Consider the following 144,179-nt stretch of genomic DNA (forward strand, 5'->3'; position numbering starts at 1 on the left):
GTCCCCTGCACTGGCAGGCAGACTCTCAACCACTGCGCCACCAGGGAAGCCCCTATTTATTTTTTTATACAGCAGTTTCTTATTAGTTATCCATTTTATACATATTAGTGTATATATGTCAATCCCAATCTCCCAATTCATCACACCACCACCACCCCCGCCAGAGATTTTTTTAAATGAATAAATATTATCAGTGATGTCAGATTCCTGTTGTATATAAGAACCATGGTGGGGATATTTTAGAAACTCTTCCAGAAATAGCATGTATTCATTCTAAGTATCTAAATTACTCTTGAGGAATGATTCATATGGAGTAAGAACTCAAATTAACAGACCTCAGTGTCTATAAAATGTGGTGTCCTAGGAAACCCTATATTTACCATACTATGGAATTCAAAACAAGAAAACTCTTAAACTCAGTTATGGTTTGAATTACATAGGCAGAATATTGAAATTTAGTTTTTGAGTCCTTTAAAAAATTTGTTTATAAAGTTTATATAAAATTTTTTATAGAATGCTATTGAAATATAGACAATTAAACTTTTCAGAAACCCAAAAAGGTAGGATAGAAGGGCAATGGAGCAAACATTGAAGGTATTTCTGAATATGAGAGACATGTTAAAATAATGGCAAGAAAATTTAAGCTGAGGAAAGAAAAGAAAATGATAATAAGCACTACTACTACTAGTTCTTACTTTATGCTAAGCACTAAGTACTTGACATATATTAGTACCTTTTTTCTGCTCACAGCTCTATGAGGTAGGTATCATTATTATTACTCTCTTTTATGGATGAAGAAACCAAGGCATTAAAAGGTTAAGTTGTCCGATGCCACGCAAGTAGAAAGAGGTGAAGCTGGCATTCAAACTCAGGCAGCTTGGCTCCAAACCCCATTTGTTATGTGCTCCTTGATAAGAAGGGAGGACATTTGCATCAATTTACACCCCTAGCACTAGCTTTTGACAATCTACTTTAATCTTTTTCCAGTTGATAGCCAATAAATGCTATTTTATTGTTGCATTTATTATTATTTCCTTTATTGCTAGGGATTCTTAATACATTTCATATATTCATTATCCTTTTATATTTTGTCTTTTGTGTGCAACATACTCACATTTCCACATATTTTTCTACAGAAGCATTTAACTACTCTTTTTTTTTTTTTTTTTAGAGTCTTGTGTACAGGAGGGATAGTATTCCTTTTCTATATATTGTATTGCAAGTTTTTCCCATATTTTGTTTATCTACATTTTATGACATTTTTTCTATAGAAAAGTTTTAAGCTTGTAGGTTACCTATATGTATCAATCTTTCCCTTATGATTTCTAGCCTTCATGTCATGCTTAGAATGACTTTCTCCATCCCAACACTATATCGCTGTTATCATTTATATCACTTAAAAGTATTTTTACAACTTTACTTTGTAATTATTTACATTTCTGGTACACTTAGAAATTTTACTGATATAAAGAAAGGAGAAAAGATCATTTCCCATATATATGTTTCCGTACAACTTGTTCTTGACCCAGTACCATTTACTAAATAATCTTTCTCTTTGCCACTAATTTAAAACGTTGCTTTTATCATAGAATGCAGTCTCACATATATTTAGGTATTTTAGCCTAGTAATTTCCATTGATCTACCTATTCTTATGCCTGAACTGCATTGTTTTAATCACTACAACTGAGTATTGATTTTCTCCATGAAATGCTATCTCCACTTGACATCCATGGCATTGCACACTCCTCGTTCTTTCTCCACTCTGGCTTCTGCTTTGCTGTCTCTGGTGTAAGTTACGCTTACTCTGCCTGCCCGTTAAATCCTGATGTTCCTTAGAACTCAGTCAGTCACTTTCTTTTCAGTCTGCACATTCTTCATGGGCACTCTTGTCTATTCCCAAAGCTTCAGCATTATCAAAAATGCATTGACAACTCTGAAATGCAAGTCTCTGGCTCAAAGTTCTTTGCGGAGCATTAGACATATTCCCCAAGTGTCTGTCTACATGGATGTTTCACAGTCATCTTAAATTCAGAATGTCAAATATTCATTATCTCTTTCATGTCATTCACCCCAAACTTTCTTTTGTTGCCATATCCCTGATGCCATCTCATGACCAGCACTGCCATCTACCCACTAGGCCCTCGTCACGCCCTCTTCATCACTGTTTTTTAGTTAATAAGCTTGTTATGCCAATAAGTACCATGTCCTCACTTTTACCTTTTGATAATGTCCCAATCCTTACTGTCAAGCCCTGTTTTGAGCTGCCATCATCTTTTTCATGGATCACTTCAGTAGCCTTGACCCTTTTCAGTAAATCTTCCACATTGCTTCCAATCAGATCTTCCTAAAATGCAAATCTGATCATTTCACTTCATCTGCAAAAACTCGTCACTGTTTTTCTCTATATTAAGATAGTCCAACTTCTAAATAGCCTTCAGAATGCCCTTCATGGTCTGGCCCTTGCATACTGCATCTCTTGCCAATGTTCCCCTTCTACTAATAATCTGGGAATACTGAACTTCTTTACGTTCTTCAAACGTGTCCTGTTCTCTGTTGCCCAGGTCTCTGCATCCACCTCTCCCTCTGCTTGGAATACCCCTGGTCTTCTTCTCTTCCTAACTGCTGCTCTTCTTCCATCTGTCCTCAGCTGAGACCTAACTCCTCCAGGAAGCCCTCCTCAAACTCTCCAGTGTATGCTTAGTACCAGCGGGTGTGCTTCCATGACACTCTGTGCTGCTCCATTTTAACACAATGTTTTGGAAATACCAGGCTATTTTGTATAATAAACCAAATTGTAAAACACATAAAAGGAGGAATTTTATCTGATATATTCACCACTGTGTCCCTAGTACCCAGGAGAGTGCCTGGGCATTCAGAGTGTTCTCCAAATATGTGTGGAAGAAAGAAACGAAAGAGGGAGGGAGGAGAGGGCGGGAGAAATATAATATTCACACAATGTCTTTCTCTTTCTCTCATGTACACACAATAAATACACAGGCATAATTCTACACATACATATAAATATTGCCCACAAATTTCGTACACAAAATATTGAAAGCAAATGCCACAAAGCGTTACTGGTTACTTGTGGTATTGTAAACAGATTTATTTTCTTCTTTAAAAGTTTCTATATTATCTAATACAAAAAATAAGAAAATCTATCATTAGAAAAAGTTTTTCAAATAAGATCTCAATTATCTTGATTATAACTCCTAAAGTGCATTAACGTTCTTGAGTAAAAGTATCTTGGTTTGCGTAGTAGTCATTCCTAGGATTGCTGTAACAAAATGCCACAAATTGGGTGAGGTAAATCTACAGATATTTACTCTCTTATGATTTTGGAGTCTAGAAGTCCAAAATCCAGGTGTTGGCAGGGCCACGCTCCCTCTGATTATGCAGAATCCTCCCTTCCTCTTCCTAGCTTCTCATGGTGGACAGCCATCCTTGGTGTTCTTTAGCTTTTGCAATTACAGCACTCCAATCTCTGCTTCCATTGTCACATGGCATTCTCTTCCTGTGTGTCTCTCTTGCCACTTCTGAAAAGGACACCAGTCACTTGGCTTATGGGCCCATCCTACTGCAGAATGACCTCATCTTAATTTAACTAATTATATGTTCAATGATTGTGATTCCAAATAAGGTCACATCCTGAGGTACTGGAAGTTAGAACTTTAAACATATCTTTTGGGGGAACACAGTTCAACTCATAACACGTGTTATACATGCTTTTTTGTCTACTATTACATATGTAATGACAAATAATGAGGTTATCCACGTTCTACTTTTAATTTCCCAAGGAAACAGGCTGACTTATTACGATACATATGTAATGGTTCATCAGTCACTAAGATGTAGACTAATATGTTCTTCCGATTACCATGTTTTTCTATTCTGTTACTGAGGAAAGAGTATTTCTTCCTTTTTCTATTTATTATATTTGTATGAGTTACGATTGAGTTTTGTTGCCAGTAGCAGATCTGGCCATAGTGTTTTGTTTTTTCCATGGGGAAAAAGGGGGCAGCTAAGCAAGCCCCTGCTTTAAAGAGTGTTTTGCTCAAGCCTCACCACCAATTTCTACAATAGCTCATTGGTCAGAATGGTGTCACCTAGCCACCACTGTCTGCAAGGGAACTTGATTAATGAAGGAGGTTTAGCTGCACACATTGCCAACTTCAACAGAATCAGAGTTCTGTTCCTAGGGAGAGATGGGAAAAGATATTGGGAAGCAGCTAGCTGTCTCTGCCATTACTCCCTTCACTCCCTCCACAAACTTGACAGAGGATGGATGGATGAAAAAGGGACTTGGAAGGGAAGACATTCAACCTATCTCTTTCCTTCGCCCCAATCAACCCATTAAGCACAGAAACTTACAAGCACTTGGTTAATCCCAGTGCTGGAGGATTGTGTGATAGTTTGAGGAACTGAGTCATCTAATTAGGTCAGGTTTATTTTTGCAGATACTATAACTTAAATACGTGACAGTAAAGCTTAGGCACTGAAACAAGAACTTTAAACTTTAAGCGGAGTCTACACAAATGGTTTTCAAATGCTGATCTAAGTCTTTGGTTCAGGGACACCTTTATAGTCTATGGAAAAATAAGAATAATAAGAGTAATCTGGTAAGTTTTTCATTAGGTTACATTGATTCAATTTAAAGAGCTATCATTCATTCTGAAATTGTGTCCTTCTTACCCTTTCTGAGGAGAATTAAATGTCCTTTCTTACATAAAATGTTGGTAATAATAATAAATTGCAACTTTTTTGTTTTGCTGTTTGTTTGCTTACTCAAGGAAAAAAAAGTTCTGTGTTTTCTTTTAATTTTATATTTAAAATTTTCTGCCTCATGAAATCCAGAAATCTGAGAACCATAGGCAATTATTTACCTTGGTATGTATTTGGTATATATTTTATATAAATGTCTGTAAGCATTTATATTTTAGTATTTATATTATCCTTTGTATGGACATATATACACTACCAAATGTAAAATAGATAGCTAGTGGGAAGCAGCTACATAGCACAGGGAGATCAGCTCCATGCTTTGTGACCACCTAGAGGGGTGGGAGGGAGGGAGATGCAAGAGGGAAGAGATATGGGGACATATGTATACGTATAACTGATTCACTTTGTTATACAGCAGAAACTAACACACCATTGTAAAGCAATTATACTCTAATAAAGATGTTAAAAAAATATATCCTTTGTCTTTAGGTGAAAAAGTTTGAACACATAACCTTGGCTTTCTTGCATTCCGTCTTTATCTTGCCATCAGCTTAGATGCCTTCTAAAGAGCATGGGGTTAAAGAAATGATGACGTGGTGAAGATTAAAACACCTAGGGCAGCCTGTTTTGGCTGGATAAAAGACTAACCACTTTATGTATATTACCATTTCTTCCTTATTGCCCCTCGTGGTGGTGCATATAGTCCTTTCGCCCCACAGTTAAAAGATCTGATATTCACAGACTTGCCAACGATTCACAGAAGATAAAGAAAAAGTCAGAATTCAAACGCAGTTCTGTCTCCTTTAACAGACAAAGCTTTGAATCTATTGAGAGAAAACATTCTACTCCTTTAACTCCTATTAAAGGTGAAGATATTCCTTTATTCAACATAACCCTGACTTTGTAATTCCAGAAAAACTATTCCTGTGCCTAGTAATGAGAATATTTTCCCCTGCAGGAGTAGTCTTCTACAGAGGCCAATCTATCCCACATATTTTTTTCTAAATTGCTTGCTTATGAAGACTACAATGAATATATAACTAATATTTACTGTTGAGTTGTGGTTGCCTTTTTAAAATAAAGAAGTATACTAGCTTCACTGAATTTTTTAGAACATGGACAGACATTTAGATCTTTCAATTCTCAAGCAGTCAAAATAACTCAAAGAATATAGACTTCTGATGAGAAAAGGAACTGATTCTGGTTTCGTTTGGAACAGCCACAGGGAGGGCTGAGGATTTGGGCAGCTAGAGGCTTCATGACCCACCTGAAAAAGGAAGGTGCTAGTAGTCCAAGAAGATTATTGTCCAGATGATTATTTTTTCCCAGATCCTTAGCTTTTCAAGAGAAGTTTGAAATGTTACATTTCATGTGCAAGCTCTCCATTTTCAAAGGCTGGCTAATAGCTGAAATTTAAATATCTTACAGGTCAACACTAGATGGACCAGACACAAATCTCGGGGGAGAGTCAGTCCATGAGCTAATAGGTTGCAATGTCGGTTTCAGGGTTTTTTTTTCACATGCATGTGTAATCAATATGATTACACACAAAATGATTAACCAATCACATCCTAAGCTATTATTCCAAAGGAAAAGGATGAAGGACAGCTTTGCAAGTGTGAAATTTCAGTTTGACTAAAAACAAATGAGACTCTTTCCCAGGAAAGAATTTTAAAACTAGTCTCAATGAGCAAGCATACAGATAAAGCAGACAAGATCCTTCAGTGAGAGAAACTGAGTTATAACTCCACTGTTTTCAGACTTTAAGAAGACTTAATAAACATGATAAAAATATCACTTTAGAATTATTTGGAGCCTGGGGCAGGAAAAGGGCATTCATAACCCACTAGAATAACTAGACTATGCAGAGGCAATAGGAAGTGCTAGACACAGATGATTCCCATGTGACAAACACAGACTGTTTACTTAGCAAAATGGTTAAGGCTCATGAAGAGTTTCTTATTGAGGAGTTGGAGGAGACAATATCAGAATCCACTGTACAGGCTTTAGAAATCATTCTGACTTTCACATCAAATACCTTGTTGGTGCTTCCAAAGTGCCAGAAACTGTTCTGATAAACTGGGGATAGAATGAAAAGAAAGCTCCAACTCTCAGCTTACATTCTCCAATAGAGTAAATCAATCAATCAATCCATCATATTGTTTTGGATTGTGATAGACACTCCACAGAGGATAGAAGAAATCAGATAGGATGATAAGGTGGGAGCGTGGGCGCATGGCCCATGGGGTTGGGGAAAGCCTTCTGAGCTCAGACCTCAATGGTGAGAGAGGTGAGCTCTGAGATGTGCAGCAAAATGGTTCAGCAGGAAGCAGGAGCAACTGCAGAAGCGTTGAAGCAGGGATGGGCTTCACGGACTATCACTTGAGTGTGGACCTCTTTACAGAGTGTGGTTGCAATCAATTCCAACAGCACAATTTGTCCTTATTTAAAGATGCTGTGAATATGAACACCTACACTGTTAGAATTATGGTTTAGTTGCTCAGAGTGAGCAGAAGCAGTTAGGCAACTCCCTCCAGAGAGAACACACACAACGCCCACACACAAACACACACATACACTACACTCCCCAGTACTTGCACCTAAAATGCTGTTAATTTCTGTAAACGCATTTTTTAACATCTATTAAATCTCAACTCATTTAAGAAAGAATTGTATAGGATGCAAAATGCAAAATTCACTTCTCTCTTTCTTTTCTTTTTTTTTTTCTTGAATAAAAAGTCAGTTAGTTAGGTTGAAAATCAGTTTATCCATAATAAAAATGGAGTGGCTAAAAAAGGGGACATAAAGACATAGAATCAGTTCACTGTGTTCAGTGTTTCCTCTAATAAATTCTTCATGACTCTCCGTTTAATGATGGCCAGCCTGAAACAAACTTTGAAACAGGATCTGGCTACTGCAGATGCATTTACAAGAAAACCCAGAGGCCTCAGAGGAGGCTGTACTTCATGGGGAAGGCAGGAAGCATCTGTGAGTAGGGGAGAACTGTGGAGCTGTGGTCAGATGGCCCTGCCAACTTTCCATGTTGTCTCATGCACCCCAGTCTGAGGAATATTCTTGAACACATAGCACACTGTAGGAGTAGAATATGGCCTGCAGTCAGCCCTCATAGCTGGTCCATGCCTAGAGCGAGCCTGTATCCCATATCCCCTGTCCCATGTGGTTAACTACCATGTATGACTGGCATTTCCTCTACCAATCTCTAAACCCCTTTGGAAACAGGATCCGCATGTCCCCTTTGTATCTCCGTATAGGAGTTTTTCTGGTTGTTATTTCAGAAGATGAGATATTGTGTGAAGCACACAATTTGATTTCCCTGATCTCTTAGCCTCCTAGTTCTGGATAATTTTTTTCCTTTATGGCTACCTGTCTTAGAGTCCCCATATCCCCATATTTTTTTCTCCTCCTCCTCAAAAAAAAATTGTATCCCTGGGAAAAGTCCTGATAAATTCATTTACACTAGGAAATAAACTTCCCTTTAGAATGTTCCTCTTGTGCTCTTCTCGTGAAAGTTTGCATTTTAGCTAGTCCAAGAAAGACTTTGGTGGAAGGAAGAAAAAAACAATGCCTAGGACATTTCAATCTATATCTCTCAGGTACTTATGTATGCATGGAAAGTAAGTTTTATAGATTTGTTTGCGTAACACCAGTTAGGCAAATGCAAATTCAATACACACATTACTAGAATTTAAATATTTCCAGGGAATTCCCTGCCCGTCCAGTGGTTAGGACTCCGCACTCCCACTGCCAAGGGCCCAGGTTCGATCTCTGGTTGGGGAACTAAAATCCCACAAGCTCCATGGTGTGGCCAAATAATAATAATAATAAAATAAAATAAAATATTTCCAATTCAATCTCAGGTGCTTGAGTTTCAGGAAATATTATATACATTCACCCCAAACACTTTTTCTGTTTACCTTTTTTTTTTTTTAACATCTTTATTGGAGTATAATTGCTTTACAATGGCGTGTTAGTTTCTGCTTTATAACAAAGTGAATCAGCTATACATACACATATATCCCCATATCTCTTCCCTCTTGCATCTCCCTCCCTCCCACCCTCCCTATGCCCCCGCCCCAGGTGGTAACAAGGCACCGAGCTGATCTCCCTGTTTAGCTTTTCTTCTCCTCAGTGCAACTCCCTCAGTCTATCTTCCTTCCTCTTCCCTTCCTCTCCCCACTTCCTTTCCTTCTTTCCTCCCTTCCTTCCTTCTTTTCTTCCTTCGTCTCATATTTCTTGAGCATCTGCTATGTTCTAGACACTACCCTAGATGCTGACAGTATAGATATGAATAAGGTGCAGGTGCAGGCTAGAGAAGGGTGCTGAAAAGTAATCACATAAAATGAATTTAATAAGAACAGATTTGTATTCGAAGTATGAAGAAAAGAGCTCTGAGGATAAAGTAGATGACTGTTTGGGAGAGGCAACAATATTCTACAAAGAAAGGACTATTAGGTACAGCTCTTGAAAGATGACTAGAAAGTGCTACCTAGAAAACAGTGGAATAATATTTCAGATAATAGGGAGAATGTGTGTAAAGGAATAACAGCTTCAATAGCAATGGTAATGCCTGTGGAAAAGCATCTGGCCCCTGTGGTCAGAGGTAGAGTATTTGACATTGCAGTAGGAGACAAAGCTGGAAAATTAAAGTTAGTTCATGTACTTAACTTGTCAGCAACAATCTTTGCACCCCTCCAATGTGGTGATTCCAAATAACTCATTTTCTGAACTCTTCTTTCAGTCCTGAGACAGACTGCATGGCCTCCTGGCTTTCTGCCCATTTCCTTGGTTGGTCTTGCCCCGTTGTCCATTGGACCTCTAACTGTTGGTGCACCCAAGGCTCAGCCCTTCAACCCTTCTCCCCTGGTGTTTTCTGTTCTCTATTGCAGGAGGCTCCTTTGCAAAGTATCCAAGAGCTCCCTCACAAGCACCAAACTGCCAGGTTTCAATTCCCAAACTCTTCACCTATCAGCTGACAGAGCTTTCTCCTCCTGTTGCCTCATCTGTGAAATAAAGATAGTAATAGGACTTATCTCAGAAGGTAGCTGGAATCTGAAATAATTTAAGACTTGTGCAGAAAAGAGTCAACAGAGCAGTCTTGGCTGCTTATCTTTAGAAAGGCTTCTGATGAGGTTGGCCTTGGGCTGGCATTTGGGGACTTGGATTTCAAGAGAGTTCCTAACCACCTAACTGATAAGGGTGCCCTCACTGCACCTAAACTGCTCATGAAAACAATATGGTTTCTGCTGAACACCAGCTTTCCCTCTGGGAGTCTGGAATTTTGGCAAGTGCCAGGCACAGGCTGCCTACGTGATCTACCCCTAATAAAAATCCCGGGCACTGAATCTTTAATAACCTTTGCTCTTTGGCAGTATTTCACAGGGGTTACCACACTCATGGCTGGGGGAATGAAGCACGTCCTGTGTGACTCCACAGAGAGGACCTGGTTTCCCTTAGACTTCACCCCAGGTGCCTTTTCCCCTTGCTGATTTTGCTTTGTATCCTTCTGATGTAACAAATCACGGCTGTGATTATGACCATATGCTGAGCTCTGTGAGTCCTCCTAGCAAATCATAGAAGCTGGGGTGGCCTTGGGGACCGCCCAGCATAGCATGTAAAAACCACTTAGCTGAGTCTTAGACATGTGGTAAGCATGTAATGAACACTAGCTATTTTTATTATCTACCCTCTTTCCTAAGGTGAGCCCCTCCTGGCTTTAAGGATCACCTGTATGCTGATGATTACTAAGTTTATATCAGCAGTTTAACCCGGTCCCTAACTCAAGATTCATATATCAAATTTCCTGTGTAGTATCTTCATTTGAGTTTTTAATGGACATCTCAAACTGATCGTGCACAAAAAAGACTCTGGGTATCTGCTCCAAAAACATCTGTGACCCCAGTCAAGATGGTTAAAATCATTACCATTCATCCCATTGCTTGGAGTCTCCACTGTTTTTTCTTCACTCTCTACATCTAACCTATGAGTAAGCCTTGTTTGATTTACTTCCAAAAGGATGTCTCAGACCTTAAACACTGGTCATCAACTCATCATTTTCTCTCCCTGACCCTTGGCAGGAACACCCTAACCAGTCCCACTGCCTTACCAGGGGGTAAGTCCATGCTTACCCCCTGCTGTCTACTTCTAGCAGAGCACTTACTACTGTCTCTCTAAATCTGAAGTAGAGCCTATCTTCTCCACTACTTAAAACCCTTTGACAGCTTCCCATGTTAATTAGAATGTGACCCAAACTTCATGCCATGAACCATAAGGTCTGCACCATCTGGCTGCTGCACACCTCCCTGTTCCCTAGCGTGGTGTTTCCCTTGGCTCACTAAGGCCTCCTGTCTCTTCCTCCAACAAGCCAAGGTCACTCTCCCTGAGCACCTCTGGATAGGGAGCTCTGTCTGCCTGGAGCACATTTACTGCAGATTTTCTCTTGGCTACCCCCTCTCATAAGTCACTCTCAGACCACCCTATTTAAAGTGACCATCACTGACTTATTTTCTAGCCAGTAACTCTTTTATTTTAATCAACTAGCACTACCATAGTTTTGCTCTATTTACTTTTTATTTTTAAAATGGTACCACAATCATTAAAATTAGCCTCTGATCTACCCCTTCTGTCCTCCTTTTATTCCCCAGAAACAACCCATTTGGAACCATTTCTGCTTTGCTTTCTTCTCATAGTAAGCTTTTTATTTCTAAATGATATATACTTCATCATTTATCAAATTTAGTCATATCTGTTTACTTCTCATGTTGAAAGATAGAACTTCCATTTATTTGCATCGCTCTTAATTTTCCCTCATCCCTAACTCCCAAAGTTGATAATTTTATTATCATTTACTTCTTCTTTTTGCTTTTAAACTTTGAATAATACACAAAATTTTCAATGCCCTCTTCCATCAACCTTAGACAATATCTCCTGAGTCCCCACCATGAGAAATGATATTTGTGTTCCTGCTCTCCTCTCTACATCTACTAACCACCTCCCAATTTCTGTTATGTGAACAATTTTTCTTTTACATTATGAGGATTTATAACATTGAGATTCTATTCAGAAGTCATATTTTATTTTTTCTGTGTTGATGTATTTCTGTTTTAAAAAAACAACTATGGAGGAAGTAAAAAAAAAGACTTCAGATTCTTCTTTTTTTCCCCTTCTTCTTATCAAAATATGCTCCCTAAAAAGTATTTGATGACTCATTCAGACTAAAATGGAAATGACTGATTAAATCCATTATAAACATGAGGAATGAAGACTTATTGGCCGAATTTCAGGCTCAAATCATATTTTGAGTTTACAATCACTTATCTAAAGTTCTTGTATTCAGATTATTTTACAGTTAAGACTTTTTGAACTTTAGAAGTTTTGCACACGTCATATATTCTAAATCACATAGCACTTCCAGCAGGGACTGAGACAAAACCATGTAGTCAGAAAATTTCTTCAATAAAATGTATGAATAATCATACTACGCAATATAAACAGAGACTATAAATATTTTTACATCACTTCAGTCCAGATTTTCTTGCTCAATGAGTATACACTCACTGTATACAAATTGTATACACTCATTGTATGTTAACAAATTTTTTTTTCAATTTTTAGAGTGTTTTGGTTGATGAAACTATAGATATAGGATTGTGCAACAACATAAGTGACAGCTTATTAATTTGTAAATGTAACTTTGCACTTAGTTTCTCTGCTACTTGTTTTTACTCTTACATGACATGAATTTGCACCTTGCACTTTCATGTGATGCCACTGTAAGCCCATTAGCTTTAGAAGAGCAAGTTAGTAAGATTGATTGTTCTGTCCACCAACATTTTGTCTTTGCTTGAATTTATGTATATTACAGTGACATAACAGTGGGTTAAACAGGTGGGTTGCTAACTTATTGAGTTGATTGAGAACTAGTAAATTTCTTTAGGTTGAAATATAGGAACATGAACTTTACCTGCTTTTTCACATTTAATTTCTCCAGTTGAATTTGGTTGAATGGGAAATGCTTTGAAATCATATCAAAGGCTGCCCCTTCTTTACATTTCTGGAACATTGTAGGCAACATACTTTATGGTTAATCACTCAGGATTTAGAGTCAGAGATTATTCATTTAATTTCATTTCTACGTCTTAGGTAGACTTTGGGAAAATTATTTAAATTCTCCAAGACTCAATTCTCTTATTTGAAGAAAAAAACCCACACAGTGATGGTATTCATTTTATCTTGTGGGAGGCTATAAGGTAAAATTGAGACACAGCTTATAAAGTGTTTAGTGTAGTCTCTAGCAGGGGCTACATTTTATTTTTACTGTTTAAAACAGAACATCCTCTAAAGCTATTCGATGTATGTGTCTTCATGAAAAAGCAAGCCAACAGCATAGATATTTATGATAGCACCCAGGAATTTATGTATAGTTGCCTACATTTGTTCTAAAATATTAGTGTATTTTTGGCCAACCAAATCAGAATGTGAGTTCTAATGTGAATGAATATCATTGTGAGGGAGAATCTGAATTCTAACAGATAAAATGGTGAAAGTATAGGATAAATGTATCAGTTAGCTCTTGCTGCATACCAAGCCACCCCAAAACTTAGTGGCTTAAAAGAAAAGCTATTCATTTAGCTGATATTCTATTTGCCAGCAATTTGAGCTGTGCTCAGCCATCTGGTTCTTCTGATCTCAGCTGGGCTCACTCATGTGACTGCAGTCAACTCTCAAGTTGGCTGGAGGCGAGCTGGTCTATGATGGCTTCGCTGGGATGGCACATCTTCGCTCCACTTTCTCTCCCATCACAGAACACACAAGCCTGGGCTTGTTGAAATGGCAGTTGAAAAAGAGTAAAGTGAACAAGGCCTCATGAGGCTTTGACTCAGAACTGGCATAATGACATGTTACTGTCCAAAGTGCATCAAAATTTCAATCTAGACTCAGTGGCAGAGAAATGAACTCTACCTGTTAATGGGAAATGTTACAAAGTCACATTACAAAAAAATATGGATATAGGGACAGGGAAGATCTGAGGTTATTTTTGTTATCGATGTGAATATGTATAATTTTGCTAAAATCCTTAAACACTGAATATTAACATCATCAGGAAAATAAAAATGATTCATGTGGTGCAAGGAAGAAAAATCAATGGTAAGAAAAATAATGATTGGTATGTGAAAAATATGAGAGTGAAAAACTGGAAATTAAAAATGACTGCATGTAATCTATAGTTCCCCTGTGTATTATTAAGAAGGAAGATTGAACAAAGGCAATGATTTATCTAACCTGACTCGGCAGAAATGCAGTCCTCTGCATGTGTATGGGTAAAGTTTCTGAACAGGAAAAAGTTGTACCCAATTTAGTGGAATATGGAAAACCCAGGTATTTTTACAAAAGGAATTCCTATTAATTTCATTTTTGTAATTATATAGACTAATGCATCCTAGTAAAGACATTAGAGGTTAACTAACATTTATTTTACATTATAAGTGTTTTAAAATTAAAATATTTTAATCTCATATTTGAAATTTGAAAATTTCTAAACAACAGCACAGCCTACCTAGTGATTGAGAGTGAAATTAAAACGTAACAAAAGAAAGTATCCTTCTTTACTGTTGATTTAGCTGCATCTCTGAGCCTAGTTTCCCTATGATAACTTATTTTTGAGACCAGACATGTTCGCATTTCCTAAATGAACAAGAAAATCTGTCTCTGATATGGGATTAATGCTTCTTAGAGATTCATAGAGGTAGACTCATCTGGGAAGGGAGTTTGCAAACTATTGAGTACATTCCTGGTATATTTTCTGCTGTAGATAAACCAAATTTAGTGCTGAAATTGATCTTGAATAGTGCTCGTGACTCTAGACCTGATATATATATTTAAGGTGGTGCAAAGGTCCAGAGAAAAATCTTTATAGGCTGGTTGCATTTCCTACTCAATTGTAGTTCCTCTCCTAATTTTAGTAAGATAGTTTGTTGTTTTAACTTTCCTTGGACAAACTCTTGAAAAAAACTCACGTAAAGAAAGTGTTAAATTTTCATCTTCTCCTGCTATAAACTTGCTGCTTATAATTCTTCTTGGTGACATAGGCCAACTCTTCTCAGACACGCCCAGTTTAGTTTTTCTTACCAGTCACCTCATTCATTCATTCATTCATCTATTCATTCTCTTTATTAGGTTCATTATTTCTCAAATATTTTTAACTATTGTGCTCCTTTAAAATATAAATATAAATGTTTAAAATATAAATTATATAATATATATGTGTAGATAAGATCACATAAGGAAGGACAATTTAGAAGGGCCCCCGTCTCCAAAGCCGGGGTTCAGACCTCATTGGAATAACAGTGGTTATAATCTACTGGATGGCAGGCAAGTTTGCTGAGTTGTCCAGGCCAGAACTGGTCCAGAGTTGCCAGGAAAGCAGGAAATAGCCATCTGGGTACAGGCAGACAGATCTGCACATCTGTGGGTAGGCAGGCATGGAGAAAGTTTCAGCTGTTAGGAGCCTGACTGCTGGCAGTGGCATGTGGCCTGGAGAGCAATGCGGTTGTGTCGGGAGGGCTGGAGGAAACAACCCTCCCAGCCCAGGAGAGCTGAGGCTGATGCGCAGGGGCTCAGAGGGAGACACTGGCATGCTGTTGCCCAGCAACAGGCCTGACGCTGGCAGTGGTCACAGTGACCCAACCAGAGCTGCAAGATGGCTGAGGGACTGTACACTCTGAATGTGCAGTTGGCGCAGAATGACACTGGATGTGAACACACACACACACACACACTGATGGATTGTTACAGCAGGAGCAAAAAGGCAGCATTCCAGAACCAGGAAGAGAGGCCCCTTTCAATGTCCCTCAGCACCCTGTACTGGCAAAGCTTAACATCATGCTCATAGTAGAGGAGAAATGCTTGGAGTCCAGGTCATTATGGTGGAGCAGGTAGGAGGGAGTGAATGTGGAGCTGAGAGGCTGAGAATAAACTGAGAACTGGCCCAGGCTATTCCTTTAGCTACTCAGCTACCACCTACACTCTCACATGCACACTTCAACCCCTGTAAAACAATAAGACAAGGCTAAATGTACAACTAGACCATGCTGCAATAAGAAATAAACCCCTCTAATTCAGTGGTTTGTCAAAAATAAGATTTTTTTCTTACTCATGTTTATCCTACTTTATGCAACACAACTCTCCTTCAAGTGGTGAATCAGGGACTTGGGTTGCTTCCTCTTAGAACTCCAAGACCCATGTGTTTTTTTTATTTCTAATTATGGAGAGAGACAGAGAAGGGTGGAGGGAGAAACATTCATTCTTAACCATTTTAGTGGAAGTGACCCAGCCCTACATCCCTCCATTTGATGTTCCATTGCAAGAATTTACCACATGACCACACCTAGAAGCCTTGGGGCAGGGAAAATGTAGGAAATATCTCCATGCTTGGTGAGAACCAATGGTCTCTATCACAATTTGTCAGATATATAAACATAAATTATTTTTAATGCTTCATAATACACAATAAATTGATCAAATGAATTAAGGACTGAGAGCCATGAACATAAACACCAGTTCTGGTGTTTTCACAACATGCAAACTTTGTTGTTTAGCACAAGACAACAGAGTTGTTTTCTGAATTCTACTTGGGGCTTTTTAGTTCCCCTGAGCTGTTATTTATTGCAAATCATTTCTCAGGGGTGTGTCATTAAATGAGGCTTACTCACTTGTATCCAAGAAAAAAGAAATAGGATTTGGCCTTTTCTACTTAAATAAGATGACAACAGGAAATAATTTGTAAAACTTGCAAAAATAAAAAAGAATGAATTTAAAATTTATTTATTTCAAACTGTTTTCTAATAAAGCCATTTGTAAGCAGAGAGATGCTAATAAGAACCAAATTAAAATAAAATATAGAAAAATGCTTGCATGTTCTGAATTTGCTGTCCAGTTGTCCCCAGAGTGAGCCTCACTGCTGACTTTTGCCCCACAGAATCATCAGTTCATACTTTATAAACAAGGTTGAACATATTCAACAGACTTAGTGCTCAGTTGCAAAATACACAGACCCATGTTTTAACATCTCTGAAGTACCCAAGTTATAGTAGGAGAGCACCTAACAATATAAAAGTCAACAAAATAAGTGAATCTAGAAAAATAACTAGGAATATATGCACTGAATGGCAATACTGCTTATAGAGATGGTAAAATTATGGGTGATTTTTTTTCCCTTCTTGTAATTTTCTGTATTTTCAAAATGTATTTTTTATCATTTTATATATTACAATAAACATGCATAGCTTTATATTTGGAAAAAAAAAGATGATAAGGAGATCAGCCAAGATGGCAGAGTAGAAACCCTAAGTTCACCTCCTCTCATGAGAACACCAAAACTCCTAACTATTTGCAGAACAACCATCAATTAAAAAGACCAGAACATATGAGAAAAGATATACACTAACAACGCACTATCAGAAAGAGAAATTAAGGAAACAATCCCATTTACCACTGCACCCAAAAGAATAAAATACCTAGGAATAAACTTACATAAGGAGGTAAAAACCTGTACTCAGAAAACTGGTGTTCACTGATGTTTCATCAGTGAAGACACTAATGAAAGAAATTGAAGATGACACAAACAGATGGAAAGATATACCATGTTCTTGGATGGGAAGAATTAATTATTGTTAAAATGACTATGCTACCCAAGGATATCTACACATTCAATGCAATCCCTATCAAAATACCAATGGTATTTTTCACAGAACTAGATCAAATAATTTCAAAATTTGTATGGAAACACGAAAGACACTGATTAGCCAAAACAATCTTGAGAAAGAAGAATAGAGCTGGAGAAATCATGCTCTGTGACTTCAGACTATATTACAAAGCTAAAGTTATCAAAACAATATGGTGCCAGCATAAAAACAGACACATATATCAATGGAACAGAAATCCCAGAAATAAACCTATGCACTTATGGTCAATTAATCTATGACAAAGAAGGCAAGAATATACAATGGAGAAAAGACTACTTCATTAAGTAGTGCTGGGAAAACTGGACAGCTACATGTAAAAGAATGAAGTTAGAACATTCTCTAACACCATATACAAAAATAAACTCAAAATGGATTAAAGACCTTCATGTAAGATGGGAAGCCATAAAACTCCTAGAGGAAAACACAGGCAGAACACTCTTTGATATAAGTTGTAGCAATATTTTTTTTGGTTCCATCTCCTAAAGCAAAGGAAATAAAAGCAAATGAACAAGTGGGACCTAATTAAACTTAAAAGCTCTTGCATAGCAATGGGAAACCATCAACAAAACGAAAAGACAACCTACTGAATGGGAGAAAATATTTGCAGATGTTATGACCGATAAGGGGTGAATATAAAACATATATAAACAACTCATACAATCAATATCGAAACAAACAAACAACCCAATTTAAAAAATGGGCAGAAGACCTGAATAGACATTTTTCCAAAAAGGACGTGCAGATGGCCAACGAAAAGATTCTCAACATTGCTAATCATCAGGGAAATGCAAAGCAAACCACAATGAGATATCACCTCACACCTGTCAGAATGGCTGTCATCACAAAGAACACAAATAAAACATGTTGGTAAGGATGTGGAGAAAAGGGTACCCTCCTACACTGTTGGTGGAAATGTAAATTGATGCAGCCACTGGAAAACAATATGGAGCTTTCTCAAAAAACTAAAAATAGAACTACCATATGACCCAACAATTCCACTCCTGGGTATATACAGTAAATCCCCTACATACCAACCTTCAAGTTACGAACTTTCAAAGATGAGAACGTGCATGCCAGCTGTTGTACTGTACTACTGTAGTTTTCAAGGTACTGTACTGTAAGATTAAAAATGTTTTCTTTATTTTTGTGTTTTTTATGTACATATTATTTATGTGAAAAGCATTATAAACCTATTACAGTACAGTACTATATAGCCGATTGTGTTAGTTGGGTACCTAGGCTAACTTTGTTGGACTTACGAACAAATTGAACTTACAAGCGCTCTCAGAACAGAACTTGTTCGTAATTTAATGTTCGAGTTAAATTACTCGTTTGTAATTTAACCCTCTGAACCCTAGATTTTTTCTCTATCTTATAATTACCACCACTACCCAGTGGGGCTGTTTTAACTATAACATGATGTGTTTTACCTCTAACTTGGATCAAGAGACAAATGAAACTGATTCATTAAGTTAAATACAAGAACAAAAGTAAGAGTTTCTCCCTTCCTTGTTTTCAGTCATCCTCTAGAAGTCCAGAATCCAATCCTCCATGGAAAGGAGTAATGTAGATGCAGAAGTATACTTTGCTGGTGAAAAGTGGTAGGTAAATTAGGCTGGGATCTTTGGGGCATAGTATAGAAAAACCTAAGGGCATCAACTCTTCTGGACAGTCAGCTAGTACCATGTTGATGCAATCAAAGAGAAATCCTCAGTGGAAGCCACTAGAAAGGACGATTAATGTATTTCCTAGGTGCCTGTGGTACATGTACTCACACAGATGGAGTCTGGACAGTTTTGAACATGAATTCTGCTCCTACAGAGCTCCTTGTCACTGGCAATAGGTGGTGTGCCTTGGAGCAGAGGTTAGAGGTTCTTGAATGGTGACTCATTTCCTTTCCACAAGCTTCTTCTGTATCTGGACCCCTTATCCTCATCTTGACCAATCTCCATTTCTCTCTTTATACCTTAACATCTCTTCCTATCTCTTTCCCTCTTTTATAGTCCCTGGATGGATAAATTCTCTCTTATTCATCAATTTTACTTATTTATATAGTATGAGTTTCTCACATTCTCTTGAGAATTAGATGTTTAAAATCCAATAATCCTTGTGTATTTATTTCTATGATCCCTCATGTCATACTTTTCATGAGTAGGGAACATGAAATGACTGACTCAATGAGAAAGTGCCCAGAAAGTAGAAGGAACTATGGAGAATAGAAATCCTATCAATTAATATTTCAGAAGTATCTTACATTGTAATAATATGAGGAGGCAGTGAATGTGCAATGTTCAGCACACTGCTCACCACGTAGAGAGTCTCAATGTAATATCAGTTTCCTACTTTAAAAGATGATGTTTTGCAGAGTCTGTTCTAGTATCAAGACATTTGACTACATTCTGCCTGATGTCTTTGACCTCACACTTTGTATCTTCACTTAAGGATTTGCTTATTACTCCTTACCTAATCTACATGATTTTTTTAATAACAATTCTGAATTTGTATTCAATAGTCTATTGATTTTTTTTATACATATAAATTTTTAATTTTATTTTTGGCTGCGTTGGGTCTTCGTTGCTGCACGCAGGCTTTCTCTAGTTGCGGTGAGCAGGGGATACTCTTCGTTGTGGTTCATGGGCTTCTCGCTGTGGTGGCTTCTCTTGTTGCAGAGCACAGGCTCTAGGTGTGCAGGCTTCAGTAGTTGTGGCTCGTGGGCTCTGGAGCACAGGCTCAGTAGTTGTGGCTCACGGGCTTCGTTGCTCCGCAGCATGTGGGATCTTTCCAGACCAGGGCTCGAACCCGTGTCCCCTGCATTGACAGACAGATTCTTAACCACTGCACCACCAGGGAAGCCTACCCACATGATTTTTTTTTTTTTTTAATTTATTTATTTTTGGCTGTGTTGGGTCTTCATTTCTGTGCGAGGGCTTTCTCCAGTTGCGGCAAGCGGGGGCCACTCTTCATCGCGGTGCGCGGGCCTCTCACTATCGCGGCCTCTCTTGTTGCGGAGCACAGGCTCCAGATGCGCAGGCTCAGTAGTTGTCGCTCACGGGCCTAGTTGCTCCGCGGCATGTACCCACATGATTTTTAACTAAATTCCACTTGCTAGCTTATCTTCAGTTTTCAAGTCAAAGAAGATAAATAAATGCATTAGTGCATGAGCAGAATGTGGTGAGAAAATATGGACACTAATTGTTCTTACTAGATTAGGTGGAGGATTATTTTGAGTTTATTGTCTGTGATGATACTGATCAGTAAGGCCACAATTATTTGAGAAATTCATTCAGTGTGGGAAGATTGATTCTAGAAAATAATGGACTGTGTAAATAGCACATTTAGAGTTAGAGATTTGGCAACATAATTTTAAAATTATCACAAATAAATAAACCAATAAGGTTTTTTGTTTCCCATAGGGTGTGCATTTATCAGTGTGAAGAACTATGTACTGTGGATGTGATAAAAATTACGACAGGATCATTGAAACTGACTGTTATAGTGTTTAACATTTGCAAAGTGTTATCACCCAGAGGAAGGAGGGTTATTCTGATTTTTAGGGTCTGTAGTTGCTGGTTACCTCTAACAAAAAGAAAAGAAAATTATATAATTTCACTGAACATCTGTAAAATGAGATTAGAGCATCAGTCTCCTCATAAGTTTTTTTTTTTTTTTGAGAATTAAATGAGATAATCCACTAAAGAACTTGGGCACAACAGTTGGCACATTTATTTGAGGTGTTTAGACCATTTATCTTTAATGTGGTTATTGACATGGTTATGTTTACATCTATTGTCTTTCTTTTGTTTTCTGTTTGTTTCATCTCTTAGTTGTCCCATTATTCTCTTCTTCTGCCTTCTTATTGATTAGTTCAGTATTTTTCATGACTTTTTTCTTTTTTGTAGGTTTATTAGCTATAACTTTTTGTTTCACTATTTTAGTGGTTGCTTTAGCATTTATAGTATACATCTTTAACTTATCAGTTTACTTCAATTGGTCTTTTACCACTTATCATGTGGAATAAGAGCCTTACTACAGTATACTTGTATGTCTCCTAGACTCTGTTCCAGTGCTTTGTTCCACTTCATTTTTACATATGTTATAACTCTACAATATGTTGTCTCTTTGTTTTTAACAGTTATCTTTTAAACCAATTTAAATAATGAGGAAAACTTCATTATATTTACTCATTTAATTATTTTCAGTACTCTTAATTCCTTTATGTAGATTCGAATTTTTGTCTATTATAATTTTCCTTCAGCTTGAGGACTTCCTTTAACATTTCTTGTAGGTGTCATCTGCTTGTGATAAATACTTTCCATTTTTTATGTATGAAAAAGTCTTTAGTTCTTCTTCAAGTATGAAAAATATTTTTATTCAATCTAGGTTTTGCTTTACATGCTTTAAAAATGTTATTCCATTGTCTTCTTGTCTGTATTGTTTCTGATGAGAAATGTACAATTATACTTATGTTTTTCCTCTGTACATAATGTTTCTTTTTCTCTAATTGCTTTTAAGATATTCTATGATTCGTTTTGAGAAATTGACTATGATGTGCTACGGTGTAATTATCTTGATGTTTCTTTTTTTGGAGTTTATTGAGCTTCTTGTGTCTGTGGATTTGTAGTTTTCCTCAAATTTGGAAAATATTTAGCTGTTCTTCTTTAAATACTTTCTCTGATCACCTTCTCTCTTTCCTCCTCATGGACTCCAATTGCACATATGTTAGGCTGTTGCAGTTATCCCACAGCTCATTTCTTTCAATTCTTTTTTCTCTTTGTGTTTCATTTTGGATAGTTGCTATGTCTTCTATTTCACCATTCTTTTCTTCTATGATGTCTTATCTTCCAATAATTCTACTCATTGTATTTTTTGACTCAGACATAGTTTTAATCTCTAAATTTTTGATTTTGGTCTTTTTTTGTATCTTACTTGTGTCTACTTTTTCAACACGTGAAATTTAGAGTGAATCACTGTCTCAATGTGCTTGTTTTTAATTTTAGCATCTCTGTTGGTTCTGGCTCACTTCAATTGTTTGATTTTTCTCCTTATTATGGGTTACATTTTCTTGATTCTTTGCATGCCTGGTAACTTTTAATTGGATGTTAATTATTGTGAATTTCATCTTTTTGGGTTCTGAGTATTTCTGTATTTCTATGTATGCTTCAGTTTTTTCTGGACTTTAAGTAACTTGTAAAGACTTTAATCCTTTTTGGTCTTGCCCTTAAGATTTGGTAGGCAAGACCAAAGTCATGTGTAGTGGAAGTCTGATTTGTGCCCAATGCCAATGAATTATGGAGTTTTCTCTAGTCTGGCTTGTGGGAATGGGCATTATTTCCAGCTCACTGTCAGTGCTGGGTACGGCTCCCTCAAAACCTTTTGGGTGATTCTTTCTTGAGCCTCAGGTAGTTTAATCACCTACAAGCACTAATAATATCTCTGCTGAACACTCAAGGGGGTCCTTCTGCCTGTCTCTAGAGTTCTTCCTGTGCGGTTCTCTCCTTTTCAGCACTCTCTCATGAGAACCCAGGCTCCCTTGGTCACCTGAGACTTTCAGCTCTGACTCCTCAACTCATGCTATATGCTGGGCCCTGCCTCAGTTTCCCTCCCCTGTGTTGCAGCCTGGAAACTCTCTAGGTGCAGTAAGGAGGGACAGTGTTAGAGCTGAACTCATTTGTTGGTCATATCTCAGGGAATACTGTCTTATGTGGCCTGATGTCCAATATCTTGAAAACCATTGTTTCATAAATATCTGTGTATGTTTATTGTTTCAGGTGGAAGGGTTACTCTATCTTGGCCAAAGTAGAAATTATTATGTGGCATTTCTGATTTTTAATAGCAATATTTCATAGTGAAATTCAATTGTGTCTATTTTTATTATTTTACAACTTTCATTCTTACTAAAAGTAGATGATTTTATTCTAATGTATGTGAGAGAACAATCACATATATGTACGCATTTGTAGAAATGCTATTAACCTCTATCTCTCTCTCTATCTATCTATCATCTATCCATCTATCATTATAGCTAACTTCAGCACAAGGCTGTAGGTAAGGAAACATTGGTCATCAACAATCAAACATTAAATATTAGAGCAACTTTATTAAATCATGTTAAAGGAATGAGAAGGAAAAAATTTTAAATAACGTTTAAAATATTTTTAGAGTCAGTAAGCATGACCTTCTTATTCTTTTATGATGCATTTTAGTTACAGTGATAAAATTTGTATGTAGGTCTTCCTGGCTTTTGTAAAAACATACAATGTAATCTAATGTAAAGAATATCATAATCAGATTTTTCATCTGGTTTCTTCTTTTAATTTGTTAAAACAATATTAATTTTATGCTGTTTTAAATTTTATTTTTGAACATATAGGCAAAACTAAGGAGAAGACTGTTATAAGTTGATGTTGGAGGAATAGATGTAACTACTACTTATTGCCTGGTCATATTTCAGTGAGGTGAACAGATGTTAATTTGCATTTGAGGAATACAGACAGTATTGGCTATGGCATGCAGCCTCTGCAGGATCTGAGCACTAACTAAAGAAAGAAGTGCCATGAGGTCAATGGAGAAGACGTTGTAGTTGGAAACAGATATTAGTGAGCATGAAGCTTTGTTTATACTCCTACCCCAGCTCCTTAAATTATGGTCTGACCCAAGAATAACCAGAATTATGGTGCTCAAAGCATCTTTATAATAGATTTTACTGAATAGATATTTCTCAATTTATAAATGGGCTAAACATACAAAAAAGTTAATCTGTAAAGAGTTGCTTTTCAGATTAGAAAACAATTTTTATATAAACAAATATTTTAAACACAGGCATCCCTCAGAGATACTGAAGGTTCCGTTCCAGAACACCACAATAAAGCAAGTGTTGCAATAAATCAAGTCAAGTGAATTTTTTGGTTCCCCAGTGCATATAAACGTTATGTTTACACTATACTGTAGTTTATTAAGTGTGCAATATCATTATATCTAAAAAAGACCAAAGTACATACGTTAATTAAAAAATACTTTATTGCTAAAAATGCTAATCATCTCCTGAGCTTTCAGTGAGTTGTAGTAGCAACATCAAAGATCACTGATCACAGATCACCATAACAAATATAATAATAATAAAAAAGTTTGAAATATTGCCAGAATTACCAAAATGTGATACAGAGACAGAAAGTGAACAAATACTGCTGGAAATGTGGCATCAATAGACTTTTTAAATCCAGGGTTGCCTCAAACCTTCAATTTGTAAAAAACACAATATCTGCAAAGCTTAATAAGGCAAAAACCAATAAAACAAGGTATGCTTACAATAATTTCCTCAATATTAACCTCAGAAAGATAACAATCATATATATATTTAATACATGCAGTCAATGGAAGTATTTTAAATACATGTAGCCACAATTCCTAATGCCATCTATACAAAAAAATGCACTTCAGTAACAACTTAGGATACCAGGATTTTATCTTTCTCCATAATTCTATTAGAATATTAAGAACCACTGTAGTTCTTAGGTTAGGGGGACATTACATGGGAGATAGCCACTTTGGGGGAATTACTCACTTATTAAATGGATGAATATTCTAAAGAAATATGTATTTGCATAAGATAAAATATCTTTATTAGTTACCTACTCCCCAAAAGTTCCGAATTGAATAAAACAGACATAAATCAGGGATGCACAGCAAGAAAAGTTCCCTTCCCCTTCTTAGGCTAAATTTTCTTAAATGGGGTCTTTGTTTATAAGTTGTTTAATGTGAACGGATGGATTGAAAAAGTGTCTTTGATTAGTTCGTGAAAAAAATAGGGATAATGATGATGATGAATGTCACTGGCTTCTAAATCCGGTGTGGATAGATCAATATTTTATTCTTTTTTCAAAGGTCTTACATCATTTGAAATAGCTAATAAGACCTAATATTTATTGCATGTGTTAGTTTTTAAGTCACTTTCATATACAAGTGTCTCATTTGATCTTCAAAACCCAATGCTTAAGAAATGGAAAGTTGATTATCATATGTATTCTATTATCATAAATAGCACAAAATATATCCACTGGAAATTCACTTAGTTACTAAGTGTTCAAGGTATCAGGAATATGAAATTGTAGCAATTCCAGTTTATTTTGTCACAGACATCCGATTACTTAATATATTAAAATGCACTGAGCCTTAAAGACCTATCTAACTCTTTAGAGCTTGCACAATACATTATTGTCTGTGGTTTATTTATTCTGTCATATTTATTTAACAAAATGCACAGCAGTGAAGCTTTTTTTTTTTTTTAATAAATTTATTTATTTATTTATTTTTGTCTGTGTTGGGTCTTCGTTTCTGTGCGAGGGCTTTCTCTAGTTGCGGAGAGCGGGGGCCACTCTTCATCGCGGTGCGCGGGCCTCTCACTGCCGCGGCCTCTCCCATTGCGGAGCACAGGCTCCAGACGCGCAGACTCAGTAGTTGTGGCTCACCGGTCCAGCTGCTCTGCGGAATGTGGGATCTTCCCAGACCAGGGCTCGAACCCGTGTCCCCGGCATTGGCAGGCAGATGCTCAACCACTGCGCCACTAGGGAAGCCCCATCAGTGAAGCTTTTTAAGGCCTCCTTTAAAATGAAATAGTTTCACAAGTCCCAAATATAAAATAAGATTATGGATTATAACGGCAATAATAGCTTCTGCTTCTTCCTCTCTGATTTCTTTAGTAACTGAAAACTTGCACTTTCAAGGCAGTTTAAGAATGGATTTACTATTCTATTTTTAATATATTTTTCATATGTTTCTTAGAACTTATTTTGCAATGCATTTGTTCCATTTTTTTTCTTTTTTAACCCTTTTTTCTCTATGCTTGCATTCAATTTCAGTGGATATTATTTATCACCATTTCAGTACCCTTTAAAAAGGATTTGTCACCCAGATACCTGCTCCTTTCAACAACAAAACAACCTCAGTAAACCTCAGCGCATGTCCTGACCTAACAGCTGAAAAATCACGCTGGAATTAAGGCCATAGTTCTGGTTCTTTAATCGGATGTCTAGTTTATATATAAATTCTGAATAAGTAAAATCAGCCTGCAAACAGACAAGCTTAAAGATATTAAACCCAAGCCTTCTAACTGATAGACAAGCTGGAGAGAAATGCTATGGTGTGTAAGTTCCTCTCTTTTGTGTAAAAAGGTTATCTGTCCAGGCAAGCCTCTTAGGCTAAGTGTAATTAAAATCAATGGATGGAAAAGCATAAGCATCTTAAAAATGCAACTTTAAAAAATGGCAGTGGGGAAAACTTTGACTATTTGTACTTCTGGAGGTGAAGCAAAACGGTTGGGAGATTCTGTAATTTCCGCAAGCAAGCAAGAGGTAAAACTGCGCACCCCTAGTTAAATTCTACCCTGACTCTCCAAAGCAAGGCTTGATAATTGCTCCACTGAGAACAGCGCAGGGTTGAATCTGCTCGTGATGTGTTTTATTGTGATTTGCATTTTTCTGCATGGTAATTCATTGGCTTTAATAAAACATTGATTTACATGCTGTTACAAAGTACATCATCTTTCAGGCTTTAAATTAAGCATTTCAGCAGTGTGTGTGTTGGTGGGAGCGGGGGTGGGGTATAGATTCTCTTGATTCTCTGCGCTAGGGAAAAACTCTTTTCTCCCCCATCTGGCCTCTTTAAATGCAAAGCCTTAGTTGAGCCTTTTTTTATTCATGAGTAGTTTGTCACTCTCTAATTTCTGTTAAATTTCTTAAGACCTGACACATTTGCATTTACATGGCTGTTAGATAATGTTTAGCACTTTTCATCTTCAAAGTGCTTTATAAATATTAAATAATCAAAGCTGCCAGCATACCCATGAGGCAGAGAAATATTGGGTTGTTGTTGTTTTATCTTACTTGGTTTACCTTTTGGGGAATTTGTCATATGGCTGAATGTTAATTTTTTTTAAACCAGTTTTAGGTAGCTTCTCTCTACTAATAGTAAAGAATTGCACCCTCTCTGGGGCCTGAACATGGAAACCTGTGATTCATTATTTACCACATGTAGCCTTGAAAAGTTATTTGAATTTGTACACCTGTCTCTTGTTTTTTCCTTAGATGTAAACCTCATTGCAATAAAGACCATCATTTATACTGTTTTTTCTTTTACACAGTAGCTAATCTAATACCGTTTTCATTTACTCATTCGTGCATTTCAAAAACATTTAAGGAGTGCTCACTCTCTTCTAGGCATTGTATTAAACACTGAGAACATAAAGTTAATGAACACCTAAATTCTACTCTTTGGGAGGATGTGGTAAGACTGAAGTAGGAAAAGTACTGCACACTCAGAAGAGTTGAGAACATTAGATGAAGGAACTATTTAGCAAACACTTAGACACAGGGTTAAGAGACCTAAGCAGCACTGGTGAAGACGCAGGGTCTAGCAGCCGTGGGGAGATACCGCCTACCCTAAGGACAGGAGGGGTAAGAGCTGAAGCTACGGAATAGGATCCATCTAACGAGGGATGTGATGTTAGAGAATGAAACCATTCCCAGGCCTATGGACAAGTAAGGAGGGAGTCAGGGAAGGAAGTACACCTAACTCTCTGTCTTTCCACCTTCCTGTGTCCTGCCAAAGCCTGGTGAAAGCTAACTGGAAACAAGAGGTAAAGGGAGCCTGGGTAGCATGGTCCATGGAGGTCACAACATACATCGCAGGACATAGAAGGGATGGAAGGTGTACAGAGGTTAACAGACAGTATCCAAAACAAGAATCTTATGAGGTAAGGATTGAGCTAGGCAAACATATATGATTTTACATATGTATATGTACATATATATATGGAAAAAAGCACAAATACATTTCTGTGTGTGTCAGAAGTGGAGAACGGTGTTCTGTCTGCAGACATTAGGAAAGCATTTAAGAGAATGTGAGCTTTTATCTAAGCCTAAAGGCTGATACTTTTTTTTTTTTTAAAGTTAGACAAATTACTTTTTTTTTTTTAATTAATTAATTTATTTATGGCTGTGTTGGGTCTTTGTTTCTGTGCGAGGGCTTTCTCTAGTTGCAGCAAGTGTGGGCCGCTCTTCATCGCGGTGCGCGGGCCTCTCACTATCGCGGCCTCTCTTGTTGCGGAGCACAGGCTCCAGACGCGCAGGCTCAGTAATTGTGGCTCACGGGCCTAGTTGGTCTGCGGCGTGTGGGATCTTCCCACACCAGGGCTCGAACCCGTGTCCCCTGCATTGGCAGGCAGATTCTCAACCACTGCGCCACCAGGGAAGCCCAAGGCTGATACTTTGAATTACTAGGACTGTGAAACCTTAACATTGTTTTGCTGGTTTGAAAAGGTACAAATGATAGAACAACTGACCTTTTACTCTGTGGTATGCATTAGATTTTATTTGACTAGTCTTTCAGGTGTTTAACATCATTGAAGATTAGCAGTTGATCCAGATAGCTTCTATTCTGACCACTTATTAAGCTGTTGATTTAAAAACAAATCAATACAGTCAATTAAAATTACTCGGAATGTTCTCTTTTTTTAAAAAACCATTTATTTTTTTTCTCTTCCTTTAATATTCTAGCATAACACAGAGGAAATTTAGCATGGCAGTGAATGTGCTATAACTGCTTCCCCAGGAGTATCATCTAAGGTCCAACATCTACACTTGGTGCGTTCCTATCTCATTTTCATTTCTTTCAATTAAAAGCCCAATAAATAGATAAAAGATGGCTAGTTTTATTTAAATAATAAGTTTCTATAAAAAGCACTGATTTCTCTATATTTTTCAATCATATAACCCTTTGAAATCCATCCAGATCTTGATTATCACAAACATCTTTTTTCTGTATGTAAATTGGTTTTAATTTCTTTGTTTTCTCCAGAAGCAGAAATAAGAAAGATATTGATTTCTCAGATTTTTCTCCCTTATTATCATCCCTGAATTCATTTTCTCAGTATATCGGTACAACTGATTCTCTTTAGCGAGTGTGTTATGGTGAATAAATATGTACAAAGGGAAACAAATTCAGGCAGATCTATGGTTCCAAGCGCTCCCTCAGCTGTGTGTGCGAATGTGCCTCACTCCTTCCCCAGATTTGTTTCCAAGAGCTTTACTTCATATTGGAACTTGGTTTTCTGTTGGGTAGCAAGGAAGTGTCTCCAAAATATTGATTACAGTTTGAACTACTGACCTTTCTATGCACTTTTTTCCCCCTCAGTTCTGGTGATGTTCTTTTTCAGGGTTTCATGGGGGAGAATCTGTGTAACAATTTCCTGTGCAAGGCATGAAGACAAAGACAAAAAACAAGTGGAGATGTAGTTCTAGCAATTATCTTATCTAGCATCATGTCTAGATTGAACATTGCTGGGTGTCATGGGAGTCTTATTGGAGGCAATCATATTTATGGTGTTTGTTTGAAGGTATATTTGAAGGTATATTTTGAATGACTCAGATACCTTTTTTACTTTTACACTCAGCCGCTGTTTCTAACCATTTTGTGCTTAGGATTGTTAAATGCAAAGATGAGTTTCCCAGTCAAAAGGGTGAATTTATTAGTCCCATCAGATGGCATAGTCCATAAATCTTGAAAAATGCAAATATTCAAGATACAATTTAACACAGTGTGGACTATCTTATTACTGCTCAATAGTAGATCATGGAATCTGAGGCAAACTTAAAGATTCATTATGAAAAGGATTGTTGCAAGTAAATGACACTAGCTAGGGAGTAATAAATGCACGTAATTACCATTCATCACTGTACAAAAGGGATACCATATGAGAAGTAAGCATCTCTCCCACACTCCCCTGATCCCTCTCCCCAAGTGTAAGCATTATTCTCAGTTTCCTTCATAACTTTTAAGAAAAAAATGCAAATACCTACATAATTTTTATAGTAAATGGGATTTTATTAAATTTGTGCATATTTTTATTGTGCTTTTTCCTCTTATTTATTTTGGAGATACATCAGTATATGCATATATCATCATTCATTTAACCATTCTTCAAATGATGGCCATTTCCCCTTATTCCCAAAGTTATGGTTAATAAAGCAATGTAAAAATAAATATATTTGTGTGTATGTATATACAGGTGTGTATTTATGTGTGTGTATATATATGTATGTATGTATGTATAGTACGTATATATGTAAACTTTTACCATTATACACACATAAAGTAAATCATTAGAGTGAAAATGCGGAGTCAAATGAAATATCCATTTTACATTTTGATGGCTATTGCTAAATTGCCCTGCAAAAATATTATAATTTATACTACCACAAACAATGCATACAAATACTTATTCCCTCCATCAAGCCTTGTTATTATCAAACTTACAAATTGCCAGTCAAGAAAGTGAAAGTAGGGCTTCCCTGGTGGCGCAGTGGTTGAGAATCTGCCTGCCAATGCAGGGAACACGGGTTCGAGCCCTGGTCTCGGAAGATCCCACATGCCACGGAGCAACTGGGCCCGTGAGCCACAATTACTGAGCCTGCGCGTCTGGAGCCTGTGCTCCGCAACAAGAGAGGCCGCGATGGTGAGAGGCCCGCGCACCGCGATGAAGGGTGGTCCCCACTTGCCACAACTAGAGAGAGCCCTCGCACAGAAACGAAGACCCAACACAGTCATAAATAAATAAATAAAAGAACGTGAATTTCTAAAAAAAAAAAAAAAAAGAAAGTGAAAGTAGTATCTTGCATTTATTTCAGTTTGCATTTGCTTAATTTCAGTGAATTGATATTATTCATTCACAAAGAAATATGAATGATGTGTCTTATCATAAATCTCAGAGTTAAAATTTTGATTTGATATTACTAAACCTTAGATGAGGAGAAAATACTCTCTGGCTGTTTTCAGAAACTACAGGAAAAAGAAATTACTTTTCTAAGCCATTCCAGTGGAAATATGTGCAGTTGTGTAAAACACAGTGATAAAGAACAAGAATAATGTAGAATTGAGAATCCAGAGTTCAGATCCCACTTACTAGCTATGTGACCCTAGGCAAGTCACTAAATTTTCCTTATTTGTAAATGATGTGAGAACGAACTTAGAGTGTTTTTATGAGTCACAAATGAAATGATGGGCGAGAAAGATATTTGTATGCTACAGTGCTCTTCAGTTCGTTATTATTACAAAGAAATAAATTATTAAATGGGAACCTAGTACTTTAGAAAAAAATGCAGTTGGCAGGGTGGGGTGTCTACCCCTGGGTGATGGTGGTCAGAATAGCTCTTTTTAAATTTTTTATTTATCTTCATTTTATTTTTTTAATTTAATTTTTATTTTATATTGGAATATAGTTGATTTACAATGTTGTGTTAGTTTTGGGTGTACAGCAAAGTGATTCAGTAGTACATATACATATATCCATTCTTTTTCAGATTCTTTTCCTACATAGATTATTACAGAATACTGAGTAGAGTTCCCTGTGGTATACAGTAGGTCCTTGTTGATTATCTATTTTATATATAGTAGCGTGTATATTTTAATACCAAACTCCTAATCTATCCCTCCCCGCCACATTTCCCCTTTGGTAACCATAAGTTTGTTTTAGAAGTCTGTGAGTCTGTTTCTGTTTTGTAATTAAGTTCATTTGTATCTTTATTTATTTTTTTTTTAGATTCCACATATAAGGGATAGCATATGATATTTGTCTTTCCCTGTCTGACTTACTTCACTTCGTATGATAATCTCTAGGTCCATGCATGTTGCTGCAAATGGCATTATTTCATTCTTTTTTATGACTAATATCTCATTGTATATATGTACTACATCTTCTTTATCCATTCATCTGTTGATGGACATTTAGGTTGCTTCCATGTCTTGGCTATTGTAAATAGTGCTGTGGTGAACTGTATCTTTTCGAATCATGTTTTCTCTGGATATATGCCCAGTAGTGGGATTGCAGGATCATATGGTAGCTCTATTTTTAGTTTTTTAAGGAACCTCTATACTGTTCTCCATAGTGGTTCTATCAATTTACAGTACCACCAACAGTGCAGGAGGGTTCCCTTTTCTCCACACCCTCTCCAGCATTTATTGTTTGTAGTCTTTTTGATGATGGCCAGGAATAGCTCTTGCCTAGTAAATCTCAAGGGGTACCCAGTCTGATTGAACTGGTGAGGTGCATCAGTAGGTCTTCCTTCCCTTGCTCTTTCATGGTCCTGCATACAGAAAGTTACTCTACAGGATTGGTTTGTTTGAAACACTGAAAGGTTAAAACAGCCGCTAGCAGCCTGGAACGGTAACGTCCACTTGCAAAGAGAGTAATAGTTTATTTTGTAGAATGCCCTATCCCTTTTCAGGTTTTCCTTTTGGAAACAGTTCTTTTTACTCATAGGGAAAATTAAACATTTCTCTAGTCACATAATCAAGTTTACATATACCCAGTCAAACTTGTCTTTCCTAAACCTGACACTTAGTGACTTTTATCCTAACTCTTACTCCTCGTTCCTTACTCTTTACTTTAATATTTTAAAATCAAAAAACAAAGTTGAAAACATTTTTATTGATTTGGATTTTCTGCATATTATTATTACTATTTAATTTTGGGAATCTAGACAGCTACTAGACTCTTCTATTGCCGATTATTACTCATCATTTTGTTGGTTTAGTTTTGTTCCAAGTTTAGTTGCCAAAGGAACATCTAGCACTGATGCATTTACCTTCAGACAATAAACTTAGTTTCAAACCTTATAACCTCAGCTGAAGTGATTGTATTTCTTAAATTACATTAGGCTCCCCTGAAGCAGGTTAATTGAACTGCTGTTTACTGTTTTGTCAAGATTTATCCCCTTGTATAAATCTACTTGTGTCAGCTCTGTAGCACATTGTTCTGAAAGAGAACTACCTGCTCCTAGAAAAACCCTAAACAAGGCTCAGTAATTAAATAGAATGTAGAGACCGACTCATCCCAGCGCTGATTTGAGAGGAAAAGTATCCTCCTGTGGTTAGAAAGTTTCCAAGCTACATTACTGAATTGTGTTTTTGTTTGGGAGAGTGGTTGTTAGATAGAGACAAAGGTCCTTGAGAAATCTTTCTTTCTTTCATCTGGTAGAGAGCAATGAGTTGGAGAGGAGTGAGCCCTATAATTGTAATAAATGGTTTGTATATGGAGGCTCAAAATCTAGGCTGCCTTTTGCTGTGAGGGTGACGTTTGCTTTTGTGCTATTATTTGACCAGTTCTAAGAACAAGTTAATATATATATATGTGATAATTTATTATATGACTTATTACTTGTACATAATTATAAAATTATATAGTTTGTAAAATTTTAGCAACTGTAGCTAGAGTTTGTCTTAAACACTGGTTTAAAATAAAATCTTAATAAGTTATTTGGGGATAAAATAGAGTTCTTAGGCTGGTTTGATAGAGGGCAAACTTAAAAAAAAAAAAAAAAAAAAAAGGTTGGTCCACAAATTGAACAGTATTTTGTGGATAAAAGATATAAAATGAAGGGTAGAAGAGAGTGAACAGAATTGCAGGAGGTTTGGGCCTGGGAAGCAAAGGTGGGTATTAAGAAATTCCCACTCAATAAAAGTTAGCCACTGTTTTATGACTACAAAGGACTTCATGATCTTGTTATTCCCATCACCAAATTGTATATAGCTCATTGCAATTTAGGAGTTTGGAGGACAGAGAGGTCATTTAGAATTGGAGTAGCCCAAAAAGATTTTGTGGAGAAATTTTCACTGGATGTATGGGGAAATTAGGTGGGACTTGACTAGGAAGAAAGGTGAGTTTAATTAATCATGGAAGCAAGGAACAATAAAATTTGTGTAAGAGACAAAAGGACAGGAGCACTGGGATGGGAAATTGCAAGGATATGTTAGAGTTTGACTGCGGAGGCCTGGCTTCCAGGTCAAAGTAGTTTGGGCTTAATCCTACCAACCATATGTGTCTTCCAAGTCTTGTTAACAGGGATCTGAACAACTACTGGCTTTTCTAATCACCTTAGTGACGAATGTTTAGAACACAACTAGGAAGTCTTCACTTAACCTTTCAAGATACAGGGTTGAGTTCATTTTCCTTAGAGATTTTATAACCCTGTTGGGAGCTCTCACACTTTATAATTCATTGGTTACTATGCTCTCTCCACTACTAGTCTGGGAGACCCTGGGGAGGGGGCAGATCTGTGTCCTACGAAACTGTTGTAGTTCCAACACCTAACAGAGTGAGAGGCAAACAGTAAGCACTTATTGAATATCAATTAGATGAATGGATAAATCAATGGTGAGATGTTGAGTACTTCTCATTTTCAAGGCATCATGTAAGATTTGTGGGGAAATATGTAATTATTATTTTTGATATCTGCCTATAAGGAATTTAAACTTTAGTTTGGCAGCTAGAACTCTGATACAAAAGTAATTAGTCATTTTTGATAGTTTATACTTTCTGCTTCCCTTTTCTCTGATTGATCACCTAACTTTAATCTTTATATGCCTCTATCACTGTGTCTTCTAAGGTTACTAAATGACCTCCTATTTGTCAAATCCAGTGTTTGAATTTTCTTAATCTGCTTGATCTCTATCTAGCACTGAGCACTACAGAATCCAGTCTTTTGAAATTCTCTTTTCCATTTTGGTACCAAGACACTGAACTGGATTCTGACATCTCCTTCCCTCCACCACTGTGCTAGTCATGCAGCCTCCATCATCAGCATGTTCAGTGTTCCTACCTGATGTATTATGTGCTTCCCTGTCTCTTCTTTTCTACACTGTATGCCCTTTAGAGTGTTTCCTAGGCTAATATCTCTGTTCATGATTTAACCTGTATGTGTAAAATCTACTTCTGTCACTGAGTATCATCACTTGAATACCACATCATCCTCTCAAATTCAGTGTTTTTAAGACTAAACATTGTGTTTCCCCTTAAGCCCCTATCTCTTATTCTGACACGGTACCAGGAGTTTCCTTGTCATCCAACCTTGAAACTTGGTACACATTTTCTCCTCTTCCTCACTTTTTCTATTCAACCTTTGGCTCTTATGGCAAAGATACATAGATTCCTTTTCATTGCCACAGGAACTGCCAAGGCATTGGTTTCCCTGCAACCAGGTTTTGCCTTCTTGAGTCCATGTTCTGTGTTGAATTGAGCCTCATAAACTATCCACATTAGCCCAACCTCAGAATCCTTCTATGATGGTTATTGCTTGCAGTCTGCCTCGCCTAGCCTAGAGTTTGAGGCCCTGTGTACAATGTGAATGACAGAGTTCTGCAGCTATTTTACCCCCTCACAAACCCAGTGATTTAGTGACAATGTACTGGTCAACGTGCCTGCTTTGGTGCATTTGCTTGCACCGTTCCCTTTTCTAGAATGAGTTGAAGCTCAAAAAGTACCTGAACTCTGACCTCATACTGAAGTCCAGTTAAAGTCTAAGGATCTCCCTAAAGCTTCCTGCATAGTAGTGTTTTCCAAAGTGTGGAGGACATAATTTTAAGTGGTGCATTAAAAGAAAGGCATCAAAAGAACATGAATTATTTAGTTAAAAAAGTTATTCCCTTTCGTATTTCCTTCACTCTTTCTAACTTTATCGAGGAGAAGACGCCAATTTGTTTAAACAAATTTTGGTTTTTAACATCCCTCTAACATTTAATAATTTTTCTTTTAATCAGTGAAAAAGCAGGGAGATAACTCAGTGCATTTGGCAGTCACCATTATCTAGTTAGAAATAAATAACGTTATTTTGTTTAGGTTTGTTTGTTACCTTTCATTTATGGTAAAAATACTGGTGTTTCTTTAGGATGATAATATTAATTTAAATAATATTTAAATGTAATATTAATTAATAGTTAAACAATCACGCAATTTTAATATTTAAATATTTAAATTTGATTTAAATATTTAAATCATGTTTCACTTACATACACAGAAAAATATCAGGTAAATAATAATATATGTAGCAATTAAGAGGGAAATTAAAGAAGGTGGGACATAGGACTACACAGAAATTATAAAAACTGCACATGAATGACTGCAATCTGGGGAACTCTCAATTACCATTTTAGCCTACAAATTTTTTTTTCATATTTAAACTGTGAAATTTTAGTCACTCTTCTAAGTTTTTCTGTATTAACTAATGGAATTCTTTCAAGAATCCTATGTAAGATACTATTGTTTTCTCTATTTTACAGATGAGGAAATGGAAGACATAATTTGCCCAGCTTCTCTCAAGTGGCAAAGCTGTAGAGAAAGGTTTTGAACCCAAGTCGTTAGCCTCCAGAACCTGTGCTTTTAGCTACAGTGCAACTCTGCCTCAGGAGAAGCACATCAATCTTCGATTTGATAATAACAAGTAAGATCTTTTATGTTCACTATCGTTCATCTGTCTCTTTCCCCCAGAGGGAAAATTTTTATTCAGACATGAAGTCCAGCTCTGTAGAAACCTCCTATAAGTAACTGTATTTAGAATTGATTTCCATCTCTACAAATGACTTGAAAAACTTTATTTTCCAACAGTTTAGTTCTTAAAACTCAGGGAGTACTCAGTACTACAGGTTCAATAACAAGTAGGAAAACACGTCTCTGCATGAATAACTTTTATAGTTTGTTCATTAGAAAGTCCTGGAGCATGATGACGAAGCACAATTTGCATCTGCTTCCTCAGCAGACTGCCCGGTAGATGAACAGCCCTGGGCAGTTCAAGTGAAATATTTAGTAACTAAACAGGGAGTAGTATGAAAGCAAATTATATACATTGGAGAAGTGCATCACAGAAAATGTTATGGTTTGACTTGATATTAGAAAGCATCACCCTTACATTTGCCTTTTCAATTCTCGAAAAAAAAAACTGAAAGGGCACTTTTCTGAAGAACTGCAATACCCTAATTTTATAATTACTGGAAATCATATTTTGATGTAAGGATTTTATAATAACCAGATATATTTCCAGCATCTATGTATTTAAAATATAGATCTCATATACAACTAAGAAATATTTCACACAGAAATTTGCTCGTAAACACTCAATATTTGCTTTTTAAACCCGCTTAATATAACTAAAGTTGCTGTATTTCTTTCATAATTCTACTATCTACTAATTATTGGTCTAACACAGGAGTAGGCAAACTATGACCCACATTTCAAACCTGGATATGGCCTCTTTTTTTGTGGCTCACAAGCTAAGAATGATTTTCACATTTTTAGGGGTTCAAAAGAAAAGAAAAAAAGAATTATGTGACAACGACTGTATGTAGCCCGTAAATCCTAAAATATTTACTATATAGCCTTTTACAGAAAAGTTTGCCAACCACTGATCTACCTTCTATGTTCTTCTATAATGTGCTTCCAGCTTTTATTTTGCTATGAAATTATTTCCTTTTTCTTAAATATCTCTGATTGAATTCTGGTCTGGTAGTACTTCATCTTTCAGTTTACAATATGTGATTCTGGTGCTGTAATATAAAGTCAGTCAGTTAAAGTCATCTCATATTTTACCTAACCTAGTGTTTTTTATGCTGGAAACCTGCACTTTAGGAAATGCACTTGAGCAACCATCTCCAAGGATGTCTATTTAAACCAGGATATCAGAACTGAGCCTAATACTGATTGGGGCGGGGTGTATTGCCAGTGGGAGGGAGGTAAGTCACTGAAGCCAGGGGGCAGACTGTTATATCTAGAATCCAAAGGTGGCCTGCCTACAAACCATGCCTCCTGGTATTTACACACCTGTAGAGTCCCCTTCCACACTGAATTTGAGTTTGCCTTTGGTACTTAACAGAATGCAGCACAAGTGACACCATATTACTTCCAAGCCAAGTCATAAGAAGTCTTGTAGCTTCTGGCTTGTTCTCTTGGAATGCTTGCTCTTTGAATGCTTTCTCTCAAAATCCAAAAAAATTAGCTAAGAATCTCAGGCCACATAGAAAAGACACATGTAGACATTCAGCCCCAGCTGAGCTCCTACACAACAGCCAGCATCAATCGCCAGTCATTTGAGTAAGCTATGCTGAATACCTAATCTCAGACTATAAGGCAATTCCAGAACCAGCTGCCATTTGTTTGCAATCATTTGAGAGATCCCAAGCAACAAACACCCAACTGAGCTTCTACCACCATGAAGGGTAATAATAAATTATTTCAAACCATTAAGTTTTGAAGTGATGTGTCATGCAGCAATAGATAAATGGAACATGTTCCAGTAATTCTTTGAGTATGTCCTTATTTACAGGCTTATCTTGTACTTTCCTGTGGCATGCCTGGGATCAACCATTTCTCCAAGAAACCCTAATTTCTATTAGTGGAGAATGATATTTAAAAACTAAGATATGGATGTTAGATGATCTCCTTGTTATAATAGGTCTCTACTTTGAGGTCCTCTCAGGGGCCAGTACTAAAATATACAATATAGGTTATTTATTTATCTATTATCTAACCATGCATTCACAATGAAAATTTTCAATTCTAAAACAACCACACAGATTATTGTAACCATCCCCTTTAACATATTTGTACCTCTTATTGCTGTCAATATACTTACTTATTTGATCAATCTCTCATGCTTCGTACCAACTTTATAATGAGGGAGCCCTTTCTTCCCTCAGTGTAGATGCCCTCCTTACCCTACTCAAGTTTTAACTCCAAACTCAGCAAAGATACTAATGCTACACCCATCTACTATATGAGCTCCAACCTTTATTGCCCATCTAATGACTTTTGACAAAATGAGGAAGGGAAGAAGGGAGGAAGGGAGGAAAGCAGGAAGGAAGGGAAGGAGGGAGGGAGGAAGGAGGGAAGGAAAGAAAAAGGATATGTTTTTTTTTTTTGATGTTATCTTTTTGTTTTTTAATTTAATTTAATTTAATTTATTTATTTTTGTCTGTGTTGCGTCTTCGTTTCTGTGCGAGGGCTTTCTCTAGTTGCGGAAAGCAGGGGCCACTCTTCATCGCGGTGCGCGGGCCTCTCACTATCGCGGCCTCTCGTTGCGGAGCACAGGCTCCAGACGCGCAGGCTCAGTAATTGTGGCTCACGGGCCCAGTTGCTCCGTGGCATGTGGGATCTTCCCAGACCAGGGCTCGAACCCGTGTCCCCTGCATTAGCAGGCAGACTCTCAACCACTGCACCACCAGGGAAGCCCAAGGATATGTTTTAATAGTGATTTTTGAGGAGAAAATCTGGCACATGTTGACTTATCTTGAGATTGGAGTATGAAGAGAGCAGTGTAAAATTGGCCAAGAGGATATCTAAAAAATCAGGCAGAGCTGATGTGAGAAAATGGAGAAAAGACATTTTGAAGAGAAATTTGAGCTTAAGAGCTGAATAGGTACAGGAATTTATACAGAAAAATAAGTAAAAGATGATTTCTAAGTACGAGACTTTTATTTTGTTGGGATGTAGAGAGTAGGGCAAAGAAGATATGTTCATGTGAGTGTTCTTGGGGCTAAATAACCTATTAAACATTGCTGCATAACTTTGCAACTGTAGATTTGTGATGCAAATATGGAAAATTAAGTCAAATTTTCATGTGGTTATAGTCAACAAGAAGAACCAATGGAATAATGTCTAATTTAACCATACATAGCAAACCCAGGTATAGTAACTATGCTCAACCCTTAAATATAAGACCGTGGCTTAGTGTTTTACATGTAAAACAGGCTCAGAAAAAAGATGAATTCAGCATTGGCCACATCACAAGTTCATCCAGTAACTAAAAGCAAAGCATTTCTCAAATGATTTTTTTAGCTTGCAAACAGATTGTACTCTCTTGTTAAAACATACTGAAATCTGTGTTATGAAGCTCTGATAGGTTATGCCATAGTAAATTCTTATTCTTCTTTCAGTCAATGATAGAAAAAGAAGCCTGATTTGGAAGAATTGAAATTGATTTACAATGAGAAAGAAATTCTTAATTTTTCCCTTTGAGCTACAATTTCTCTTTTCTCTCTCAATGAACTATAAGTAAAAGTAAGACCTTGTCATCCATCAGTCACTCACACCCTCTGAAAAACTACTGTTTCAGTCCCAGCCCTGTGATGACTTGGAAACTGGTCATTAACTTATTTAGTACTGGTCAGCTGAGCCCACATTCCACACTCTCATTTTCTCTAGAATAGAAACAATTACTGTTCTCAATCTTATTCACCCACGTCTTCCATATATGATCTGTCTCAATTTTTAAGAAACCAGTTATTTTATCTATTATTCACAATATGGTTTTCAACATCCACTATTCTCACTAAATGTGGACAAATAGTTTTATGCATTTCCAGATTTTAATAGGTAAATATTTTCTTCATGGAGAAAAAATCTATCTTTTAATCTGCTCTATAATTTATGGACATACACTATTTTAAAAAAATATAAAACAAAACTAAACAAAACAAAACAGACATTCAGCATGCTGGATGCTCAAAAGTTATCTAACTTCTTCAAAGGCAACCTGTTGCATAATTCTTTAAAAACAAATATTAGCATTATTAAAGAAGTAATTATTTATAAGAAGTAATTAGATTGTAATAAGTCAAGGATGCTTGTTGTAATATTTAGGGAACCCAGGAAAAGAATGCATACTTAACAACTTAATAGAAAGTTTAAAAAATGGAATTTTTGATAATAGTAATATGTGATCAATCTAAAAGATGAACAAGAAGAGAGAAAAGAGAACATAAAATAAAATAGGTCAAATAGAAAATATTATACCATTTAGATGATGGAGAGAAAAATGGCCAACTACTTGGGAAACTGTAAATATATATACAGTTTATACACACAAATATATAATTGAAATAAAAGTGAATTCTATAAAAACTATAATTTTCAATGAAGAAATTAACTCATGAAATATGAAGAAATTATGAATAGATATTTATATAACCTAAGAGGTAGGGATAACTTTTTTCATTTGTAAGATTAATGACTGAATCTCTAATGAGAAAGTGTTAGAATTGACCATGTGTTTAAAACATCTTCACACCAAATTAAAGTATATAAACAAAGAAACATAAAATAGACAAATAGGAAAATGATGCAATATATACCAAAAGATTAAACTTCTTGATACATAGAATGTTCTTAGACAATAATAAAAAATATTTATATAATGTTTCTTTGCAGTAACTGTAGCTTTGTACCATCAGATTTAAAAAATCATAGAGCTGAGAGAGATTAAATATAAATCTTCATTTTATAAAAAAAAAACCAAAACATGCGAGCACTCCAGTAGAAAAATGGGAAAGGTCGTCAACAGGCAATTCAAATGAATAACATTAGATAAATTATAAAATATGTTACCTCAAGAGAAATCAAAGAAATATTACTTTAAAACTCATTCTAAATTATTATACTGGAAAATGTTAATGCAGTTATGTGTGGGAGAATGGACATTTTCGTATGCAACTATCACACTGTAATTTTGTATAACTCTAGAGGATATGATGGAGCCAAAAGTTTAATGCATTTCTTCAAAATTCCATTTTTAGGAATATTCCCTCCTAGGCAAGTCACTTGATAAGTGTAAAAATTATAAGTATATAACAACATGACTTTAACAATTTTGTAAGTAATAAGAAAAAAGATACTTTAAAAAAAATTTTATTGCAGTATAGTTGATTTACGATGTTGTGTTACTTTCTGCTGTACAGCAAAGTGAATGAGTTACATATACACATATATCAACTCTTTTTTAAGATTCTTTTCCCATATAGGTCATTACAGAGTATTGAGTAGAGTTCCCTGTGCTATACAGTAGGTCCTTATTAGTTATCTATTTTATATATAGTAGTGTGTATATGTCAATCCAAATCTCCCAATTTATACCCCCCCCCCAGTAACCATAAGATTGTTTTCTACACCTGTGACTCTATTTCTATTTTGCAGATAAGTTCATTTGTACCATAGAAAAAAGATACTTACAATAAACAATTATTCTTAACTTTATTTCACCTCATGCAGTCATAGTTCCTGCAAGAACATGTGAAAAGGTAGTCTTTGTACATATACTTTCGATAATGGAAATTTCTTAGGGTCAAAAAATCTCCTCAGATGATTTTTTTTTATTAATTTTTATTGGAGTATGGTTGCTTTACAATGTTGTGTTAGCCTCCACTGCACAACAAAATGAATCAGCCATACACATACAGATATCCCCTCCCTTTTGGACTGCCCTCCTATTTAGGTTACCACAGTGCATTAGGTACAGTTCCCTGTGGTATTCGGTATGTTCCCATCAGTTGTCTATTTTATACATAGTATCAATAATGTATATGTGTCAATCCCAGTCTCCCAATTCCTCCCACCCCACCCCTTTCCTCCTTGGTATCCATAAATTTGTTCTCTATGTCTGTGTCTCTATTTTTACTTTGCATATAAGATCATCTATACCATTTTTCTAGATGCCACATATATGCGTTATTATACGATATTTGCTTTTTCCTTTCTGACTTACTTCACTATGTATGACACTCTCTAGGTCCATCCACGTTTCTACAAATGACCCAATTTCATCCCTTATTATGGCTGAGTAATATTCCACTGTATATACATATACATACCACATCTTTTTTATCCATTGCTCTGTCAATTGACATTTAGGTTGCTTCCATGTCCTGGCTATTGTAAATAGTGCTGCTATGAACTTTGGGATGTGTGTGTTCTTTTGAATTATGGTTTTCCCTGGGTATGTGCCTAGTAATGGGATTGTTGGGTCATATGGTAGTTCTATTTTTAGTTTCTTCAGGAACCTCCATACTGTTTTCCATAGTGGCTGTATCAATTTATATCGCCAAAAGTGTATGAGGTTTCCCTTTTCTCTCTCCAGCATTTATTGTTTGTAGATTTTTTGGTGATGGCCATTCTGACCAATGTGAGGTGATACCTCACTGTAGTTTTCATTTGTTTTTCTCTAATAATTAGTGATGTTGAGAATCTTTTCATGTGTTTGTTGGCCACCTGTTTGTCTTCACTGGAGAAATGTCTATTTAGGTCTTCTGCCCATTTTTTGATTGGGTTGTTTGTTTTTTTGATATTGAGCTGCATGAGCTGCTTGTAAATTTTGGAGATTAATCCTTTGTCAGTTGCTTCGTTTGCAAATATTTTCTCCCATTCTGAGGGTTGTCTTTTTGTCTTGTTTATGGTTTCCTTTGCTGTGCAAAAGCTTTTAAGTTTCATTAGGTCCCATTTGTTTATTTTTGTTTTAATTTTCATTACCCTAGGAAGTGAGTCAAAAAAGATGGTGCTGTGATTTGTGTCAAAGAGTGTTCTGCCTATGTTTTCATCTAAGAGTTTTATAGTGTCTATTCTTACATTTAGGTCTTTAATCTATTTTGAGTTTATTTTTGCATACGGAGTTAGGGAGTGTTCTAATTTCATTCTTTTACATGTAGATGTCCAGTTTTCCCAGCACCACTTATTGAAGAGGCTGTCTTTTCTCCATTGTATATTCTTGCCTCCTTTATCAAAGATAAGGTGACCATAGGTGCGTGGGTTTATCTCTGGGCTTTCTATCCTGTTCCATTGATCTATATTTCTGTTTTTGTGCCAGTACCATATTGTCTTAATTACTGTGGCTTTGCAGTATAGTCTGAAGTCAGGGAGCCTGGTTCCTCCAGCTCCATTTTCAGATAATTTTTTATCTGAATTTCTATGTACTCCTCTAGCCGCCAGCATTCCCATACAGACTTGCTGTCAATATACACTAAAAGGTATGAACAGTACAATGTGAAAAGCCCCTGACATGATTTCAAATATATGAACTTCATTAAATTGTTCTGATTCTTTATTGAATTTTTCTTTCAGCCTTAGTGTCTGAGATTGATTTCAAGCAAATGCAGCAACAAATCAAATGTTCTTCCTTGGGAATAGATGAATGTTTTGCTGCTTGTCAATCTCTAAGTTCCATTACCATTTCTTTCTCTTTGTGTGGAGTTTTGATTGTCTGTTTGTTTGTTTTAGACATTTTATGTCTATCATTTACAGTTCTGGTACCCTGAGTATTCCAAAATAATTTAATACTGAAGATGGACTCTGAATTTGGGGATGCCAGTTTCCCCACAATCAATAAGGCTGCATACCTGATTAGAAGCACCATCATATATCACAATCCTACCAGATAGTCTGATCTGCTACAAAGGTTGTCTGAGGTTGCTGGTGGTAGAACTTTGGAGAAGTCACTTGAAGATTCTCCCTGGTCTTCACTATCTTATTGTAAGATGATGAATTTGATTGCAGTAGATGGCTTTTGTAAATAATCTCTTTCAGTTCAAAATTAGTTCAGTGCTCTTAATCCCATACCCCTATCTTGCCCCTTCCCCCACCCTATCCCCACTGGTAAACCACTAGTTTGTTTTCTATATCTGTGAGTCTGCTTCTGTTTTGCTATATACATTTGTTTTATTTTTTAGATTCCACATATAATTGATATCATATAGTCTTTTGTGTGTCTACATTTGAGAAATGTCCTATTTTGTTATTCTTAGAATACTTCCCACCACAGAAGCCAGCTACCAGTTTTCCTCATCTCCCTTGAAGCTATGCACAGGCATGTGTACTGGATATTGCTAATCACATCACTGAAGCTAGAGGCTTATAAAATAAAGGTCTATGTCGAATTTATTAAGTAAGGGTTATGGTAAAGGTAGATGCTACATTTAATTTCCAGTGGTAATTAAGGAAGCTTCACTGTGACTTTCTGCAGCATTCCTGAATGTTTTATCTTCAAGAATTTTTTGATCCTTCCATAGATTATTTTATTTTTATTAAATAATCTTTTCCACTTAAATTAGCCAGCTTTTTTCTACTGCTTACAACCAAGAACTTTCACTGAAACATTAGCACATAGTAGTAGTCTTCAAATGGTGGTGGTGGTAGTTAATAATAGTTATAGTAGAAACTGTCATATTATATTAAAATATGAATGGCTAAATGTTGATAATTGTTGGAGCTGGACGATGAGTATACAGAAGTTTATTACACTATTCTCTCTTCTTTTATGTATATTTGAAATTTTCTGTGATAACTTAAAAAGCACTTAAATATATGCATGACAGACACATGTGATGACAGTTGGAAATTGATTCTTAACAGATTCTTTACAGTTTATTTTTAAAACTATATGAAAGATATCTGCAAGAACTGGCAATTCCAAATATGAGGCTATATTCAGCTTTATTTTTTGTTTAATATTGTGAATATCTACTTGGCCCACCTGGAGGATGCAATCACAAATGATATGAGGGGTTGATGAGAGACTTGAATTCATCATCCCAATATATTAACCAGCGATAAGTTTTGTGTTTCAAATTTTGATCATGCAGTTTCTTCAAAGAATTATATTTTATATTAAAATATGTGGTGAAGCAGGGTACAAAATAAAATTACAAGTAATTTTTTAAAAATTGTCTTAGTAATAGATACTGCTAATAAAATTATGTTTTTGTCAAATGATCTGCTTTGAAGTATAATACTATGTCAATCAATGTTTTTTTTAACTTTTAAAGGTTGCATTTAATTATTGTAAAATATTAAAATAACCAATGTCAGGGATATGCTTGGTAATTGACATTAGACATATATGCATATCTGGAGATATTATTAATGCAAATAAGATGTTTTCTTTAACCCACTAAAATGCATAGCCAGAAAAAATAATATTTTTTTCATGGTTAATACTTTGTTTATTTTCTTTTAAAATTTTTATGCCACTGTACCTTATTATAATTACATTTCAGTGTTATATTCTAAATTCTCTCTCTTAGCACACTAACACGAGTATTTACTCAGTGTTATCAAAATCTTTGCAATGACTGCCTCATAACTCTGTGTCATCATAACCTAGTTCGATTAAGGATTCTTTCATGAGAAAAAATAATATTTTTTAATATTTCAAGGTACAATTTGTCTATATAATCATGAAGTGGAAGAGAATAAATCTAAATCAATAACTGAATAGAAAAACAATTTTGTATTGCACTGTAAAGTGTTATTATCATATTTCATGAGTGTATTGTTCTAAAACAAGACTCCTTAAGCTCTTCGTAGATAGTAGCATAGCCAGAAGCTGAAGTCCAATATCAACGTCTAATTAACAAATGGAAATCAACCGGGTGGGAGTTACTCTTTTTGCGTACCCTAATAATACCCTAATATTGGCAACAGATTCAAATGAATCTATACATCTACAAATTTGTTGAGAACTGTGAAATCATAAAAATTTCTTCAAATTTATGATTATGAGCTTCAGTCTTTATATACATAGAGGTTTGTAAATTTGTGTTATTCGGTATAAAATAACCTTTAATAGTCTCTAGAACCTTTAATATAAAATGTATCAAGAGAGTATCTTTGTTTAGGATTTTATTATTTTAACTATCCATACTAGTTTTGCTTCCTAAATGCAACTCGAATTCTGTCTCATATATCTAGTGTTAATGTTTTAGTATAGGTTCTTGTCATCTTTTTCCTTGACCAACACAGATGCCATGTAGCCAATTTTCCTAATTATTATCTATCCTCTTTCAATTCCTCTTCAGTCACCATAGTTTATTGATTCTAAGTACATAATTTTTCATATTTAAATTTCTTTGAAATTAGAATACTTCTTACAATCGCTGTCAGCCAGATGGCAGTCATGATGAGGTTATTAGTGTCTTCACCCAAACATCAAGTGTCCCAGTATCATAACCTGCATGAATGTCAGCGACTTAAAAACAAACAAACAAACCTAGAATAATGGTAGAACAACATTCCTAAAGAGAAAGTCAAAAGTAGTCTAGCTTTATATGACTGCACACCTAACTTTCAAGCACTAATAGCTTTCAGTTCTTCATCAGTTCTTTAAGAAATGTTGTATTACCAACATTCTTGATGGAACAGAGGAAGATTTAGAATGTAAAATCACAGATACTGACCACTCTGAGTTGAAAATGACTCAGTATTTCATATGAATACATTCTTCTTATGAAGAAGTTTTGAAAATACCTTAACCATTTTCTTTCCATTGTAATATCCTTTCTAAACGTATGCACGGCAGTTATAACTAATAAAAATCAATGTTTAATTCTAAAAATAGCTCTTTCAACAACTATAAAGTAATAAAGTGATCAGTAAGCATTGTTTTATAGTTTAATTAGTGGTATTTTTTCTTTCAGTGTACCTTAAAACCTTTGGCATCTTTGTTCAGTAATTCAGTAATTACCTTGTGTCACCTTTCTAATTAGCTTACCTTCAATTAAAAAAATAGCCATCAACATCTCCCTGTTACCTATGAAATGCAGTCACAACTCATTAGCATGATGGGGCCTGCTTTAGGTTGGGTTATCTAGAAGTAGAGACCAAAACAGAGTTCTTGCACAGTTGATTTGCTGAAGCAATGCTTCCGGGTGAAACCTGTGATTGTCTGGGAAACAGAATGGGCAGAAGAAACATCAAGGTAAGAATGTGTGCTCAGCTGAAGTGTATGTGCGGTCTCCATAAAAATATGCGTTCAGCTGACCCTTTGAGGAGCATGTGGTGGTTCTGTGCTGTATCAGCGTAGTTAAGTTGGAACTATATTCCTAGAATCTCTTTCTCATTATGGTTTTGGGTTTATGGTTGGCCACAAGAGAAATATGCATGAGATTTGTAGGGCAGAAGTGAAGCAATAGCCATTCTACTCTGAAGGTCGGTGAAGGGCACCGGGTGCTGGTGCAGATTGCTCCCGCTGTTGACGAGCTGGCTCTCCTGCTTGGCCGGAGGCTGCAGCTGGGGGTTCACAGCCGCTCCAGCTCCCATTTGATCTCCTACAGTTTCTCTAAGTCCTGGGCCAGCTGAGTATGCAGCTCCATGGTGTGGGTCTCCAGCTTCACCTACAGGTCAGCTATACCATCATGGTTGGAGGCGGTGGGAAACAGACATGCATTTCAGTTTGTGCCTGTTGGTTCTAGTCTGCCTTCATGAGTTCTACTTTGCTCTTTTTCTGTTCCACTGTATGTCCACCTTTTCTTCCTAACTGCCCTTCTGACTTTTGGCAACTTCACCTATACCATGAGATGCAGAGGCAACAGTCTTCTACAGACTTTTTCACCATTGCTCATATTTGCATAGGTTTACACTGTCCTACAATTTACCATCTATGTAATTTGTCTCCTCATTTCCTGATACTTCATATGGGCCCTGATTCTGACCATAGTTAGTCTTTTTGTCTACTTTCCTAACAACCATCCCTTTCTTTTCAGGTTCTAAGGTTTGTTTGTTTCTTTGTTTTAATTTTATTGGAGGATAGTTGCTTTACAATGTTATGTTAGTTTCTTGCTGTATAGCAGAGTGAATCAGTCATATGTATACATATATCCCCTCTTTTTAAAATTTCCTTCCCATTTAGATCACCGCAGAGCACTGAGTAGAGTTCCCTGTGCTAGGCAGTAGGTTCTCATTAGTTATCTATTTTACACATAGTAGTGTATATATGTCAGTACCAATATCCCAGTTCTTCCCACCTCCCCTTCCCCCCTTGGTAATCATAAGTTTTGTGCTCTACAGCTGTGATTCTATTTCTGCTTTGCAAATAGGTTCATCTGTACCATTTTTCTAGATTCCACATATAAGTGATATTTTACGATATTTGTTTTTCTCTTTCTGACTTTTACTTCACTCTGTGACAGACTCTGGGTCCATCCACCTCACTACAAATAACTCAATTTCATTTCTTTTTATGACTGAGTAATATTCCATTGCATGTATGTGCCACATCTTCTTTATTCATTCATCTGTCGATGGACACTTAGGTTGCTTCCATGCCCTGGCTATTGTATTATAAATAGTGCTGCAATGAACATTGGGGTGCATGCATCCTTTTGAATTATGGTTTTCTCCAGATATATGCCTAGGAGTGGGATTGCTGGGTCATATGCACAGCAAAGGAAACCATAAACAACATGAAAAGATAACCCTCAGAATGGGAGAAAATATTTGCAAATGAAGAAACTGACAAAGGATTAATTTCCAAAATATACAAACAGCTCATGCAGCTCAATATCAAAAAAACAAACAACCCAATCAAAAAATGGACAGAAGACCTAAGTAGACATTTCTCCACAGAAGACATACAGATGGCCAACAAACACATGAAAAGGTGCTCAACATCACTAATTATTAGAGAAGTGCAAATCAAAACTACAATGAGGTATCACCTCACGCCAGTCAGAATGGCCATCATCAAAAATTCTACAAACAATAAATGCTGGAGAGAGTGTGGAGAAAAGGGAACCCTCCTACACTGTTGGTGGGAATGTAAATTGATACAGCCACTATGGAGAACAGTATGGAGGTTCCTTAAAAAATTAAAAATAGAGATACCATACGACCCAGCAATCCCACTCCTAGGCATATATCCAGAGAAAACCATTCCTTTTTATACTCCAGACCTAGACAGATTTTCTTCTCTTTCTGTCTGGAAAGCTACTGTGCAACCTAATAGATTATCCTCCAATGTGCCTTCCTCTGAGCTGTCACATCACTCTGGACATGCCTTCAGTATAGGAACTATCAATATTTTATTTGCATTACAGCTACATCTTTGGTTTTTAGGTTGTTTAGTAACTCGAGGTTTGCTGTTATTCAAAGTAGATGGAGTCTGGGACTTCCCTGGTGGTCCAGTGGGTAAGACTCTGTGCTCCCAATGCAAGGGGCTGGGGTTCTAACCCTGGTCAGGGAACTAGAACCCACATGCATGCCGCAACTAAAGATCACGCATGCTGCAACTAAGCATTCCGCAACGACGATCCCGAGTGCTGCAACTAAGACCTGGCGCAGCCAAAATAAATAAATAAATAATTTTTTTAAAAAAGTATATGGAGTTATCACTGAAAGCTTAAATTGCTTTGTACTGTACCTTGGGTAATTGAAATTAGAATGCTAGCAGTATTACATTTTTAAATCTTAATGTTTATAATGTATGTGTACATTAAGAGGATTCTAATTCAGCTTTGCATGAGTTACCATATTCTTATGGACAAAGATAGGGCAAATGAGAATTAAGGACATGTGGACCAAAGTTCCTGTAAGATTTCTTTTTTGCTTTGTTTCTCAGCTTTTGTTTTTGTGTAATTTTTATCACCCCTTCAAATGAATAGCTCAACAGAAAAACTGCTTGAATTTATGTGTACTCACAAAAGAAATCCATGTGAGGTTCATTTTCTCTCCTATATTCTTCTGACAAGCAGTTCTACTTTCACTACTATTTTCACATAGTGTATTATTAAAGCTACTAAAAGAAAGATAAGTAGAAAAAAAAGGAAAAACATATTTTAAAACTAAAATTCTTCTGATAATTATGAAGAGTTTGCAAATTTCAAGAAATTGTGAAAGTTTTAAGACCAGACTGGAATTACATGTACTATAATTTATAAAACCCGAATTTGGAACTGGGGAGATGTTTGGGATATGGAAGGCCTATGTAATTCAAACAGGACAGTGGTTAATGAACAAAATAGATTGAAGCACACATGTGTAGAACCTGAAGACTTTTCCCCAGGGAATATTGTCAGGAGGAAAAAAAAAAAAAAAACAATGAAAGATATGAACAAGGAAAGAACTGAAAAAATAACCCAAAAGAAGAAAAACCTCAGAAAGCTAAACATAACACGCTGAAGATTAAAGAACTCAAATTTTAAGTTGTTCTCATTTGATAGAGATAGTGAATATTTTTAATTAATTAATGCTAGCTGTTGTAACAAAAAATTCAAAATTACCTTTGATTAACACAGTACAGTTTTATTTCTTGCTCTCCTCACTGGCTAATCAGATGTTTGGCATGTGGTCCTCTTCATAATTCCTAGAACTCAGTCATATAACTGAATTGCAAGGGAGGTTGGACTTGTAGGCTAGATGTGTGTCCGGAAAAGTAAGAACATTGGTTTAGGTAAGCAGCTAGCATTCTCTGCCACACCTACTTTAAAGTGTATCTCAGAGGACACCCCTTTTATAAAACCTTTCCTGATTCCCCTTAGTTCTACTGAATTTCCTTAAACAGATCTGTCATCTGTCTCATTTGACTTGAAAAAGTCTGGGCTTCTTTTTATTTTGTACTGGGTTTGTCCTTCCCATTAGAATGGATCTTAGCTCTTCTGAGGGCAAAAACTGAGTGTTAATCATCTTTGTGTCTCCTGTAGTAATCAGTGTAGTGCCTTATGCATTTAGAGACAATTGTATTTGAATTTGAATTTTATTTTGTTTAGTGGAAAGAAATAAATTCTCAAAAAAAATTAAACTCACTAAAATTACAACTGGCAGCTTTATATAGTTATTTGTTTAGCTTTATTTGGGAGATTATTTTAAAGCTTAGCATATATTCTAATAAAGTCATACTTTAGAAAATGCATTTCAGGCATGAAAGAGTGATGGCGTATGTGTTGCAGATGGAAAAGAACAAAAGATGCCACTTACACTTCCAACATACTGAAAATAATATAATGAAGGCTCATAAATGACTGTGCTTCTCTCATAATGAATTAAACAATTCACAAGAACAAAAGGACAATTTTAGAATAGAGTGGTAAATGTAATAGAGCTACTTAGTGAGGAAGGGAGTCATTATTGAGAGATGAAAGAGGAAGAAACAAATTGAAACAATGAGACTATATTCCATGATTGTTTTCCCATTTTTACTTTAGGAAGGTAGATGAGTTACAGAACTCATCTTGATTCTGTTAAGTGTTTAAAGTAAAACTAGGAATAAAGTTTTGAAAGTGTTCTTTAAAAAATGTGAATGCCAGTATTGACCGCAGCTGCACGCTAATTAAGGAATCTGTTAATAATGATAAGAAAGCTGGCCCATTCCCAATTCAGATTGATTATCACCAGGACAGACAGCATAAGTGATGGCCACACAATACCATTAAGATATATATCAAAGAGTCTGAGAGGGAAACTTTAAGATCTACAGTAAGATTGTCAATCCATGGCAAAATATAGTCAGATCACATCAATTTTCAATTTTTTTCTTTCGTAAATACATGTGTAGAATGAATGATCAATTGATGGTATACCACAAATGAAAGGGTGGTTCAATGACATTGTATACTCTGTTTAAAAATTAAGAGCCACCTAGCCAGAGCATTGGTCATGCTGATGCCATGTTTACATCTTAAAATGTGGATGTAATTCAGATGCATGAGATAAAACTTATACTCTTAAAGTACAGAGTTTTATTTCAAATCCAACCATTGTATTGAGGGGCTTAATTCAGTTGTATTGGGTTGGCCAAAGAGTTCTTTCGGTTTTTAAGTAAAAATATAAAAGACACATTTTTCAGTTTCACCAAGAACTTTATTGAACAACATATTCACCATTTTGTTCCACTACATTCTGCCATTTTTCAGGCAACTTCATAATTCCATCTTACCAAAAATTTTTATCTTTTTGAGCAAAGAATTGTTCCAGGTGCCTTTCACAGTCTTCCAGGGAATTAAAATTTTTTCCATTAAGACAATTTTGTAAAGACCAGAATAAATGGAAATCCAAAGGTGCAATGTCTGGAGCATATGGCGAATGAATCAGAACTTCCCAGCCAAGCTGTAACAGTTTTTGTCTGGTCATCAAAGAAATATGAGGCCTTGCGTTATCCTGATGAAAGATTATGCATTTTCTGTTGACTAATTCCGGACACTTTTCACTGAGTGCTGCTTTCAGTTGGTCTAATCGGAAGCAGTACTTGTTGGAATTAATCATTTAGTTTTCCAGAAGGAGCTCATAATAGAGGACTTCCTTCCAATCCCACCATATACACAACATCACCTTCTTTGGATGAAGACCGGCCTTTGGTGTGGTTGGTGGTGGTTTATTTCACTTGCCCCACGATCTCTTGCATTCCACATTGTTGTACAGTATCCACTTTTCATTGCCCATCACAATTTGTTTTAAGAATGGAAAGTTTTCGTTACATTTAAGTAGAGAATCGCATGCGGAAATACGGTCAAGAAGGTTTTTTTTGCTTAAGTTACGTGGAACCCAAACATCAAAGCGATTCACATAACCAAGCTGGTGCAAATAATTTTCAACACTTGATTTGGATATTCTGAGTATGTCAGCTCTCTCCCACGTGGTATAAAGTTGATTGTTCTCAGTTAATGTCTCTATTTGATCACTATCAACTTCAACTGGTCTACCCAACCGTGGAGCATCATCCAGCGAGAAATCTCCAGCACGAAACTTCTCAAACCACTTTTGACATGTTTGATCAGTCACAGCACCTTCTCCATACACTGCCAAAAAAATCTTTTTTTGCGTTTCAGTTGTGTTTTTACCTTTCTTGAAATAATAAAGCATAATATGCCAAAAATGTTGCTTTTTTTCTTCCATCTTCAATATTAATGGCCACGCAAAAATTCACCAATTTTTATGTGTTTTTTTTTTAATGCACGCTGATATGACAGCTGTCACAATACAATCTAACAACATTGTTTCAAATGAAGTTAAAGACAACTAAGCACTGCTAGAGTGATCTTATGGAAAAATCTGAACGAACTTTTTGGCCAACCGTATTTAATAAGTACACTTCTGAAAGTTTCATGTGATAGCATTTGGCTGTAATGGAATTTGTTGTTCTATTTTAAGAATAGAACATAATTTAAGTTTTAAGGATAGAATACTCGTGTACATTGTCAAGCATATTATTACCTAGATTTGGATAAATTACAGATCAGAATATGTCCCTGCCTGAAATGTTAAGAACCTTACCCACTAACTCAATTGCCTTATACCTGGTTTAGTCAGGTCCCACAACAGTAGCATTCTAAATATTCTGTCTTATTTGGTGTGAACACAAGGTCCGAGGGCTGTTTGGGGTTAAAGGTTAGTATCATTATTTCTGACAAAAGATCAGGTTTATTGTTTCTGGCAATAATTGATATAGTTGGGCAGACTCTGTCTCCACCCAGAAAATATGTATTTTACTTGCCAAGAGAATATTAAATTTGCAAATGAATCTAAGATTTAATTTAATAATATTTTGAGATGATAACAGAGTTTTAAAGTTTCTTACAGATATCAAAATTTTCTCATTGTCCTGAGGCCATTTGCCCAGTGACTCAGTGGCATTTATTTATTCTGGGAAAGAGTTGACACAGAATAAAACAAAGCAGTCTATTGAATTTCTGAACACATTTTTAAAATATAGAGCTGTCTTGGGATAGAATTGAGTATCTATTGCAAATACTAGAATTTTTGTAGACAAAAGGATTTGGGTTCTATTATGTTAAAAAACTAGTGAGCTCAGAACAGAAAGATTATACCTATACCACATCACAAATGAAATCTATGAATTGTATAAAAGCGCATTTTCCTGCTGTAGTAAATGGAGAAAACAGTAGAACCAATCAGATGGAGAGAGAGGGAGAGATTTAGAAAAGATATGTCTAGAGCTTTAGATGCTTCTTGAGTCCTTTGGAAAGGATCTAACATCTTCTCTAGGGCAGATTGCAAAAGGTGGGTGTGAGAGTAAGTTTAGTGGGGTCTAAGACAGACATGTCTCCCTTCCTAGGCAATAGTGTGAGATATTAGATTCTCTTAGAGTGATCCCCTGTCCAGACTGAATCCTGAGTGGTTATCGTAGCAATGGACATGGGTGGAGCCAAAGGGAATGGGCTTAAAGTCAGATTTGTAGGGTCCTTGCATTCCATCACTATCTGGGAGTGTCTATGAAAGTTCCCTAGGTCCAGTTAGAGAGTATGGTTCTGGCTGAGAACAAGTGAGCCTAACCAAAGATATACATGGAAGCACAATGAGGCCTAGACCTGGATACCAGAGGTCGTGGGATGATCATGGACATAAGCGGTAGATGCCAGCATACAATGCCGCAGACCAAGAAGAATGAGTTACTCTCGGTGTAGGCCAAAGCAGATGAAAAATAATGGTAGAAAAAAATTCCCCATGATGCCAGGGCAATAAGTAAGCCACCCTAACCCTGCTCATCAAACTTAGATCACTTCAAAGAGAAGGAAAAAAGAAAAGAGAAGACTACTGAGGAAGATCCATAATTGACTGACTAGTTATGTAAGTACCTAACATAAAAACTGAACTGATTACCTAAAAATAAGATGAGAGGTATTAAGCAAAATGAGAAGTTCTAAAATAAGCTGAGTTCAATTATATAGATAAAAGTCACCTAACCATAAGCCTACTGTGTGGCTAAAATCTTGTGCTTACTATCTAGCTATTATTATTTTACAAGTCATAATTTTAACATATTTAATTATATTTACCTAACAAAATGAAACACCAAATTAGAACTTTAACAAAGGCCATATTTTAATCAAAGTACTAGCTCTAAACTTTGGAAGATCAAACTCCAACTAGCTAGTAGTTAAAGAAGAAACAGGAGGAGGTATATTTGGGAAAAGCACACATATCTCCCTGGAACTCAAAACTGGAACTTTTCTTACCTTGGCAAATCTTCTCCAAAATTTAGTTGCATTTTGAAATCTCCCATTTCAAAGCCCCATCCAGTAAAAAATACTTCTGATATGCTCAGTAGAAGAAACCTAATCCCATATTTGTCCTATGATAGGTGATTTAAGCTCCATTTCACTTACAAAACACCCCCTTGTACTTATTCAGGTCTGCCCTGAGTTACTAAGTATATCCTTTTAATATCTTTGCTTTGCTCCAGTATAAATAATAGGATAGATATAAATCACATTTTAAAGATGTTGTAAGAAATATTTAATAAGGCATGAAAATAAAACATTCCTGATTATTAGTACTTTAAGAGCTAATTAGAAAATAAGCTGATCTGTTTTCTCTTCCATAATTAATTTTAGGTACAAATAATGCTAAGGCATTTGTAATAAGTAGCTGGGTATAAAATAGTCAGTAATTAGACCAATAATTTTTATTGGTCATCCATTTTATCACAGTTGGAAACTAGAGAGGAGCAGTAGAAAGACCCCTGGATTATGGTACCAGATTTCTGGGTCACATTGGGCACATCACTTATCTGAGTCTTTGTTTACTTATAAAATGAGAGTGTAGACAATATTGCTAAAACTTCTTTTTGTTTTTTCATCATGTAGATCTTTTTATATTCTGAAAGAGGTAATGCCTGAGATGAATCTTTGAAAGATAAATTAGGAAGAACAACAAGGATTTTGGAGAGGGCATGTGAGATTGAAAAAACAAAATGGCAAGCACAAAGATGTGGGAAGAGAGTTCATGGAGTATACTGGGTACTGCGAACAGCTCAGTATGCCTAGGATATTAAGAGATAAGTTTGGAAAGGAAGAAAAGCCACATCATACAGGCTGGTGGGTGGCATTCTGAGTAGACTGAGGTTTCGATGTCAAGACACTTGAGTTTTAGACCAACCTGCACTTAAGCTTTGGGGAGCTGGGCCAGTAAATTAACTCCTGGTGTCTTTTAATCCATGAAAAAGGGGAGATTTAGAGTTGATAAATTTTATATCTTCCGTTCATATTTTTCTTTTACATTTTTGTGATTATACAACCTTATCAATCAAAAATAATTACTCCTCGTGCTCTACACATGTAAAAAAAGTTGTTTTCATGTTTATTAGAAATAAAGAAAATATTAATCTTAATTAGGATAAAAACAACTGAATGCTATTTCAAAAATACTTTTAAATTTTATTTATTAAAGTAACAAAAGACTCCTATGTTTTTACTAAATAATACAATTAGCAGTGGAATACTTTTTAATAATTTTGAAAATTTTGGTTTAACATTTTGTGATGCAACAATATGTTCCTTTATCTTAAAGGCACAAATTAAGTACGTTTTTTTATTTACTTATTTTTATTATTTATTTATTTTTGGCTGTGTTGGGTCTTCGTTTCTGTGCGAGGGCTTTCTCTAGTTGTGGCAAGCGGGGGCCACTCTTCATTGCGGTGCGCAGGCCTCTCACTATCGAGGCCTCTCTTGTTGCGGAGCACAGGCTCCAGACGCGCAGGCTCAGTAGTTGTGGCTCACGGGCCTAGTTGCTCCGCGGCATGTGGGATCTTCCCAGACCAGGGCTCGAACCCGTGTCCCCTGCATTAGCAGGCAGATTCTCAACCACTGCACCACCAGGGAAGCCCTAATACGTTTTTAATAGATTCCTACCCATAGCTGCTTGCTATGGTAAAGGTTAAAAATTTGAAATTTCATCTTTTTGTAAAAGAAAATATTTTATTTAATGCCTAAACTTAACAACTATTTTATGGTCTTTGCTGTGAGTTAGCTTATGAAAATTCATGAGCTACAGAATATTTTCATAATCACACTTGATAACATTACAAAGTTTTGTAAAGATTTTACTACTTAAAGGTCTTGTTTCTATAAAATTAACTACATTAGTGTTATCCCCATGTTTCCCTCAGAATTATGCATATATCATTGTGACAACCAAGTGGAGTGAGTGCCAATATGTATATTAAGAATAAATTAAATATTTTTTAAAAATAAATAAGTAGAAAGAGAAGCTCTATTGTTTTCATCCTACATCCCAATACACCACTTTGGAACCCATTTCTTTATGTAATTAATTTAGAAAAAAAATTATATGAACAGGTTTTTAACTCAATCACATTGGTAATGCAACAAGATCTCTGTTTAAGGACGTAATTTAACTTTAAGATATTGTTTTTTTGAAAAGATTAAATTCTAAAAGAAACTTGATGCCAATGCCTTTTTTCCTTTGGACAATTATGAAGGTTCTTTTCTGTAAAGCATAATTTGAAGTTTTATCTTTTAGGCTATAGTTAATTAGCATAAGTTGCTTAGAGGATGTTTTGGGAAAGGAAAAGAAACAGGAAAGGCCACCTGCAGAGCACAATAATCAGAAGTTCTTACATGGAGATTATAGCACTAACAGTTTTACAAAGAAAAGGCACATACTCTAGTGATTATTGATTGCCTCTTGGGGAAGGGCAGGAGGGGGTGCAAAAGAGAGCGGGGGACTTGAGAGAATTTAAGGGTTTGAACATCTGATTAAGAAGCACAATTAAAGGATCCAGTAAGGGAAATACATTTGTGCAGATGGCTGTGAAAGAAAAATGATTGTCTTTGCTGTCATGGGTCATAAATTCACTCTTTTTCTCACAAAAGAGATAATTGATGCTTCAAACATTATGGACCAAAAGTACAGCAGTGAACCCACAGTTAGTATTGAGTTCATATTGTTTTTTCTTAAATGTTACTGGAAGAATGGCTTTTAGGACAGAACAAAATTCCATTACCAATGATTAAAAAAACTATTTCAAAAGAGGGAACCAGGGTGATTGCTTCCTCCTTATGAATTGATCTATTTTTTGCCTTCATGCAGTGTTTGTTTTCATCAAACCTTGTAGTTTTTTCAGAAAATGACGGGGATAGAATTAGAGAAAAAATGGTCTGCTCTTTTAATTTATTTTAAAAATTGTATTTAAAAAGTTTATTTTTTTAATAAAAAGGAAGAAGGAAGGAGAAGAAATACTAGAACAATAGCATGTATGAGGGTAATGCTGCAATTTCAGTTTCTCCCAAATGGTCATTATTTCCTTCCCTGTGCTCTCTTTATGCTCTTCCACATTCCCTTCCTTGCTCAGCAAAGCACATTTTCCTTCTCTTGTTAAAGCAAAACCCTATCCTTCTAGTTTCCAGAGGAATTTCGTAGTTGAATGTTCTTTGTTATTATTATCTTTATGTGAGATTGAGCAATATAATCTCCCTGAGCTTCAATTACTTTTGTAAGGTGGGAGTTAATAATTTGTCCTTTTCACTATAAATCCTTGAAAGGTTGAAATAGGTAGTTTATCTCTTTCTACTTGTGGTATATATCATGATACATCACACATAATGGTAGCTCAATAAATATTGTCCTTTTCTGAATAACAGACTGACAGTTGTTCCCCCAAATGGTCATTATTTCTTGAGCTAATATGTGTAAAATGACAATATATAAATATATTTTTATAAATTAAATCACAAAGGAATTTAATTATTCCAATTTATATAAATCATATCTAGACACAAAGAAGATTCAAGACAAAACTGTATAATAACCATCAAAGCAGGAATGACTCATATTATGGATGAGGCACTTTGACTCTTATGTATTTTAACTCATTTATTCCTTACCACAAGGCTTCGCCTTAAGTTTGTCCACATTGGACAACAGAACTTTAATTCCAATTATCATATATGTACAACCCTTTTAGAACACCTACATACAACATATATAATAACAGGACATTTTTTTTTCGGGGCTTCCCTGGTGGCGCAGTGGTTGAGAATCTGCCTGCTAATGCAGGGGACACGGGTTCGAGCCCTGGTCTGGGAAGATCCCACATGCCGCGGAGCAACTGGGCCCGTGAGCCACAACTACTGAGCCTGCGCGTCTGGAGCCTGTGCTCCGCAACAAGAGAGGCCGCAATAGTGAGAGGTCCGCGCACCGCGATGAAGAGTGGCCCCCGCTTGCCACAACTAGAGAAAGCCCTCGCACAGAAACGAAGACCCGACATAGCAATCAATCAATCAATAAATCTTTAAAAAAAAAAAAAAATAACAGGACATTTTTAATTCGTCTTTAATGCAAGCTTTCGTGAAGTCGGCAAAAGAGTTTGTTGATACTGATGTCTAAATCTACACTTGTAAGAAGGATTAAAATCAGCTCACTCTACAGATACAAAAACTATTGAGTTTACACATCAATTCCCCAGATCTTTTCCACCAGGAGCTGATGGTAACTCTCAGTGTAACTAAGGGGTGTAGCCCAGTTAGATCCAGTTCTGCAGGTTTTATATTGTTCTTGTCCCATGCTGAGATGTCCACTTTTTGCTTGTAGATTTTTTTTTTTTTTGAGTTAATTTTCTGGTTAACCTGGGAAGTTCCCATGGAAAGTTTTTACTCTGACCTGAGTTGTTGCATCCAGTGTTCTTGTGAAATGGAAGAGGGGTCACAAAAAAATCATTCAAACATTTTTGTCAGTGAGACTCTCTTCTTGTTTGGATCTTGAATTCAAAATGGCTTCCCCATGGAATAAGAGGCATCAAAGCCATAACACACTACCATGAAATGACAGCCTGTCCTCAAGTCTTATGGGACAGATAGTCAGTGAAATCATGCTGTTTTGACTGCTGAAGACCAGTTTCTGATGGCTCCCAATGCCGTGAGATCCTGTGTTCTGTGTCTGAATTATTCTGCAATAGATCTTTCCAGAAATACCGTTCCCTCTTCTCTACCTTCCTACCACACTTATTCACTTGCCACTTATTCCCCTGCTATTCTTGCCTCAATATGCTCTCTTAGAGCATTATTAGATTTTATACGCTTAGAACATTATTAATTTAGTGTTTAATATATTTTGTACCATGATCTTTCATTTCAGATATACTAGAACATATACGCAAGCCATTTCATAAAGAGAATTCTTGCCTAAAGACTGCTAAGTATCAAAGCTCCAAGAGAAGAGGTCACTTAGAAAACGGTTGGCCATGTGTTTCTTTGCATTGCTGGCAAAATAAGTTCCCTTTGAAATATTATGAATAAGTCATCATCTAGGCTACAGGCCAGCTTTAATATTTCTGTTCTCTGGAATGCCCCAGTGGAATGTTATGCAGGCCCAGCAGATAGCAGGTGAGGCTTTCAGGGACAATGCCCCAAATAGCTTTCAGTGCTGCAGACTTCAACTTTGCTTCAAGTTGAACTGGCATCCTGCCCAAGAAAAGCAAAGAGTTCATGGTTTAGGGGAGCAGCCCTGACCCAGATACCTAATATCAGACAGTGTCTTTGCTGAGACATGAGCTCAAAATATGCTTTTGACATTGAGTACGCCACAATGTCTCTCTCTTTTTCTTTGCATCTATAATATCTATCAGATATAGGAATGCCAATGATAAATGCCAATGAAAAAAGAGTGACTAAGCAGTTGAGTGTATTAAACATTCATCTCCCAGAGCCGCTAAGCTAATTATTTAGTCTCAGGTCATTTGTGTTAGGTTCACTCTCCCTCACAGCATATTTTCATCCCCCAGATGTATTACTTCTTATTTGTCAAAACCAGTATAAGAAACAGTAGCAGCAAGTTCCCAAGAATAATGTCCTTTAAAAAAAGGAAACCCACTATCCTTGCAAACTAATATATTATTCAGCCATCAATATATCTACCTATACATCCATTCATTCACTTGTTCATTCACCCACTTATTTAACAGGAAGATTTTTTAACGCCAAATTAATTTCTAAGCACTCTGCTGGGTATTAGAGATACGGAGGTGAACAAGCCAGAGCCCTTTTCTGAGGGAGGGACCACAATCTTTTGGCTTAATAAGATTAAAAAAATCAAAGAATTACAGTAGGCAGCCCTACGATAGGATTTTGCTCAAGACTATTTTAACATAGCAGAAGAGCACCTGATTGAATTAAGAAAGTCAGGAAGTTTTCTTGAGGAAGTAGCACTTGAATTATGTCTTGAAGGATAAAATGAATAATCCAAGTGGATAGAGGGAAGTAGCAGTGCTCTCTGCATATGCAACGCCCTACAAGCATAAAGTGAACATGACATATTCTGAGCTACATATGAATAGGGAGGTGGTGGTGGGATAATGTGTAGGTTGCATAAGCCAACTGTTGTATGACATTTTAAGAAACTTCTATTTGATTCTGAAGCCAGTGTTTATTCGCTGAAGTATTTTAAGCAGTAGCCTTATGGATTTATTAGGGTCTGGTATGGGGAATTGATTAGAAGATTTGAGACAGTAGACAAGGAAATGAATCAGGAGGGCTTGGCACTAATGACCCCTTTACCTAATTAAGTCCTCTTCTTCCTATTAACCTATTTACTTTCTTCTCATCATAAATGGTCTTACCTTTTGCTAATCTACCTGAGATATTTTAGAGTAAATTTGATTAAAATATTTATTTAAGATAATATGTGCACAGCACTATGAGGAAGTAGAGGAATAAAAGATAAACATGGATATTTTCTCCTTTCAAGAAGTTTTTTATTAAATTGGAAACATTCAGGACCCAAGTATCTTTATACAGATAGGATGGAAGAAGAATGTTTATGAGAGAGATTGAAAAGAAGGAGGGATAATATCTATCTAAGACAGAGGGGGATTGTGAAAGGCTTCAAGAGGAAAATTATCAGAAGAAAATGACTAGAATTTCAATCAGTGACACTAAGAAAGAGGAGAAGGAGAAATTTCAAAGAAAGAGATGTTATGCAGATCTTCTGGCATACATCATATAGCATTTTTTTCCTTCTTTCTTTAGGGAACAGAGGGAATTAATGGATTGTGACCAGTTCTTTAGAATCTAACCAAGGGGGAGATGTCCTTCTGTAAGTTATTTGTATATTGTATAGTGACAAAATGAACAAAATATACTAAGACCCTGCTTTAATGTATTTAAGCAAATATTTATTTTTCTCCTTCTATGTCGCAGGCACTGTTTAAGGTCCTAGAAATATAATGGTGAAAAATACAAGCAAAATGCATGTCCTAACTATCTTACATTCTATATGGGGAAGACATATAATAAATGTAAACATTTAAGGAGATTAGGTTATTTCTGTAATTGTTAAATTCTATAAAGGCAATAAATCTGAGTAATGGGATAGACTCAGGTAGGTAGGGCTTGGGCAGGCTGTCTGGATAGGTGATCATGGGGAACTTCTGAATAGTTTAACTTTTTAAAACTTTTTAATGAGGTATAAATATACACAAAAGAAGTATAAAAATCACTAACATTTTAGGCATTGCTTTATATTTTTGGAGGGACATATTTTTATATGTTCACCATGTAGATCAAGATATGGACCATCTTTAGCACCACAGAATTTTCCCTTTGGCCCCTTTGCTAACAATACCCTGTTGTCAACTGCCTGTTGAGTATTTTACATTTGAAATAAGAATAATGAAAAGAGATCAACCCTCTGAAAATCTGCAAGCAGGTTAGTCCAGGCAAATTGAACAGCAAGTACAAATACTCTGAGGCAAAAAAAAAGCTTGATTGTTTAAGACACAAAATTAATGTCAAAGTAGCTATAACATAGTGAAACATAGAAAAATGATAGAAGATTATATCAGAGAGTTATGCAGCAGGAAGGTTATGTAAGGCTTTTGCTTCCACAAAAGAATCCGGATTTTTCAGCTTCCAATGTAGAACCTGTTGAAGAGATATAAAAATGTCAAATATCATTGATTGTTATAAACATTCATTCCAAAAATGTTCATGCAGAAGGTACGTGGAGATTGAACTATGACAGTGGGCATGGAAGCTAGGAGCCCAATAATGAGTTTGTACTCAAGAAAATAGATGATGGAGTCATGAATTTTGGTAGTAGCAGTGGAAATGGATAAGGTTTGCTAGTTTCAGTAAAAATGTAAGGAAATGAAGCAAGGTAATGGGACAGATTAACTGGATGTGGCATATTCAAAACAGAAATAAATTGAGGATGATTCTTAGGCCTAAGCAACTAAGTGACTAATGGAAATATTCATCAAGATGGAGAATACTTGGCAAGAGTTAGGGATGTATGTAAAGACATGAGTCTAGTTTGACCATTTATGTTTGAGATGCCCAAGGGAGATGTTAGACAGATTTCGGATTCAATTTGGGGATTCTATGTTAGATACTATATTTCAAAACATGAGACAGAATGAAATTACCCCAGGAGGGAGTACAGATAGAGAAACAAAGAGAACTGAGGCATAGCAGCAGAGAAGTACAAACTAGCAAGGGAGACTCGGAAGGAGTAGACAGAAAGATAAGAGAAAAATAAGAGAATGAGATACAATAAATGCCAACTGACACAATCTCTTTCAGACCCAATGTCACAGAGACTTTGATAAGACAAAAGGTTGAGAGTTGGCCATAGGATTTGGCAAGTTAAAGAACTTTGGGGAACAAAGAGGTTCTATTTCTTATTAATCCAATATTCTTTTATCTGTTGATTTAGTCATTATTCAAGAAGAATTTACACAAAAGCCATGGTCTTCTTTTTCTTAAAAAAATTTTTTATTGATGTATAGTTGATTTACAATATTATAAAAGTTCTAGGTGTACAACATAGTGATTTACAATTTTTAAAAACTATACTCCATTTATAGTGATTTTAAAACATTGGCTATATTCCATATGATGTACAATATATCCTTATAGCTTATTTATTTCATCCATAATAGTTTGTACCTCTTAATCCCCTGCCCCTATGGTACCCGTCCCTCCTTCCCCTTCCCCACTGATAACCACTAGTTGGCTCTCTATATCTGTGAGTCTGTTTCTTTTTTGTTATATTCCCTAGTTTGTTTTATTTTTTAGATGCCACATATAAGTGATATCATACAGTATTTGTCTTTCTCTGACTTACTTCACTAAGCATAATACCCTCCAAGTCCATCCACCTTGTTGCAAATGGTAAAATTTAATTCATGGTCTTTAAAAGGGAATATTTACAAACTTTAGGCTTTCTTGGTGCTTGAATGATACTCACTGTCAGCAAGGCCACATCCTCACTGAGAAAAACAAGTAACAAAAAAGATAATGTTAAGGTGACCCTGAGTAGTATTTATATCTCTACTTTCAGCTTTTCAGCATTTTAAAAATCCTATTACTCTCAGTCCACCAGTGTTTCTGATTTAATATTCTTTTATATATATGGCTCTGAATTTAGACAGAGAGACATAATCACTAGTCCATTTTCCCAAAGCAGTTCACCTCTTACTTTATCATAGCTGGCCACTGCCATCTTTATAACTGAAGAGAAACAGGATCTACTTCTACTTTTCACCAAATGTGGTTAAGATATATAATTTAACACATTTTTTAATGAAGATCATATTTTTTAGAGAAGTTTAAGTTTCACAGCAAAATTGAGAGGAAGCTACAGAGATTTTCCATATATCCTCTGCCCCCACACCTGCATAACCTCTCCACGGTTCAACAAAATTATAATAAACATGATGCTATAACACAAGAGATTAAAAAAATAAATACAGTGACAAAATGTGTGCACAGAATTTCTCCGTTTCAAAAGAGAGTATTTGTTGAAACCAAATACATGTGAGCACACACAAACACACACACACATACTTTTTTCTCCTTCCCCTAAAACAAAAGAGAAGCGTCTCTCCAAAGTATATAAATTCTCTCACTTGAGAGGCAAAAACTCTGTGTGAGGGGATATACACTTCTGGCATTGTGACTAGGAAATATGGGCCAATCTTCCCACCATGAACAGATAGAAAACCTAATCAAAATATATTATTAAAAAACTACTTGAAGGTATCATAAAGGCAACAAGGCACTAAAAAATTAGTAACCAAGGTCTTAAATAAGAAAAAACCTAGATAGAGAAGCCTGGTATATGGAAAATGCCAAAAGGCAAGTGAGAAGCTGAACAGAACTTTCTTATGGGGCTCAGAGTGACACAGCTGAAATCCAGAGCCTGCCAAGGAAGCAATGCCTATAAGCACACATGATAAGGACTGTACTCTAGGAGTTAGTGTGATCTAGAAATGGTCTGGCTCTCACAGGGTAAGGAAGTCCAACTTCATATCACCTAGCTTCCTACAGTTAGACTAAATTCATAGAAGGTTATTAGTTCCCTAGACATACATCCTTTTCGAGGAAGAAAAGACATAACACTAGGCTTAATTGTATACAATTTATACAATTTATGTTACCCAAACTAAAATCATCAGGCATATGGGAAAAAAGAACATTCTTTTTTTAAAAAAAGAAAATATGGGTAATAGAGCCAGACATATAAAGGATTCAGGTAATGAAGTTATACAATAACTTTAAAATAATATCCTGAATATGTGTGATAATGGCATTACACAATGACTTTAATATAAGTATCCTGAATATTTTCAAAGAAATAGATACAATTGAGAGGTTCTGAAAAGAAATAGTGTTTAAGAAAATGAAAATCTGGGCACTGAAAAACACAGTAACTGAAATTAAGAATATGATGGAAAAAAAAAAAAAAAAAGAATATGATGGAAAGGTTTCACAACAGATTACAAACACCTGAAAATATCATTAGTAAAATGGAAGATAAGTCAGAACACTGTGTGAAGAAGTACAGTGAATAAAAATGATGGAAAAAGCACAAAACAACATGATATACCTAGGAGTTACAGTGAGGAGGGCTACCATATGTGTGACTGGAGTCCCAGAAAGAGAAGAAAGAATGGAATAGAAGCAATGTGTGGAAAGACATGGCTGCAGTTTTCTAAATCATTAGAGTTTTGAAAATAATAACTCAAGAATAACGATGAACCTCTAAAAAGAAATGAAATTGAGTTATTTGTAGTGAGGTGGATGGACGTAGAGTCTGTCATACAGAGTGAAGTAAATCAGAAAGAGAAAAACAAATACTGTATGCTAACACATATATATGGAATCTAAAAAAAAAAAGTGGTTCTGAAGAACCTAGGGGCAGGACAGGGATAAAGACGCAGACGTAGAGAATGGACTTGAGGACACAGGAAGGGGGAAGGGTAAGCTGGGACGAAGTGAGAGAGTAGCATTGACATATATACACTAGCAAATGTAAAATAGATCACTAGTGGGAAGCAGCCACATAGCACAGGGAGATCAGTTCAGTGCTTTGTGACCACCTAGAGGGGTGGGATAAGGAGGGTGGGAGGGAGGGGATATGGGAATATATGTATACGTAGAGCTGATTCACTTTGTTATACAGCAGAAACTAACACAACATTGTAAAGCAATTATACTCCAATAAAGATGTTAAAAAAAAAAAAAAGAATAACGATGAACCTCAAGCAGGATAAATACAAAGAAAGTTGTACCTGACATAGCACAGTAAAGTTGCTGATAAGGGATAAAGATAAAAATCTTAAAAGCAAACACAGAAAAAGATAGGTTAAAGTAAAAGGAGCAAGAATTAGACAAAAACAGGCCTTTCCTTATCTAAGAAGAGGATTGTATTAGTTATCTATTGGTGCATAACAAATTATCCCTAACTTAGTTGCTTAAAGCAATTAGCATTTATTGTTTTATAGACTTTGTGGTAGTAATCTGGAAGCAGCATAGCTGAGTGGTTCGGGCTCAAGGTCTCTCAAGAGATTGCATCCAAGCTGTCCACTGAAGTGTGGTTCTCTCAAAGCTCAAGTGGGAGAGGGTCTATTTCCAAGCTCACTCAGGTGACTATTGGCAGGCCTCGGAAAATCTTCCAGGCTTATTCACACGGCTGCCTGTTTGCCTGATTTCCTTACTCTATGGGTTGCCTCATAGGCTGCCTGAGTGTCATCATGGCACTCTTTCCAGGGCAGCCTCCCCACATGGCAGCTGGCTTCCCTCAGAGAGAGCGAATGAGGTTGAGAGAACATACCGACATGGAAGTCAATGTCTTTTTTATAACCTAATGTCCAAAGTGGCATCCCATCACTGCTACTGTGTTTTATATACTAGAATAAAGTCACCTGGTTGGCCTTGTGCTTTCTTGATAGAGCAGTATTGAAGTGTCATGTGGAATTGCTATTTAACAAGTTACTACAAACTTAGTATATTAAAACAACCTTTTTATTTGATTCATTTTGGATCAGGAAATAGAGATGGGCTGAAGTAGGTGGTACCTACCACAGCTGGCTTGTCCAAGGTAGGTTCTTCATTCACATGACTGGTGCCTCAGTTGTTCTTGGTCTGACTGTCTCTCTGTCCACATGATGTGCCATCCTGTAGAACCTCTCCATATAGCTTGTATTTCTTATGGCATGGTGATCTCAGGATAATCACACTTCTTACATTGTATATGGCTTCCAAGAGTCAGGAAAAGAAATCAAGGCCCTTGCCAATCAAGGGCCACACCCAGGACCAGTGCTGCATCACTTCTCCTGTATTCATATCGTCATGGTAGTCACACAGTCAGCCTAGATACCGGGGTTGGGGTTGTAAATGTCACTTCTTAATTAGGAATTAGGAAGGTCACATTGCAGAAGAAAATTGTTTAAGAGATAATGTTGTTGTCATCTTTGGGACAACGTAATATTTCACATTCTGCTCTCTGGCCACAACAACCCACATCCCATTTACATGCAAAATACACTTACCTTCTCCCTGAAGATTTCATCCTATTATGGCGCTGAGGTCACATTTTACTGGTAGGGGGCCGAATTTGATCCTTGTTTTGAGGCTGCTCCTTAAATTGAGGATCTTTTGTTATCTGAAGCTAGCCCTGGCTCCTTTATAGATCCTCAAAATCCATACTGAAAAGTGACCAATTCCCTTTTTATCTCAACTTTCTGTAGCCATATTTCATTATACATAACTAAAAAACCAGTTGGCATTTCCAACATTCTGCTAAACATCTGCTAAACCAGATCCTCAAGTTCATAGGCACATTTTTACTTTATATTTCTTTCTATATTATTTATTGCTGTGTAAAATAAATACCCCAAGACTTAGCATCTTAAGACAATATGAAGCAAAATTAATATTCTCACATATTTTCTGAGTATCAGGAATCTGGAAGTGCTTTAGATGGATGGTTCTGGCCCAGGATCTCCCATAACGCTGCAGTCAAGATGTCAGCAAAGGTTGCAACTATCCGATAGCATGGCTGGAGCTGGAGAATCAGCATTCAAGATAGCTCACTTAGAGGGTATTGGCAGAACGCTTCAACTGACTGCTGGCAGAAGGCCTCAGCATCACAGGACAGCCTGGGAGTCTTCCCAGCATCACAGATGTTTCCTCAAGAGTAAATGCTCCAAAATAGAGGGCAAGGAAGAAGCTGCAGTTCTTTTTATGACCTAATTTCTGAAGTCATACATTTCCATTTCATTCCAGTAGAAGCAAATCACTAAGGTCAGACATACTCAAAGAGGGAAATTAAGCTTCACCTCTTAAAAGGGGGCGTATCTAAGAATTTGTGGACATATTCTATAAGTGCCACATCTACGTTACCTCAGTCAATAGGTTTGCTAAATTTTCTATTATTATGTAACACAATTTATCTTTTCTCCAGCCTTCAATAACACTTTTCTCAGTTTCGTTCCACTGCCACAAATCGTCTACTTGAGGTCCTTCACACTGCCACGCAACATGTGGTCCTAAATCCAAAGCCATGTGTTTTACATTTCTGTTATAACACAGAAACCTACTTCCAGTACCAAATTTAGGTTCTGGAATATATTTCTGAATAACTAACCCTCCCAAACCATCAGTGGATTAAAACAGCAACCATTTGCTATGTGTGGTCATCCTGTGGGTCAGGTGTTTTGTCAAGACATAATGGTGGGGGGGACCTTCAAGATGGCAGAGGAGTAAGACGTGGAGACCACCTTCTTCCCCACAAATACATCAAAAATACATCTGCATGTGGAATAACTCCTACAGAACACCTACTGAATGCTGGCAGAAGACCTCAGACTTCCCAAAAGGCAAGAAAATCCCCACGTACCTGGGTAGGGCAAAAGAAAAAAGAAAAAACAGAGACAAAAGAATAGGGATGGGACCTGCACCAGTGAGAGGGAGCTGTGAAGGAGGAGAGGTTTCCACACACTAGAAAGCCCCTTCACTGGTGGAGATGGAGGGTGGTGAGGGAAAACTTTGGAGTCACAGAGGAGAGTGCAGCAACAGGGGTGCAGAGGGCAAAGTGGAGAGATTCCCGCACAGAGGATCAGTGCCAACCAGCACTCACCAGCCTGAGAGGCTTGTCTGCTCACCCACTGGGCCGGAGGGGGCTGGGAGCTGAGGCTTAGGCTTCAGAGGTCAGATCCCAGGGAGAGGACTGGGGTTTGGCTGCGTGAACACAGCCTGAAAGGGGGCAGAGCTTCAGAGCTACATGGGAGGGAGTCCAGGAAAAAGTCTGGACCTGCCTGAAAGGCAAGAAACCATTGTTTTGGGGTGTGCGAGGAGACGGGATTCCTTCCCTGTCTACCCACAGAAGGCTGAGCACCGCCTAAATGAGCTCCAGAGACGGGTGTGAGCCACAGCTATCAGCCCGGACCCCGGAGACAGGCATGAGACGCTAATGCTGCTGCTGCAGCCACCAGGAAGCCTGTGTGCAAGCACAGGTCACTATCCACACCTCCCCTCCTGGGAGCCTGTGCTGCCCACCACTGCCGGGGTCCCGTGATCCAGGAACAACTTCCCTGGGAGAACACATGGTGCACCTCAAGCTGTTGCAATGTCATGCCAGCCTCTGCTGCTGCAGGCTCTCCACACATTCCAATTATAACTACTGTACCCCTCCCTCCCCATGGCATGAGTGAGCCAGAGCCCCCTAATCAGCCACTGTTTTAACCCCGTCCTGTCTGGGCGGGAACGGATGCCTGAGGGCGACCTACATGCAGAGGCAGGGCCAAAACCAAAGCTGAATCCCAGGAGCTGTGGAACAAAGAAGAGAAAGGGAAATTTCTCCATGCAGCCTGCGAAAAGGAGACCCCCCCAACACAGTAAGTTAAACAAAATGAGAAGACAAGGAATTATGCAGCAGATGAAGGAGCAAGGTAAAAACCCACCAGACCAAACAAATGAAGAGGAAATAGGCAGTCTACCTGAAAAAGAATTCAGAGTTATGATAGGAAAGATGATCCAAAATCTTGGCAATAGAATGGAGAAAATACAAGAAACATTTAACAAGGACCTAGAAGAACTGAAGAGCAAACAAACAACCATGAACAACACAATAAATGAAATTTAACATTCTCTAGAAGGGATCAATAGCAGAATAACTGAGGCAGAAGAACGGATAAGTGACCTGGAAGATATAATGGTGGAAATAACTACCACAGAGCAGAATAAAGAAAAAAGAATGAAAAGAATTGAGGACAGTCTCAGAGACCTCTGGGACAACATGAAATGCACCAATATTTGAATTATAGGGGTCCCAGAAAAGAAGAAAGAGTCTGAGAAAATATTTGAAGAGATTATAGTTGAAAACTTCCTTAACATGGGAAAGGAAATAATCAAGTCCAGGAAGTTCAGAGAGTCCCATACAGGATAAATCCAAGGAGAAATACACCAAGAAACATATTAATCAAACTATCAAAAATTAAATACAAAGAAAAAATATTAAAAGCAGCAAGGGAAAAGCAACAAATAACATACAAGGGAATCCCATACGGTTAACAGCTGATCTTTCAGCAGAAACTCTGCAAGCCAGAAGGGAGTGGCAGGACATATTTAAAGTGATGAAAGGGAAAAACCTACAACCAATATTACTATACCCAGCAAGTATCTCATTCAGATTTGACAGAGAAATTAAAACCTTTACAGACAAACAAAGGTTAAGAGAATTCAGCACCACCAAACCAGCTTTACAACAAATGCTAAAGGAAGTTCTCTAGGCAGGAAACACAAGAGAAGGAAAAGACCTACCAAAACAAACCCAAAACAATTAAGAAAATGGTAATAGGAACATACATATCGATAACTACCTTAAATGTAAATGGATTAAACGCTCCAACCAAAAGACATAGACATAGACTGACTGAATGGATACAAAAGCAAGACCCTTACATATGCTGTCTACGAGACCCACTTCAGACCTAGGGACACATACAGACTGAAAGTGAGGGAATGGAAAAAGATATTCCATGCAAATGGAAATCAGAAGAAAGCTGGAGTAGCAATTCTCATATCAGACAAAATAGACTTTAAAATAAAGACTATTACAAGAGACAAAGAAGGACACTATATAATGATCAAGGGATCAATCCAAGAAGAAGATATAACAATTGTAAATATTTATGCACCCAACATAGGAGCACCTCAATACATAAGGCAAATTCTAACAACCATACAAGGGGAAATTGACAGTAACACAATCATAGTAGGGGACTTTAACACCCCACTTTCACCAATGGACAGATCATCCAAAATGAAAATAAATAAGGAAACACAAGCTTTAAATGACACATTAGACCAGATGGACTTAATTGATATTTATAGGATATTCCATCCAAAAACAACAGAACACACTTTCTTCTCAAGTGCTCATGGAGTATTCTCCAGGATAGATCATATCTTGGGTCACAAATCAAGCCTTGGTAGATTTAAGAAAATTGAAATTGTATCAAGTATCTTTTCTGACCACAATGCTATAAGACTAGATATCAATTACAGGAAAAAAAAAAACTGTTAAAAATAGAAACACATGGAGGCTAAACAATATGCTACTAAATAACCAAGAGATCACTGAAGAAATAAAAAAATACCTAGAAACAAATGACAACGAAAACACGACGACTCAAAACCTATGGGATGCAACAAAAGCAGTTCTAAGAGGGAAGTTTATAGCAATACAATCCTACCTCAACAAACAAGAAAACTCGAATAAACAACGTAACCTTACACCTAAAGCAATTAGAGAAAGAAGAACAAAAAAAAAAAAAAACCCCAAAGTCAGCAGAAGGAAAGAAATCATAAAGATCAGATCAGAAATAAATGAAAAAGACACGAAGGAAACAATAGCAAAGATCAATAAAACTAAAAGGTGTTTCTTTGAGAAGATAAACAAAATTGATAAACTGTTAGCCAGACTTATTTATCAAGAAAAAAAGGGAAAAGACTCAGATCAACAGAATTACAAATGAAAAAGGAGAAGTAACAACTGACACTGCAGAAATACAAATGATCATGAGAGATTACTACAAGCAACTATATGCCAATAAAATAGACAATCTGGAAGAAATGGACAAATTCTTAGAAAAGCACAACCTTCTGAGACTGAACCAGGAAGAAATAGAAAATATAAACAGACCAATCACAAGCAGTGAAATTGAGACTGTGATTACAAATCTTCCAACAAACAAAAGCCCAGGACCAGATGGCTTCACAGGCGAATTCTATCAAACATTTAGAGAAGAGTTAACACTTATCCTTCTCAAACTATTCCAAAATATAGCAGAGGGAAGAACACTCCCAAACTCATTCTATGAGGCCACCATCACCCTGATACCAAAACTAGACAAAGATGTCACAAAGAAAACTACAGGCCAATATCACTGATGAACATAGATGCAAAAATCCTCAACAAAATACTAGCAAACAGAATGCAGCAGCACATTAAAAGGATCATACACCATGATCAAGTGGGGTTTATCCCAGGGATGCAAGGGTTCTTCAATATACGCAACAAATAGTAGTAGGAACTATACTGTAACTGTTGGTATATATCTGTAATAATTGCTTTCACAGAAATGAAAGCCAAATAATGAAGCTAGCAAAGATAAGGTAAAAAATAAAAAAGAAGAGAAAAATGCCTTTATAATTATACAGTACCAAATTACTAGTGAACAGGAAGGAGAATGCACAATTCTAGTCAGAAAATGATAATTATTCAAATGTACATTATATGGGTAATTTGCAAAAATGAGCTAAATCGCTTATTAATTATATATTCAATGGGCTAATTTTCTAATTTTCAGAAGAAAGTATATATCTAGTCTTTATGAAACCCTAAAAATTATTTATAGTCTTTAGTAATAACTTGAAAGTGAATCTTACTTTTATGGCTTTTTATTCAAGATTTTCATTCAAAATTTCATCTTTGTTGACAGAGCATATTGATCCAATGGATGGTCATTGGAATTTTTCCTATGCCATGAATGGAGGAAAATTAGAATAATATTTCAGTCTTAGAAGATGATGAAAGTTATCTTTGGAAGATATATGCAGAATATAAATATTTATATATTCATATATAAAAACTTCATTTCTATATGTGGAAATATATATTTTACTTGATGACAGCTTTCCAAGTTACAGAATTTTCTCTTCCTGAGCAAGGAGTGCTAGTTTACTGTGTGGAGGGATTAAAAGCAGTGCATTAAGAGGTGTTAGATTGTAGAGTATGCTGAGAGAAAAGACAGGTGCAAATTATTTTGTTTTCTTTTGAGAGAGTTCCATCCACATTTCTCGAGTTTACCTTTGGCACAGCATATCTATGTTAATTCACCATGAGGAAGCAGGTGAAGTGTTTGGAATAATTCCCTGCTGGATTTCTGTATTTGTGGTAAGAACATGGTTTAATCCCACTGTGAATCCCTTTACAGAGCCTCTATAAATTTTAGAATGTATAGAATTGGCCCTAGAGTCAGTTTACAGATCTATTAGTGTACTCTCTGAGAAGAATGGGTGACTGAGCCTTTTCCCAGTCTGTAGCAGATGAAGCTGGTGTCTGCCATATCCCGTCGGCACTCCCTGGAGCTCACCTTCAGCTTCAGTGGAAGGTCCCCATATACACCTATTGCTTCCCCTTGAGCACTTGTGACTCTACTTCTGAGAGCTTAATCTGACCCCATGAGTGGAGCAGAACAAAAGTGCTGGGGAAGTAATGCGCCAGGAGAAATTCTTAACCAATGAGGGTTTGAGGTCTACGGATAGAACACCCAGCTTCGGGCCCTTGTGGGTCCTGGAGTTCTGAGGTGTGCTCGATTTGGTTTCTCAGAGCCCCCTTGAGACTCAGGCTCAGTTGCTCATAGTGGTAACCCTGTCGTTAATGCACACTTTCTGGCTTTCCTCCCTCCCTTCTCTGACTTACTTCCCCACTCCCTCATTGTGCTTTCTGGGATCATCTCCCAAATAAACTCCTAGCACTTGTCTCAGGGTCTGCTTTTTTGTATGCTTCATGTAAATGTTCGCCTAATCTTATTTTTAAAACACCAGCAGTGTCACTATTCTGGAGACACAAAGTTGAGGAAAGGGGAAAGAGTCTCTGCTCCCTGTTTGCATTTGTGAAGAGCTAAAACCATCTATTTGTCTCTGTATTTTTACCATGGGGGCCATGGTCTGCTCTGGTGACTGCTTCTTTCTTTTACCTTTATGTCTGCCATGATTTGAGGCCCTCTCTCCCAGCATAGGCACAAAGGAATATATGAATGAAAATCATTATTAACAAGAAGGAATGGCTTCATTGAGATATTTATTCTGATGGATTGCAATACTTGCTTCCTGCTCACTGTACATTTCTTGAACGTTTTCTTTATGACTATTTAAAATAACTGCCTGAGGAAATGGGACTTAAAATATTGAAATTCTGTGGTCCACAAAGCCCGTTATCCTTTGCCCTTATTTTTCCTCTGCCCAATCCACTCCAACATTCCAGCTTCTGTGAAAGCAGGGGCTTTGTTTGTTTTGTTTATTGCTCTATCACTGATATAATAACAACGCAAGTGCCTGGAAAACAGTAAATTCTTCATAAATATTTGCTGAATGAATCAGTTGAATCAATTCAATTACTTGATAGCCTTATAAACTTGGGCAAATTGATTAACCTCTGTGTGCTTCACTTTTCTCATAAATAAAATGGGGGGATGATGAAAGTCCCTTCCTTAAATGATTATTGTGAGGTTTGAATGAGATTTTGTATGTAATACACTCAATGTAATCCCTGACACATAATAAATGCTAAAAAAGCATAGTTTATATTATTATTATTACTGTTAATATATAGTTATTGAGGGATGATTATATGACAGGTATTATTAGTTGTTGGGATTACAACAATGAAACATACATACAAGGTCACTATGCTCATGTAACTGTACTATAATGAGTGTGATGTATGAAAAATAGACAATCCCTATATAAATATTTTAGCTTAAGGAAATTCAATTTTTTCTGTAGATATTGAAGAACTACGAATTGTAAATCGGGGGAATGATATTTTTAAAAAGCACATCTTAAAATATAAAGATAGATTAATTGGGGAAAATATCGAAGGCATGAATTCTTAAGAAATTATTGGTTTGGCCAAAAAGTTCATTCAGGGTTTTCTGTAACATCGAAAGGAAAACTCGAACGAACTTTTTGGCCAACCCAGTACTTCAGTGTTCCAGGCAAAAGATAATAATAGTAGTAAAATGAATGCATCTGAGAGACTTTTCTGGATGAGAAAAGGTAGAGCTGGTGGATGGCCACTCAGTTAACTAACAGGAGAATAAAAAAAGAACAGGTAGAGAAAGAGATTTAAGATAACTGTGTGTTCCCTAAGATCTATTGGAGAAAAGCATTGCAAAGGAATTGAGAGCAAACAGGAGTTGGGGAAGATGAAATGGCTCTTAAAGCTTTGCAGAAAGTAGTAGGAGCACAAGATCTGTCCTGTTACCTGGAATGGTGAATTGGGAAAATAGAGAAGTTGGGGGTGAGGATGAGAGGAAGAAGGAGAACTCGTGATGTATCTGGGGAGAGGGAGATTGCTCATAGAAGAAGTGAAAGAAAAGAACAGGAACATTATCTAAGTATTTTCACAAGGTGGTGTCTCTTCTTGTTTCAAGGTTGTTTCTGTCATCACTTCTGTGTTCAGAGTGACTCAATTTCTAATTCAACCCAGAATGCTTCTCTCCAGCTCCCAAAGGGGAACCAAGAATCTTAGTGTCTCTATTTAGTTATAGAAGCATTACCTTACTCTGAATAAGATATTCTCATTCCATCAAATCAAAGCATGCTTTCCAACCTTTCTGTTTTCCTTTTAATCTCTAAAAGATAAAGATTCTTGCCTTTAACATAAACATAATACTATCAACACCGGTAAAAATAATAATTCTTTAATGTCACCATACGTAGCCAGTTCAACTTTGTGTGTGTGTGTGTGTGTGTGTGTGCTTTTGTGACTCATCGATTCCTTATTTTGGCAATATATCAGCCCTAAATTTTTATTATTTCCAGACTTGGTTTTCTTCCTTCTGCCAAAGTTAAAAAACAAATAAAAAATTGGATTCTCATAAAGGTTCTCCCACTCCTTTGGGGATTTAAACAAAATACCACTAACTAAAATCATCTGAAACAACAGTTTCTAAGATCCTGAAAATGTAAACATGTCAGCAAAATCAACTGTGGCTCATATATATGTAGCTCAAAGGTATTAAGGCCTAAAGTAAATGCTGGAGTGTGCCTGCTTTCTAAGAGAAGAAAGGGCATTGCAAGTTCATGACTAAATGAAAGACTTCAGTAATTTGAATATATTTCCCAAGAGCCAGAGGGCTAAAAAAGGTGACTACACAAGACTTGAGCAAGCCTCCGGATTATGAAAATTAAATATTTTAAAAGATAGAAGTGGTTGTCCTTCCACTAAGATAAAACATCCTCTGAAAAACATCTAGTTTGTGGCAGTTGCTCTGTTAGGAATTTTCATATGTGAACCAATCCTCACGGTAAATACATAAAGTAGGGATTATCAAGCCCACACTACAGATTTGTAAAGCAACGTTGTCTAATATGCCCAAGATCACATAACTAGTATGTGGATTTGCTCCCAGGATTGTTAGACTTTAAAATGCATGGTGTTTCCATGACTATAACAGGCTGCCTCCTCTGGGCTTCATGAAGGTATAATATTATCAGCTTAAGGTAAGGATGAGGAAAATCAAATTCAAGATATACTTATGTAAACACGATGCTGAACTGTCCTCTATGGATAGAATCTGCCCTGTGCACCCCAGTGGCCAATGAGGTGAAGCATGCAATCTTAGAGCAGCTTTAAGATTCTAAATTCTGCTTGCTGGAATTTGGTCATAGCTAACTTTCTTATGCATGTGCATGTGATTAACATTTTCTCTTTAAATTAACCCTCTGTATCAATCAGAGTTCAGTCAGGAAAACATAGCCACCACAAAAATTATGTGAATAAAGGATTTACAGTATTTATTAGAATAACTAATTATATTAATTAGACCTTACACTAATGTGCAATAACCTGGGGAAGTGAAGATCTAAAAGTGGGAGTGATAGGCACCAATCATTCCATCGGACACACAGGTATGAGTATCCAGTCAGAACTATAGGATAATGTTGTCAGATTTAGCAACTAAAAAATAATACGTAACACCCAGTTAAATTTGAATTTCAGATAAATAACATTTTTTAGTATAAGATGTCCCATGCAATATATGAGATTGTATTTATGCTAAAAATTTTTCATTGTTTAAGTGTAAATTTAACTGGGTGTCCTGCATTTTATCTGTCAGCTTCATAGTGGGAATATTTGAGAAGCCAGATATGTTGGCCTCTGCAGTGGTACTGTGGAGAGGAAGTGTGTGGAGACTCTATGGGAATAGGTACCAGCTCTGTGGCTACACAACTAAGTGTGTGGTGGTGATCCAGGGGGTGCTATTGGTCAACAGGGTCAGTGGTCAAGAAGAGGAGCTGGATATGGAGCAGCAAGAGCGAGCCAGAATAACCTGGGACCTGCCGGGCACCTCTGTACCCAGAATGATGGCTTCACATCTACCTTCTGAATTGTTGCACAGGGACCTTTCTTGGCCACACAGGGAAGAAGGTTCTGGGAAAGGCAGTCTCTGGTGTTAGTCAAATCAGTGTAACTCAGTGTAATATATCTATCGTTTTTGCCCAAAATACACTTTCTCTCTCCCTCTCTCTCTTTGCTAAGTTAAAATGTATCTTAAAATGCATGGATTTTAAATATAGCAGTTATGTGAATTTTGACAAATGTACACACCTGTTTAAGCACTACCAAATCAAGATGCAGAACATTTCTGTCTCCCTAGAAAGTTCTCTCAAGCCCCTTTCCAGTCAATCTTCTCTCTCCAATAGGTAAACACGATTGATTTTTTTTATCATAGTTTTGCCACATGTGGAGTTTTCTATAAATGGAAGCATACTGTATTTTTCTTTTGGATCTCACTTCATTCACACAATATCATGTGCTCATCAATGTTGCCACACGTATCAGTAGTTTACTCTTTTTTAATTACTGGATAGTAGTCCATTGTACAAATATATCCATATTGAAAATAAGATAAGTTTATTGAAAAGGTAACTTTATTCCAACACTGGAACTATTGTCATATGTAGAAGATATGCATGCAAAAGATTACCATAAAATGTAATTTAATACTAGTAAGTTGTACTTGTTTGTCAAATGCTCTAAACCCCTCTCATTTCCTATTGTTATTTAGAGTGGTATCAAATACATATAGGCACTGACAAGAGACTCTTCTTTTTGAGTGATCAAAAGTATTGATGGATAAAAGAAGATAATTTATTTTGATGCCCTGACTTCAAACAATCTAAAATTATTCTGCTCACAATCAGAGTTAACTGCCACCACCTCAACTCCCCACACACATTCTGAGAAATATTACACTAGACCATGATGTAGGAATCCTTGGAAACCGGGGAATTGGGGTACTGTGGGGTTCCCAGTGTTCCGTACTCCAAACACAACCCTGGAAGTCAACTCGTTCCAATACTGAGCCTGTTGCAAGCCTAGAAAAGATTTTAACAGAGCCTAGAATACTACTCTTGGCCATAAGCTAGAACCAATTTAATGAGCTGGAAAGGACTAGACTTGGACATGACTTTGGAAGATCCAATGGGCATGAGGATGGTGGCGATTTTTATCAAACAAATGACACTCTAACTGGATGCTTAAAATTTTGCATATACTTCTCTGTACTGCTTTTAATGCCTGCTTCTGTGATCTATCTCCTTGAGGATAGAAGCCATGTCTTTTAATCTGTGCATCTCCATTGCCTAAGAGGGTGCATAACATTTGCATGACGCTTGAATAAACAGCAGTGGCAGTACCAGGACACATCATAGAAACAGAGTGTCACACACAACCTGTGATGAAGTTGGTGGAGCAGAGTAATGGAACGGGGATGATGGAAACTCGGGCTGTCAGGTGAATTCTGGTTTGTGGTGAGACTGCTAGACTTCAAGATGCTCCGCTCTATTCCAGTTGTCTAAGGAACAAATGTTTCCTAGGGTGAAGTTTTTCACACCTTGCTGGAATATTTCATATACCAGTTAGCTGTACCTGAATGGAATTGTCAAAAATAGAGTCAGTAGTGACAGGTGTCCTGGGAGAGGAGTTTATGATACCTGAAGAAGAAGAGCCTCTTATTTGGGGGATAGATGGAGAATATTGTTTCAAGACAATGCCCTCAGTAACTGGACCAATCACCTAGTTAAGAGACACTAATATGACCTAACCATGGCCTGAAGGAGATAGGTCTTCTAACACTAGATAGAGTTGTTTTATAAATTGGCTAAGGACTCAAAAAGACAATAATGAGCATGGAATATGAGTATCCTTGCTCCCAATTGGATGGATGGAGAGATAGAGATAGGTGATAGATATTATATATTAAAATAATAATAGCGCTTCCCTGGTTGCGCAGTGGTTAAGAATCCGCCTGCCAATGCAGGGCACATGGGTTCGAGCCCTGGTCTGGGAAGATCCCACATGCCGCGGAGCAACTAAGCCCATGTGCCACAACTACTGAGCCTGCACTCTAGAGCCTGTGAGCCACAACTACTGAGCCCATGTGCCACAACTACTGAAGCCCGCACGCCTAGAGCCTGTGCTCCACAACAAGAGAAGCCACTGCAATGAGAAGCCAGCGCACCGCAACAAAGAGTAGCCCCCGCTCAATGCAACGAGAGAGAGCCCACGCACAGCAACGAAGACCCAATGCAGCCAATAAATAAATAAATTAATTAATTAATTAAAAAAAAAAAGTATTTGTTAGATACAAGAATAGTACCCTCTATGCTTTCTTTCCTGATTCCATGTTGAACAAGAAAAGTGAGAACTAATAAATTCAGAGACTATACCATATTCTGTTTGTGTTATATTAGAACAATATTTTCAAAGATAGGAAAACATAAAGTATGTTGTGAAATAATCTATAAAAGCTCTCAGCATGATGTCTGGCTCAGTAAGCAGTCGATAAGTATTAGTGTCTTTTCATCTATTAAAATCCCAGGATTAGGAACTCTTGTACAGTCTAGAAAATGGAATTGATAACTATCACTGATAAAATAGTTTTTAAAAATGCTTAAGATGAATAGAGAAGATATTAAAACTTTTTTGAACTTTAACCTAAATTAGTTCTATAATAATGAATGAATAGCAGAAATGGTTTCAGTGTAAAGTAAACAGTCCTGTTGTGAATGAAAGCTGAATTTACCTCATAGGTTCTCCAGAGAAATCATTTTATTCATGCCATGTGTACCCAAAAGAAGTTTTTCAACCATATTTTGCAATTTGGCATGAAAATTATTTTCTGACTCTCTTTGTTTTTAAAGCCTGCATGTTTTGACTTGCCTATAGCAGTGCCTAATAAATATTTGCAGGATAAATGAAAGGAAAATTAGGCAACATGGGAGACTAAGAGGGCAGGGAGGGCTCTCTTTACATGAAGCCAGAATCACAACATGAGAAAGAAATTGTGCTGGAAATTTATCCTCAATATATTGGGAGAAAGAAGTGCATAATACTTTGAAGAATCATTTTTACAACGTGTAAGACCAGCTTTCAGCAAAACTATGTTGTCACTGGGTTGCTTTCCCGCGCTTTAAATGACCTTTCCCCTTCCTCCTGGGCCCTGTATCATTGTTGGTCCCATTCCTTCTGGTCTCAATCCTGTGCCCTGGTCAGTGTAATCGAAACAATGGCTGACGTGGACTAACCTGTCTGCCAGGCCACGCCCCTCCCCCTCAGGCTGCCTTTCTCACCAGATCAGGTCCCCAGGGCCTAGCAAATTGCCTGGTGCGCCTACAGTCTTAACTATACTAAATTGAACTTGGGGGTTTTTTCTCTCCATCCTATGTTGGCTTCATGCTCAGAAAGCTTCTCTCCTTGTGATTAAGAGATAGTTAAAGTAGGTCCAGCCTCACATTTTCTCAGGTTCAACATCCGTGAGAAATATATATTTCCTTGTAGTTCATGTAACTCCCTCTGCTGAGTTGAGTGTTCAGCCCATCCCTGAACCAATCACTCTACTTCTACCTAGGTAGTTAGATTAGGAAGTGGGGAGAGAGAGAGAGAGACAGAGACAGAGACAAAGAGACAGAGACAAAGGGGGAGAGAGAGAGAGAGGGGAAAGAAGGAATTTCCCTAAGGCAGATTGGTGTCTCTTATTCACCAATTTTTTCCAGTTTATTCCAAGAGTTTGGTACAGTGCTAGGCCCATAGTACATATTCAATAATATAAATTGATGAACTGATGTTAAATTAATATCTGATTCAGTTCCCACATTATCGACTTTTCAGTTTACTATTTTGCTAGATTATTTTAATTCTGCCAAGACAATTTTAAAATTCCTCCAACTTTTACTTATCTAACTCTAATTTCATTTAATTCCTTTCCTTTGCATGTTATTCTGTTATCTTTGAATCACAGCTTCTTATAGATTCATGCTTCTCTTTTAGAGTGGCTACATCTGTTAGTATCACATGAAATATCATAAGAAGCTTCCTAATTTGTTGTCTCATTGAGACTAAAGGGGTGAGGGAGAGGGACAGTGGAGCAGGAGAAGAATGCATTGAGGGTTTATGATGGCTCTACATACTCCATGTGTATTAGCACCTTCAATCCTAAGAGCAAATGCTTCAGGTAGAAAAATTATCCCCATTTTACGGGTGAGAAAACTGAGGTATAGAATGGTAAGTTACTTGCCCAAGTTTTCAAAGTAGGAGTAGATGAGCCATTTCAGGAAAAAATTCATATCAGTAAATTGTTGATTGGTTGGCTGGTTTTGAACTTGAAGGGCTAATATACCCTGTCTTTCATGGTGCAGTTTTCCTTTGGAACTTCCATTTTATTCATTGGTGGTGTTTTGAATATTGACTTTTTCCTCTAATAAGGGAAAATATATTCAAACCTGTGTTTACAAAGCAGACTTTGGAGGTGGATATTTGAGTAGTGGTTAAAGAGGGTGGGATAGGGAGGGTGGGAGGGAGACACAAGAGGGAGGGGATATGGGGATATATGTAAACGGATAGCTGACTCACTTTGTTATACAGCAGAAACTAACACACCATTGTAAAGCAATTATACTCCAATAAAGATGTTAAAAAAAAAAAAACCCTTCTCAAACAGACAGCTTGAGAACAGGTTAGTATGTATGTTTCCTGACTGCATTTTTATACTTAGTAGCTATTTCATCTAGCAAGCCTCATGTTTTAGTGGGATTTTTTTCCTTATCCTACTAGATATTCTTCTGACATGCTATATAGGGGAGTATATGAAAATTATAATCACTGCCATTTGGCAGTAAATGACTATGAAGTTTTCTGCTGGAGTAGACCCTGGCTCCCTAAGCAAGAGACTGTACATTAGTGGGAAGCATGCTATGGGTCCTCATGTTCTTTCAACTGGAGGATATCATGTTTCATGGAGCAAAACATGGAAGTAAAACCATTTCCCACCCTTCATCTAGTCCCTCCTAACATATATTTACTAGAAATTCCTCTTACATACCACTGATACCTTGTATGATCATCTTGATATTTAGGTGTTGTGAATTTACATCATTACATAGATAATTCTATGGAAATTTATAAGGCTATTAGCCAGAAACCATTTTAAACCGGACAACTCATTCATTAGGTTCATTGATTTTTCTAATTTAACTATCAGAGGGTAATCTGTATTTCCTTTACTTACAGGTTATTGGTGGGGGAAATGAAACTCGTTTTTCTCTCTTGAGCGCTAACATTATTATTTTATAAACAACTCAACAACATAAAGATTAAGTAAGTAAGAGGAAAAGAAAGTTAAAAAAAAAAGTAGCTAAGTACAAGCTATGATGTTTTTATTTAAAATCAACCAATGCCACTCTACTTAAATTTAATATTGTTTCTACCTTAAACATTTATTTATATATTTATTTAGGTAATGATTTACTTTGCTTCCAGAAATTGAAAAATGCAAGGGCCTTAAAGGAGTTGTTAAATTCATGAATTCAGCAAATGTAGGTACTGACTGAAAAACAGGTGTAGTGTTCTGGAATTCTGAAGTCAGAATACTAGGGACTGAAGTCATAGTGTTGTACTGTGTTCCTCCTTACACTGTTTTCCTGCAAATAAATCACTTGTTTTGTTGAGCCTCAATTTTCTCTTCTTTAAAATGGGAATAATAAAATATATCTTATAATAAGATCTATAAGATTATATATAAGAGATTATAGATATTGATAAGATTATAGGTATAGATAAGATGTGAATCTTGATGAATAATATTTAGGGAAATGATTTGAAGAAACAAATACTTCAAATGTAGGAAATGTAGGAATTATACTTAATAATTATGAAAACACTTATTTGGGGTTTTTTTGCAAAGTATTTGAAATTATATTGTTTGGAGATAGCTCTGGTCCTCAATTAACAACTATTCTAAAAGAAAATGTCACCCCTAGGTTTAAGAATGTAACTTACCTCATCTTATTTTTTGAAATTTCACATGCAGATTAAAAATAGAAATAGCTCAAAGTATGTCACTTTGTATCTCTTTTTCCATTTGAATAAAGTCAGGCTCTAACCTTGTTATTTTTGTTTTCCATTAAGAAATGTCTACTTACATGGCCAAATTACAAACTAATTTGAGCACTTTCATCTCTTCTTAAATAAAGACAAATATACATAAGCAAGTCTTGTTCATTTTTCTCCATTTTTTAATAGCCTTTCTTTCTTTTAAAATGATGTTTTAAAAAAGATCTTAACCTATTTGAATAACCTAACACTCTATTACATAAAATCTAAGATTTAAAATATTCTCTGGAGAACCTTGTCCATTTAACTCTCTCATCTCTCGTTAATGTCGTCATCCTTGTCAGCCAGGATGACTTGCTTGTAAACAAGCTTCATACATTCAAGCTTTTAAATCAGCCCACGTATCAGTTCTTATGTCCAAATGCCCTCTCTCCCCTTTCTCACCTAATCTTATTCCTCTGCTAAAGAACTGTCTACTCTATAAAGCTCTCCAAGCATGATGACATCTGACTCCAGGCACCCCCATAGTGCCATTTCTACCACCTTTTCTAAGATAGTGTATTTGAATTTTGCATTTTATATTTCACTCCAGTATTAACCATTACTTTTACATACTGACACATGTGCATAATTGGTCAAATCTCAACTATATTTTTTTTCAAGAAAACAAAGAGTAAAATCACTGGTCTATTAATTTTACTAAATCATCTTTTGCTTTGCCACCTTTGAGTCTATTATTTCATACATAGAACAGATACTTAGTAAATATTTGTCTTTTCTCCCATGACTCCCCCCACCCCTTTCATGAGTGAAGGGATGAAGCTTATTCTTCATCCATGACAGCAATTTTAAAAATTCTTATTTTCCTTACATATTCCTTACTGTATAGTCATGCTCTGATTTTACAAATGGCTGTTATGTTTATGTCCCCATCCAATGCCCACAAACAACTCTTTGATGAGGGTATTAGGCATCTTTTTAGAGATGTGGAAACAGAGGCTTAATTAGTTCATAGGACTTGACTGAAATCACACAACTAGTAAGTAGTGGAACCAGATATTTGACCTGGTTCTTGAATGACTGAGAGGCAGAATAGATTAATGATTTCAGAGCCTACTCTGAAATTAGGCTGCCTGGGTTAGACTTCTGGCTCCTACACTTACTAGCTGTATCGTCTTGAACTGACTGGCTTATTTTTCCTCATCTCTGAAAAGATGATCCTAATAGTGTTCACTTCCTAGGACTGTTGTTCTGATTCAATCTGTTAGTGTATGTAAAGCACTTAGAACACAGCGGTGGCCCCTACTAAGTGCTCAGTTAGTGTAAGCTGCTGATCTGAATAGAAGGGAAAGATAAGTGAAGACTGAAGGAATAAGTTCTTCACTCTAATTTGGCAGAGCTTGTCTCATTTAACACAATAAACTATTGAAAAATGGCAAGGCAGAAAATATAAAATAGAGGAACCTACTAGCAAGCAGAAGAACAATATTAAATTAGGTTAAATTAGCCTACTCCTATTACATATATGATTCCCACTTGCATGACACAAGGCATTAAAAATTATACAATGAATTGTGGGAGCAAGAGATGCCAACACAGCACCCTCTGAGGATAATATCATTGCCCTGCTGGGAATGAGAAATGGCACATAACGATCTGATGGCCTCTCTGAATAAGGATAAAATAGGAAAGTCCAATTCAAGTCCTTTTAAGTACATTTCCTGGGATGTTGTCAAGCTCAACTGCACCATGACACCTGCTAAGTTAAAAGTTGTTGACTCTTTCCTTGGGAATAAAGCAGCAACTAGCATATCTGTAAAATTCATTGACAACTGAAACTTTGTGTACCACTGACCTGCTGAAGGGCTGGTTATTCTAAAGGACACAAGCAAAGAGAAGCTGAATCTCAGACCCTTCACAATGTGGTAAAAATCTGCTATATTGCCTGCCCACTTTACTGGAAATTCTTATCGTTTTTGTACAAAGAATTTTATTTTAATTAGAATCATACCAGATACCTAAAAAATTTTATGTGATTGACAAAATGCAAATCATCATCTATTGGAACTCCTAAAATAAAACTGAAGGATTGGCTTATGATAAAAATCTTCCCCAAATTATTGAGAAAATATTTTCTCCAACACAGAAGATAATTTAGCTGACAAAATTTACATAGTGGCTTTATTTTCAAGAAAGCCTGGCATTGTACAAAAAATTTTAAAACATTTAATGGATTTAAATTTAATAGTTTTAAGTCACTGTGTTATAAGCAGATAATTCTGGATTTCTATTGTAGAGAAGACTGTCATAATCATGCGGTGATAATAATTTATCCATATTTGGCAAGGTGCTCATCAATAATATAGAAGAAAGAATTTACAAATTAAATACAAGATACTAGATAAATGCACTAGGGACTATTATCCATTCATTTCTCTTACTTTATTTTCCAAGTCCTATCCCTGTATCATTTTAGATAACCAGAAGATATATCTAGACTTTCCTGGCTGAGCTAACAGTCCACAGTCCTTATACATTTTCTTGGCTTTTAGTAAGACATAGTAAGAGTTAAAAGATGGACAAGTTTTAATCTTCTGAAAAAATAAGTCAAATTTTCCTTAGTATATGTTCCAAGAAAACATGTCGATTCCATAGAACTTTGCATTTCTTTTTATCTTACAGTGAGAAACATGAAAACCCCTATGGTTTCATTTTTGCTTTGATTCCCACCATGTTCAAAACAAAATTGAGTGTTCAAATATAGTAATCATTGCATCCAAATTCCTGGAAGAATTATCTCTCTCCTTTCCTGTCTACCTCCCCTATATAATTTTATAAGCACAGTGGCCTGAGTGCCATGATATTTAATAAAGGTTTGTTTTAAAAAGCAATAGAAAAATAAATGATAATTATGTAATGTGATAGAGGTGTTAGCTAATGCTCTGGTGATAATCATATTGCAGTATATAAATGTATCAAATCAACATGCTGTACATCTTAAACTTACACAATATTCTATGTCAACTATATCTCAATAAAAAAATGAAAATCAATAAATATGTAAGTCACCTAAAATCATTTGTGTAGTAGACATGGTGAAAATTCCACTCTCATCACTATTATTCCACATAGTATTGGAAGTCCTAGCCCCGGCAATCAGAGAAAAAAAAGAAACAAAAGGAATACGAATGGGAAAAGAAGATGTAAAACTGTCACTGTTTGCAGATGACATGATACAATACATAGAAAATCCTAAAGATCCACCAGAAAACTACTAGAACTAATCAATGAATTTGGTAAAGTTGCAGGATAAAAAATTAATGCACAGGAATCTCTTGCATTCCTATACACTAACATTGAAAGATCAGAAAGAGAAATTAAGGAAACACTCCCATTTACCATTGCAACAAAAAGAATAAAATACCTAGGAATAAATCTACCTAAGGAGACAAAAGACCTGTATGCAGAAAACTATAAGACACTGATGAAAGAAATTAAAGATGATACCAACAGATGGAGAGATATACCGTGTTCTTGGATTGGAAGAATCAATACTGTGAAAATGACTCTACTACCCAAAGCACTCTACAGATTCAATGCAATCCCTATCAAATTACCAATGGCATTTTTTACAGAACTAGAACTAGAACAAATTATCTTAAAGTTTGTATGGAGATACAAAAGACCCCGAATAGCCAAAGCAGTCTTGAGGGGAAAAAATGGAGCTGGAGGAATCAGACTCCCTGACTTTAGACTATACTACAAAGCTACAGTAATCAAGACAATATGGTACTGGCACAAAAACAGAAACATAGATCAATGGAACAAGATAGAAAGCCCAGAGATAAACCCACGCACCTATGGTCAACTAATCTATGACAAAGGAGGCAAAGATATACAATGGAGAAAAGACAGTCTCTTCAATAAGTAGTGCTGGGAAAACTGGACAGCTACATGTAAAAGAATGAATTTAGAACACTCCTTAACACCATACACAAAAATAAACTCAAAATGGATTCGAGACCCAAATGTAAGACCGGACACTATAAAACTCTTAGAGGAAAACATAGGAAGAACACTCTTTGACATAAATCACAGCAAGATCTTTTTTGATCCACCTCCTAGAGTAATGGAAATAAAAACAAAAATAAACAAATGGGACCTAATGAAACTTCAAAGGTTTTGCACAGCAAAGGAAACCATAAACAAGACGAAAAGACAACCCTCAGAATGGGAGAAAATATTTGCAAATGAATCAACAGACAAAGGATTAATCTCCAAAATATATAAACAGCTCATGCAGCTCAAGATTAAAGAAACAAACAACCCAATCCAAAAATGGGCAGAAGACCTAAATAGACATTTCTCCAAAGAAGACATACAGATGGCCAACAAGCACATGAAAAGATGCTCAACATCATTAATCATTAGAGAAATGCAAATCCAAACTACAATGAGGTATCACCTCATACCAGTCAGAATGGCCGTCGTGAAAAAATCTAGAAACAATAAATGCTGGAGAGGGTGTGGAGAAAAGGGAACCCTCTTGCACTGTTGGTGGGAATGTGAATTGATACAGCCACTATGGAGAACAGTATGAGGTTCCTTAAAAAACTAAAAATAGAACAACCACATGAACCAACAATCCCACTACTGGGCATATACCCTGAGAAAACCATAATTCAAAAAATTCACATGTACCCCAATGCTCATTGCAGCATTATTTACAATAGCCAGGACATGGAAACAACCTAAATGTCCATCGACAGAGGAATGGATAAAGAAGATGTGGTACACATATATAATGGAATATTACTCAGCCATAAGAAGAAGTGAAAAAAAAAAAAAAGAAGAAATGAAACTGGGTCACTTGTAGTGAGGTGGATGGACCTAGAGTCTGTCATACAGAGAAAAACAAATACCGTATGCTAACACATATGTATGGGATCTAAAAAAAAAAAAAAGTTCTGAAGAACCTAGGGGCAGGGCAGGAATAAAGACGCAGTCATAGAGAATGGACGTGAGGACACGGGGAAGGGGAAGGGGAAGGGGAAGCTGGGACGAAGTGAGAGAATGGCATGGACTTATATATACATACAAATGTTAAATCGATAGCTAGTGGGAAGCAGCCGCATAGCACAGGGAGATCAGCTCGGTGCTTTGTGACCACCTAGAGGGGTGGGATAGGGAGGTTGGGAGGCAGATGCAAGAGGGAGGAGATTTGGGGATATATGTATATGTATAGCTGATTCACTTTGTTATAAAGCAGAAACTAACACACCATTGTAAAGCAATTATACTCCAATAAAGATGTTAAAAAATAAATAAACAGTGTTAAAAAAATCTAATTCTAAGACCACAGGTCTCAAATACCAAAAAAAACCCCAAAAAAACAAAAAGCAAAAACCAAAGAATATACGTGATCTATGATAAATATAATTAGGAAAGCTGAATAAGAGTTGCCGAGCAAGGGATATTTAGAGATTGAATGCAAATATAAGTGAACTAATAAAACAACTTTTCTGAAAAGTTGACTTTTCTGTACATGGAAAATGTATAGAAATGGTTGTAATGCCATGATCGATTTTTATTTTCTCCAAACACATGTTTGTAGATTTTCAATATTTCCTGAGTGATTTTCCCTCTCTAAATCTACACTCAAAACTTGCCATGAAGAAGGACTAGGCGGTAAAAACAATTCTTTGCCCCAAAGATGCTTCTTAGTAAAATGGAAGAGTAAACTTCTTACTAGATGGTTCCATTAATATATGTCTTATGATGGCCTATGTTATCACAGCTTTAAAATCACTATTAATTTAGAGCATCCAAAAAATATTACTGCTGTTTTTTATAGAACCAAATTATAGCTATACCCAACTTTTGTAACATTAATAACACGGTCTAACGCACCTTCACACTTATAAAGTCACATTGTGTTCAACTTCAAAATAATAAATCACATCAGAATATGAATATCATTTACTCCTTACAAATGAAAATATGTGATTTATATTGCCATGCTTTGAATATATGGGCAGGAAACTTCTATCAATCATCAATAAGCTATATTATTTAAGAGCTTTTTTATGGCAAATAATCTGAAAACGATTTGCTATTTTGGTTTTCCTATACAATGAAAACTTTGCACAATATCTCAACCACCAATACATCCATATTCTGGTATAACAGGCTTTATCTGTTGATTGCTTGATATTTGGAGTATATATACCTCATAATAATTCTCATTTCAATAGTATACTGAAAACTTCAGAAAAAATAAAATAGAAGACTAGTGAACCTAGGAATAAATCATACCAACTGGTTAAGTTCTTTATAAGCTTCCCAGGCTTTCACATGCTAGGTCATTTGTTCATTTACATTTGGAAACAGTGAACTATATGGCTTCTGGGCCAAATCTGATGTATCACCTGTTTTTGTAAATAAAGTTTTGTTGGAACATTGCTGTGCCCACTTGGTGACATTTTTATGTATGGCTGCTTTCTCACTACAATGGTAGAGTTGAGTAGTTGTGACAGAGACATATGGCTTTCAGAGTCTAAACTATTTACTCTCCACCCTTTTATAGAAAGTGTTTGCTGACTCCCTATTTAGAGGATCTTGGGAATAGAGTCTACATTTTTTTCAGTGATAATTTTTTTAGGAATTTTTTTCTTAATTCTGGGAACAGAAGAAAGCAGTCATTGCCTTTCTATTTAATAAACATATTTTGGACAAGAAGACAGCATTCCAGTCCTAGATAGTAGGGTGATAACTGGTTCTTTACCAGTTTTTATTATGTATCTGACATTATACCAAGATATTTACATGGATTAATTCTCACATTTTTGATTAGAGATTGATATTATTAGGTAAAATTATTGTATTGATGGACCCAGGTATTGCCTCCTTTTTTGCTTTAACTTTGTAGTTTCCATCTATTTTGACTCTGGGCTAACCCTGTGAATTGCTTTAGCGAAGTAACATTTGGCTAATTTAGCGAAGTAACATTTGGCTAATTATGTCCTCATGCTCTTAAAGCTCTGCCATTAGCATGAGGACTAATCCGGGCTGAGAGACCATGTGTAGCAGAGCTGAATAACCCAACTAAAGCTCTCCTAGACCAGCCAATCCTCAGCTAACCTGTCAGCTGAGAATACATCCTGAATAAGTCATGTTGAGATCAGTCAAGTCCAGCACAGAACATCAGACCAGCCCAGACAACACACAGAGTCATGAGAAATAATAAATGATTATTGTTTTATGCTGCTTAGTTTTTGGGTGATTTGTTACACAGCAAGAACTAACTGATGCGGTATTGTTTTATATCCCACTTTCCAGACAAGTAAACTGAGGCAGCATTAGGTTACCTAATTTGATTAAGAATGTACAGATAATTAGTGGAGAAGGCAGGGTTAGTAACCAGTAATTAAATTCCAGAGCCTTTAAGAACCATTAAGATCCGGGTAAGCAGGGCTATCTCTGAAATGGCCAGGTATGAGGACTCCTTCCTATTTCTTACTGGCAAAATGTGGTTGGAGAAGATTAGACAGCATCCTATTACCACCTCATCTGTGAGACTCAGGAGTGCAGGGACTAGACAAGTAATAGCATTGTCTGACTGAGAGGCTGGCTGACAAAGCAGTATGTTCCATCCTTGCAGTAGTAATAAAATTCCTGAAACAGTCCGCAAAGCTCAGTAGCCAAAGGGGACAAGTAGGTGAGCCACGTGGAGATGCAGCAGATGTCCAAGAGAGGTGCTGGAGCTAATAAATCAGAAGTAGACACTTGGTGCTGAGAAACTTACACAGCTAGTTTTCTGAACAGAAATTCGCCAACAAATTTCACAAATATTTCAAGTAAAAGCACATACCTTAATACACGCAATATGAAATAATAGGCAGGAGACAGAGTACAGAAAGATTTCCTTACTATTTTCTTTATGATTGCCAGGGCATGTTTTCATTGCCTATGTGAAGTAAAGTTTTCTTTGTGTTTTTGTTTTTGTTTTTGGTATATTGGAAATTCTGTGGAAAGTGGGTACAATGGTGGGGAATGAGAAGAGAGGTTCAAACTGCAGAAACAGAGGGGAGAAAACAATAAACAAAGCTAAAGAGACATCCGTGGCCTACTGCCTAAGTAGAATCAAACAGTGAACCTTGCACAGTGTAGTTACTTCTTTGTGGATTTAACAGGAAGTTAAAACCTAGATTTTTGTTTCACATTTAACAATATCTGATGAAAATAACTAATTTATTTTTTAAACTATTTATTTATTTAATTTATTTATTCGGCTGTGCCGGGTCTTAGATGCAGCACGCAGGATCTTTTAGTTGTGGTATGCGGGATCTAGTTCCCTGACCAGGGATTGAACCCAGGCCTCCTGCATTGGGAGTGTGGAGTCTTAGCCACTAGACCACCAGGGAAGTCCCAGAACTAATTTCTTTTTAGTAGGGAAAAATTAAACAAAAAAAAAAAACTGGAGGCACTTCAAGTGTCCACTGACTAAAAATTGAATAAATAAAAAAGTGTGATATTTGTACAATGGAATAATATTCAGCAGTGAAAATAAAGTTAACTCTATCATCTAGATGAATGTCACAAGTTATATTAAGTAAACAAAGTAGACAGCAAAATGAATGAATTTATAAAATTCATTTATAAAAAAGTTAATAAACACATAAAATTAAATACTGTTGATTAGGTATACAGACGTAGGTGATAAAACTATCAAAAAAAAAAAAAAAAAAAGGAACGGGCTACCTCTGGATGTGGAATAAAGGAGTTGCTATTTGGGAGAGGCGCTTGGTGGCTTTCAAAAGCAGTGATGATTAGTTTCTATTGGGGGAAAAATGTACCCATGTTTATTTTTAAATACTATGTATACCTTAACATACAAGCTACATATAGTGTAGAATCCACATATAATAACTCTAAGATAGTATCCTCTCAACAGATTGATTAGTACATTTATTTCCATAATAAACTGAAATTTTCCTTAGTTCATATAAAATGATGTCATTGACCTTCTTATGTGAGTGACAATGGAAGTAGGGCACTTCATACATTTTAAGAAATTACCTATAAAAACAATCTTTGGTCCACAAATACTAAACTGAAGGTACGTTAGGATATAAGTCCATTTTGATTCTTGCATATCAAGCACATCATAATAATTTAGTTTTCTTTGAGACATCTTGAAAATGAAAGTGACAGAATATTGAATTAAAAAGAGCAAAGAACATGAGACAGTCCATTAGCAGATTCAGTATGCATAAAAAAATGGAAATGCTTCCAGTAAAATAGCTGAGTTTTACATCCTAATAAACTTATGACAAGGGTCCTTCGTTGCTTTCAAAAACTGCAAAACTCTGTCTCCCTGGGCAGTGGAGGGTCCAGCTCTGAGGGTCACTGGGAGGTGACAGAAATAGCTGCACAAATAATGGAGTTTGTACTTGCTCCCAAACTGCTAAAAACACTGGATATGGATTAAATTTTCATGATAAATTTTCCTCCCCTTTTTTCCTGTGTCTTTTTGGTCTTTATTGTTCTTCTTTCAAAAGCATAAAGAAAAGATCACATATACATACTCCCACACTCCCACATGTGAGGAAACTGTGCGAAAGTACTGGCACATTCAGAGATGAGCACAGGTCTTGTCAGGCACTGGAAGTTGAACCAGACTGCCTGACAAATCTGATAGAAACGCGTCCTTGCCCGCAATGCAATTTCTATGGAATTTGTGACTGCTTTCTGGAAAAGTCCAGTGTCTTTTGAGAGGAGAGGAGATCTCTCTAATAAGAAAGACTCAGTTGGGATAGGCTGAGGACCAAAAGGCTGGGGCCAGGATTCTGAGAGCCCCAAGGATTCCACACTATCTTAAAACTCCTTCCAGCTTCAATTTTGAAATCAGAAGCTGGAGGAAAAAAGGGTATTTTGGAGGGCAGAAGGGTAGTTTATGATGCTTCTCTTTTGATGGATTACCTGATCTCTGCTACAGCAACTGAGAGAGACAGCAAGGTTACCAGGAACATAAAGCGAAGGAGAGCACTGGCATTTCCTGAATTCTACACAGGTCCTGCAGCTTTGATACATGACTGCCCTGCCTGCACAAGGCCATCAATTCTCTGTGCGGCACCACGGGGAGTGGAATATGCAATTTGTATGATTATAGTTATCATTATTACATCAAGCTGAACAACATTTTCAGCTCTGTGAACTAGAGGGAGGAGAAGCACCAGAGGGGTTGGATTCAGACTGACAAAGGAGTGGAGAGGGAGAGGTTTGGAAATTCCTTTTATTCTCTTTTCTGCTGGTTTCCAATTCTTGACAATGGAGTGCATATCTGGGCCGTAATCTAATAGATTCTGATTCAGTGTCAAGCGGGCCAAGGAATCTACTTTTTATAAGCACCCCCAGGTGATGCTGAGGAAATTTTTTAAATGGTACAAGACTGGATATATTATGAGATTAAATCCCCCGAAAACATCTATCTCTTTACTCTGAGAAGCCTGATGTATATTGGTTAAACCTTCGGATTTTGTGAGATGATTGGTTATAAGCTCCTTGAGGGACAGGATTTTGCTTGGTTCCCCTGCCCCTAGAAGAGTGTTTAACATAAGGTAGGCATCAATCAATAAACATAAGATTTAATGAATGAGGGTATGCATACTCTGAGTCAACATTATGGTTACACTTTAGGTGCTCTTGGACATTAGCTTCTCCATGTGGCACCTATTTGGGAAGCTGGAGGAACAATGTATTCCTGTAATGTCATGATAAATGTTTAAAGGAGGCTCAAGCCTTAACCTAAATTTCTCACACATTTGCTCGATGGTCTTAGATTGTGATTTAAGAAAATGTAGTATAGATTTATTTAACGGTGTATTTCCTAGTAGTAAAATAAAGCCCCAGCTTCTCTCTTTAGGACCCAGATCCTATTGACAGTGGCTTTATGACATATCTTCCCCAGTAACTGGGGCTAAATTTTAGTTTAGGCCATGAGTTTTAGATCAAAACGATCTGTCCTCTGTGCATTGCTGAGTTTTCCTGTTCTATAAGAAGATTGAATATTATTAGTAAAATGGAGATTGCAATTAAATTTTGGAAAATAAAAATCTCTGAATTGGTAAAAGACAAAGAACACTATAAATATTTAAACTTTTGGACTTGGGCTGAGTCAGTTTAAGCTGACTATCCTCAGTATGGGAATAGTCTTTCCTAAGCCACTGGCTTGCATGTCAGCATGTCATGTCTTTTTTTGTTTTACCCAGTAACATTTTAAGCAGTCCTATTGAGGACTCCAGAAGGAGTATTAAAATATATGTATAATGGGGAATGTAAATAACAACAACAAAAATATGTCATTTGAAAACATCTGCCATATGATTTTGAAAATTCAAATGAAACAAACCTCTAAAAACATTATAACCTTAGGTAACTTGAAAATACATAATTTGAACTTGTTTTGCTGGATAAATGAATGGAGATGAATTAATTTCAAAATTGAATTTTCTTATTTAGGTAGATGAATTCAAAGGACAAAGTTTAACTAGAATATTGACATTATGGAAATGCTAATGATATGTGCTACAAGCTTAGAAGAACATCCAAACAGTAGCACAGTCAACCATGTAAAAGTTGAAAGCTGCAGCCACAGTGCCAGAAGAGATTTAACGTAAATTTTATTTAAAAAAATTTTTGTACGTAATATATATGTATATATATATATATAAAATATCAAATTGTAATTGATTCATGGATAATAATTCAAAGAAAGGATGTAGGGCCTTGAGCTTCTTACAAAGGGACATTTTAATTGCTTCTAACATAGGGACATTAGGGAGGGTAAATATAGTTTTGCTCCACTTATAACTGTATTTGAATGAAATGCTAGAGGAAGTTCACTGACATTTTTAATTGTTTGGTTTTTGCCTTTTGATGTTTTGTTGATTTGTTTGTTTTCTTTGTCTACTTCTTAGAAGACTGCTAAAGCTGGTATTTGTTCTAGTATGGGGAGACCAGGCTTCACCCAGTTGGGACAATCTGAAATGTGTGTTCTTTGTGAATAATCAAGCCTAACATTGTGCTGAATAGTCAGTGAGTCTTTGATGGTGATTCGCTCAGTCTGTTTCTTAGCAAAAACTGAAATTGTTTCAATCCATGGAATGAAATGTTAATTTAAATTGTTTCCCAGGAAATGAAAATAGCTTCTTCCTATATAGTTTGTAACAGCGGTTGTCCTTTGATGGATGGAATTGTAACTACATTCTGTTTTCCTTCCTTTACATTTTTCCACACATATGTACACATGCACATACATATTTCTCTGTAATGAATATATATTTCCCTTTTAAAAAGAAATAGCTTTTTAATTTTTATTGGAGTAGAGTTAATTTACAATGTTGTGTTAGTTTCAGGTGTACAGCAAAGTGAATCATATATTTTATATATATATATATTCTTTATTAGATTCTTTTCCCATATAGATTATTACAGAATATTGAGTATAGTTCCCTGTGCTATACGGTAGGTCCTTGCAGTTTATCTATTTTATATATAGTAGTGTGTATATATTAATCCCAATCTCCTAATTTATCACCTCCCCCACCACGTTTCCCCTTTGGTAACTATAAGTTTTATTTCGAGATCTGTGAATCTGTTTCTGTTTTGTAAGTAAGTTCATTTGTATCATTTTTTGTATTAGATTCCACTTATAAGTGATATCATATGATATTTGTCTTTGACTTACTTCACTTAGTATGATAATCTCTAGGTCTATCCATGTTGCTGCAAATGGCATTTTTTCATTCTTTTTTATGACTGAATAATATTCCATTGTATATATGTACCACATCTTCTTTATCCATTTCTCTGTTGATGAATATTTAGATTGTTTCCAAGGAAATAACTTTTTTTTAAAAGCAAAAGAATGAGAAATAATCTCATTATACAGAATTATAGGATAAAATGGCTTTCATTAAAACAGTATTCTATCTAGATATGTTGTGAATATTCTTGGCAACTTTTATTGAAATAAAAGTTTATTCATGTATTTAAGAAATACTTATTTAGCTTCTACCAAGTGCCAGGTACTGGTTCTAAGTGCTGGGATATAAACAATGAACAAAGGGAAGTTCCTGATGTCATGGAGCTCATATTATCATGGATAATAGACAATAAATTATGTAATATGTTCAGGGATGACAAATACTATGAAAAACTCTAAGAAAATAGGGTGAGGAGATGGAGAGTGATATAGAAGATGCTATTTTGTATAGGTTGGGCAGGGAGTAATGAATGTATCTGAATAGATACAGGGACATTTCAGCAGAAACCTACTTAAAGTGGGTGAGCTAAGGAAATATCTCCAAGAAGAACTTCATAGGCAGAGGATGTGTAAGTCCAGAGGCACTGAGTGGAAGCATGCTTGGCATTCTTAACATCAAGGAGGCCAAGGTGGATGGGGTGGACTTTGAGAAAGAAAGTAGCACAGAATATAAAGTCAAACAGGGTGGTAGAAAGTCAGATTATATGGAGGTCTGATGGCCATCGTGTTCTGAGTGAGATGAAAAGTTGTTGGAGGTTTTGAGCAGAGATGATGTTCTATTTCATAATTAACAGGATCATGCTGGCTACTGTGTGGACAGAAGGTGATAGCAGGAAAGAAGTGGAAGCCAAGAAGCCGGTATGGAGCCAATGAGCAGTTCAGGTGAGGGATGATCTCGCTTTCTGGGTTTCTGGCTGAGTAGTTCTTGGGTACATAGAAGTCCTCAGCTTTTCTGAATGTTTTGTGTCTCATGAGATTTCTTCTGTGGCCTGAATGAAAGTCTCATTTGGTTATTATCCAAAGCAACTATGAACAAAGCTGCCTACCCTGGCTTGAAATTATCTCCAACTTATTGCCTATGATGGGAAAAAACATTATAAAATTTGACAAAAAATAATTTTTCAATTTTATTTCCATCATTTTGCATATAATTCAGCCTTATTGAAGAATCATTTAGAGAGAAAGAATATTAGCATTTAAATGATTTACGTTAAAGTCTATTTTACCTATTTAGGTCTAAGATTGATTTTTATTCTTATGATGTGGGAGAGAAGAGAACAAAAGGTCTTAGATTATGAATTTGGAATTGTTGAATCTTTTCTCTGCAGGACGTGGTGTTACTTATATGCAAGGGTCAAGTGAGTCCAGAAAACTAATGCAGAAAGAAGGACTTAGCCTCCAGGAAAATTTATATCTAATTTTGAATCTCTCATGGCAGCATTAAAAAAGAAAAATGAAAACAAAGAGTGGAAAAGAGGAGATTAGATAGCAGAGTAGATTGTTTACTTTTCTTTGCCTCCTGGATTTTCATTCTTTTCTTTTATCTCTGCAGCCTTGAGGATTTATTGGCACCCATTTCATTTGTCTTTCTCCAGGTTTAAAATTGAGGTGATGAGATGGAATATTACCTGTGTGCTTCGGAACATCCATGAGTGACATGTGATAGTTGCCTGGGAAACTAGAGATGAAATTTTATAAGCCTTTGAAATGCTTTACGTTTGAGAATTAAGCTCAGCTGAAGTTTAAACAGCATACTGACAGTGAGTATTGATCTCTCACATTATCTGTTAGGATATTTGAGCTGCAGATAACAGAAAACCCCGAACTCCAAGGGGTTTAACCAACAAAGAAATGTATTATCTAATATAACTGGAAGTACAGAGGTAGAATGAACTCCAAGTGTGTTGTAATGAGAAGCTTAATATAATCAAGGATCCATCTCCTTTTCTTCTTTCTCCTCTGTTGTACTCAGCTACCGCCTAGGGCTGGTTGTCCTTATGGTTTCAAGATGGCTGCCAGTGACATCCTGAGCAACATTAATGCTTATTAACTGCCAGCAGGAGAGGAAAGGGGAGCTTTCTCCCTTAAACCTAGAAAATATTCCTTTTCTTCAATCTGATTGGGAAAACTTAATTCACATGTCTACCTCTAGACTAAGGAAGGCCATGATCTAACTGGCACAAAAAAATCAAAACCCTCCTTGAGGACTAGATATATTGTGAATCTCTGGATTAAAAGGGCTTCTACTAGGAAGAAAAAAGGGGGGAATTGGGAATTAGGCATTGTATATATCATACAATGGAGAGGTAAGAGTTAACAACAGATTCTACACTGGAAAAAATTTTCAAGGAATGGAATCTGCCCCAAATTTTGTTATTCTGTCCCTTGTCATCAACACCGTGGACATGTATCTCCCTCACTAAGGATGAAAAGAGAAGGGGAGGGAGTTCTGGTGAGTCCAAAGTTTCTCCTTTCTACAGTATTTTGAAGCACTTCATTAAAGAACTTAGAAATAGTTATTTTAAAACATAAGTGGTTCTAAGGCCTTTGTTCAGTATCCAAAACTTAAAATCAATGAATACTTGTGATGTTATAATCGTGGTTTGTTGCTTATAATTTCCTGTATTCTGAATTCTTTATTTAAGATACCGGTAATAATTTATTTCAGCATCTTTATTAGCTGTATCTATAGATATAAATATTAGTAAACAATTAAGCAAGGCTTTTGAGACATTTTCCCTTTTATTTTGGAATCATGAAATTTTCTTTGTTAAAAATAATTTTAGCATATTAGAACCTAACCATGCAACAGCAAATATATGACAAACTTGCCTTTTTGCAATTTATTTATAAATAATTTATTTATGTATTAATTTTCTATTGTTGTGTAAAAATTACTGTAAACTTAGTGGCTTAAAGAAATGCAAATTTATTATCTTACAGTTCCTGTACGTCAGAAGTCTGGGCACGATGTAGCTAAGGTTCTCTGCTCAGGGTTTCACACGGTTATAATCAAGGCTGCAACCAAGTGTTGGTCACACTGTCATTCTCGTCTGAGGCTCCATGTCCTCTTTCAAGCTCATTAAGCTTGTTGGCAGAATTCAGTTCCTTGTAGTTGTAGGAATGTCCCCATTTTTAAATAATGTTGCCAGGGATCCCTCTTGGCTCCTAGAGGTCACTCACAGTTCCTTACTAGTGTTTCCAGACCAACAGGAGCATGTCCGACTTTGAGTCTCTGATTTCCTATGTCTCAAGACACAGATCTAAGGGTGCATGTGATTAGGTCAGGCCCACCTGATAATTTATCTTAAAGTCAGTTGACTGGGGATTGTAATTTGATGTGCAAAAACCCTTCACAGTAGCACCTAGAATTGACGACCTGGGAGAAGGTATGTGCACACTAGGGAGCTTCCAAACACAAAGGCTGGGCTTCCATCTCTCAGTGGAAGATCCAAATATTGTTTGCTCGGGTCTCATGTGTTGGACGCTAAATACTTCAGAAGAACTATTCTTCTCTCCTCTCCTTTCCCTCTAGCTAGATACAAATCAGTTGAATTTCTCCCCTACAGGAAAAAATATATAAAGAATTACTTCTGTAGGTTGCAAGGGCAGGATGAGAAGGAAGATGAAGATAATGAAAAAATAGTATTATGTCTGAAGAAAATAGGGAAAAATATAATTAAGGAGAAGATGTGAGAAGGAACAAAGAACAACCCAAAAGCAGGCATCCATGAGAGAGAGTTGGTGTCAGGGTTCTATGGGTTTGAGATAAAGTTAGAACAAAAGAAATCATTATAGGAGTATGAAAAGATGGAAAAAACAAGGCAGAGACATTAGAGTGCAAAGTAGTAATAATGATGGCATTTGTGGCCATGGATTTGCTTTGAACAAGGCACTCTGCTTCTTTTTCCTAAATAATTTCCTGTGGTGAAGGAAGGCTGATGGCAGCAAATATTTGTGTATATATCTTGATCTTGTTAACAGTATTTCTCAACACTTACTTTGTTATGGTCTGGCTGCTGCTTTGAGGAGCCAGACAAAGCAGATAATATTACACTTAATAAACACATATGAAGGCCAAAAACATAGCTACAAATGAAAGAAGTTTAAAATAACCCAAGGTGGTCTTGTAGTCTCCTTGCAACAAACTGTTTGGAAAAGAAAATGAGAATATATATAACCCAGTGTGTTTTTTTATCCTTTTTTATTTTTCAAAATACTAACAAGGATGAATATAATTTGAAAACAACTTCATAAATCCATTTTCCGCAGAGCACTGTAGAGTAAAGAAATATTCCATGTGGGTACCAACTGGTTCTTAGTTACTAAATCAGAAGTGATCAAATAAAGTTAATGATAGAGGGTTGGCTAAGCTGAGACTTTCAGTAGCATGTTTGTGTGTGTGTGTGTGTGTGTGTGTGTGTGTGTATGTAAAATCCAGTACAGATGTATTGCAAATATCTATCCTTTAAGCATGCCATACGCATCTCTTTTAAAATAAATCATGAACTATTGCAGAGTTAGTTTCATTTTAAGAAGAAGGAACATATATCACAAATTCAGGAGACCTTGTTTTGGCTTCTGATTTTTTGATGCTCCTGAATCTTCAGGTTCTTAGCTCCATAAAAGAAGGGCCTACCAGCTAAGCAGCCGCATAGCACAGGGAGATCAGCTCGGTGCTTTGTGACCACCTAGAGGGGTGGGATAGGGAGGGTGGGAGGGAGGGAGATGCAAGAGGGAAGACATATGGGAACATATGTATATGTGTAACTGATTCACTTTGTTATAAAGCAGAAACTAACACACCATTGTAAAGCAATTATACTCCAATAAAGATGTTTAAAAAAAAAAAAGAAGGGCCTAGGCAGAGGTTGAGAGTTCCTATGACACCATCAGTCAGTAGCAAACAAGTGAGCGCGTATGCCAGGCTGCTCCTAATGTCCTCTATGAAGATCCACTTTTCTCTTTGACTGGACATTGTTGCCATGGGGTTATGCAGTTGACTCATTTTCATTTTGTTGGGGGAATTGTGAGAGTGCTATAAAGAAGGGAGATGAATGGGAAGAAACAGCTCTCTCTTTCCCTCTCTGCCAACAAGCTTTAGAGCATGGCAGAGGGATGATTCAGAATCCAACATACTTGTGACTCTGATGCCCATTCTAATTAGATGACTACTTGTTTGGGCTTTGTAAGACATCTCCCACAAGAATGAAGAGGAGTTTTTCCGAGAATAGAGGCAGAGGTATATTTGCAGGATTGTTAATAATAGCTGCCAAAGACAGCAATGATGCCAAGATTATTAGCCTAAAAGGAAGACACAATTTAGGCTAATTTTTTTAAATTAATTTACTAACTAAATCACCAACATTGACCTCAGGTATGTGCACCTACTTTTCCCCCTGGCTTCTAGATCTGACTCCTTGTGTATGAGTTACCGTTCATGGATTACCAGGCATCATTTTTCTCATCAAGTCCTCAGATAAAAGAAATGCCAGTGTTCCATTCCCCATATTTTTCAGGTTTAAGTGTTTGTTACTAAAGTACCAGAAAGCAATGACACTTTGTGGCTTTTGGGATACATATGGCTTTTCAAAATGCAGTTCATGAAAGCTTCCAATTTCTGAAGTAGTGATATTTTTCATCACAGGGGATCAGTAGTCCTATGGTTCTTTGGTTCAGGAAAGCTTGCCATATCATTTTGCAAATTATGACTACAAAATACTGAAGGCAATCTTGTCAAGAGGATGTGTTCTTTCTGTTACTTGAACCTTATTTTGGTTGGGTCTCAGCTCTAATGAAGACTGGCATGGGTGATTCTGGTTTGAAAAGTTCACAGTTATACCAAAGTCTATATAAATATTTTCATCTTATTATGTCTCTACCACACAGCTGCTATTGAATTTTCCTGGGAGAATATACTAGGAGGGCCAAGATCCTTGTACCAGATTAGTGATAGCAGTTCTTAATATATATAGCTCTTGGGGAAAGAAAGTGATTTAATTCATAGTAGTATTCACTAATGCATAAGTAGAATCAAAATTAGCTGCTTATAATTTGTTAAGAAATCAGAATTTCACTTGGGAGTAAAAATTACTTCAAATATAAAATAATAATGCTATCATTATGCATCCTTTTTTGAAAATTTGTGAACATCAATGACTTGATGATGTTTCTGGAGAAAGGTCTTATGAGTGACATTTTTGTTTGTTGCTTTATCTTCATTTGACAAACCAAGTTGCTAGGTCCATATTAATGGGTTAAACTGATTTTTTTAAATTACATTTGGAATGCAAGAGTAAATTAAGAATTTATTAAATTAATTGGGTTATTTTATTCAAATGCTTCCAGGGTGATTATCATGATACCTAAGTAATCAGACTCAATCTAAATAAATTAATTCAATAAAATATTAGCCTAGTTTGTGCCTTAATGGAACCATTTCGTTAATACTGTCAGGAATGAGGAGAAAAGCTTCCAGGCATTCCAGCAGCGTAAATGTGGTCAGTACATTATAGCCGGCAGTGGGGTTTACCAAGTTAAGGGGACTATGTTACCGATTAGAAAAGGCCTGATGATATCACTCCTCCATTTTACTGAGAAATGTAAGGCTCCCCACAAACCTCCCCACACTCATCATCCATCTTTTTCATTTCTGAAATCACTCTATAGCTTCTCCCTCTTTTCCATTTTACAATCTCTGAGAAAGAAATAATCTTTTTTCATTTTTTTAAAATTAATTAATTAATTAATTAATGGCTGTGTTGGGTCTTCGTTTCTGTGCGAGGGCTTTCTCTAGTTGCAGCGAGCGGGGGCCACTCTTCATCGTGGTGCGCGGGCCTCTCACTGTCGCAGCCTCTCCCGTTGCAGAGCACAGGCTCCAGACGCGCAGGCTCAGTAATTGTGGCTCACGGGCCCGGTTGCTCCACGGCATGTGGGATCTTCCCAGACCAGGGCTCGAACCCGTGTCCCTTGCATTGGCAGGCAGATTCTCAACCACTGCGCCACCAGGGAAGCCTGAAATAATCTTTTTTTAACCAAGGCTGATCCTTCTGCTGTGCTCTAATCCTACTCATTGTTCTGTCTTCTCTAGGGCTTTGAGTTATCAAATATGTCCTTTAAAGTTATTTATCTATCTACATATATTTCTTTAATTTTTCATTTCCAACTACCTTCTTTCCCTCTGCCTGAAAATATACTTGGGATAAGCAACAAACAACCCCCTGAGAAAAATAAACAAAAATACAGACACACTTCTCTGATTATTGTTGCCCCCAAACTTCTTACTGTTTTATCACTTTCTTTCCATTTTCTTTTAGCAATCTTAGAAAATGAATGTACCCTTGATGCCTTATCTTCCATATAGTTGACCTATTTTGTATACTTAGGATTCTGTACCTAATTAAACTGTGGTCTCAAAGATCACTAAACAGTTTTCACTAACACATTTATTTCATTCCTCTTCTATCCTGATTTCCAAGGTTGAAGTTTTTCTTGAAATATTTTCCTGGCCAGTGTTCATCATTTGCCTCCTAAATTTCTTTTTTTTTTTCTCTTCTCATTTTTTATTTTTTAAGAAAGACAGATTTAGGATTTTGTAAGAAATTACTGTTACATTTTTAAAAAATCTGTCAAGTACTGAAGTAATGGAATAAATAGATTTTTAAAGTTCAGTGTTTATAGACATATGTATAAAATAATGACTGAGTTAGAAGACATTAAATAATGTTGATACACACCAGGAAGGGATTAGGCAAGGAAAGGCACATCATTTCATCACAAGAAATAAAGACCATAGTTGGAAGTTAATGACCAGCCAAAGCTTTAGGTCTTGTGGTAGTTTTCATAGATCCAGGGGGTCATTATGGTGGAATCTTCTTTATGGTACTTAGCTGAAATAAATAGATGGCAGTTGGAGAATTTTACTCTGGGACCCCAATGTAGTGTTAAAAAGAAAGCACTGTTTCAATAAGCCTGTTGTATGAGGAGGGAAGGAACAAAAGTCCAAAATGGTTTGGTGATACTGAAAATCCTATTGACATATTAAGGAGAGTTAAAAAAAAAAAAAAGTAACATAAGGTTAACCCTCTTGTCTAGCTGAACTGGAATTCTTGCAGTTACAAAGTTAAAATTCCATGTAAACACTTCCTTTCTTGTAAACAGACATAGTATAGGTAAACAACCGCGATATTTCACCTCAGATGAAGCTATATGCCAATATTTAGGGGAAAAGATCTTAGGTAATTTCCTTATTTTTAGATAGCCTAAGTCCTTGAGAATAGCACTAATACCTCTGGCTGACTGGCTATCTACAACAGCAAAGTGAATAGAAATTTTGACAATGATAAGAGGTTTCCCAAAGAAACTAGAGTTTCCAGTTAAACACATACAGTTACTGTACTGAGAAGTCCAACAGACATCAGCAGAACTTGCTTTGGGTCAACCCCTTACTACCAATTTTCTTTGACAAATTTGTGCCAAGAGTCTACCCATTTTCTTCTGTCTGGACTCTGAACCTAGATTAGTTTGTCTGAAAAATGGACTCACTCAGGTTCCATATAAATTTTAGCAGTATTAAGAAACCATCTGTGTGGATAAATAAAATGAATTTTCAGGATAAAATGGTATACACACACACACACACACACACACCACACACAAAGTTAAAAACAATTGGGGGGGGGAGATAAGGGAAAATATTAATGTAAAAAAATCATAAAAATGGCAATTGTGAAGCAAAAAGATTCCCACTCATGTCACACGATATGCCTTCATTAAGGTGTACTCTTTCCGGTTGGTATGAGGGGCCCCGACGAAGAGAACAGAAGCCATGAACTGTAAGGGAGCTGAAATGCAAGCCAGGCAAAAGGACCATCCGAATTCGCCAGACGCATTCTCAGGCAGCTCTAATTTCTGGTGGAGTAGTTCAGTTCCAGGAACGTAAAAACTCACTGAGCCCAGGGTACACAGACCCGCAAGGAGATGGAGAATGCCTGTGGCAATGGTGGGGTACAAGCTTTGGCAGATACAAGCACAAAGTCCAGTCAAAGCCTCAGAGCACATCAAACCTAGACTAACAAAAGGTAAAAGGAACTGGCAACGCCAAAGATAGGTCCGAAGAAGATCAATCCCACCGTTATAGTTTCCAGGATCAACAAATTTCTCCATGAACTGCTCATTTAGCATGAAACTCATGCACTTTGTGACCATATCAAATGACTCTGTCCTTTCAGGTGGGCTGTACTAGTATGTATCTTGGGGTATAGTGATACACCGTCTCCACAATCCCACTGTGCCATTATATCAGAAAAGTGCATCATTATAAGTCTTTTCATCTGCCTTATCACTAGCAAAGTCATTTCAGATGCTTTTGTTCAAATCACTGGAATTTTCTTGAACTGGACTTCGATACTCATACCAGAAGTCTGTGCCAGTTGCAGCCGCCATGTAGATGGTAGAAGTGAGGCTAAGCACACAAGCAATTACAAATGCTGTAGCAAAACGGTGATCCATTCTGGCATTCAGACTGCTCGCCCAGCCTCCTGCTCCACCAGCTTCCCCCTCAAGCTCAAACCACAGCACCCTGCTCTCCCCGTGCCCCATCTGGCGTGCTTCCCTGCAGAGCCCGCCCCCTGCACTCCAGTGCCTCTGTCTTGGCCCTCACCCCGGCCGGGCTTGGCCCAGCACTGCCTCCTAAATTTATTTTATTTTATTTTATTATTTTATTTTATTTTATTCTATTCTATTTTTTTTTAACATCTTTATTGGTGTAAAATTGCTTTACACTGTTGTGTTAGTTTCTGCTGTATAACAAAGTGAATCAGCTATATGTATACATATATCCCCATATCCCCTCCCTCTTGCATCTCCCTCCCACCCTCCCTATCCCATCCTGCTAGGTGATCACAAAGCACCGAGCTGATCTCCCTGTGCTATGCAGCTGCTTCCCACTAGCTGTCTATTTTACTTTTGGTAGTGTATATATGTCCATGCCACTCTCTCACTTCGTCCCAGCTTACCCTTCCCCCTCCCCATGTACTCAAGTCCATTCTCTACATTTGTGTCTTTATTCCTGTCCTGCCCCTAGGTTCATCAGAACCATTTTTTTTTTCAGATTCCATATATATGTGTTAGCATATGGTATTTAAATGCTGGAGAGGGTGTGGAGAAAAGGGAACCCTCTTGCACTGTTGGTGGGAATGTAATTGACACAGGCACTATGGAGAATAGTATGGAGGTTCCTTAAAAAACTAAAAATAGAACTACCATATGACCCAGCAATCCCACTACTGGGCATATACCCTGAGAAAACCATAATTCAAAAAGAGACATGTACCACAATGTTCACTGCAGCACTATTTACTATTCCAGGACATGGAAGCAACCTAAGTGTCCATCGACAGATGAATGGATAAAGAAGATGTGGCACATATATACAATGGAACATTACTCAGCCATAAAAAGAAACAAAATTGACCTCCTAAATTTCTGAATTCACTATTTCTTCCCTCTTTCTTTCCTTTTCCACTCACTTTTACTAACTTTCAAAGCCCTGGCTTTACCTGCTAGCCAAATTCAGGAATTAAATGAAAGTCCTGACTTTGTTTCGCTTCACTATTCTCTACATTTATTTTCTTGGTGACCATATGTGTTTTCTTAATCACAAGATCATTTCTATTCTATTGAGTCCCAAGTCTATTTACTGATGATCTAACTTATTCCTAGGATGCTAACCTTCATTTTTAGATAGGAATAACTGGCTAACACCACAATTTCAAAAATCTAAAATTTAAATCGATTGACAATATCTAAACTTAAACTTTTTAATTTTTTTAAACCTTTTTTTTTTTTTTTACCCCCAATCAACATTCCCAAGATACAAACTTGAAATCTTGGTGACAAAGTTTGCTTCTTCTTTCCTCTAACCTTACACATCTACTTAGATATCCTGTCCATAGATGAATTCTCCTAAGTGTTTCATTTATATTGTCCTTTCTTTCCATGATTATAGCCAACATTTGAGTTCAGGATTTTGTTACCTCCTAATATATTGCCTTATTTAATATGACAGTTTTCCAATAGGGTACCCTCATTCAATGTCTTGTTTATAAGATTGGTATATACTAATAGCCTCTCCTTCCCACTGCTTTATCTCTAAATCCCATGAGATGATGGTGCCTTTCCCTACTGTTCTTCTGACACTTCTCTCTCAATAAATGCTTTTTCATTCCTATAGCACAGTTTGAAAATATCACTTTTTTGCCAAGATGACTTTATACATTTTTGATTTGTAACTCAGTTGAAGAACAATTCTTACTCTTACATTTATTTGCCATAATCATTAAAGCCACCAACATCATATCTGAAACCAAAACAATTTCTAAACTATAATTTTTTTTCTACTTTATAGATACCTGCTCATTTAATTGTCAACAAATCTATGAAATAAATATTTATATTTCCCCTTGTTAAATGGTGGAGCTGTAACTCAGAAAGTTAGCTACTCAAGACACAAAAATGTATCCTTCAGGGTAGGGAGTGTAATAGACCATGGTTCCAGCTGCTGGGCTCTGAAATCCATCACCATTGTGCACCAAAGTCATAGTTCCTAAGGGCTGCTCCTAATCAGTTACTGGGAGATACAGGACTCTTCTGACAAACAACTTTGGCTCAAAGACTCCCTACCGATTTTGTAGAAATTTCCTGAGCTACACTGCAGTCCTTCCTTCCTTCTCTTTCTCTTTAACAGGTGGCAGACCTAAATCATAGTCTGACAACTTTCTTGATCTTCTCTGGCTATCTCCCATTTTCCCTCATAGGCATTTACTTCAATCAGCTGTTGTATGGCTAAATCTGTCTTGGTATGTGCTTCTCAGAAGACCCAGACTAACACAGTCACACTACTACTTAGAAGCTGAGCTAAAATTTGTACTCTAGATATCTAGTTCCAAACCAAGTATACTTAGCCACTAATATATGGTCTCCATCCACATTTACAGATTTTTACCCATCTTTAGTCCACCACTGTCCATCCAAACCAGGCCACTATCCATTTCCATTTCACTGCTTTCCATTTTGAATGCCTTCCAATTTCCCTCTCAACATATAAGTTACTTTTCAAGGTCTATTTCAAATATTACCTATCCTTTGAAGCTTTTTTAAAAAATCATTTGCCCTAAATTGAATTCTCTTTTCACGGTATCTCTACCTGTGCTTCTTTTATTAGTTTAGGGAATATTTTAACATTTTGTGTAAAATAGTGCCAAAATATGTGTTAGCTACATTCTCATTTCTACAATTGACTACCTATATGACTTTAATTATGGGTCCGTGAGACATGGTGCCTTATATGCTTCACTTTCTTCAACCTTACAGTAAGCAGATATAAATAGAAACAATTTCCAAGCTACAAAAATAATCTTCATAGTGCTGAGATCTCATGAGACTTGAAAATATCTACTATAGCATTTGTTTTAAAATAATGGCTTTTATTCATTAGGATTTCTGTAGCAACAATGAAATAACTTGCATGATATTACCAGTCAATTATAAGATTCCTAAGAGTAGCTATTTTTTTTACATTGATGATCTCTCTCTCTCTCTCTCTTTCTTTCTAGAAGAAGAAATACCATATGCATCCATTTTTCTTTTCCTATATTCAGTTGACAGGAATATGAAGAACACAATATTTCCTTCAAACATAGTTACAAAGATAAGTTGATTCTTCTAAAAGTAATTTGGATCTAGACATTAAGCATCTATAGCTGCTAACATCACAAAAAGAAAGATGACTAGATGTTGTCTCTCTTGATAGAACATACAGCTATGGAATAATATTTTCAAAAAATAAAATGTAGGAGGAACTTAAATTAGAAGAAATCTTTAGATCCAAATGCAAATTTAATGATATGACTAATGAACATGTCAAGTGACAGTACAGGGATGCAATCAGCACCTATGTTCTTTTCTCCAACATTTAAATTGCAAGTGAGAAAAATAAAATTGAAGGGGATCCTTATAGATTAAAGAAGATTTAAACAACATATCAACCATTTGCAATGTGTGGTCCTTATTTTAATCCTGATTCAAACAAGTGTTAATAAAAATAACATATATGAGACAATTGGAACTTTGAACATTTAAGCAGATGTTCAAGGATGTTAAGGAGCTATTGTAAGTATTTAGGTAATGATGGTTTTTAGGTTTTTATTTTTTTAAAGAGACATTCTTTAGAGATACATACTAATATATTTATTGTTGATGGACTATGGATACATAGGGCTTTATTGTGCTATTCTGTCTATTTTCTATGTTTGAATATCTATAATAAACAGTCTAGTACAATTAATATAAGATAAAGATAGTGGCTGATTGGATAAGCAACAAAGGCTAACTACCCTTTTTGCTGACTCTCTCATAGTCAATTTTTGATCCTCTGTATTAGTCTGCAATACAGATTGGTCTCTGTTAGTTCCTACCACAGTGATGAGGCCTCAGAGAATAGTCGTAAGCATTAAATCACAAGTTCCTGCTTGATCAGACATAAAGTAATATTATTAAGTGAAAATGGGGATTAGAACAGCCATGAGGTTCAGAATACACCTGTATTTTGTCAAAACATTTTATTCCTAGATGGAATAGTGAAATTACTGTCAGAAAGATTTTTTTTTAACAAACAAAGAATCAAGATAAATATACTAGATGATTTCACGAAATAGTATTATCAAGACTGATATATGCCCACCTTTACCAGAGGGATAAAACTGCTAAACAGACCAGGATACCTGTGATAACAGCCAAAACAGCCCATTTCTATTAAATAAGGCCAGGATTATACTGAGCAATTTTTGCTGTTTGTCTCTTGTATTTCAGACTCGAGGCAGACCATTTTTGTTATTATATTGTCATGTGTTTGGATGCACAGGGCATAGCTTGTTTATCATTGCATCTCTCCACCAGCACAATTTTGTAACATATAATTGGCACTTAATAAATATGTATTAAATAAATAAATAGATAAATAAATTCATGTGACTTTTACCTTATATTACATTCATTACATTTTATATTAGCATCCTTCTGAGGGATTCAGGATTCTAAATAGTGAGCCATTAATTAAATGCAATAGTTTCATCAGTTTTATATTGATAATCATTAGCTTCAGTGTCAAGGGTGCATTTTCTAAGTAGATCTGCATACTCCAAGGCTGTAGCCTATCAGGAGTGTATAGAATCACATAGTGTAGAAAATAGAGTGTGGGTTTAAATCCCAGCTGAAGATAATCTTTACCACACTGACCTATTTGCTCTTTCCCAATGGTGACAGCTTTTTGTCTTCCATGTCTTTGCCTATACTGTTCCCTCTGCCCTGAATGCTCTTTTTCCTTGTTTGGCTAACCATTACTTTTCCTTGAAGACTCAACTCAGACCATGCCTCCTGGCCTGGATGAGATAATGCCTTTTTTCTGTACTAAGAGACAGATCAGGTTTGCCACCATAGAGCTTATAGCCCTGCAACATAATCATCTATTTATTTGTTTCTCCCCCAGCCCTGGTTGCTACTCGACTTCATCTCACCCCAGAACACACACACACACACACACACACACACACACACACACACACACACACACACTCACTAAAAAAATATCTAAGAGTAAGGACTATGCCTACCTCTTTGTATCTTCAGTGCCTAGAATAATGGATGACACTCAACTGATGCTCAGTATATCTTCACAGTTGTTGACATGACTTAAAATTAAATAATTGTATGAAGTTGTGTTAAACTTTTGTTTCCCATTTAAGTGGAAAATTTTTCTTCGTCCTGAGATAAAACAAACATATACCTCAAAGTGATATGACTTCTATTGGTAATAAAAGGAGAGTCACCTTCACAACCAATTTGACATCACAATTACCTGGTATGATTTAGGGAGCATCAAAAGGACCTAGCCTTCCTACTCATAAATAATATTATGGCTGTGACACAATGCCTGAAATAACCATAATTATTCACTCTTATAGTTTAAGTAGTAAGTGCTGCTGTTACAGTAAAAAGTTAACTTACAAAGGGAAACTTGTTTGATAGTTCACCGGGCAGTATGGCATTTAAGTAATGAATATAAGCCAGATAAATTTGAAAAAGAGGAAATGAATTCCAAATACATAGAGAATGGTTCTATGGTAACCCAAGAGCATCATGAGGACACAACTCTAATAAGTTGTTCCTGGATCATAGTAGGTACTAAATATAAACTCGAGGACACAACTCTAATAAGTTGTTCCTGGATTATAGTAGGTACTAAATATAAACTCACCAATTTCCCCTAGTACCAGTTCTGAATAGAACCCTCTTAGCGATGCTACTGACTGGAGATGGACAGTAGGTCATTCAAGAATTTCCTAAAATTCCATCAATTAAATACCACTTTGCTGATTTTGCCATATCTGATAAAGCAATATGGACACTTCTTTGGCACCAAGAGAGTGATACACTGAAGTGCAGAGTAACTTCAAGAAGCCTGGGGTAGGAGAAGGGAATGAACCAATGTACTCTAGCAATTTAAAAAGTCAGTTTTTAAAATTTTAAATAATCCGTTTTGTTATTTGTATGAGCTTGCATCTAATATCATCACTGTTACAAAAAAAAAACATATTCAAGGGCATAATCTCAAATTAGAGTTGGACAAATGGGAGCTACTATTCTAAAGCTTAAAGCTCTCTTAAATCATAATATTTTAATAATATCAGAGCCTCCAAATTTTAAATCTCCATGGTTTGTTGAGTCTGGTCTATTGAGCTCAGTTTTGGCCCAGTTCCCACACATCACGGCTTCCTTTGGCATTTCAGTTTTGCAACATGTGGTTCATGCTTCTTTTCACCTCTGCATAAAATGAGCTAGCCTATCGTTTTAACTATTTATCCCTCAGGGTATTTTTGTCACTCAGTAAATATTATTTAAAGCTAAAGATGATAGTTTTCAAACATCTACCTATCTATAGAATATAACATACATTGGTCATTTGGATAAATGTGAAAGCTGATTTTTTTTAATATTCTTTTTAGTGTCTCTTAAAGTGAAAAGGAAAATTGAGTTCAGCCATCTTTCCATATTCAACTCTTGTTCTTTCTCACCTTTCTAATGCCTCTTGTAATAATCTGTCCTGTCTTGTCTTTAGGTTTTTTCTTTTATCTTTTTCCCTCACCTTGTACTTTCCTGGGTGTCTTGTGTTTACATATTTTCTAAACTGAATCCATCACTACCGCAGAAAGTAAATTCTTTTTAAAATACTAGAATTTTGCAAGGAATTTTTTTTTACAAATTTTTATGAAAACATCATGATATTTGTGGGAAAAATTTAATACAGTAAATTGGGTAGAGCAAGTCTACTGACTAAGAACAAATAAAACATTAGGCTACTTCAGCTTGGAAGCACAGAGTTTAAACAGTGACCTGTATTCATTTCATAAATATTGATTGAGTACCTTTTATATTTCAGATCCTGTATAGCTTTTGATATAGAACAGTGAACAAAAGAAATACAATTCCTGCTCTCATGGAGCTTGTATTCAAGTATCAGTAAAAAGTATGATGATATTTCTGGTCATAGGTTTAGAGGGTGTGAAATGTATATAATTGGGAATAGGGGTATTTGAGAAGAAAACAAAACAAAATTAGAAATACAAAGTTGGATATATAAATATTTATTTAAAACTAGAAAAAATTCACAAAATTAAAAAAATTTAAAGCTGAAACATGCCACAGGCATTATAAAATTCAGGAAAATAATAACACTTCTACTAATAAACTGACATACAACTATGACACTTTTTTTCCCTAAAATTTTGGCTGTATACTTTTTATAGCCTCTTCATACATTAATGATATTATACCATTTTCTGTAGAGAGTATAGAAAAAAACTCAGGCTCTTGTCTACAATGATAGAAATAAGTTTGTTTTATTATTGATAGTTTAGAAAAGCTTCAGTTTTACAACTCACTGAGAAATGTAATGCTAAGGTGCAATTTATTATAAAAGGATGAAAAATACATGATTCTTTACACACTGACATACTCCATGGTACAACTACAGGTTTGTTCTCTAAAAATTTAGAAATTCTAATCATTTCTATATGATCAAATGAAAAGAGCTATTTATTGTGCACTTATAGTAATAGATACTGTATTATTGGGTATATGTGCAGTAATAAAAAGAATTTTTTCACTGAATAAGCATGAGGGAGAACTGAGTCTTCTACTTAAATGTTTACATGTCTGATGATTGCGAGAAGTTCTCACATACCACATCCCAAACCTGTTTCTCTTCCATAGCCCACATATTTCTAGTGCTTGGTACTGTAGGACTCATTCATCTCACAACCTGACTCCTAACCATGCACCACGCATAACCACTGCATAACCATGCATAACTCATGTACTTTAGCACCATGGGAGGCTAACACTAACTCAACCCTTCATGGAAGAGAATGTGAACCACATACATACATCTCATTAAGCCCAAACTAAATGTATCTCCAGTGAAATTTCCACTTAGTTGAATTTACCCTTAATTGGATTCCAGGACACGAGGGGAAGTGTGCTCAAAAGAAAGTCAGAGTGGAAAGAGGCAGTTGTCTTATACAATTGTGGCTAGAATCTACTTTTGCATATTTTACAAAAGCATTGCTAGAGCTGAGCTTCGGAAGAAGCTTGAGCAAGTGAGAGGCTCTGGGGTTTCAGCTACATTAGATTTACTATAAATCTGTTTCTGTGGTCACGAATGAATTGAACAAAGCTGTTTTATTTTTCTAGAGCTGACGTTTCCAGAGATACAGCATTAATCTTACCTATCCAAGGTAAACTCAGTCATACCAAGTTTAACACTTAGTATCATTCAGTTAACTTAGCATTTTCCTGGGTGGAGCTCTCTGGAAGTGATTATATATGACTCTTGCATTAGAGGAATATGGATCCAGAATTGTCCTCTATCCACACTAGCCTCCACTGACAGTACCATCCCACTTGGTTCCCACTGTCATATATTTGCACCCATTGTTGCTACATGTGGTGTCCAAGTTTGTTCTACATCCACTCTCTGAATCTGCTCTGAACCTGGTGGCTCTCTTTCAGCCACTTTCAAGGTTCTCTCAAATGTTATAGATACAATTCAGGTGTTTCCCTTCCCCACAATGGGTGGTGCTGACAATAACACGCTGCCTGTGAGCCCACTCACCATCCCCATCTCTCAGCACTTGCAATTCCACTACTTTATCAACTCAGTTGAAGAGGAATATGTCTAAGAAGCTAGTAGTCTTTCCGGTCTTTGCTCTGAGATGCTTTCTGTGCTCTTGGATTCCCTTTAACTTCTTAGAGTTTCTAATACATTTGCTCCTCTAAGTCTTGGCCTGGAAATTTGGACACTGGGTCCCCATCTCAGCATAGTTTTACTATTCAAATCAACCTTCTTTCATAGGCAAGTCAAACTTTTATCTCCTTCTAGGATAGATCTAATTGTTAGGATGCATCCTACATTCTTTCCAATTCTGTCTATGTCTAATAGTCAAGATTTAAGAAATTAAAAATCAATTTTTTTCTGTGAAGCATCGACTTTTGCGGTTGAAAGTCCTGATTTCAGAATATGTTTCTCTGCCATTAATTAAAAAGTATCTGTGGGGGAGTTCAATGGATTTTTTCCTGGACATTAAATACTTTTCCTATTAGGCAATGAATGACACTGGAGTAATTAGTGGGGTGTCTTGGAACCATAAAACAGTGTGGCCATAAAAATGTCTCTGTTTAAAATTTCCAAGCCTTATCCTGCTATGACTAAAAGTGATGAAAATGAGCAACTAAAACAAATGCTAATATATTAAATATTGTACAAGAAGATACCTTTAAAAATATTGCAACAAGAAAAAACCATGGAGATACATTTAAAATGTATAACATGAAATACTACTTCAACTAGATAATAACACTGAAAAGACTTGTTTTTATCAAAATTAAAATAGCTTTGTTCTGATTGTAAAATCACTTCATATTTATTTTAAAAATATCATATAATACTTTATAAAATTGCCCATAATTCCACTACTGAAAGATAATGCTAATATTTAATGCTCTTATTCAAAACTTGAAGAATTTCTTATTCCAAGAGCTAGGATAGGCAGAAAATGAAAATAAATGTACAAGTTCTTACAGCCATTTACAGATGAAAGTAATGGGTCTATAAATGGAAAATGGAATATGTTTTACCATAAGTAATAACTATTATGACTTTCCTTCAGCTTATATTGACAATGTAGTCTTGGGCTGACCCACAGTCAGCATAAAATGGTTAATCAACAAAGCTCTGAGGAATATGGTGAAAGAGATTATTTGAAGGTATCAGAGAGATGAATTGTTCACAAAAAGAGGGGGATTCTTTTTATAACTTGAGCTGGAAATTGCCCCAAACTCCAGGGTAGTTTTTATAACTCTTCCACTGTCTCAGGCAAAGATAAAATGAAGAGAGGAAATGTGGAGGCAGTACAATGAGATAGGAAAGAAAAAAACCCTGGGAAATCTGGCAGCTATCTTGGGCCACTTTGGAAAATATATTTTGGAGGACAAACATTTTCATGCTTCAGTGTTACACAGATCTCTAGAGAAGTAGCAAATTAGGAAAGGCAGTAAATTGAACTTCAGCAAGAAAGTTGATGACAACTCTGAACTCAAAGTCTGACTTTTGAACAGCTGTAAAAAACAATATTGAAAAAATATCTCTCACATATTCATATAAAAGCCCAGAAACTCAAATATGCCTGCTCCAAAATAGTCTGGAATGACATGTGGAATAACAAACCAGGTCTTGTCGTGATGATGGTGAGAAGGTCTCAGCAAGGCAGGACAGCAACAATCCTTTTAGCTTCAGCTAGTTTGGGGTGTTAAAAGTTCCTTATGTAAAATTAAAATCAGTATCACACACTACGAAACATTTATAGGACATACAATGTATGATATAATTTTATGATAAATGAAAAATGTAGAAAGTAAACCTCAGAGAAAGTTAGGCATAGAAGAGTATGTATGACCTGAAGTTTTTGTGGAAAATATCTTAAAGCAAGTGTTATTTGAATAGGACCTGAGAGTTGGAGAGAACTGATAACTAAAATAGCTTTAGAAGGCTTTCAAAGCAAACAAAATTAAATTGTACAGACGAACATATTGTGATGTGAAGCAAGGGATACATGACAGATAGTGAGAGAGAAAATAGGTAGGTAAGGTGAGTCAAGCAATTTTTGTATAGTAAAAAAAAAAAATTAGTGTTGGGTCAGGATTTTACTCTTAGACCTAATTCTAACTTTCTAGTTGATTTTAGGCAAATCTCTTATCTGCATCTCATTTTCTTTCTCTGTAAAATGATGTTAGACATGGCAGTTCTAAAATTTGATGTACATGATAATAAAAACTAAAATGTATTAAATGCTTACTCTGTGAGCAGAGCATGCTTTTAGCATCCATTTCATGCTTGCAACTTTATGAGACAGAATATGTTATTATTTCCATTTTAGATGCAGCAAAATTGATTATTGAAAAAATTATTCAAGCTTATTTTATAGCTAGTTGACTAGGAAAAAATATGATGAAAGTAGAAAATTTTAAGGAAAATGAGTCAAGGTATTGTGTATAGCAATCAGTATATAATGCTGGAAATTTTGCAGGGAAGCAATTAGTTAAGAGCATATCCTAGAAATAAACACATAGATTGATGAGAGATTAGAATTAGGAGGTAAAAGTGGGAACACAGAAGTAAGATTTAGTCTAGGAGGTATTTCAATGAGTCTTATTGAAAAACCGTATGGATGCAAAAAAGAAGACTGGCAGAATGTGGCTTTGAAGTCAGGAATGCCTGAACTCTGACACTTTCTCTCTGGATCTTGAGTATGTGCTTAACCTCCTTGAAACTTAGTTTCCTCACCTATAAAATAAGAGTCAGGATACCTACCATGTCGGTTGTTTGAAGGATGAAATTAAATACCATACAATGTGCCAGTGCTACCCCTGGAATTCCTTAATTGCTAGCTATTAACATCATGCTGATGGCAGGTTTGGAATTTTCATCAAAGCATATTATTAACTGAGATACTAATGATACCACTTATTATGTATAGTATCAACAATAAACATTTACTGAGCATTTCTTGTAAAATACAAAGAAGCCTGTGATGCTGACCCTTTATATTAATGTTTCACAATTTTCCAGCAAAGATAAGAAAAGTACATAAAGAGAAAACAAAAAGTCAAACCACCATATGATAGTGCAATAAGAGAATTACAGAGTACAATGAGAATTGAGAAATGAAAGAGCTTATTTTTGGCTAAGGGATGAAGAGCATAAAACCATGATCTAACTCTTAGAAAATGAGTAGAATTTCAGCATACAGAGATGGGATCATACCAGGTTTTGGACTAGAGTGAAAAAAGACACATTATTAGGAAAATGACAAGAATACTCTGGTTAAGGTGGCTAGTGTATATTGGGAGCATAATAGAGGGAGAGTTATACATAGTTTACAGATGGTTTTGAGTGATAGGCCAGCACTGAATTTTATCCTTCAAGAAGCAGGGAGGGAGGTGACATTTTTTAAAACAGAATGACACTATAAAATTGGTGATGTAAGAAGATTAACAGACTAAAAAAATTGAAATTGTGCTACTGGGGCAAGGTAATATAATTGTTGAATTCAAGATAAAAAATATAACTATTTTTAGCCATATGCTTTAAAACAAGGATCCTTTATTTGAGGAAAAATTCACCCCTCGTAGTCTTGTTCCCTCTAAAGATTGATCTGTTGTCTCCTTTATAACCAATTGTTTCTAAGGGTAAACCCAGAGTCCCAGATATATAACTGATATCAAAATTCTAAGGAAGGGCTGAGAAGGCTACAAAGAAAACCAGGAGTCCAGTGAGATAAGTGCATATGAATTTGTGTGGATAGTATTTTGTTAAGTTGGGATTCTTCTTCTTTTTTTTCTGGAGGCTTTTAGGCCAGGAATGTCCTCTATTGTTCTAAAAACATGTTATTCAGAGGAGAGCAGACAAAGAAGGAAGGTAGATGCATTATAGCATAGTTGTTCCTTCTCAGAAATCCTGGGTTCAAGTCCCAGCTTGCAGTAGTTCTATAATAATGGACAAGCTGCATAATTTCTCTGTACTCCAATGTTATCACCTTTAAAAGAGGGATAATAATACTTCATAGGGATATTGTGAAGACTGAATGACAAAATTCATTGAATCAACTAGAAGGATATCTACCACATGGTAAATATGACATAATATTTAGCTTCTGTTGTCTTTAGTATCAATTCTTTTTAGGTAGAATCCATTGTAATAGCTCAAGGATATGTTAATTATAGTTCAGACCAAAATGTTTAGCAGGAGAACTGAAAAAGTTGAGAATAAAGAATATTTTGCTAACAAGGCAGTGGGGCGGGGGGGTGCTGGCAGTTAACAAGATGATTTGGAATAAATAAAAAAGAATAATAGCCCTTGAACTCATAGAACTGAAAAAAAACAAAAACAAAAAACTGTGGAGCCAGTCCTAAAAATCTACTAGTCCTAAAATCCGCTAAAATAAAAACTTGTGATTGGGGTTAGTGCTTGGAAATTGAGCCACAGATAGGGAGTTACTGTGGAATGCAGCATAGTCAGTTTGCTGTGGAAAATGAAATAGAAATAACCTAGAGGATGGAAGAGAGTCTTGAATAACACCCAGATGTACAGACTGCATTAAGAAAAAAGAGAAAAGATGGGACCAGAAGATTAAATGGAAATCAAAAATATGCTCTTTCAAAAGCCCCAATAAAAAAAATAAAATCTCATAAAATAAAATATGGTGATTTACATGGACTTAGTGTTCATTGCTTCAAGTTCAGGGAAATGGAGACTGAAGATAAAAAATAACTGGGGTTGGAAATTACCAGGCAAATGATGTCCCTTAAACACACAATATTATTAGTCATGTGAAACAAAGTCAGATATGGAGGAATATGTGGCCAACAGATAATAAGAAATAGAGGTCCAGTCATCTTTGCAAAAGTGAAGTAGGCAGAATCTGGATTTAATGGTAGCATTTAAAAATTTTTTGTGGAATATTCTGAAAAAAAAGAAAAAAATAAACCCACTGGGCTAGAGCTTGTTTGATACTGGATACCATGAATTTGCAGTAGGCAAGATCCACATGATTTTCTGTTCTGCAGCCCTGGCCAATAAAGGAGAAAGTAGACCAGGGGGTAATCCAAGGTTCAGAATGGGTGCCCTCTGAATTAAAAAGCATGAGACAGTCTTAGGGAGTAGCAAATATGGCATGAAAATAGATGTTCACAGAAGCAAATTAGCACCCAAATAAGCTCTAGAACTGGTCTTATTTCTTTTGAAATAGAACCAAGCAATGTCCTGGCAGCATACATTGCAGTGGTGGATGCCTGATGTTTTATAAGCAACTTGATTGCTTCTTAAATTTGGCTTTAAGCCTGAAAAGAATATGCATTTGGAGTCTAAGAGGGAACCAGTAGCAGAAGAACTATAGCAATTAAATCCATGTTTAGCCCTCTGCTAACCCTTTTAGCTGTCTCAGCCTGACAGTCTGCATTTGGCAAGGGAGCTGCTCAGTCTGCTTTGCCCTCTTGGCAAGGCAGCCATCTGGCCAGTTGCACCTGTTTCCAACAGTCCTACTACTCCCATGAGCCCTATGTTGGTTTAAATGAAGTGAGAGCTAATGGGACTTGAATTACATGTGGAATGGGATGGAAATGTGTGAAAAGGAGGGCTAAGCAAAGCCAATTAGCTAACCTGGAATGGATAAACTAAACTGAGTAATTGGAAAGAATGGCAGAACAAGGTTAGACAAAACAGCAACCAAGATGATGAATGTTCTTCGAAAAAAGAAGCAGACAAGTTCATGGTCTGGGGGGAAAAACAAAACTCCATCTGCCTATTCAAGTGGCTCCAGCTTCTCATTCATATTAAAGATAATTCTGAACTGTGCTCTAGCAGCATTGCCGAAAGAAATTGCTTCAGGGAACAGGCTTCCTCTCTCCTAACCTCTGCTTGATGACTTGAGGTACATAATGAGCGTGGTGGTGCTGTCAAAGGAGCAAAATCGGTACCCAGAAGAGATTAAATTGAATGTAGGGAAAGCCTCCAAAATAACATATCTTTCCTCCTTGCAGAAACAATGATGATATTTTAACGTAAAAATTGCTGAAATGGTCTAGATGTGAATTTTGCTTCATTTTATATATCGTTTTGGACTTTTTCAATCTCTTCGCATTACTTACTGTTTTAGCCATACCTACTGCCCCACCCCCTGTTTGTACTAGTTCACACTAGCAAAATATATGTCACAGGATTAGAATTCCTATTGTTTTCTATACTGGAATACTGAGGATTGTACGACATGGTTATGTACCATATGTGATATATACACTACTATGATAGTTTGTGAAATTTCACAACTTTATAATAGCTCTATGAAATAATTAACCTTAGATGCCCAGAATATTAAGACAGAAACCTTTTGAAATTACTTGCCCCAGAAGTTAATCAGCAAAAAACATAGTATATTGAAATTCAATGCACGTGTGCACATGTATATATGTTCAACTATCTAATTCGTTGCTAATTTTTCCTCAAAACTAACAAGTTACCAAAAAATATCTACATGTCTTAAATTTAGATTATTTTTGTTGATCAGCATGTCTCTGAGCTAAATATTTCAGAAAAAAAATGGGAAACTATTTTCTATGATTCCAAAGTTATATAACAAATCCACATGTGCCCCTACATTTACTGAGTTTTGCTTCTTCATGAATGGCCCGGGAAAGAGTGAATAAATTCTTTTAGAAAAGCTCAGTTGTGGCAAAATATAGACATTTTTCCTATTTTCAAACATTTTCTGTTTACTCTATAACTCATATAAACATTTGGGCACTTATCAAAATTAATCATTTTGGTACAAGGGAAAAGTTTTAGAATTTGAAAAGGCCAACTTTCAGTGGATGTGTATGTGTGTGTATGTGTATGTGTTTAATGCCAGATACTGCAGATAGTAGGGTATGAAGTTGGTGATTTTATGTCTATCTTCACATTCTATTTCTGTACTTCAAGTCTCCAACTCTAAAGATTTTCATGTGGATATCATGGTAGCATATGATAAAACTCAGAGAGATTAACAAAAAGTCATACAGTGGTCTTCTTTGGGGTAGTTTGAGCTATACAGGTTTTGCTTTGTGTTTGTCCTTCATATGAACTCCTGAAATACATTTAATAAATAATGAAAAAGAGTACTATTAAAGTTTATAGAAACCACTATAATAAAGAAAAATTATTTTGACTTCAGGAATCTTCCACCCAGAGATTATCTTCTCTTTATCTTATCTGGCCCATCATTCATATACACACACACACACACACACACACACACATAAAATTGCTAAATTGACATTGCTTTTAAATTGGCCTAATGTGTTTCTTTTATCAATGACATAAAAAGAAGGCTTTGATTTAGAAGTGACAGCAGCCACCTAAGAAAAATTTCATTTATTCACTGTAAAGAGCTCAAAATAACCCTACTCTATCTGGGATACTCTGTAGAAGGAAATAAAATGAGATTAACTGGGCTAAATGCCAAGAGCAAGCAGTAATTAGACAAGCCCAGAAGAGGTGCCAAACCTTCTACACCACCATAAAAAAGTGAAGAGAGACACTGAAATGGCACTGTGAACACTGCATTTGAATTTCACATGTTTTTCAAGATTCAAAGATTTCATTAACGTTAGGGAGAATTTAGGATAAGCCATGTAATAAAATACTTGTTTAGAGGCTTAAATTCAGGTTTGAAAGAACTTAATGTAGATGTGTAGATTAATCAGGATACTTAAACTCAGAACTATATGAATTTTCTTTGTAAATTCTCGCTTATTTTCTGCAACTCACCTCTTCTCTGTATTTGTAGATTTGAAACTCTCTCCCTCCCTTTAGCTATTATAAGAGATGAATTCTGTGATGTTAATGAAAGAATTTGTAGAATTTGAACTTCACAAAAGCATATTATGATTATTATCATCTTCATATTTAAAAAACTTCTTCCAGACACAAATGGGGCCTCAAAATAGAAGCAAAATGAGACAAAGGATTAGTTGACTTGCAAATGAATTGGGAATTGTTTTAGAGAGACAGCTGTATATCTATCAGTAGATCATGTTATTTCAAGCATGGGATTGGCTTGAAGACAGTATACAGAATTTAGAAATTAACTGCAGTAGTGCCAATCCTACTTTTGCCTGTGGGGAAGGAGGGCAAGATGGATATATTTAGTAGTGTTGCATAGAAAACTTCATTGCTTCCATGCCTCCTGGTAATTGTGCATCTCTTTCCTTCTCATTCTTCAAGAAAATGGAGACTTTACAAACATATCTTCCTCTATCGTTCCACCAAAATTAATAGTAATAATAATGAAGATGATGATGTTGATACCACGAAGAGAGCAAAGCCACCAGTAGACATGGATGGAGCACACAGGTTAATAGAGAGCTGCTACATCACAGACCCAGGGCCAACATTTTGCAAAGCATATGTGAGGGTACCAAAAACAATGACTTGAAAAACTACAGTCATACAAAAACCTTTATAACAAAGGCCTAGAAATATAAGAAGTTGACATCCCAACATAAATGATGTGGAACAAGGCAATGTTCTAATAAGAACTACTTCATTAAGTGCAGTGGTTAAGGGTTGTTGTCAGTTGTTTAGAAGAGAGGAACTCAAGACTGAAATCCAAATCCGGTGTACTAACTCTTTACTTCATTCTGTATGAGTATTTCGTAATCTCCCTCAACAAAATGTTGTCATCTCCACAGTGTCTTAATTTAAATACCTTTAATCTCCATTACTAAACATATCTTATCTAGTAAAACCAATGCAACTATTATAGTTAAGTTTCTAGTTTCCAATGTAGGAAAAAACAAGTAAGGAGTACCCCTTTTCAAATTGTCTTTCAAAGCTTATATTCATTAGGTATGGGGCATAACAAAAAAATCCAGAAGACTCTTCTAACCTGAAGATATAAAACATTATAGTCAAGATTGTGGTGATAGAGCATATTTTAGAAGCCAAAGCTATTAGATGGTATCAGTTCCCACCTTTGGCATATCTAGACATATTTGAGAGCCACAAAAAATGTTAAGTCCAGAGGTACCATTTTTTCCTTCCAATTTGCCATTAAGCAATTTCTTAGTCAGGTTCTCTAGCCAGAGATTTCTCTGATGGTCACAGGATGAAAAGCAGAATTACCAATAAACCCATCATTGGTAATACCATCAACTCATATTGCTTCTAACCACTGAAGACAATTTCTTCATTAAATCCCAATCCTCTTTTTGAACTAGATCATTTTCATAACCAATCAACTGATAAATGAAGCCTCACATTGTTTAGAAAACTATGCTTGTCATGGAGCCTACCTTTGTCAGACCATCCCCCCAGAGAGTCCCATTCATCAGGCCTTGTCAAGTTGCATTACTCAGCCTCATTAATGCCACCTCACAGGATGCAGCACTACCTCCCTCCTGGAACTGCCTGATAGACTGCTCCTCCCTGCACAGACTTCTAAGAGGCCCTTTGAGAAATGCTTTATTGAGGGCTCTGCTGAAGGAAATAGCACCTTAATGAAAGACATGTACCAGGGCATAATTAACTCCTACTGCAGCCCATTGCTGTCGTCATCAGTCCTTTCATCCATTTGTCACCTATGAGGATGACAACTAACTTTTCTTAACTGAAAGCACAGGTGATAAGAGAAACTAAGTAAAAGTAGAGGAGGGGTGATTTCAAAAGCTGTTTTAATAGAAATGTTTTATATTCTGTTGGCTGAAAGAGGAACCAGTCCTTGATCTCTCAGCTGGTGTAGTTAGATTCAGGAAAACAGCCTCAGCAGAACAGAAAACAAAGTCAGAACAAAGGCCAGAGATTATCAAGAAAATCATTGAGCACAAGAGGTAAATGTTTATTTGAATTGTGACAAACACTGTTAGTAGTAGATCAAGATGTCCTAGATTTAAGCTCTTTGTCATTGCAAATACTCTAAACACAGAGTTTGAATGGAGGATCACTTAAGACATGACAATGTATCCTAGAATTAAAGGTGACAGGAATGAAAAGCAGAGATTGATGACAACTGTTCTCCTTTACAAAGCTCTCTACTGTTCTTTTCTTATTTTACTAGTGTCAGCTTCTTTGAAAGAATTAAAATAAATGAAAAGATTATTTATTTACACCTGCTTTAAAAATGCTACACAGGCACATGCACGCACAAACACACACACACTCCCCATTCAGCATTGTTCCAGAATTATATGCAGCTTCCGCTCTTGTCTAATTGCCTTTGCAGAGCAACAAAAGAAGTAAATGACTTTTTTTTTTCCTTACTAAGCTGTAAATCAGATTCCTCTCAGCCATGGTGGCATCTGTGGGTGTAGGGCCCCTTTAGAATGACAGTGTCCAATTACGAACAAACATTGCTGTTGTCCCCAAGGAAAACAGAATTCAGAGGATCTGTGAGATAGCACATGGCCAAATAATCTGATGGTTTGGTTACTTTTTGACAGTACAATATCTATTTAGTATTAATAGTGGTAGGCTATATTTCTATCCAGGTGGAATTCACAATTTAAAAGGGCAGGTTTAAAACACCAAGCGCTAAGCCTGCGTAAAAGTAGTGTGTCTAGTCAAGGGCTCTCAAAAAATCTATAATTATCTGGAAAGCCCTGTTGTCGAGATTTTCTTTATTACTTATGGAAGAATATTATTTTTATCCCAATTTTTAGGATCCCTTTTTTCACTCCTAAAAACATTTCCCACTGAATGTTTATACCCACACACAGTCCCTTATTAAAATTCCAAAATCTAAGAGCTCCCAAATCTTAGAATTTATTTTAATTTCTTTGGTGGTAAACTCTGCCCTAACATGAACCAAATAGCAGTGAAACTTCTTCATATTCTTTATTTTTCCACTTAGTGTGAATATTGATATACTGCATCCCAGTGTCTTTGATCATAGGACACTGACCCAGGCTTAGAAGGGATGTTATGTAATATATAGTAAATGCCCTGCCTTACCTTTGTCATATTGGAAAAGTGCTAAATTCTGAAATATTTGTCCCCAGGGAATCCGGTGATTGTAAAACTGTATTCTAGTCTCATTCTACCACCTGATCCTGGTTTTTCTCATAATTATAATTATATATTTAGGTTGGAAGTTTTGAGAAAGAAACTTATCTTTTTTTTTTTTGCTGTAAGAAAAACTACTTCTGCATTTTCTATTCTTTCTAGATCCATTCCTTATCTAAAGAAGCCTCAGACTAGCCCTTAAAAGTATTGTATGAAAGAGATTTTTAGAAGATTAATTGTAGAAATTCTGAAATAGGTAAGTGGACCTGGACCTGAGATTGTTCATAAAGCCAAGAGCTGCCTGCTTCATAAAAACAGAATTAGTCATGTTTCATCCACCACTGACTAAAGAAACTACAAGAAAGAATGCAGCCTGCCAGAGGCTAAGGGTGTAAATAGTCACACACCAGAAATTTAAACTCAAGCCTGGTCATGCATAAGTAGATGAAGTTCACATTACACTATCCATGGTATGGAATGCTAACCTAAGAAATCAATACAAATACTGGTCCAAAACACTACTATTGGTTTTTTATTGCTGTGTAACAAATTACCACCAACCTAGTGGCTTAAAACAATACCTGTTTATTAACTTACAGTGCTCTAGGACAAAAGACCTGGCAGACGGAGCTGGGTTCTCTGCTTACAGTCATACAAGGCCAGAATCAAGGTGTCAGCTGGGCTGAGCTCTTATCTGGACATCCTGGGGAAGAATCTGCTTTGAGGCTCATTCAGGTTGTTGGCAGAATTAAGTTCCTTGTACATGTAGAGTTGGGGTACTTTGTTCCTTTTCTATCTTTAATTACATCTGAAAAAATTCTTTGCCAATATGTCAGTCAGTGTTCAACCAGAGAAACAGGAGAAGAGATGTATATTAAGGGATTTATTGCTAGGAATTGGCATATGTGAGTGTGGGGATTGGCTAGGAAAGTCTGAAATCCACTGGACAGCTTGGCAGGAAGGGCAGGCTGGAATGGTTGTCCACAGGCAGAATTTCTTTTGAGAAGTCTCAGTTCTGCTCTTAAGGCCTTAAGCCTGACTAAATCAGTCCCACCCAGACTAGCTAGGATAATCTTGCTAACTTAAAGTCAGCTAATTATGGACTTAATCACATCTACAAATACCATCAGATCAACTCCTAGATTACTCTTTCATTGAATAACTGGGGACTAAATCTTAGCAAAGTTGGCAAATAAATTGACCATCACATGTAATATAATATAATCATAAGGTAACATCAGGAGAAAGAGGTCATGGGGGTCATCTAGAATTCTGGCCACTGCACCACTGAAACTCCTATAGCCACAAAGGAAATAAACCACTCTACATGTCAGAGCACTTCAGGTTCCCCAGAGGCCAAAGAGTCTTACTAAAAATGAACTCACTTTCAAAAAAGTGCGTAACAGATGAGGAAATTATCACCTTAGGGGCAAGTTGGTAGATGCAACAAAGAGAGAAACTAACACCAAGAAATGGAAACAATATTACAATCTAAAATGAAATATGAATACTCAAATGGTAAATGATTAAGACAATTTAAAAAAAAATAGAAATCACAGTGAAAGTACTAAGCTGTGGGAAAGAAGAGCCAAGTTTAAGGTAGGAACAAATTCAACATTAAGAAATGAAATATATAGCCCCTCAATTTAGAAGTAACAAAGAAAAAGAGTACATTTTAAAGACTGTTAGATGATATGTTCCACTGAGAAAATAAACCAAGAGAAGGTGGGCTTGAAAAAAAATCATAGAAAATATAGCTCAAAGAGATAAAGTTATGGGTCACAAAAAAATGTAGTTTTGAATCATAGAGGATAGATCCAGTGTGTCTAACGTGTGTCTGATAAAATTCTGTAAGAGAAAACATGAGAGGCAATATTCAAAACAAAAAGGCCCAGATTTTCTTGAGTTTAAGAAATATAGAACATCAACAATATAGAAATCTTTTTTTTTTTTAATTATTTATTTATTTGGTTGTGCTGGGTCTTAGTTGCAGCAAGCGGGCTCCTTAGTTGCGGCTCACCAGCTCCTTAGTTGCGGCATGTGGGCTCTCTTAGTTGTGGCTCTAGGGCTCCTTAGTTGCAGCATGTGGGCTCCTTAGCTGTGGCATGAGAACTCTTAGTTGCAGCATGCATGTGGGATCTAGTTCCCTGACCCAGGATTGAACTCTGGCCCCCTGCATTGGGAGTGTGGAGTCTTAACCACTGTGCCACCAGGGAAGTCCCAACAATATAGAAATCTTAAAAATATCTCAGAAAAAAATCATAAGATACATAAAAAAATAATACTTAGGGTAAAAGTAAAAATCTTCCCAGAGAACAATGAAATAATATCCTGTGCTGAGCTAAAATGATTACTATGGACTCAGTTAAGAGAGAGGTAGAATAATACTGTCAGTCAAAGACTCTGACAGTTTATTACTTTCAAAATGTACTTTACTAACAAGGAAACTGACATCAAAACAAAGAGTGGGTTGTAGGAGAAATGTGCAAAAGAATTGATGAAGATGTTTGTAAATTTACATAATCATTGACTGGTACTACTACTGCTACTACTATTACTACTAATATTAATAGTAACCAACTGGGAAGCGGCAATGGTTAATAACAAGCTGAAAATAAAATACTGAAAATAAATAATCAAGAAGATGGGAAGATGGAATAAATACCACACAGTATTTCAAATAAACCATATCAACAGAAATACATCTTACAGTGTTGAATGAAAAAAAAGTTGAAGTAATGTAAAGTAACACTGAGTAAAGAAAGTAAGATGCAGAAGAATATGCATGGTGTTACACCATGTAGTTTTATTTTAAAAATATGCAGAACTATACAGAACATTGCTTTGGATGTGTACATACATGATACAATATTTTAAACCATTTTTAATTGAAGTATAGTTAATTTACAATGTTGTGTTAGCTTCAGGTGTACAGCAAAGTGATTCAGTTATACATACATATATTCTTTTTCAGATTCTTTTCCATTATGAGTTATTATAGGACACTGAATATAGTTCCCTGTGCTATATAGTAGGTCTTTGTTGTTTGTCTATTTTATATATAGTAGTGTGTATATATTAATCCCAAACTCCTAATTTATCTCTCCCCCCTCCCTCCCGCTATCCCCTTTGGAAACCATAAGTTTGTTTTCCATGTCTGTGAGTCTACTTCCATTCTGTAAATAAGTTCATTTATATCATTTTTTTAGATTCCACAAATAAGTGATATCATATGGTATTTGTCTTTCTCTGTCCGACTTAATTCATTCACTTAATAGGATAATCTCTATGTCCATCCATGTTACTGCAAATGGCATTATTTCATTCTTTTTTATGCCTGAGTAATATTTTTTTAAAAAGTGCCTGGGAAGGAAGCACACCAACTTCAGGGTACTGTGTTTGTTTGGGAAGGGTGGGAAGGAAATGAAAACAGAGAGGGGTAAAAAAAGAGTCTTTGGTTTATCAACCGCATTTTATTTCTTTTTTTAAAGAATTTCACTTTATTTATTTATTTATTTATTTATTTTTGGCTGTGTTGGGTCTTCGTTTCTGTGCGAGGGCTTTCTCTAGTTGCGGCGAGCGGGGGCCACTCTTCATCGCGGTGCGTGGGCCTCTCACTATCATGGCCTCTCTTGTTGGGGAGCACGGGCTCCAGACACGCAGGCTCAGTAATTGTGGCTCACGGGCTTAGTTGCTCCGCGGTATGTGGGATCCTCCCAGACCAGGGCTCGAACCCGTGTGACCTGCATTGGCAGGCAGATTCTCAACCACTGCGCCACCAGGGAAGCCCCACATTTTATTTCTTAAAAAATAAAAACTTCTGGGGCTTCCCTGGTGGCGCAATGGTTAAGAATCTGCCTGCCAATGCAGGAGACATGGGTTTGAGCCCTGGCCCAGGAAGATCCCACATGCTGCAGAGCAACTCAGCCTGTACGCCACACTACTGAGCTTGCACTCTAGAGCCCGTGAGCCACAACTACTGAAGCTCGTGTGCCTAGAGCCCGTGCCCCGCAATAAGAGGAGCCACCTCAATGAGAAGGCCGTGCACCACAACGAAGAGTAGCCCCCACTCGCCACAGCTAGAGAAAGCCCGTGCGCAGCAACGAAGACCCAACGCAGTCATAAATAAATAAGTAAATAAATTTATTTATTTATTTAAAAAAAAAAAAACTGTTACAATTCTATTTCAGTAATCCATGCAAGAGATGACCTATGACAGTGGCTCAAAAAAAAAAAAATTAATGAGACCTTTCAAATGTAAAATCAGTATGACTTGATAATCAATTTTGTATGAGTGGCAAAGGAAAATGTTGAATCAAAAATGACTGTGAGTTTGTTGTCTTGAGAAATTAAATGAATGTTGATGCTTTCAATTTTCTAAAAGACAGAGAGTTGTAAGGTCTTGATAGAGTTGTCCAAAGGGTATCTGGAAACATGAATCTGAAAATATGAATCTGGATTGTAGACAGAGTTTGGGGTCAAATGAATGGATAGATAAATGGATGGATGAGTGGATGGATAGACAGATGAATAAAAACCTCTATATCAGTTTATCCATTCTTCCTTTAATCCTTCAAGCTATCTGTTTGTCTTTACTTTCTAGTGATCCTAATGGCCCATACTATTGCATTCTAAATTGTTTTCTTTTATATTAAATTATTTATTGGCATTTTATTTTTCTTTTGAATTTAGTTTTTGTACTTACAATCTGCTTGTATTTTCTTGAAGCTTTTAAAAGATAAAAGAAGGAGCTATGAAAGGAGCTATAGATGATTATGAAGAGCATGAACATGGATTGTATAATGTAAACATGGATTCATAAAAGAAACCTCATAACCACAAATAGCTGAATTTTCACAATTTGACTCAATTAGATATCCTTATAGTTAGAATTTCAACTTGAAGTTATTAATTTTCCCTTTCTACTGTCTTTAATTATAGAAAACTTCCACCAGCTTGTAATTTAGAGAAATTTGCTCTAACAAGGAAAGTTTATTTACCATATGGGTATTCTCCAGATTATAGTTTGTATAGATAGAAATTGATACAAACGATTGGAGAATAGAGTTCCTTGGAAAAAGTTAACATTGAAATTCATTACAAACCACGTTAAAATGCTCACGTTCTCTAGAGTTGTAGGAATCCTTAAAAATCAAACTCTACTTTCCTCTGCATGTAATTTTATTAATTTTCCTCCTTCTCTTTAGAATATTTCCCACATTTTTGCCTATTTGACATCTTTAGATCCTCCAAGTCTTTGTGAGTACTTACATTGCTCTGTGATGCCTTTCCCAACTTTCCAGGCAGAACTCCATCAAAGTCTCCCACAATGCTGAATAGTAAATAGTAAATAACCACACACTTTTGGAAATGATCTTGATACTTGTCATCACTGTTTCTGTTAGCTCTTTGGGTAGGAATTGGGGTAATGCAATTCCTCTATAGCAATGGTAAGATGCTTAAAAGATGCTAACGACCCAACAGTGAAACTTCCTAAATAACTAGAAACATAATTAAGATATTTATTTTATATTGAAACAGTTTTTTCAGGTAAAGAATGAAGTCAGGAGAATCTAATTTTTTTTTTTTTTCTGATAGGGATTGATGAAAGGATAGTAAGAGAAATAACTGAAAAGGAAAAAGATATTCATTCTGCCTAGAAATGTAGGCAAAGTTGCTAAATATAAGCATGGATTTTTTTCTCATTGTAATAATCGTTCATTCATTCAACACATTGATTGAGTACTTACTATAAGTTAGGCCCTATGCCAGACCCAATAGTTTGATAGCAGAAAACTCAGACCAGCAATCTTGCCATAGATGGTAGACTATGTTGAGTAAACTCATCTTCTCTGCTCCCTCAAAATATTCGTCCAGTGTCTCACAGGCTTATAATCGAGGAGTTTATATGCTTCAAGAGGAAATGTTGTCCTCCCTGCTTCCCTTTGAGGTGGTACAAGCTTTATATGCTGATTGTGTTACTGACCCAGCAGAGTGGGAGCCACTCACAGCAATAGAACAAGACCAAGTTCAGTTTAGAAGCAAAGGGAAGTTTTATTCTTTTTTCAGAGAACGGAGAGGTGTGAGCTCACACTCTAGAGCACACGCTCTCCCTAACAGGCTGCAGCTGTGGGTGGGGCTGCTTTATGGGGACTTAGGGGGAGGGGGCGGAGTTCTCATGGGCCAGGCTCAGCTGTGCTGCTCTCACTCCAGATGGCAGCGCGGATGCAGCGTCTCTGCGCGCAGCTCGCCTCCGCCATTTTGAATCTGCACTCGGCCGAGGAGCTGAGGTGTCTGGAGCAGCCATTTCACTGGAGGAACTGTGGTCTGCAGGGCCAGCCGGGTGCAAGGCCTCTGCGTGTGGCATCCTGTCAGCAAGTGAAACTAGAGGAAGCACAAAGAAAAAGAGAGGAAAAAAAAAAAAAAGGTTAGAGTTTATCTTATTATCAAGATTCTATTCTTACTTCCCGGGAATTGGTAATGGGCTTTGCTGGTGACAAATGTGTATAACAGCCACTCCAATTTTTAATAGCACTGGTGGAAAGTAATCTCATTTTTCTCTGTTGAACACTATGTTATTAGAGGTTCCTCACCATCAGTCGGCCTGAAGCAATTGCCCTGGGTATGACTCTCCTAACCATACCCCTCCTCCCTGGTCCCAGGGGTATGGAGACCTTGCTGTTTCAGGCCACATTCCACTGACTTCCAGAGTGTGTCCCAGTAGCACCTCTACCTCAACTTCCTTTGCTCCTTTTCTGTGGGCTCCCAGGGAGTGTTGGGGTGAAGGATGGAGAAAGGATGGTAGTGGAGACCTTGAACATTTTAGTCAAAGGCAGGATACGTCTTCCAGTGCCATGATGTGTCTTTAGGGCTGAGCAGCAGCATTAAGGGTTTAGGCCTTGTCTACTTCCAACTGTAGCCTTCAAGTCCACTAAATTACCATCATCACCACACCCCACCACCAAATCTTGAATAGATGCCTCTTTTACATAAATATTCAAATATGCTGGGTTTGCCTCAGAATGTTAATCACAGTTGGAAGCTAAATATTTCTGTGGCTATCTGATTAATGCATTTTTTTCCCCATAATCTATAAGCTCAGTGAGTCCAGGAAGTGTATCTATTTGATCACCATTACATCAAATAGCTGGAAAAAATGTTCTCATTTAGGTTCTTTTGAATAAACTCTGATGATTAAAACATTACAGACTATTAACTAGACTGACAATTTAACAAAGAGGTAATATCATACTTATTTTTCAGTCTCTTACTATCTTTAGTCTAGTATTTTATATAAAATAGGCCCTTAATATGTTCAGAATTGAAACTAAGGGACCATGATTAAGTCTCCTGCTTGAGAATTTTTTCAGGGTCTTCTCTATATGACAGAGTCATGGTCACCAGCAGCTCTGGGATCACATTTTTTTTTATAGGTCATGATTTAAAGGGAAAGATAAAGGTTTCCTTTAGTATCTGTATAAAATTCCTTATAAAGACTCTAATTTGCACAACTTGTGTCATATGATTTTCCCTGAGCCAATTTCTATGGTCAGAAGTGTGAGGTTTTGTGTGTGATAGTTAAATGTACACCCAACAGACTGATGGCATATGTGCTCTGATTGGGAGCCCAAAGAGAGTCATATGGAATGAGGAACAGGTAATTCCCAAGGATGTAGAGTTGCTGTTGTTTTAACAGAAAGGAAAAAAATGCAGAACTTCTACCACATACACCACCACCACTACCATCATCAACAACAACAACCAATATTTACTGCAGTGGGCATGGATATACAGTAAATGGGGAAGTTGAGAGTACGGTATAGAGAGGTGGAATAGTTCATCAATGATTTATCATCAGATAGGCTCTACTTTATTAGTAAATGAATTAATGTTCTTAATTTACTAGGGAGAAATTCTTTAGGCAAAATTAGTTTCAGTCAAACTTTACAGTTAATGTTTAAAATAAAGACTGTGAAAGCTGTTGTCAGGGCCTGAAGTTGAGAGTTTTCCATTATGAGTGGTGATAAGAAGCTTATCTCTGCTTTGATTTCAAGAAGTCGTTTCACTTTGGAGTCTCAAGAAATATTGAGCTTCCCTAAAAACATTCCCCTTAAGTGAAACTATTGTGGATTTTTTACAGGCACTTAAATAAAAGTAGTGGTTTTTTTCCTTTGCTAAATGGACTGCTTACATTATGCATGATAGTGAATCTAGGTTTAAAGTGATTCTTTTTGGTAGGACTACCCAGGGAATCAGATAAATAAAAACTGAAAGGTTAGTGTTTTGCAAAAACTAAATGAAAGACCAAGCATCAAAGTTTGGAATTATGTTTGAAATGATTTTTGAATAGATTCAATATTAGCTTAATTGAGGTTCTCCCTCAGTGAACACGAGGCTCCTCATCTTTTCCCTATTTGCTTCACCTATGTTTTTAAAGAAAATTTAGCTTTCTCTGATCCTCAAAAATCAAGATTTGCTAATCGTTCCAACTACCATTCCATTCCCCACTGCACATGAAAGCTTTTGCTGAAAAGCGAAGTACATTCTTGTCTCCATTTTAATTCATTCAACTCCCTTCTCAAAACTTTTTTTTTTTTTCATTTTCTTTTTTTCCCATCTAATCTATCCATAGCTCCTTTGAATAGCTGTGTTATGTCTTGGCACTTTTTCAATCATTCGTTTTAGAACTGCTATACTGTCTAATATTTATCACCAACTTACCCATAACTCTAGCCACTTTGGACATTCCATTATGCCGTTATACCTCAGTTTCCAAAGAGATGTGTCCCCAGGTAGCCAGAGTTTATTCTTCATTTATGCTTATTATTGACATCCTCCTTCAGAGAAAATTCAGTGTCTCTCTGTTTCTCTCTACTTTCATTTCCTTTCAGATTCTACATGGCATCATATTCACATCTAATTACCTCTAGCTCGATGTTTGCATTTTGACACACTAATTAATTCTCTTCTTGCCCCAGAGTTAGCATTGTTCATAGGATATCATCATGTGCTTGATTTATGGTGTCAAATTCTGAAATAAAAGGGAATGTATTTGTAGAATGTCTTTATTTTAAAAGTCTTTGCCTTTTCTACTGGCTTTTTCAAGCAAAGAACTATAAAGTGAATTTTGGACTATAGCCTCAGTTATGCTAATTGGCTGTGTGATTTGCAGCAAGTTCTCACTCTCTCTCATCTCTGTCTCTGTCTCTCTTTCATTATGAAATAAGGGTAGTAGGTAACCTAAGTAATCTATGAGTTTTCTTGAAGTCCCCAAAGTCAGGATATTTATTCAGGGCAATTAACACTAAGTGTCATAACAAATAACCCCCAAGTTTTAATAGCTTAAGACAATAAAAGTTTATTTCTTGCTCATATCACAGCTTAGTGCAACTCAGGTAGCTCTTCTGGGTGAATCTATTCCAAGTAACAACTCAGGGATCCAGGAATCTTCTATCTTGTGTCTTTGCTGTCTTGTAGGTTCAACTTGGAGGTCTCTGCTGTCATTTAGTCAGCCAATGAACAGAGAGACTGTAGAATCTCATGGGATGTTTTAGAGCCAGATCCCAAAATAGCATACATTAATTTGACCACATTCCACAGTCCACTGACCAGAACTCAGTTATATGGTCTTAGTCTTAAACTTATTTTAGGGGGAACTAAGAGAAGTGGTCTTTCTGTGTGTCCAAGAAGAAAAAACAAGTTTGGTGAGCTTTTAGCCAATTTCTGCCACACCCTTCAATATGATGAGACTATTAATTTCCTTCTATTTTTCTACCATCCAGTTTCCCATTCTTTCTGTCTCTATTTGGTTGATTAATGGTTTTGATCCTCACCATTTTCCTCCCTGAGTTTGTTTTTTTTTTTTACTTAACACCCTGACCCTGGACTCTGGTGTCACTGCCAAGCTTTGCAAGAGACCTCGTTTTATCCCTTTTTTCTGTAGAAGAGCCTGCAGATCAGTGTGTAAGGATCCCAGTTTTCCCATTTGCTAGCAACTTGCATGACTCTTCGGAACCTCAGTTTCTTTATCTGTAATAGGCTTACCTGAGAAAAACTAAGTTGTCAGAGATGTAGTATGTGCTGAAAACACTTTTATTTTTTGGTTCTATTTCCTATTGTCCTTGTATATTAGAAAGATTATCTCATCCATTAAACCTCTGCCCTATTATCTCTGTAAGAAAAATAAAGCTATTATCTTAAATTCTAAAGCCTGTCCTATATACATAAATCAATTTACTCTCCCTTTCTGACCTTCCATTATATAAAAACCTTCCTACTATATGGTCTCTATGTCTGCAATGGTCTAATTTCTCTACTCAGCTAGCTATATTTCAAAAATATTTTAATGTGAACTTTCTAGATATATAGCCAGGGTTATCTGATTTGTTGGTAAAGTTAGTTAATATTCTTTCTGCCTCAATGTTTAATATTTCATTATCTCTACCATTATCCATTACCATCTCTACCAGTCAGAGGAAATTTTTTCTATGGCTTTGACTAAACCATTACTTGAATAACAGCAACTATTAGCTAAAGTGAGATTTGGGTTTGTGTCTGAACAGATGAAAATTTCCATGCATAACCATTAAGCATTGTAAAAGGTACCTAATAGTGAACCATTTCAAGTTTGTATTTCCAAAAAGATAATTATTTCTAAAATTCAGGGCTCTCTATTGAACTGTATGAGATTGGACAAATAACCTCTCTGTGCTCAGTTTTCTCAACTATCAAATATTCAGGTTATTTCCTGTGTCTCTTCTTTACCTAAAATTGATGCTTCATATTATTTGTGAGAGACTCCTCATATTTTATAAATATCTTTCCAATTATAGCAAAAGATTTTTTTTCTTTCCACAAATCATACATACACCTGTGGTAGGTTGAATAGTGTCTTCCGAAAACTTATGTCAACTCAGAATCTCAGAAACTAGGAAGAGGTAGGGAAGGATTTTTCTCTGGAATCTTCAGAGGGAGCATGGCCTTTCCGACAACTTGATCTCAAACTTCTAGCCCCCAAAACTGTGAGAGAATTTATTTCTTTTTTGTTAAGCCACCAGTTTGTAGTACTCTGTTAGGGCAGTCCTAGGAAAATAATACAACCCCTTTCAATTATTTTTAACTGTTGTAATTACTCATTTAACTTGTTCATCTTCACCATAACTGTAAGTTCTCCAAGTGATGTTCAGTAGTATTACTCATAACCTTGTAAGCAGAAGTCCATTAATAGTTATTAAAATGAATGAACGAATAACTCAGTTCATACTGTCCTGGTACCATTATGCTATGAATAACTGAAGTTTTCTAATATAACAGGGAAAAAGCCTATTAATTTCCCCAATTAACACTTCTCAAATTTCACCCTTATGAATCATTTTTTCCAAAGTCTTATTTATGCATAAGACAGGAATGAGAGCTTTTTTTTTTTTTTTTTTCTGGTAGTGAAGCTGAACACCAAGGCTTTATTTCTGTTTGTATTACTGCTACTGTTTTTTTTTTTGAATTTTATTTTATTTTTTATACAGCAGGTTCTTATTAGTTATCTATTTTATACATATTAGTGAATGTATGTCAATCCCAATCCCTCGGTTCATCCCATGCCCCCGCCACCCCCCACTTCCCTCCTTGGTGTCCATACGTTTGTTCTCTACATCTGTCTCTATTTCTGCCTTGCAGACTTGTTCATCTGGTTCTTGAGCATCACATTTTCTTGAATATGAATGCTTGCGTTGCTCTTTTGGTGTCTCCCTCTCTTGTTAAGTCTTCACTGGATTCAGTGCATATGGAAATTCTATAAGAGGCATATGAAACGGCATCTCGAGAGTCAGATTTTATAAACAACATGGACAGCAGCAGCCAGGAGCATCCGTGCCTACATTTGTTCTGTTTTCAAGGTTTTGCTTTACCTCTAATGACAAAACTTATCCCATCACAATGTTTGTTCCATCCCAGTACAAATCCTCATATATTGCCAAAGAAGGTATTATGCAACATGAAGATTCCATAACTGTATCATTGCAAGGACAGCTACAGAAAACACTCTGAAATAAATTCCAGATACTATATTGTGTGAGACTGGGGAGTAGTTATGTCCATCTTATTTCCAACAGCTATGTGGTTTCATTGATGAGTATTAAGAATTTAAGTTCTTTGTGGGCTGAGATTTTGTTCTGTTCACTGCTATATCCCTAGAACTTGGAAGATGGCCTGAAACATTTTATATAACCAATGAATATTTTGAATGAAAAGTCCCTTTCTTAATTTCCTTGCTGCTGCTAACTCAGTGATCAGATGCTGCTTTATGTGCATTCTATTAGACGACTAAAGCAGGGTTTTGCAACTTGTAGAAGTCACATCAGAGAGTTTCACTGCCAGGGAGGTTTACCATATTCCCTACACCTCTCAAATTTGGCAATTAACACTCCAGCTGGAGCGCGTCTTTTTCTCACTGACTCCAGTGCTTACCTGATCATTATCCCTTCATGCTGAGTGTGTCCTATTACAGAGGTTTGGCCGTAGCAACATTTTTCAAGAATAGCTGATTCAAGGACTAGGGTCATCTGTACCGTGATTACAAAAGCTAATTAGGTATAGATAAGTACAATTTTAAGAAGTTGTGCATTTTCGTGTATTATTGTGAAGTGTTATTTTCAAGTATTTTTCTTTTGAAAAGAAAAATAAAGGTATAGAATAGATTAATCTCAGTCTCCTTTCTCTTTCTCTCTCTCTCTATTGCTTTTAGAACTTATTATCATGACCCACAAACTTAAAGATTTAGCACAAAACTATTGCCTGAAGGCTCCATGAAATAAAACTCTTCTTTCCTCGACTTGAGATTAAAAGGTTTAAGAATAAAAAAGGTTGGAAGGGTTAACACTGTGGTGATTTAGTTTCAAATCAAAGTCCAATGTTGACTTCAGCTCTTTTCCTGTTTGGCCTTCATTTATCTTTATCTGGGCTGAAATATAAAGAGAAGTTTCCACTGCCACCCAGTATGTCAGAATAACTGCACATCCAGACACCTGAACGGAAACGCTGGCTGGGAATTCTTCCAAATCTGGGAGCTGGTTAAGCTTGCTTAAAGAAGAAGCAGAGTAGCAAAAAATTCTAAGCCAAGAGTAATCAGCGGGTTCAGAATAGCAATTTATCTTTCAGGCTTAAGCCAGGGAGCTGCATTCCCAGCAGGCTCCGGTCTTCACTGTTTCATTCCTGCCCGTGCCTGCCACTTGCTTGTTATGTGAGTTTGAACAAGCTTTGTACACTCTGTGTGCCTCAGTTTCCACATGCATAAGATAGAGAACACAGATTGTTGAAAGGAGTAAATGTGTGAATATATGTAAAGTATTTATACAGTAAATGCCTGACAGTAAGCACTAATTAAGTGGTAGCTGTTATTGCAGAGGTGGATGTATTAGGCCATCTTAGCCTGAACTCTAAAACATATTTATATCATATAAATAACTCCCCTTTTCTGAGTCTGTGTTCACCAAGCCACCTTCGAATAACTTGGCTTTCCTAGAGGGTATAGCATCCATAGAGAGAAGATATTTTAGCTGGCCATAAACATCCATTCCTCTTGAGAGTTTTATTTACCTCTTAAAAAAATATATGTACCAGACACTTCCCTAATTTTATATATTATTCAAATCCTATGAATTAACCTTTTAATAGATTAGAAAATTGAGGGTAATATGGGTAATATAATTCACTCTAGGTCACTTAAATGTAAGTGACAGAGGCTTTGTTGAAACCCAGAATTCTTCCCTTTTTTCCCTACACAGGTGCTCCCTGTGCTGTAGCAAAAGGGCGTCTTTTGTGGTGGTCACCAAGTTCTCTTCTACTAGCAGTTGGACTAAAAGTCTAATTGAGGGTAGAAATCTAGGTAAATTAATCCCTTGTATTTTAGTTAGAATAAAGACCCCTCAGCAAAAGTGGATCTAGGTTGCGTCCTCCTTGAGGAATGGAAAATATAAATCCATATAAAATTATTCACTTTGAGGAGTCCATAGAAAGCATTTTCCTCTTTTGTTTGTTTTGTTTTGCTTGTTTTTTCTATAGTAGTTCACAAACTTCAGTGTGCATCCAAGTCACCTGGAGGGCTGCAATCAAACACTCATTGCTGGGCTCATCCCCTGAGTTCCTGATTCAGGAAACCTGGGCTTCAGCCTGAGGCTTTGCATTTCTAACACGTTCTCTTGTGATGATGATGTTGCTAGCACTGGCACCACACTTTGACTCTGTCTTAAAATCAGTGGAGTCAGTGCTCTTAAACTGTTCATGTGTGGACTCAGTAAGGCTTAGCTGATCTGATATTAATCTTTAACTAAAATCCCTTTTTTCCCTTTGTTAAGTACTTCAGGTCTTATTCATTAATCAAAAAATCCTGATACAAACCAAATAGACCTTGAGTTACCCAAAGCAGAATTGAAGTCATCCATGTAATGGCTGACTAGTCTCCGGGGGTGTAACACATACAACATTTATATACTTTTGGTCTTTCAGATTACATTATTATTCATTCAGTGACTGTGTAAATATTTTCCCTTTTATTATCTTTAAGAGGACGTTTTATACAAGATGCCATATTATTATGACATGTCTGATTAAACAAAGAATGCAAGACAGAAATTGCATACAGGGATTGTTGCATTTTGTTTGCTTGTTTTAGCATTTGATGGAATTCACTTTAAGGGCTTATCCTGAGTTTCTAATTCTGAAGGGAGTTCTAAGAACAAGTAAAACAATCATGGAAGAAAGTAAGCATTTGGATTTAAAGGGTTGGGGATACTGTAAAATGCTAATCAGCAAATTTTCCTTGGTAAGTCACTATTCCTGTGGCATTTTACTTACATGCAGAATTTGCTGCTCATCATATCATACTTTACCACTTCATCCCTCCCCACAAGCAATCACAAAGTATTCACAGAAAATGTTGAATGGAAAAAATGAATGAGTTCAGATTATTAATAACAGTAATAATGAGAGAAGCAACCATGTACATGCTTCCCATAGAGCAGGCCTGTTCAATGTCCTCATAAGGAGTATCCCACTTAATCATCACAAAATCCCTATAAAGCAGAGTTTCTCAACATCAGCACTAGTGACATTTTAGGCTGGATAATTCCTTGTTGTGTGTTCTGTCCTATGCATTGTACAGTGTCTTGTAGGATCCCTGGCCTCTACTGACTAGATGCCAGTAACAACCTCCCAGTTGTAACAACAAAAATTGGCCCAGTTGAGAACCACTGATATATATCAATATATAGGATTATAATCTCTCTTTCATAAACATGGCATTGGAAATTTAATTTGTCCAACTTTCCACAGTTCATTTGTATCAGAACAGGAATTCAAGTCCAGACCCTCAGATTTGCCCATTCTTAATAAGTTGACTAAAATGGGAGACACAAACTTCTGTAGACCAGGATAGGATGAATCAGCTGTGATTAATTTCCTCTAAATGCAACTTTTCTAAATAAATTTTGCCATATTTAGGCTTTAAGTTGTATAGTCTATGTTTTGTCATAATTCTTATTAGACATAAGTCCTTGAATACAATCCAGCATCCGTTCTCTTGTTATGGAAACAGATGCCTTTGGCTTGTGAGTTAAAATAGCTACTAGTACAAAGCAGGGTTCTAACTGGCCTGGCTGTATGGGTCCCCAGTCTCTGGTCACCACCTAGGCTGAGGTGGGATTTATGTCTTGGATATGCATTTACTTTGTTGTGTATTTCCTTAGTTGGATCTTAGAATATTGTTCATAGCCTTCTCTCTCCCCTGCTTTTTTATAGCAAGGTCCAAACTTGTGTTTTCTTAAGTGTTTCATCAGACAAATAATATATGTATAAACTTCAGGTGAAATTGGGAAATGTTGTGTATTTTAGATCAACCACATGAGAATGGATAGATGATAGATAGATAGATAGGCAGACAGGCGGACAGATAGAAGTTGGCTGTGTAAAGCATGGAATCTCTGTCACTTCTAAGAGTCAGTCAGGGGCTCATGTTCTAGTCCTGAATGAAAAGAACTGGTGATTGTAGTAACTCGTTTGGGAAAGAGGACTATTTACTAATAAGGAAATTGGGAGTATATAGAGATGGATAATATAGGGTCATTTACTACAGAATAGAACAGGTTGAAGAGATATGGCGTTATAAACTATCTAATTAAGGTAATTGTAGATAGGAGAGAGGAAGGGCCCATGATTTATATTTAGACTATAATATAAAGAAAATGGATATGCGTTATCAGTGCACACACACACACACACACACACACACACACACACAGACACACACACAATCACATGTTTGACTTATTGCAATAGATCCCATAAGATTTGCTGGGATTAACTAACTGTCATAAAGTGTACTCATATGCTTTTATATACTTAGGAAAATATTGTTAAAGGTTTAGTACCTACATGAGGAAAAATAAAAATCTCATTAAAGGATATAAAACAAATATCTCAACAAATGGAAATACAAATCAGGGTTTTGGGATACACTATAATAGAAAATGTTTATGCTTCTAAAACAAATGTGGACTTCATTTAATATCAATCAGAATCCCAACTGGGAATTTTTGAAAGTGTTAAAAAAAAAAAAGCCTTAAAATTTATATAACAGAATGGGTTTTATAGATCTCTCTCTCTCTCTCAGTCTCTCTCACCCACACATACATAAGAATAGTAAGAGACAGCGTAACTGTAGAAAAACCTGTAAAACAGATATTCAATTATTATTTTATCAGCATGACATAGAAGAAAAAGGGAGTCTAGAAATTGATTGTAGTATATAATAGAAGATTTTATATTTGACAAAGGTAGTATTTCATTTCACAGGGAAAAGATGGATCATTAATAATTAGCCCTGGCACAATCAGCTATCCATTTGCATCTTACACCATGTACAAAAAACAAATTTCAGATGGATTGAAGATTTATTTGTAAAAAGTTAAAAAAAAAAAGTTTTGCAAACATCTAGGAGACTAGTAGTACGGGTACATGTACAATAGCTAGTAGCAAGTATAACTTTCTTAAATAAGACTGAAAACCCAGAAGCTGTAAGAGATAAGGTGTATAAATTTGTAGCAAAAGATAACACAGACAAAATATCAATCAAAAGATGCATAATAGGTTTTGAAAGAAAAATATGTATACTGGAGAATACTGACAGAGTGTTGTTTCTATAGTACACATAGGACCCTGAAAATTTGTCAGGATGAGAATAGTAGCTCAATAATAAGAGTCAATTCACAGAGATCATCTTCAGGTGATCAAGTATATGAAAATAATACTCAAACTGATTGTTGACTTTCTATGCAAAAATAATGAAGAGACATCACGTTATAGCTGTGAGCCTGACAATAATTTGAAAGGGTGATAACTTGACTGGCAAGTGTAAAACCTAAAGTATTAAAGACATTTTGGAATGCAATGTCTATTAAAATTAAAAATGCATTTACCTTCTGACACAGAAACCCCTCTTCTTGCTAGTCCAGCCATAAAACAAAACACCAGCGGGAGGCATATTTATTGCAGTGTGTTGAGTAGCCAAATACTAAATAGAAAGCAATGGCTCTTCAATAGGGGAA

At 36.3% G+C, this 144,179-nt stretch overlaps 1 long non-coding RNA gene and 1 pseudogene across 1 annotated transcript; one reads left to right on the forward strand and one right to left on the reverse strand.

Annotated features, from left to right (window-relative positions):
* Positions 1 to 36,600: 36,600 nt before the first annotated feature.
* On the forward strand, positions 36,601 to 99,133 carry LOC118895009. The gene is made up of 3 exons (XR_005019809.1): positions 36,601 to 36,749; positions 98,174 to 98,261; positions 98,975 to 99,133. It is a non-coding gene; the product is annotated as an uncharacterized LOC118895009 (long non-coding RNA).
* A 6,994-nt stretch (positions 99,134 to 106,127) lies between these two features.
* Positions 106,128 to 106,912, reverse strand: LOC118894027 (annotated as a pseudogene).
* Positions 106,913 to 144,179: the final 37,267 nt, after the last annotated feature.

This window comes from Balaenoptera musculus, chromosome 4 (assembly GCF_009873245.2).
Source record: "Balaenoptera musculus isolate JJ_BM4_2016_0621 chromosome 4, mBalMus1.pri.v3, whole genome shotgun sequence".
NCBI classification, from domain to species: Eukaryota; Metazoa; Chordata; class Mammalia; order Artiodactyla; family Balaenopteridae; genus Balaenoptera; species Balaenoptera musculus.